A 144,179-nucleotide genomic window follows, 5' to 3' on the forward strand; every position below is an offset into this window, starting at 1 on the left:
CTGTGGCCATATCTGTTTGATTAGAGACTACTTCAACATCCACCTTTTCACCTGAATAAACACACTGTGCTTCCAATCTGCGAAGAGAAAGTAACTTCTCTAGCTCTCAGATAATTTTGTTTACTCTTTTCCCTAATTTTCTGGGACTCATTTTCTCTAATTGCTCAATACCTTGTTAAAAAGCTGACTGCAGTCCTGTGTGTCATGTTCCCCTATGAAGTCTTAAAATGCACACACAGGAGAAAAGTAACTCCTGATTTCTACTTATCACTGACATGGTTGCATACCTGGAGACTTTGTAAGTCATCTGGCCTCAATATCACGGCACTAAATTGTCATGAGCTTTAAGGAGTTTCCATGTCCTTTGTCATGTATTCCCTGCCTTATACTACAGTTGATTTCCAATACTTTCTAACCTTACTAGGGCACTCTTAACTTTTTAGAGAGTCCTACAATTCTCCCTTCATGAATTTACCACACAGGAACAAATTTAATATATTCTATGACTCAAAAAGTAATCTGAACTTTGACTTTTTCTTCTTTCATAAAATATACAACTCTCTTGAGAAAAGGATTTTTTTATGAAGAAGTGCTGATATGTCCATACTTTCTTCCCTTTTCTCCCCGCTCTGTTTATTGGGGTTTGTTTTTGTTTTGGTTTGGGGTTTTTTGTTTGTTTGTTTTGGTTTTGTTTTGTTGTTTTTTTGAGGGGGTTGTTTCTTTGGGTTTTTGTTGTTGTTGTTTGGTTGGTTTTGTTTTTTGGTTTTTTGGGGTTTTTTGTTTGTTTTTTGGTTTTTGGTTTTTTTTTGTTTTGACAGAACAACACAAAAGCCAAACACACAGAATACAGTCAGATTAAATGGTGGTGGGCATAAGTTTTCAAATTCTTCTATTTTTCCCTTTTTATTTTCCTTTTTTTCCCCACTTTTTTCCCAAGTCAAATTTCCTCCACCCTCTTTTTTTAAAAAAAATATTTGTAGACATTTATGTAATCTGCAGCTATGGTCAATTCTGGAATAAGTGAAAGAAGCAAAAAAGTCTGAAATGGTTTTCCATAGGGAAAGTAGAACCTGTGTTCTACTTTCTACTTTGTTGAAAGAATAAAAGAAGTACAAAATATATAGGACCTCACCCAGAGACAGACCAAGAAGAAAAAGAAATCCGTAAACTCAGAACTACTCAGGTCAAATAAATTTGTACATATCTTCTCAGAAATAACTGCACTGCAGTCAGTGAAGGTAAGGGAGTGGGATACATTGAGGTCCTGGTGTGGTCTTGGAGAGGTAGGAGCAGAGGGGAGCACTGTACATTCTTTCCAGATGGAGGCAAACATCTCAGTGTCCAGAGGAGCTCAAAGATAGCAAGAGGACAGGAACAGCCCCTGAAGTAACCCTTGAAGAATAAATACTAATGGTTGGGCTTGCAGAGTGGCTTTCTGGAAGGAGACCTAAACCTACGGCAACCCCTGGTTGCACCTCTGTGACCCCCAGAGCAATCCTCACTTAAGTTACTGACAGCAAGAAATCTTTCCATCCACTTGCCAACTTTGCAATACAGGCCAATTGTACTTCCAAATCTTGTTCCTTAAAGCCTGGGCTCTAATAAAGACACCAGGAAAATTCCCATAGATTTCCGTAAATACAAAATTTCACCCATTGTGCATTTGTGCTGTACGACCATTAGTAAAAATTCTATAAGCACATTCAGTACTAGATGAAAAGAACACAGTCCCCTTTTATTGTCCTTTGTTCTGCATCTGGCAGGGATCAAAACCAGCAGCAGAGTCCCACTAGTTAGGGGGAAAACCAAACACTGTGTGACGAAATATACACAATGCAAGACAGTGTTCTTGCATACCTCCTTTTCAGCTGAGGCAACACAAAACTGATAGACAGCTGAGCGACAGTCCTTAGCTTTCAGTAATCAAAGCATTTGAAGGGCAGGCAAATAAGAGAGGGGGATGTTCCCAAATTTTTCCATGCCTTGTCCATACAAGGACCTATCCCTCTTCCTCTAGTGTCAACAGGAAGTGGCTCTCCAGAATTTATTAGACCAGTTCTCTTGTACATCAGCTGGGAATCAAGCTTCTTTTGTTTGCACTTTTGAATTTTAAAGAGCATATGTTTATATGTTGACTTTGTGTGTGCTGCATCTATGTGTAAATCTACATAGAAAAGCTATGTGTAAAACTTGGAATAATCATTAGAATATTAGGCAATAGAAGCAAAAAGTCTACTCACTTCACTGAAAGAAAAGTATGACAAGGAGCAAAATCCAAAGCAATACTTGACCCTGGTTTTTGGATGCTGGCTCTGAACTGTCAGTGGCCATTACATCAGATAAGCCATGAGCCTAAGCCAAAGTCTAAAGTACTATAAGGCCAGGAAGGTAAAAAGAATCAGGGCCAGTGCAAGCTTTAAAAGTCAGCAAAGAATTTTAAAGCCATATGCTGCTTAACAGGCACCAGGGTAGAGGGAACGTGAGACTGGAGAAATATGATCTGCAGATCAAGTCCTAGTAACAATTCTGGCAGCAGCAACATTCAAAACCATCTGCAGCCAGTTTAGCAAACAATCTGGAACACCACCAGGAACAAATTAAAATAGTCAATCCTGGAAGTCATGAAAATCTGTATGAACAAGAGCCTGAGCAAATGAAATGGTGTTTTCATGAGAATATCTTGCAATATTCTCAAAAAACATCAAAAGATTTTTTTTTTTTGCCCTCTCTTTCATGTGAAGACAAAAAGCTGAAAGGAGAAGTCATATGGGTAGGCAGAAAGAAAAACGTTTCAGCACTGGAACTCCAAAGCAATCAAAATGCCACAGATTTCACTGGCAGAAATATTAATACAAGTCAGGAAGAGTCCTCCTGTACACTGCAGGGCCTCAGACCCGGATATTCCACTACACTTCGCAGCACATGTTGAGTGCAGGAGCTGGGAAGCAAATGTGCTGAGAAATCCCACGGAGAGGGGTGTGGGTGAGAAAACTGGCTAGCATATGCCGTGCTCCGACATGCAGCAATTGAACTCTCACTACATGGATCTCATTGTGCAGCACCTCCCCCAGCAAGTGAAAAAAATCAGTGCATGTGTGTAAGAGGTTAGGAGTTTAGGATGCAGTGCCAGCGGAAACGGAAAAGGGGAGACAAGTAGAAAAACAGGCAGCTGTGGAAAATGCAAGGAAACACAACGCCATTAATGCTATCCAGAGAGGACCTTGAATTGTCTGGGGTGAAGAACAAGAGAGAAAGTTTCACAAAGACTCACACACTGGACACAGCACAGTCAGGGACCTCTGTTGTGGACTAGATCCCCTCTTTTGGGGGAACTTCTGTCTGCTGAGTTTCACTGCAGCCATGGAAGGCATCTTCTGCTCCTGCTGCTCTAGCACCATGCCCTGGTCTGCTCCAGCAGAGAGAGCAAAGGCCTTCTCACCTACTATTCCAGCTCATCCTCCTTTTTAACCTGAGAAAGACAGGAAGGTTTTCACTTGTAAGTTTGTCTGGATTTTTCTGAATCAAAAGGAAAGCTGAATTCAATCCAAATCCCTGGCACTTTAGATTCTCACTAGTTTAGCTGAGTACCAGGAGCTATTGGAGTGCTCTTTTCACAGAGCAGTTTGACCCACCAGCACAGATGGAGACACAGAACGTAAGATCTGGGCCAGGTTCTTGTTCGGATACTGCTGGGTGTGAACAGGCAAGTTTCATGCAGTGTCTATTATTAAAAGGAACATTAACATGGTATTAGCTTGTTTTTGAGCAGCCAGGAGGACAACATGAAAACAAAAAATTAATTTCATGTTAATCTTGCCGTGACTCTTGTTTTAGTCACTTTACTCTTAGCTTTGTTACTCCAGAATTGAGATACTAAAACGAAATTGTGTCCACTTTAATTGCAAGTCCTATCTTCTTCGGCTCTGACAGGCAAGGTGAGACTGAACCCTTGGTCCCAGTCCTGAGGAGGGCTATGTTCTAGGGCTGCTGGCATAATAACAGAGCTGTGATGGAGCTGGCTCATTCCCAAGCCCTGCTGCTCCTTTACTTTGCCCAGGAGAAGGGTGGTTAAGCTCACAGCAAGTCAGGGCTGATCTCACACTAGGCGATTGTCTCATTGCCATTCTCTTTCTGATTATATTCAATCCAGCCCTAAATCCACAGTCAGAGCAAAATAAAATAGAATAAAACAAACTGAAATATAAAATTAAAATAAAATAATTTAAAATAAAATAGTGATTTATATACAAGAAAACATTTTCTGACAGTCTGGTGCAGAGGAGGGGAAGCCAAGCAAGCACTTATGAAATACCATTGCAATTTATGTATTGAGGCTCTTTTTAATGCAGTGGACGGCAAGCACCACTCCGGGCGGATGAAGCTCACAATAAAATCCATAGAGAGCGTTCCCTGGCTTTTTAATTGTCCTTTCTAAATCACCCATGGTATGGATTTGGGAATTAGCTGGTTTATAGCTGACTCACCCGAATGGTTTCGATGACGGTTCTATTTCCCAGCGAAGGGCCAAGCGGGCCCGCAGCGCACGGAGCGGGGGCGGCTCCCGCGGCGCCGGGAAGGGCCCGTGCCCCACACCGGGCTCGCCGGGCCGCGGCCGGGCAGCCGGGCCAGGGCGGCCCCGGGGGAGCCGAGGGGGCCGTCCCGGCACCTGGCACACGGCAGGAGCCGCACACGGCTGGTGACAGCGGCATTGCGGGGCTGAGCACTGCCCGAGCCCTAGGGCAGGAGCAGCGTCCGTGCTGCTGCCGAGGGACAGCCCGCAGGGCCGGGCAACCGGAGAGCCCGCTCAAGGCGCTCCATGAGCCCCGAAACACCGACACGGCAAATCCTCGAGAGCAAGGCGGCAAAGACAGGTGAAAAATGGAAGGCAAGGTCCATTTTCATTCTCGACTGTATCCCAGCTCCTCATTTCATGCCCAAACTTCGATCCATCCCTACACCCCACGGTAGCAAAGCTACCAACAACACAAGCCCATGCCAGCTGGGGTTGATACCAGAGTAGAACTAAAGAGCAAGATGCGAGCCAAGAAAATGCCTCGTGAAAGGCAAAGGTCCCTGCCCGTGTCCTCCCCTCCTTACAGCAGGTGCAAGAGGGATGCAGTATTTGGGCAAGAGAGAACCTAATCTGTCTTGTATCTTGTATGATCAGTAGGAAATCCCAGATTCCCCTTCAGGCCCTCAGAGAGGAGGTCATTTAGATGCCTCAGCTTGCCAGAGAAGACCTGCCTCTGGAGGGCTTCAAAGCCCCTTACCCTTTTTCATCACCTCTTAAGGGAATATAAGCACTGAATTTAGCAGCACTATTTCATTAGGTACCCGCAGCACAAATCTACATTGGGCAGACAGTGCCAGACCTGTCATGCACCCTATTTTGTAAAATATTTTTTCCAAACTTAAAAATGCTTTATTCATTTCTATGTCTATTTTTCTTTGAAAGTACAGAGGACTTGAAACCAACCAAACAGACTTGTGAAAATAGAGATAAGTGTAACTTCTCATGTCTTCTGTAAGGTTCCAAATTCACCATAATATCTAACAGGCCACAGGAAAAAACATTTTTTCTACACTTTCTAAATTCTCAGTAGATTAATCAAAGAAGTAGAAATAATTAAGAAAAAGTGCTTAATCAATTTTACCCAGTATTATTGTGTCATCATTAGGGCAGAACTTTTGAAAGCTAATAAACCACAATATTTAGAGCAGATCCCATGATTTGTGAGATATAACAAGTTCTCAGGAGCAAGACATGAAATGAAATGGAAAAAAAAAATTAAAAGGGGTGAGGAAGCCATAGCTAGAGTTCTTACCATTTTTGTCGAATAAGATGTCCTTCCTACAGCTTTCAGCACAAAATGGCCAACATAAAAGAAACTTGGGTTTTCTCACCACTATTTAAAGAATTGTATTTTCACATACTTTTTTTATATGTTGAGAAAGGATGAATGAACTGTGGATGTTTTTAAAAACAAATGGATCACTGAGTCGGATTAGGCAGGGCTGTACCCCAAGAGTAGATAAGAAGGGAGATCCCCCACCTCTTAAGATACACACAGAATTCATCACTGATCTTAAGAGATAATTGAGATTCTCATAGCCACAGGATAGAGGAACCAGAAGTCCCAGTAAGGAATTTGTGGACAAATGAAGTCAACACCCAAAAATACAGAAGCAGGTGATTGCAGCAGGAATACTCTGTGTTCATAGAAACATAGAAACACTTCATGGATCTTGGGTTAAACTCTGAGGCTGAATGTAAAAAAAAAAAAAAAAAAGTATTCTTTATTCTCTATTATACTTTATTAGTGAAAATTTCCAGGAAAAAATATTGAAATAACTTAAAATTACTGTAATTGAGTCCTTATAAGCCCATTGATTAGGAAATAGACTAATCATGGTATTTAAAATGGAAAATTTGTTCTATGGAAGAAACATCCATTATTTTCTCATTTCAAAATTATCCTAATTTTCTGGCCCCCAGAAGGGGCAATTATGACTTGAACTGTGCAGAGGTCTGCTATTGAAAAAATGCATTACACCACTGTCTCTCCCGTGTACTGACATCCATCAGTCAAGATCACTGCTTCACCATCCATCACCTGGTAAAAGAAACAGTGCTGTGATTGTAATAGCATATGATCAATATCTTCTGCTTTGAAGATAAATCTCATTTCAGTAAACGCCTTGTCTGCCGCCAGCAAGAGTCTATTACTCTGTGAAAATATGCTGTTTCTTTCAGATTACCTTTTAATTAAAAGTTTATGGCTCTTCTATTAAAAGTGTGGTCAGGAAGGCAATTTCATACATAAAGCTAAAGCTAACTGTGTCTGTAGTGGAAATGGAAAGAAGACAGAAAAGCTGCTTCCCCTGGTCCTTGGCTCCAGATGCTGCCTCCCAGTTATCCTCACACTCCCATTCCCAAGGATGATGCTTCACACAGGCTTTTAAAAGGGATTCTAATAGCTTCTGACCTGTACCTATATCTTCCAGCCAGATACGTCTTTAAAAGTGGATTTTCCACCCAAGCCCAACTTCATTTCAATCAGAATTAAAGCTGTTAAAACCAAGAAAATGCTTGTATTTAAACAATGAAAATAATACCTCAGAAATTGCTTCAGAAAAATATTTTGGAATTAATATTATTATATTTGTATAATGTTTTATTTCTTTTCAATGGAAACTAGAGATGGTTTGGAATTAAGAAGTCATTCTAGAACAAGCAACATGCTTATCAGTGTTTCTATGGCCTCTTGAAATAATATTTTCAAGAAAATTCCATTTCATTTTTTTTTATCACATGCTCTAAAGCTTCCACTGGCAAGAGAGAAGTCCCAGCCCTTGAGAAGAGTGAAGCTCTGTCCAGCACAAAAATCAGTGGCAAAAAATCTATTGACTTGGATGGGGTAAGTACTAGTCTGAAACAACTGAAATTTCCATCACTGTAGTAATTTTCCTTGTAAATACTTCTCAGGTTAATACCACAGCCTTGCTGTTTTCTTATAAAGTCTGTTTTGTTTTAAAATATTCCCCATAATATTGTAGAGTAGAAATATTTTATATGAGAGTAGACTCAGTTAAGAACTATTTTTTTTCCCATAGTTCTTCCTTGTTTGGCAGGAAATCGAAATAAAGTTCACAAAAAAGTGGATTAGCACCATGAAATTGAAATATTTTATACAAACGGAGGTGTAGAGAGAAGCTGTGGTTCTGAAAATTTAAAGGAATTGAAAAGCTGTGTATCAAGTGTCCAAACTCTCCTTCCAGATAGTGAACTGGGGGTGATTCATCTTTCCATTAGACAATTCACATGATGTATGTCCAATTACTTTCAAGATATAAATGGATATAAAGTTAAGGATACTCTGTGAGATTTCAAGACAGCTTTAATTGATTTCAGTGGGAATTGCATTTATGTATCTAAGGGGAGAATTCAGCTGTTCATATTTAAAATGTAGAATCTCAACATCCTAAAAAATGTTGCAAGAATCTGAAAAAATAGCTTTGTTTTTTCTCAAGAGAGATAAGAATACTGCAACTCACATCACATACAGAACAATAATTTTAAAAGACAGATATGCACATCAACAAGGATGTGATTTTTAAGTGCAGTGATGCAACTCAGATAAGAGGCCTGAACCTCAGATCAGAAATAATTTCCTGAGTTTATGCCAATTTCAGTTTGGACAGATTTCTGAAAGAAATGACAAAGCTGACTTGCGAGAGCTAAGGGTTAAGGATTGCTGCTTATTTATTTTTCTTTGGAGCAGTTTGATAGGCTGATTTATCATGCCCTCATGCCCCTCTGCAAGGAATGACCTGCTTATGTGGTAGTGACCCTTCAGTCAGGTGATTTCAGCCAACTCTGTAAAGAGTATTGTGCTGTCCACTAATCCAGTAGTTAAATCAGTTTGGGATTGGGGAACCTGTACCTCCTTCAGTCCCAGATACTCTCTGCGCTTTTTCCTCAGTATGAGGAAGGGAGAAGCAGCAGCAGTGCAGACCTTGTCAGGGGTTTAAAAAGCCACATGTTTTCTGGCTTTGGCAGGATGGCTGCAGGTTGTGCACAGAAGTTTGAGTGTAGGGGAGTGCTCAGCACTGAACTGTGCAAGAGCCAGCGAGATTAACACTTCTTAGCATATGCATTTTTGCATTTGATCCCCAGCAGATGCCAAGTCAATGGACATCAGGACAGGAACTAGTAGTTATTAATTTCTGCTTGTATGTTTTTCTCCACGTAATGTACAGTTAGTAGAATTACTCGTTTCTGTCAGTACGGTTGATGTCTGATGGGCATTAACTGAAGCAAATGCACTGTGTTTAATTTCAGATTTGTGAAGGAACTTTATTTCATGCTATGTTTTCTTGCAAGAAAATCTGGACAATATATTAGAAGGAAAGCTTTTCTATCCCATTTCACCCTCTTGAATTTAGTCACTTGACTCTCTTTAGCTCACTTGTGTCTTACAAAATCTCCTTTGGGCAGTGGTAGCAGAGGTAAAAGCTCAAAGATTTATGACTTCGATTGTTTAGTTCACTGGCAATAATGCATCATGATAGAAGCAATTGTTTGAACAGGCAGCTATGATACCATTCTTTTATGAAAAACTGTACTTGGAGATAAGGAAGGCAAAAGAAGTCTCTTGTGAATATTATTATCCTCTGGAAATTATCCCAAAAAGATTTGCAGTTTCGCTATAGACTGTGGCTAGAGTTCATTGATCCACAGACTATCATCCTGAGTAGAGATTAAAAACAGATGGCTGCAGAGCTCGCCTTGGCTACAAATCTCAAAAGAAATGAGAGGGAGTACAGTGGTGACTGACCACAAATGAAAGCATTGAAGGGATTCTTCTTTTTTAGCTCTAATTCCAGATTTCATTCCTCTGTAGTTTTATACAAAGTCCATTGTACTTAAAACGCAAATAATATCAACACAGAGGAGGTATGCAAAGTATACTGAAGAAGATCAAAATTATACCAAGTACCCCAAAAATACACTACAAAGTCTTTTATGTGGGGCCTTTGTTAGGTTATTGTGCTGGAGCAGTGAAAAGGGTCTTTGTATAAACTGACTTGAACTGATGGTAATCCATTTGCTTTAGTGGCTGAGGTCAAGTGAAGAGTAGGTATAAATTATGTGCCCTCATAAAAGTGATAAATATACTCCACCAGTTAAGACAATACAGACAGTGAACCCCCAAATATTTTAACTGTTAGGCCAAAATCCTTGGTTTTATTTAACATATGCAGATACACAGATTTGTTAATTTAATAAGAAATATTAGTCTTCATGCAACCTCATAGACCAAGGTTTCCCAACATCTACTTTCATAGTTTTTAATTTCTATTATTGCACAGTGCCATTGAAATTTTTGAGTCATAATTTCTCTTTTTTTCTCCTTTGAATTAAATTAAGGGGAGAGCTGAAAGTCTGGCATTTCTCATTAAATAAAAAATCCAGAAATCTTTAGTACATGCTTGTTGAAACAATCTGTTTTGGCAATCTATCTAGTGTTGTAAACCAATCTCAATCATATCAGTCTAACAAAATAAAAATCACTCTATTTCAAATTGTAAAAATTCTTGAGATTCCAGTTATAATTTTAGATATTTTGTTTGGATTTTATGTTATATTAAAATCTCCTTTATGTATAGCACAATATTCAATGCATTTGAGTAGGATAGCAAATTAAACCAATTAAAGAATAAATCAATTTTGTTTTTACTTTTTTCATGGTACATTTGCTCAAAATAAATAGATTTAGTCTTTTAGAATAATGAAATTGCAATTTTGTTGGGAAGCTGTTTCATAAAATTGTTTTCTGTTTCTCTCAGATAGCAAGTCACAGGTCTGGTTAGTTGGTGAAATACCCATAGAGTTCATTCTTCCGTTTTAGTTCAGCTTTTTAAAACATTTACAAACACAAGTTGACTGCAAAGTGTTTTCAGCAGAAATCTCCTGAAATACTAACAAATTATTAGAATCAATAATGATAGCCTCGTTTACATAATCAATATTATTGTTACAAGCATCTTGTGTAAATAGAGCATTGTTTCTGTTCTTAGGTTAAGAGCCTTTTTATTTTGCATTCATTTCTGCTAATAGAGCTCAAGCATAGCTGTCTGTTATTCAAAATCACTGTCAAAGAAGTAGAGAAACTTTACAGGTCTGTTGTTTAAATGTTAGTAAGAATTATGTGCAAAATACTAACCAAAACTCACCTTTTTTCAATATTGACAGTCCATGAAATACATGTATTAATTAACCGAGTTGCTGTTTATTGTTAATGGGTAATGAAAAAAATAGCCCAGTTTATATTCATGGAACAGCATCAAAACATTAAAAGAGTGTCAGCCATTCACAGTCTGCCTGTGTTAGCATTTCCTGGAGTGGATAACAACGCGGAAATGCAACACCACAGAAGTTTTGATCAAGACAGCTCCAACCTCTGAATTAAAATCTGTATCGTGTAGGCAGCTAAAACATTGGATGCAACTCAGACTGAGCCTTTGGAAGGGTGTTAAGGGTTTTCAGCTGAACAGCCACTGAGGGTCTGATCTCCCATAAATTAAACTTGCTTTTCCCTGGTAGATTATAATTTCATTTGCATCATTGTCATTCTCTAGCAACATGGAAGGATTTAATTCTCATTTACATCAGGCTAAACTGGCAACATTGTATCAAGATATTTGCCCCCAGTGAAAAACTCTTTGCAATTAACATGAAATTTTACTAAAAGAATTAAAAAGGTTCATCCTTTTAATTAATAGTACAAAAATTCAAATAAAAACTAAATATTTTTTCTGTTACTAGTGGATAAAAAGCACTTCACTTTCATGTTCCAGGTACCAAGTCAGTATAACTGCTGGAACAAGGGGCTTTTTTCATCAAAACAGTTTATTTCCCCTCCTAAATCCCTTCTCAAAGAATGAATAAAGGGTTTTTTCCAGAATAAAATATGAGAATCAATTTATTCTGACATACTTACCCTCTCTTTAGCCATCTCTAGTCTGGGAAGCTGTTGGGTACTATTGGAATTCGTCTGTGAGGCAAGGCAGGGAATATCTGACACATCAACTCTTCTTAAGGTTTCAATCCATAAATTCAGCTCTTTTTTGAAGATGTTTTTTGATGGCAGATAAACTGATCTCATGGATGCTCTGCCTTTTTTGCCATGGTAAGACCTGCTTGCCCTCCAGTCTCAGAGTGGAGAAGACAACACTATTGCCTTTATTCCAGATGTGACTTCACAAAAAAATGGTAATAAAAATTATTACTAAAAATTTCAAAAAACATTATATCTGATAGTAAGTATTTCTTATTTTCTATCCTTTGTGACTGAATTCTGATGTAAGTTAGACTAACTAAACTTTTTAAGGACTCTGGCAGAGAAAAACTTAAATGGCTATATCAATTTTAAAGTTATAATCCAATACGTAGTTTATTTTTCAGACTATAAAAGGAGAGCAAGAGACTGCCTGTTTCTAGAATATTGTACATGTGCATGTGTAGATTTCTACTTAGGTGACAATAAACAGGTTCCTCCAAAATAGAGTGGAGTGTTTGTATATTGAGGAAATGGGAGTGTTTTGAAGTGAATGTATAAAGGAAGTTACTGGTCTAGTTCAGTAAGTTTGTACAAAGAATGCTAAACTGGATGTTGTAATCTTGTAACAAAATTAATTCCCTTTTCATCCTCATGAACTAACGTAGGGTCTACAAGTCTGGGACTGTAAGCAAGAGTTTGCCTACACTGGCTGAACAGAGTTTGAAAAATGGGAATGCATAATCCGTTGATTTCTTTGTTGACAAAAAAGTTTAGACCTTTGACACAAAATACTAGACAGTTTAGAGTTCAGCTACACAGTTTTGAACTCTGTGGAGGAGCTGGAAAAAAATGAAAGTCTTTCATTAAAGCAAATGTCAGCCAAGTATGCAATGCCTCTTTGATTAGCACAAATGGCTTTGCATGTTATGCCTTAGAGTGCTTCCTTAAGGTCCTGTTTCCCTAATTTTCTAAATGTGTTCTATTAACTCTTCCTGTACTGACTTGTCACTGGTGCAACAATGAGCACTCTTCCTCCCTGGCTGTGTTGGTTACCAGCTGCAAAACACATTCATGATTCTCAACTGCCAAAGCAAAATCTTTGCTATTCATTCTCCTTTCTTAAAACTTTTTCTTGTCCATTTGATACAATATCATTTAAAAAAACCCAAACAAACAAAAAAACACATCAACCAAAAAAACCTCCATGATCCCTTACCATGACCAGTGCTGTTTTCTTAGTGAGTTTTTCTCCCATTTGTATTTCCATGCTCAGGCAGAACAGCACATGAAATTTGCATGGAGTTCACAGGTGGGTGTCCAAATAGTCTCCTAAGGCTCCAGACCTTTTTGATCAAGTATCTGGCTCAGAATACCACTGGTACAACGGTTAAGAATTATTTTGAACAAAAAAAACCCTCTTCAATAGCCCAGAGTCAAATCCTGAAGTGTTTATTATGTGAACAGTGAATGTGAACAATAAATCAAAATATCCTGCTGTTAAAATGACTGCTGCATCACCATATTTTTGAAGATAGCCACTATTTTTCTGTAATTTTCAATGTTTTACAGGCTGCAATGCCTGGGAGCCGTTCAGCCAAGAGCAGCTAGGAAGGTTAACTAACAGTTCCTGTCTCCAGAAGTCAGATGATATTATCGATTACACTGTTGTATAAGGAAGGAAGCAAGGAAGCAACATTAATTTTAGTTTTGTTGAGTAGCCATCATACTGAAGGGTCAAAGAAGAAGGAATGCCTTATGAAAACAAATAGAAACATTGGAAAGGAATAATTAGTCACAAGCTCAGAATGGAGAAAACTAGAAAAGGAGTTGTGTATTTGTGTGAGCTGTAAATATTATTACAGACTGCAAATTCTAGGATGAAGTGAGATGTATTCAGAATATCTGCTTTGCTTCAGAATAGAGACATAAATGCTTAGATTTTTTTTAAAAATGCAAAAAAATGACAGTAGAATCAGTCTTACTAGCCAGAGATGGTAAGTCATAATTACATGTATCTTCTATGGGAATGACAATGGGAAATGTGAACTATCCAAATAGGGCCCCTATTTCATTTTATGGATTGCCCAGGGAGCCAGGTAACCTTTACTTCACTCACAGACAGGGCTTTTGAATTTAAACATCAGTTGGACATGCAAGTCCATTTTAAGCACTGTAGTAGCTGGTTAGAACATGGCTTGTTACCCCTAACCAGTTGTGTGACTAGCTTGAAGAGGAGTGTTCCCTGCAGAGTCCGTTGGCAAAACTAGTGTAAAATAATCCACTGCAATCTCTGTGTCTGGATATAGACCTGCCCAGGGATAGTGAATTAATTCTTTCTGGGACTGGGACAAATGCTGGCAAAATAGAGAGAGGTTTGAAGCAACTGGTTTTTTGCTTTTGCTGTGTTTTTGTAGGAGGCAGTCTAGATGTGGACTGACATGCAATAATCATTGAATTCATCCTTTTTGAACAAACGCAAAAAAACTAAACTTGGTGAATTTATCATATTTTTGCATTCATTGCATTGTAGGAGAAATCAGATGACACCACAAATTAAATAATTAGAAAGTCTTCAAGTAAGGATTTTAGGGGATGGAAGCATTTTCAATAATAGAACATTTGTTTAAAGGCTTTTAACCAAACCTCCTCCCCCTTCTTCTGGCTTTACGTCTATTTTGAATCACAACATGGCTGGTTTACCCTTCTACCCTTCTACTGTCACTTTTTATCTGGAAATATTTTTAATCGGATAGGAGTGTCCTGTACAACAGGGAAAGAAAGCATTTTTGCTCATTCAAAACAAATCCAAAGGTTTCACTGTGGAATGAGAAAGGGTCTGATGACATTTCCTAGCAGCTAGCAAATCATGCTGTCATGCATAGGGAAAAAGCCACTAAAATATCCCCAGCTAAAATATCGCAAAATTATGTAGAGCTCAATTCTAGGGTGCCATCTGCCATGTGAAAGCTCCACTGATTTCTAAAGGCATTCATTGCAGACAGGTTTGCAGAACTGGACGCATAATTTGTCCCTTAAAGAAACCATAGCTGTTGAAAAGAGATCCTCGTTAAAAACACGAGTGGCAGAGGACAAAAAATAGTCTGTACAATTGGGTAAAAAATCCGCACCAGAGCTTGTGTGCTGGTTGAAAATGCACCGCAGTGGCAGGTTAGAAGTGAGTTACTCATGAAAGGTCTGATCCTGCCATGTGTGTGCATGGAAATCTCACTGCTGCCAGGGAGCTTTCTGTTCTGAAAGTGTTCAGATAAGGGTCCTCCTCAGTAATTGCCTTTTTCTGTAATATTGGCCCTTTAAATATTAAACATAAATAATACCAACCAATAGGGAAGAATTTTTGACATACACTACATGTATATGAAGGGATGTGTGTATATATAAGTGTACAATACTTTAGTATTGCCTTCTATTTTGTTGAGAAGTAACTGTTGGAAATGGTTTAATGGGCCTGCCTTGGGACAGGGAGACAGAGAAGCAGCTTCTCAGGACCTTCTCCCAGCTCTGTGCTTCCGGAAGCACTGAACCTCAAAGTGGAGGAAACAATCTGCAGAGAGGCAGAATGAGATGTGTTTTACAAATTGTAGCCTGATGAGCTCTTCAACAACGTTAAACACCCATGGAGAATTTCTTTAACACAAATGCTAAATGAAAAATCTCTTATGGCAGTAGTGAAAGCTTTGATATATATCTATAAAATAGATAAAATTCCATTAATTTCCTACTTGGGACAGACGTTATATTTGAATTTACAGACATGCCAAATGGTAATTTTGGCTCCCAGTCCTTGAGATGTGGTTGATCTATTATGGGTGATAACAGCATATGCTACTTTCTGAGTCAATTTCTATTATGTCATGAGAAGCAACACAGCTAGTAATGGAAGGCATTTTTGCATTAGCTAAAGTAGCGAATGAGGCCCATAACATAGAAAATAGGTGGGTTTCAGAAGTAGATTCTATATTTGAGATGGTTGTCAAATTCAATACTGGTAAATAAGTCAACAAAAGCAAATGTCACATGAAAAATGAACATGGCATGTAGCTTGTACAGATATTTTTTCTTTTGTGATGTCAAAGGGTTGCCTATCTTGACAACTTTAGCTGGTTCTGCTGGTTATGGAAGAATTGATGGAGACATTTGGCCTTTGTGTGGGTCTGTGTCCAAACTTGTAAGTCCCAAGGAGGCAAGTGGCTGCTTGAGATTCTGTGGAACAGGAGTGAAAGCCGAGAAATGGGAGCATCTGAGTGCAATTTGATGGAGCAGATGTTTCGTCCCAGCACTCCACAGCTGCCTCAGGCTTTGTCTGGTGTCAGTCCTTTCCTAAATGAGTTTTCATAATGAATTTATCTGTTAATTGACACATAAAAATCTATGTTAATATAACATTAAGGACCTATCTTATATTTGCAAATGCCAGGAAATCGAAGAGGGGAAAAAAAAGCTTATGCTTGACTGTCACCAATACTTACCTGCTGTGTTCCATGGGGGAGAAATCACTGATACAGAAACATTTTACATACATCACTTTTTGTTTTTTTCCTTCTCTTTTTGACAACTGTGTGGGCAAAGGAAATACCTCCAACACATAGCAAAAGGTTTTGGCAGTTGCTCATGTCTTTAGGTATTGGAACACTTTATTTGCTTTTACCTAATGTCCAGACTTGTGGCTCTGGTGGCACCAGAGTTGTCCACAGCTGACCAGACCAAGCAGTGAGGCATTTCCCTTATCCCTTGTAGAAATATAGAGATGCTTCTCATTGATTTTTCCAGTGTTGACAGCAGCGACCTAACATATTGCTAGTCCTCTTGTCCTGCATCAGCTAGGGCAGCTCCTTCAATACAGTAGCCCAGGTTTTGCCATATGAGTTGAGAAATCCAGAAACAACTTCTTTTTCAGACTGACAAAATTCACATCTACCATATTACCCTCAGGGTAATAACCTTTCTACTGGTGGGTGAGGGTACCTTACAACAAAACTGTGCCAAAAAGAGTTTAAGCCTTAACCAGGCTGCCTGGCAAAAGGAGACACTGTATTTTAGTACCTGGGGAAGTCACAGGAGTGAGCAACTCCTGGCTACTATTCCCTTTTCCTAGGACAATGTATGTATTTAATGTTAAACCACCATTACAAAGAACCAGACCTCAGGAACTTAGATTGCTAGCTCATGCCCTCTGCTGTCTTTGCCCTTGGCACCAATGAATCTCATTTCTCTCTTTTCTATGCAGCCGGATAATGTCCACAGGAAGGAGAAATCATAGAAGAGTCAAGGTACCTTCCTGAGGTAAGTCCAGCCTTAGGCACAGTAGATTTTGGCAATTTGGAAATACTTGGTTCAAGTTCTGAGATCACAACTTGGTGCGCACAGCCCAGGCAGGCAGGATGATGCCATCCCAAGCTGAGGACCATGTTAATAAAGACAGATTCAGCAGCTGTCCAAAGCCACATGGGTGTCTCTCTCCTGATAAAAGGTGCAATAGTGTCTCTGCCTACACCAACACTTGGTTGTCTGGTGCTCAATGGGTCACAGTTGTCCTCTGTGTAGTGCCTACACATCTCCAGGGCAGTGCATCTCGGTGCAGCTCTGAAGAACACTGAGAGCACTGAAAACTGCTGCATTACCTGGCTTGGCCTTTCCCTGCACAGACAAGAGTGGAGCCACTCATCAAGGCACAGAGTACCATGTCCCCATGAAACTCTACTAACATTGCCTATAACTAACTGTTGATTAGTCCTAATGGACTGGTTATTCTAAAAGTGTTATCCTAGTTTGGAATTAATCTTTTAACTGAAAATGTTTCCCATTTAACTTTCTTTCTGTTACAAGCTTCTAGTTTGTGCTAAATTTTCTTTGATGCATGACATGAATGGAGCTGCCACTACCTTAGATGGATCCTGGTGAAGTATATGAATGGTGAAAATGATGGAGAAATGATTGAACTGCTTTGAGCACAGCATTTGCAAGGGCTGCACATAACAGGGAGGCAGCAATACTTGGGGTACACTTGTTAGTCCTTATGGACCACCTGTCTCTCTGAAAAGGTGTAGTCTGTGAGGCTGACAAAAGGCAGTTGTGAGCTTTGTAATATGTGTACTTCATACTTACATGAATGAAGCACCCATAAATGCTGCATTATGTCTGACTCCAGAAAAAATCCCAAACTCTTATTAACATGAAGTAACTGAAATGCTGCTAAAACCATATTAACAGGACCAATTGCACTGTGAGGAAATTATCCTTGTGTGAGGCAATCTGTGCTTTGGAAGAAAATGACCTTGTGTAGTGATCAAAGGCCTGCCAATAGGAATTGGTTCAAATTTTTGTAGTTTGTCTCCCTTTCATCCCACACCTCCATGCAGCCTGACATCCCAGCTGCACCTTTGCTCTTCAGCTTTTTCATTCATGCATAATATCACAGAATTGTTCAATTGAATCTTTTTCTCCCGTTTAGCCTCTTCCCATATCCTGTTGTCTATCCCAGCACCCTTCTCCTCCCAGTCCCATGCATGACAGTCTCACAGCCCAGCAGCATCTTAGCCCTGGTCTGCAGCTCTGCGTCTGCAGCATTCCACTTGTATTTCAATCCCTCCTGCAGCCACTAGTGCTCTGCAGTCTGCAGAGCAGGTTGTCTCCTGCTAGGAGAGAGGCTGAAGGAAGCAGTGAAAGGAGCAGTCCCCAGGTCTGCAGAGCATCACGGGTCACCTACAAGTCACCATCTCTGTTTTGTGGGATTGGGCACCAAAGACAGGGTGTACTGGAGACCTCTGAAATCAGGGCAGCAGTGGAGTCAGGACAGCACCAAACCTGAGCTCTGATCAGCAGATTTAAATGCAATTTTATTACTAAAAATAAGATCAAAATAATCACAAATTTCAGATTGCAAACATAATATTCCAAACTATGTTTTAACTCTGGAAGTACTCCAGAACCAAAAAAGTGCATTTTTTTTTCTAACAGATAAGTTAGGATTGCTCTTGTTCTTTCAAAACATATCTTCCTTTATGGAGGTATTCTGAATCAAGAATTTGGCTATAGGAACCAGGCTGAACCAGAAAGCAATGAAATTCCTGAGATTTAAGAACAATCACAGAGCGAATATAAAAAGGAACGTGAAGCAAAATGCTGAGAATTTTTGAAATTATTAATTTATACTGCAGTATAAACTATCCACTCTGTAGTATCAACTCACAATTCCAGTACTGTTGTTGGGAACTCTCATCCAGACCCAGTGAGTAGCCAACATTTTTTGCTATACTACCTGAGCCTACAAATCAGAACAAATGTGCAAAAAACCACCTTCCCCAAAATCTTACAAATATCAATTGCAAGTAACAATTAAGGGAGCAGACAATTTTGCCTCTCAAATGGAATATAAAACAGTGTGTCCAAGTTAGTGGGATATATTTTGTGGGATTTAAGTGAATGTACAGGGTTCAGCTTAATTCAGGATTGTAGAGTTTTCAGGAATTCCTAAGATTTTGCTGCATTTTAAACTGCAACAGTTTAAAAAAGCACAATTGGAATGAGAAACATTTATCATAATTGAGTCAGTCAGAGCAACAACATAAGCTGTTCACTTGGTTCTTAAATATTAACCACCCGAATGTATCCAGCACAAAAGACCTCTTTATTGGAAAACACATGAGAAAAAGATTACCCAAGCAGCTATGTCTCTGCTTTTGGATGTCATGCTCTCCAGAACTGCTGTGAGAACAGAGGATTCCCAGTAGGGAAGGAGTTGCACTTCAAATTCACTTTCAAGTTCCTGGTGCGAGCTGATCTTGGCCTTCTACATGCCCATTCTGGGAATAAAAATAGTGATATTTTCTCAGTCATCTCACTCCAAAGTGAGATAATGTGGAGGTTTCCTTACTATTGTGTGAGTGTAATTGGAAAGGATAGCTCTAGGAAATAGCCTAGCTCTAGAAAATAGCCTATGTCATTGAGATTAACATTAAGAATATTTAGCTGTCTAGCATCTAGGAGTTTATGGCACTGTAAATTGTTTATACTTTTTCATACCACTGTAAAATCAAAAAAATGTAGCAGTTGCATTCATATTTGTAGAAGCAAATGCTTTCATAAATTACCAGGCTTGAAAAATTAAGCTGCTACTTTCAAGGCCAGATTTCTAAAGATATGTCAATCCATTTTTCATTAACGTCATTACAGTTATTGGGAGGTGGTGGGAAGATTTGCCCATCATTTCCTCTCTACTGGGATAAGCCACAGACTGTATGTAAGCAGTGCCATCAGTATGTGCCAACTGGATATGAGGTGCACCATCTGTAGATGCAAATGACAATTAAAAAAAGATATATTAAAATGACTGTGCATGCAAAGAGGCAATACTGGAGAAATTGGATCAAGATTTCTGTATTTCTTGTAGAGGTAAAAATGTCTGTTATATGCCATACTCCTGTAAGAGCTGTGAGGAAATAAAACTTGTGAATGTAGGGAAATTTCTTTTTTTTCATTGTTAAAATTTAATACATTTTGAGGTTGGAGAAGGCAGCGTATCTTATAACAAAGTGGCTAGTACGGAATATAAAAAAAAGAATTGAAATAATGAGGGCATTTTCCTCCTTCTACATACAAATTGTCTCAAATTCCAATTTATTTCAGTATAAATTTATTCTTGCATATGCTAATACACAGACTCAGGAAAAGAAAAAAATATTTAAATGCATTATAAAGCATATGGAAACGTACAGATTAGGTGATCTTTAGTAAAATCTATCATAATGATGAAGGCACCATTTAGCATGCACTCTGGAACTGCACTTCATTTATTTATGAGTTCCTGTAGACAAAGAAAGTATCTTCGAAAAATAGGAATACCATATTTTCAAGGCATACTGTGTATTTTATTTTTGAAACTAGTAAATGTCAAACAGTATTCATACACAGTATTGACACATTAATGTTTTCATTCAACAGTGAAGATACCTTTCCTTGTTACATTATACATTATGACACACAGAGCTGTCAAATAAATTATGTCAATGCAGCTACAGCCAGACCTTGTGACACTTGAATCATAGAATCAGGGCAAATAACCTTTAAAATGAAAGACATATGACAAGAATTAGAAACATTTAATTTGCATAAATATAATGTTAAGTCTTTTCCTTATTACCTGTTTTATGCCTAATTTTTAATTGGTATTATACTCATTCTTTAACATCAGTTTGCTCTCTTTTTTTCCTCATTAGTTTCTTTGTTTTGGAATGTGTGAAACAAATTCTGTAAGAAGCATATTATAAGAATACCATTTTAATGTATTCTGGTTAGCAAATCTTAAATAGTGAGAAAAACTCTACTCACATTATATACTATTTAAAATGTAGAATAAGTTCCTAAAAATAGCTAAAAATTCCTAAACATGTCAAGTAAATATATAATCTCTGATAACTCTGGACCATCTCTGCAGAAAACAATCATGATTGAAAGTTATCCTGTGAAGTACAGAATATACCAAATGTGCAGAATGGAAGCGCTGATTTTCAAAAGCTTCGTGACTCATACATACTGAATTTTGTAAGATAAAATCTGAGCATCTAAGTATACATACAAGAATCAAAGTGAATGGTTAGATTTTCAGAATTGCTTACTAAGAGCAGTAAACTTGTTTGTTTCATTACTTGAAACCTGTAAATGAGAGACTTCCTCAAGCCTCTGCTGGTAGGTGCACTCTCTCTTGCACCTTTAGAAATCACTGAGGACAGAGGGAACTCCACAGTTTGCTCTTACTGCTAACACCGCATAAGCTCACAGTATAACCACAGTTAATAAAACTTTGCATTATTCTGAGAAGTCCCTAGTGATGTTCAAGTAAATGAGGGTGAAGGTACAAAGATGAATGTCTGTCTCAGCAGGGCACAAATAACTAAACCCCTTATTGTTCCTGGCTGTAGTTCACCTCCATTGGGATGGTGTGGCCAGGCCTGCACAACCGTAAGGACAGTCAGACTTTGTGCAGGCTCTTTGCTACAGGATGAATTTGACTCCCTTTGCTCTCCTCCATCAGAAGAATAAGTATGGTTTATTCTGATATTCTTTTATAATAATGGCAGTTGGACTAGATGATGGCTGTTGATTTCTTTCAAATGTTACTCTGCCCTATTTAATTCCATTCCATTCCAGTGAAGCTCTCTCTGAGAGCCAGAGGAAAGCCAATTTATACAAAAACATTGAGGGAAGGGTTGAAACTGATAGTGGGAATTGCCTCCAAAACTTAATCCAGAAGGTTTAGAGTGTTTCTCTAAATTAAGGAGTTGTTTGTCAGTTGACTCTGTGAGTGGGACAAACACACCGGGGATTTGCAGAGATAACTCCGGGAGGACATGAAGTGACTCCCATCCCACCAGCAGAACAACAGGGCTCTGGCAGTCCATGAAGTCTGATGGCAATGGCATCCCTGCTGTTTGAAGACAGGCAGTGCACAGCTACAGGTTTTAGTAAATCAGTAGCTCAGAAGGGTGGGTGGTGGAGAAATGGAAACTGTGTCAGTAGTTTGTAATTTGCAATTTGCTCTTCACTGCCCATAGCTCTATAGAGCAGTTCTGGTTTGACAGAGCTTAAACTCATTACAGGTATTTTAGAAGAAATTGAAAGGGCAGCTATCTTCACATGTCCCTTAAAACACTGTTCTACTGAGAAACAACTATCTTAAGTGATTCCACTTGCCAGACAGGCAATATAATTAACAACGCATACTCTCAGAAATGGAACGTTATTTAGACTAATTATATATAGCAAAATAGATTACAGAAATATTATCCCAAAGCCCAGTGTTGGAAGGTTGGAGCTAATGGGAGATAAATGTTCATCCCCCAAAAAAAGCCATTTAACTGGGCAAAAATTATTCCCATTGAAAGCAGTAAAAATTAGAAGTTTTTTTAATAAGCACTACAAAATTAATTATTTAATATAGAAGGTTTCTTAAAAGGCTAATACTACAAGGAATTTTAAAAATATCTGTGTTGTTACATTTATAAGATCATTCAGAATAAAAGTGAAAGCCTCCTGAAAAGTCAAAGAAAAGTCCTATTTTTGCTAAAGACCCTATTTTTAACAATTTCATTAATCAACTAATCTATAAATTTTAAGAAAAAACATTTAGCCAACAAAGAACAAATGCTGAACCTAGTAGAAAAGATGGCATTTATTCATTTATTCAGTTTGCAGTTAAGTAGAAATCTCCATTCAACTGTGACATAGAATTGATGCTTCTGTGATTAAAGTACATTGTAAATAGTTTCTAAAGTGTTAATAAATTACTAAAACTATTTCAGGAAATTATTAATCAAATATTATAGCCTGTTACTGAGTCCAGTGATGTAATGAGCCATTTGCAATCAACTACAGCATCTGAAATTAATGTGCTTGGGACAATATACAGAATTTATTTCTCCTGTGTATAATGAGTTTCTCACAGTTACTTATCAATCTTTTGCATAGTAATTACCAAAGCCGTCTCAGAAGAACTTGTACAGAACATTTCTGGTCCTCTGTGGGTCAAAGCAGGGAATAACTACAAGAGTCACTCATAACTGAAAGGGCAGAAATACCCACAGCTCTCTCCCATTATTGTCTACTAGTGTGGAGTGACCAAGACTTGAGGAAAAGCTTATCAATGTCTTAACTATGCAGAGATGCAAAAGTCACTCCATGAGCCACCTCCTCTCCTGCAGGCAGCAGCTTTGGGCAGACACAACAGGGAGGGTCCAGACAAGCATACACATGCAACTGCTGCTGAAAGCAGAATGCTTAGAACTAGATTTTGCCTATATTTGTCCTCGTCCTTCCCTCCTCTCTGTAGTGTAAGATGGCCATTATGGCTGTGCCATATCTATTTACTGTTAGCTTCCATAGATTTTTTAAGTTGATGAAAAAAAAAAAAACAAAAACAAACCTACCATATCTTTCTAATTTCTTGATTCCTTTTTGCTCAACTCACATTTTACTGCTGGTGTTCACAGAAGGGAACAAAGGCAAGAGGAGAAAAATCATACATGGAATCGTAGAATGGCCTGAGGTTCAAGGGCCCTTAAAGATCATCTGGTTCCAACACCTTCCACTCAAAAAAGTTGCTAAAAGCTCCATCCAACCTCACCTTGAACACTGCCAGAGTCAGGGCACCCATAATTTCTCTGGTCAACCTGTTCCAGTGCCTCAGCATTGTCACAGTAATGAATTTTTCTTCTAATATCTAGACTAAACCTACTCTCTTTCAGTTTGAAGCCATCCCCCCTTGTCCTATCAGTATGTGCTCTTGCAAATAGTCTCTCTCCATGTTTCTTGTAGGCTCCCTTCAGTACTGGAAGGCCTTAATATGTTGCCATAGACCATGGTACCGATGTGATAGTATGATCTGATTGCTGACAACCCATAAATACAAGCCAAATACTCAACCTGTGAATTCCTCCACCCACTTTGTGTGCTCACACACAGTATACTGCACATCAGGATTGTGTCTGAAATGTGGCACACACCTTACGTGTTGCTACAATCACCTTTCAGCTGCCTCAGCTGGAGATTTCAACACTGAACAAATCACAGCTCAAACTGGAAATGCAGACTGGAAAAAATGTGCTGGAAGAAAGAAGCTTTGGAAAAATACTACCAGTTTTTCCTCTACAGTCTGAGCTAAAGAATACCTGTGGCTTTGAAAATATAGCAAAACATAATAGCACAATACAACTAATAGAGATGGAGGCAATCCAGTGTTCTTAGCCAATATGCATCTGCCTTCTCTGCATATACTTGCAAGTTCTCCCATTGATCTGGGCAGGCATTAAAAAGCATTAAAAACCAAGTATTTTACAAAAAGTAAAAGCTGATAATAGTTGTGATATGATGCTGTTACTGCAAATGGCTGTATTGAACAGGGGAAAGAGTAAGTAAAGCCATTAGAAAAAAAAAAGTGCATTGATATATGCCTTCTTGCAGATACCTTATCAATTATGACATGCTGTTTTAAGAATTCATAATATCTCTATTCCATACACAAAACTAGAGATACATATTACAACTAATGTTATAATAGAAGATACATAAAATAATACACCTAACTGGTAAACACAGTACCTTGTGTCTGCTTTCTAATCATTTGTATCTAAATGTATATAAAAATATTTTATAAAACCACTATAGAACAATTGCATAAAAATTCACTGAGTGATTGCAGCTGAAAGATTTTCTTTCTGAAAGGCAGATCTGTTGTTACTGAATGTACTAAATATATATGGTATACAAAAGGTCATCTATGAGATCCACTGGAAAAAAAAAGTGAAGGAGAAGCCATGATGTAGTTCATTTTGAGTATGAGCAGATGAAACTTGCTATGCTCAATGGGTGGGCATCACACTTCACTCTGTTCACTGAACTTGCTGTAATTCTAAATTGAGAGAAACAGAAAAAAAAAGTATTATAATGTTTTCCTATAATATAAAGTAAAATTAGGTGATGAAGGAGTGCTAGTGTGAAAATGGCACCATTATAAAAATGAATATTTCAAAAAGTTATTTATGATTAACTGCATAAAGTAATGGGCAAGTATCTTATCAATTTATAAACATAACAATGAGAATGACACAACATATTCATTGGAGCATGTAGATAAGAACATCTTTGCATTTCTGAACAGCAGCAGAGATGAAAATGAACCACACAGCCCTCTTAGCTCTACCTTTCTGACAGTGGAAGACCATTTCCTGTTATATGGGGAAGCCAAAATGTAAATCAAAATAAATCACTTTCTGTTAGTCTCCAACTCCTTCCTCATATTTTTTGTCTATCTTATTCTGCCTATTCCATCATGTTAACACTCAAAAGTCCTACTGATCTCAGCACCTTAATAAGGCACAGGAGGAGTATATAGACTGGCAGCTACAGGGTGGTGCTGCTATTGCAGTCACCCTGCCTTTTCACTCCTGTCCACCTTATCTTCATGTGTTCAACACAATAACTCGTAAAAAATCCCTGAAGCATATACTGTGAATACTCTGAAGAAGCATCAGCAGTGTATATACACGGTTCACAACTACATTTAAAATTTGAGGCTGCATGCAAGCCTTTCAGACTAAACTGCTAAGCCACTATGCAGAGGTCTGATTTGCGTAGCAGCTCTGGTAAAAGCAAGCAATCAGTTCCTTAAAAAGTGGACTTTGAGTTTTAACTCCCCCTTTTCATTATGAACATTTGTCCTGGTCTATCCATGTCCCAATTCCATAAAATGGGAGTGCTAGTACATAACTATCTTACAAGAATGTTAGGAAAGTTAATAATGACAATAAAAAATGCAGACATTTTATAAGACAACAATCATTCTAATTCATCTAATCAGACCCAGACAAAATATGTAACAGCCAACGCCATTATTTTTGCCCTGAAGTTACCATTTCAACCATTATTTTTTGTAGGACAACATAATGAAAACTGTTGAAAAGCTCTGAAGAGAACATGTTTTTCTGGTCAATTCACTACATCAACTGTGCCAACTCACCTTAATCTGGATAAATCAATGGAAAGTGGTTTTGTCCATAGGCAAGTCTGATTTAATTAGTAAAATACAAAGTGAAGAAAAAAAGACAAACGACCAAACCACAGACCATGGTGAGTTTAATGTCTCTTGGAAAAGGCTGTGAGCCAAGCTCTAGCCATGTTTGAATCATAAATAAAACCACAGGACAGCACACAGTTTTTAATGCACGCTCACTTACACTGCCATGACAGTGGAAAAGAATCACATAGTTCAAGAGCAAAGTCCAGGTTTACAATCTTTTTAAAGAGGAATACAAGAATGATTGAGCAAGTAAATAGATGTTCGAGCCTGCCTTCTCCCTCTAGCTCTCTCTTCCACTTTGTGCAACTCTTTTTCCACCAGTGAGCCAACACAGCATGCATAGTACAGTGCAGGGCAGAGACAAGATTTCTAACTCAAACCAAACTAGCTGGGGATCCAGAAGCATTATCAGTCAGACCAGTGCTGTGGTGTGTGAAGCAGCTTCAAGCATCCCAGGCTGAGAAATAGGAGTTTCAGGAATGCAGAACTGGCTGTGAGTAAATTTGTCTCACTGAGAGGCTGTGTTGGGTGTCATAAGATGACATAAATCTTTCCAGTGGAGAATGAGCCCAGATTAAAGCACCACAACACAGCGCCTCTGGATTTATCATAGATGGAGATGTTGTTTTGAAAGGAGACATGGTGATGGGAAGAGAGTGCTAGCTGCAAAAAATGGAAAACTGCATTCCTCAGGCTGAGGACCAGTTGTAGAGTACAGACAGATAAAAGGTTTCTACATAAAAGGTTCACTGGGTAAATAAGATTTTCCCAGACTTTAAGAAATTGCTGTGAGCATCCAAGGAGCCCCCCGGGCTTCACCTACTCTTGCTTGAAAGTCTTACCCTGTGAATATGAATGGCATCAATTGCTGAAGAAATAGATTCAAAAAATACAGGATTTTCAGAGTCAAGACTTCCACCGTACTGCATTGCTTTTATCAAGGAAGCTGGAAAAAAAAAAAAAAAAAAGAGCACTGAGAAGGTAGTGAGGCTATATAAACGATCATGTTAAAATTTTTACTCTATGCTGATACTTGCCTTTGCAGTGTGCTAGCAACACATCGATGTATCTGCTTTTACAGTCCTTGTAAATCTATGTTTGAAAACAAGAAATTAAAAAAAAAAGCAAACCTGTTTTAAATACCAACAGAGAAGAAAGTACACAAAAAGCCCACATTTAAAAAAGGCAGAGCCCGGAGTGCTGCTGCAGCAGCTGTACTGCCAGCAGCCACCAGAGCGAGCCCTTCTATAACGCAAACATCAGCAAGCCACATTTATTCCCTACCACATCTTTACAGTACTCTACTGCTCTGCTGAGAATTAAAACTGAATTTGATTAATAATTTTGAAATTTCTGACTTTAAGTTTTTGGGGTATTTTTTTCAGCGTATTTTCTCATGTCCTTATCTTATGCTTGCTACCAGTCCACACAGACAGGAGTCAGACCTAGGAAACTTCGAGAATTTTATCAAAAAAGCACCATAACTATGATGCTGCATTAAGCAGTATGTTGTTATTTATTTTTTCTTTTAAAGTGTTCAACTCCCCAGAGACAAAATATTAATAAGAGAGAGAAGGAAGAAAAAATAAAAAAAAAAGAAGAAAAAAACCCTCTAAAACCAGACTAGGACATTTTTCTGCCCTGAGGAATATCCAAAGCAGTCACTGCTTCAAAAAATGTTTAAATAATCCATGTGAAGTAGAAGAATTCTGAGAGAAGAGATTCAGAGAGAACCCCAACAGAATAATCTATTTTTAAACTAAAGCAAAAATCGTAGTTCAAAAATCCTCCATCTCTGACATCAATGATGATATTTTGGGAAAGAATATAACAACAAGGACATGTTGAGTGTGGTCCTCTTGGTAGGAGGAAGAGTAACTTGGATTTAGACCAACTGTTTATCCAGAGGCTGCACTACCAACCTGTACACTTCACAGCCTACACCAGACTTGTCTCTCACAAATTTGTCAAACACTTCTTTGACATAATTAGTAATTTGGAGGTCTCTAAGATCTTTTTGAAATCAGTTTCACAATTTTTGAAACTAATACTATATTGAATGCTGTATATTTCAAAGGGATATCTAATAGTTACTCCCACTAGTCTTATTTTTCCAGTTTTCTTTTTCAAGATATTCTATATATTTCATATAAACTATATGTGTAGTTTTAATTTAAAATACTTTAAGGCAACACTTACTTCACTGTCCAATCAGTGTACTAAACTGAGAAAATTATTAGGGCAAGAAGAGGCCTGGGCTAAGACCCAAGTTCAAGTCTTCTATCTTACTCAGAAAAAATATGCAAATGAAACCTTCTATAGCCACTTAGATCTGTACTCACTACACAACTTTTACATTTCCCTAATGGAAATGTAAGAAACAGCTTTTGAGCATAATTTTTTATCTATGATAAAACCTTTTATTATGCAGAACTGTAGACTCATAGAACTGTTTAGGTTGGAAAAGACCTTTAAGGTTATCAAGTCCAAGCATTAACTTGGCATTGCCATGTCCACCACTATCCCATGTCTTTCCAGCCACTCTGCCCCGGCATGTGGCACTGCCTGGGGTTGTTGTGACCCGAGTGCAGGACCTGGTACTTTGTCTTACTGAACCTCACACAGCTGGCCTTGGCCCATTGATGCAGCCTGTCCAGACCCCTCTGCAGAGCCTTCCTGCCCCCCAGCAGATCAACACCCACCCAGCTTGGTCTCATCTGCAAACTGACTGAGGGTATACTCGACCCCCTTGTCTGAATCACCAACAAAGATATTAAACAGGACTGGCTCCAAGGGAACACCAATTGTGGCCAGGTGCCATCTGGATTTAGTTCCATTCACCACAGTAACCAGTGACTGCTGGCTTTAGTCATCTGGGAGCATCTTGGAACTCCTGCAATGCCTGAACCTAGTCTGCAAGGATGAAGATCATGTTTTGACCTCTGGCTTAGCAGGCAATAGAATACACAAATAAAATCACAGAATTAAAGATGAAATTTTAAAGTGGTAAATTTACGCGTCACTACAACTGACATGGCGGGGTCAAATATGACCTAAACCAACTTAGGAAAAAAAAGGAGAAGTTACAAAACTCCTCTTCATTACATATAGATACACACGTTTGCATTGTTACCCAAAATATTTAGAAATATTTTAATGTAATTTTAGATATAAACATAGTACAATTTAATACCAAATCTGTGTTCATCTTTTCTATGGGTGAAATATTTATTCACTGAAATAGGTGGAAGGACTGGTAGTTGGCCCCAATAACTCACATGTATAATTATAACATATACAGAATGTTTCTAATGTCATGAATACCTGAAGAAGCACAGAGACTCCAGTGTAGTCAAAGAAATTCAGTCCACTGCAGTCTAATATCAAAACATGTCGCTCACTGTGACATGACTGCACCAACTCACCTACACATTTAACAAATGAAAAACTTTAATTAAAAGGAGAATACTCAAGAAATGGATGTAAGAGTGATGATAGCTCAACAAAATAAGCCCAAACTATCACAATAAAATTTTAATTGTTACGTGCTGGGGCATCAGGAAAGCAAATGCCATATTTTAGAAGCACAAATAAAGAACTTTCAGGGCAATGGAAAGAAGTGGTGACAGACAGAGATTAATGGAGATGTTTTAGGCAGCAATAGTGTCTCAAGAATTAAGCAATTGTTTCTTCAACTGTGAATTTCTTATTGAGTCAGTTTGGCTACTTGGAAAGATTTTTCATGGGATACACAGAAAATACATTTATCTTTCTTTTAAGTTGTGATATGACACTGATTTCCATAGTCCCTAAACACCTGCCTATGGCTTTACTTAATATTCGGCCATAAGGAAGAAATATATGTAAAGTGGAGTATTTAATTTTCCTAAGGTTTTGCTATGCTGTTTTTTGCCTGGTTAATTTTTAATACACAACGATCTATTGATGCTGGAGAAAAAAACTGTGTTGGAAAGATTTGCAAGGTTTTTGGTACTCATTCTTCAACCTCAGGCCATCTTGTGTTTAATCTAAACGTCTGGTGTTCTAAATGCATTGTGAACTAGCACGTAGATAAATGATTCCTGGCTTTCATAAAGGGAAAACTAGAAAATAATATACATATTATTTACATTGTTCTGTGAACAAATGTTCGTTATCATAATGCATGCAACTGAAAAGGGGTAAAATATGAAGGAAAGGAATTCTGATTGTAAAGATGAGTTAAGCTAAATGGCTTTGGCAGAGCAGAAATAAAGATTTTAAACTATTAAGAGGACTTGGAATTTCCCCATGAAGCAAGTTTATAATGGTGGTAATTCCTTTCTGACAGTAGTCTGAGAGCCAAAGGCTTTTGGACTTGCATCTCCAGACATTTACTGTCTGTATACTGCCCAACATACATGGATACATAAAAACAAAAATGTAGAATTTTAAAGGGAACCTCTGAAGATTACTGTGATAGAAACCCAGTTCATGTGATCTCCTAGGCTCAGAGTAATAATTCCTTGCTGCATCCTGAATTGCAGTAGAGGTTGCCTGGCCTCTCAATGGAGGGATAAAGACCTCTACCCTCTTTGGATCAGTGGCATGAGCAAGAGCACCTCTTTCATTTGGTGCTGATACAGACAGTGTTCCCCAAAGGGAGAAAGGAAAGATTCTGACAAACATGTACATTTCCATGCTTTCTGGGACAAGTGCCATAAAGCTTAAGGATTGTGTCCTCATGCTCCCCTCCTTGAAAATTTAAGCTCTGCTTTTTGCTTTTCTCTTAAAAAGGGATTTTTCTTTTTTCTCTCTGTTTGTTGTTTTAAAGGCCCTGTGAAGAATCACCATAGACTGGTTGGTACAAGAAACAACAGCTTTGAAGACCTCAAGGCAGGACTTAGGCTTTCAAAAAATAGGTCTTGTTCTTTCTGTCACTTTTGTAATATGAGAAACCAGTTCATCTTCAAGATAATTGAAATATGTACTGGTAAGATATTCTCAAGCATAGTATTTTACAATATAGTCCATAAAATACAATATAATCTTCAATAACCATTTTCAGATGTTGCTATGCTACAGCAAAGCACTCTGTTACCCCCAAGTTAACTAAACACCGTAGGACCATAAAAGTGTCCTGAGTCTAGTTAACAAACGCAAACATTCAGACAACAGCCTCCAAATCAGATTTCCTACTGTGGCCTTAATGCTTATAAGTGTTTTAAATAAACACTGTTTTAATTCTATCCACAATGAAGTCATCTGTATAAAGTATCCACTACAAAAGGTTGCTGCAGCTCTCCCATGGGGATATATGTGCTCTGGTTTGATTTAAGTGTTACAAAATGTGGAAAGAGTGGAGTTTCCAGCTTAATCTTTAATTGAAAGAAAACCTCTAGGGGATCTTATTATATTGTATTGATATACTGTATAATATTGGTGGTTATCACATCACTAACAAGTCAGTTGACATTTCCTGAGATTTTCTCCTATGTGGCTTTAAAGATCACAAAGATTTAACATGGTTCTAATCTTACTTTTACTTTTTCATACTAACATTCAACTCTGTGCATGCAAAAAACCCAAGACCAGAGCTTAAGAAAATAGACTCTTCAGCCTGGTCCAAAGATCAGTCCAGGCAAAAATACAGGAATTGTTTCCCCCACTATGTACCTGTCTCTTTACACACACAGTCATCCCACTGCAATAAGCAGGGACACAGAATTAGAGAATGGTTTGGGTTGGAAGGGACCTTAAATCATCTAGTTCCAACTCCTGTGTGTGATGGGCAATGAGACTTCCACTAGAACCTTCCACTCCTACAGAAAAGGCATTTTCAAGTGTTTCCCTGCTTTTAAAATCTTGAAAAGTCAGTCAAAAACAGAATGAAAAACAGGACCTATTAGGCCAAGGTTAACATAGTTTAACACTGTTTAGTATTCATGCTTCATTGAATGTTTGATCTAACTGAAAATATTCATTTCCACACAACTTGTATGCAACTAGAAATATATAGAAAAATGTGGAGCTATTTTGCACACTTATGTCCATCTTGGTTTTAACATCATTTGTAGATAATAAACTCACCATGGCAACTTCCATTGGAAAATGAACAGAGCAATGTGTTCTGCTCACACTGAAATAAAAGCAACAAGTGGTTAACATACTGTCCATTGCACAGTAACAAGAGGAAATCAATGTAGCATATAAGAATTCTGTTTCTCAGGATCAAAGTGAACTCATTCTCTCCAAAATCATGTCCTATGCAACAGCCTATTGGATATATAATATTTTCTGGTATAACTTTAGAAGAATACTGAGATACATATTCAAACACATATTTTGCATTTCTTTTTAGCTGACTCAACCTCTGTCAAGTTTGGATTCTCTAGAAAGCATATTTTGGATAGAATGCTTTTGGGGAAGAAGGGGGTGGTTAAGAAGTGGTCAAAAGATGGGAAAGATGTTCTTGACAAGAAAAATTCCTGGCAGTGATTTTATAAGATTAACTTTTGATTAATTTTCTACTTGCTGCAATCTTATCTGCTATGCTAATATTTTAGTAAGAACATTTTTGACGTGTAAATTTATTATAAAATTACATTTATCCTGACAATTTTTATAATAATTTCAATATGCAAGTTCTTAGTAGAAACATGAGTTAAAACCAGAAACAGAGCATAAAAACAAATTTGAAACTGCATTTATTTCACACCCACTATGTGCTACTGAAAGACATTTATTCAATTAAAAAAAATAAAATTAAAGCACAATATTTCAGGCAGCTGTACTGCTGAGTACCTTACAGAAGAGACAAAGGATAAAATCTCCTTTATAAGCAACGTATAAATTAACTTATTAAATTAACTGATTAAATTGACTCAAATTAATTCCATGAAAATCCTAAGTAATTTCTCTCTGTTTGGAGGCTTTTTATCATACTAATCAAATCAGTCAGCCTAGCAAAACCAAGGGAAAAAAGCATCACACTTTCTGAGCTGAATTTCCACCCATCTAAGCATATATGGGTAGCACAACTCTTTGTCAAGGGGCAGCAGGGGTGGTAGACAAGTGTTGCTGTCTTAACAAGCCATCTAAGACAGCTGGGATTTTTTCAGCCCAGTTTGCCAAATTGGATGAAATTGTCTGCAGTAAGCATTGTATCATATTGGAATGCCTTCATGGTACTGATAGAAAAATGATAATTTATCTTTTGCCTTTTAAGAAGTGTTGCAGGAACTTGCAGTAGCTATGTGCAGATGAATTTGGAAAATGCTACACTTACAGGGATATTCTCCAAAAATGTGATATACATAATTTGTATACTGTTTATTTTTCTAATCCAATCAGTGCAAAAGAGGAAAAAGAACAACACCATTGAGAAAAAAGTAGCCAATTTCTTCCTAATTCTCACAAAATTATTTATAGTTAGAAATGAAATATCCATCTCTCATGGACTTAGCTCTAAAAAAAAAAAATCACATTTTATTCAAACATATTTGTGGCTACTCCTCATCTTTCTAAAATCCCAGCCTTATACCAGCTGAGGTTATGTAAGTTCTTCTAGAAATTTTGGAGTTTTGAATCAGTGCTTCAATATCTTGCAGGATCACATGCAAAAATAAAAGAGATATTATTTTCAAGTAATGATACAAAAATAGTCCATATTGAATCTGATTAAAATTAGGATTAGCTTTATTCTAAATGAATCATTTCTAATGTTACTTTTTGTACCTCTTTCAGTATCTGATTGCATTCTCTAAGAAATGCAAAGAAAGAAAACATGATCTTCAACCCAGTTACACTGATTACTGAAGTGTAAAGCACATTCCACCTTGTTTACAGTATCACATACCTGGCTGCTTATGCCATCCTGCTGGATTATCTTTAACAGGTCAGCGTGGAATTTTCTGGCATTCAAAAAGACTAATGGGCTGTTGACTGAAACTATTTTTACATGTTTTAGTGATTCCTGGGGAATGAAATAAACATAATGCTGAAAAGTTCGTCTTGGATTTGGAGAAAAAAACCCAGACTCATTTCTTTAAAAAACCTGAAAATACCTATAAATTACCCTGGGAGGAGTTTTGGATTGCAAGAAGAATTTAACAGAATTCTGCTGATCAGACTTCACACATAACTGAAGTAAGAATAGAAACACAAGTAATATATAATGAAAATTATCTATAATATTATTTAGCATGAAAAATAGCATACACATTATGAGGCATAATACTAAGAACTATTAGCTAACAATTATAATAACACTTTTTCAGTTGGCATGATCCCCAAGCATAGGCAAGATATCATTTGCAGACAGGAAATATATTTTATCAAATAAACACATCTTGAACAAAGTACACAAAGATTTAGGCAGACACTGCAGGTGTTTTGGGGAAAGCTGGCAGTATTCATCTTGGTCATCTGAAGATGATCTTAGTACAGAGATACCTCTCTATGAGAATACTTAGTGGATCCAGATCTACCTCAAGTGACACATTTAAAGCTTTACCAGCACATTTCTAGAACCAACACAATAATCTACATGAGCACTCTTCATCACCCTTGAGCCTGTCTCTGCACTTCACTGAATAATCTACAAACAGTTTACTAGTACCTTCAGTCAGACTGTGTAGCTCAAACATAAATGTTACCCAGCAGAGCAATTTTGGAAGGACACCAGATAGTGTTCAGAAACCCCCAGGTACAAGTGGGAGACATTTTCCACAAAACAAGTGCTATTTATCTCGCTCTCAGAGTGTAGTTATAAAACACCTTCAAAAGCCAGTAAGAAAAATCATATTTATATAAAAAGATATTGGACAGCAGCAAGGCATGCTAAAAGACTGGTCTTGTAGGAGACAGAATTAAGTTAATTCTACTGAACTCCCAGTTTTCCACAAGTAGTGTGACAATGGAGTAAAAATCCAAGAATTCACAAGAGAATATAGGTCAAAAAAGGCTCTCTTCTTCCTAAAAAAGTCATGTAATAGAGTCACAATCAAACACAAGTAAGTGGAGCTGACACAGGCCATTTTTAAGTAGTTAAAATTGTTTGGGATTGCACTGAAGATATGCAGTTCTACCAACAGACTTTCAAGCAAAACAGGAACGGAAATCTTCACCACAAACCACATGAACTGTCTCCTTATTGCAGACTGCTGTTCAGACTTCTGGGAATGAGATGATCTCTCAGACATCACCCCAGTGACCATGAAATAAAGGAAACATTTCAAACAGCCCAAACTGAGGCAAAGAACCCCAGACTATGTGTAGGGATGGCGCAATTTACCTATGAATGTGATTGCAGTAAATACCACATCAGCAACATGCCACAGTCAGAAAAGTGGCAAAGCTCAGCTTTTAGGCAGTTAAAGTGTCTCAATTTGTGTGGAATAGACCTCTAAAATAATGGCAAAACAGAAGATGGCATATGCTTGAATGGAGAAATGCTCTGAGATCCCACAGATTCCCACACAAATGATGCTATACACAGCTTGGAGTGGAGACACATGGACACTTCAGTGCCATGGCAAAGTAGAATATAAAAGCTGAGAAAAAAAGGAAGACTGATGTGCAAAGATCAAATCCTGTGATAATCAAGCTTCCATAAATACAAGGTACAAAACTTGAAAGGATCAAATCATAAGGCCAGATCAAACAGATAGCAGACTTAAGTATAGTTTTTGTCCAGAATAGACAAGGCCAATTGTGCCTAAATTTGACCAGCCAGTTATTGCTGGCTCTCGTTTGATTCTTTGTTAACAAAAACTGTTTGTAGAAAAATGAATTTCCTCTTTGTTGTGTCCTTGCTAAGAAAGCAGGAAATTTATCTCACGTGTCTGTCCCTGCCACCACTTAGAAGGCCCCGGGTGATTGCCCTGTGCGCTCTGCACAGCACTGGCTGTGCTCGGGTATGAGTTCAGTGCCAGTGAACGCCTGGGATGAAATGTGTTTCACATAAGCTTCTAAATACCCTTTGATTTTTTCCACATTAAAGTGTCTTTTCTCTTATTGATGAAATAACCCCTATAAATCCACAGACCTTAATGGCAGGGTAGATCATTAAGCTTGCATATTTTCGTGTTTAAAAGTCCTGTTGTTTGTGTCTAATCTGTTATTTACCAGGGAAACTTGGATCAGTCTTAACATTCATACATTAAAAATTACCCTAAATGCCTGCTGCAACCCAGTGACTCTAAATTCAATTAAAGGCATATTTTCCTTCTTTGTTTTGTGTAATAAGCTCTTGAGCAATTTGCATCTCTAATGTAAGGTTATTTTCCTCACTGTCTGCAGACACTAGTTTGTTATTACTAGGTTACTGGCATTAATCTTACTGAATTAGTGGGGAAAAAAAGCAGGGGAGCAGTAACCTTTAAAAAAAATGTATAGGTATTTGCACAAAGTGAACCGATATGAAAAACGTCAGGCAAATCAAATTTTGGTTACCCATCTCTCAGAAAGTTACCCCAACACTTTTATTAAGAATGAAAAGCGATCTAATAGGCAGCCTCAACAACAGTGTTTTTAATTCACATTTCAGAGTCCTCCCCATTCTTATGTACCTCTTACATTCCAACATTGCTCAACATGCCAAAACAGTAAATGGCCTTGAGCCCTTGGAAGTTCAGACTTTTAGCCCAAGATAGCTCTGATGGAAGATATTTTCCAGAAATAATAAATTCGGTAAAGAAGATCTGCTTAATGGTGAAGCAATACCTGCTGAGCATGTAGTTTACTGATACAGGAGACCCTTCCTCAACACTAGGAAAGGAAAAAGGACGTAGGAACTGCCACAGTGGAGAAGGGAGGATGTCCTGGTGATGGGGCTCTGTGCTGAAAGGACACATGGTTCTACTTCTCTCTTGGCTGCTGACCTACCATTTCATATTCGAGGAGGGAGTTCACCTCGCTAGGTCATTACCCTTCTCTTCTTAGCATAGACCTGAGCAAAAAGCAACTTTGACGATAATTGCAATGAAAATAACCAAAAGACTGGTTGATTTAAGTTTGTAAGAAACCGAATTTTAAAGGCACAGTCTTTGGGAGAGATTCTTCCATCCATTTTTCCTGTGCACAGGGTGATGAGATTTGTGAAGCAGTCTGTGACAATTTTGTGGTGCTGCCCCTCTTAGCCCTGCCTTGTGGTGTTCTCTGGGACAGTCTGGTCACAAGGAGTTGGTGACAGAAATGGTTTCTCAAAAGAGATTGAGGATGACGAAAATATCAAAGGGCTTTTAGGAAAAGTGATAATAATACAGAGACTGCTATTGTCTGCTCAGATTGCCCTTGCCATTCCTGGCAAGATATTTCCTTAAATTTAGGAATTAGGAAAGTTTGAGAAAGAGCAATTTATAAACTAAAAATGACAAATAAACTAAGATAGATCTAAGAGGACTTGCCTAACTTCACTTTGCAGACAAGCAGCAGAACCATGAAAATATTCCAGTTTCTGATGGACAACTAGTTTTGTTGTTATTATATTATCCTGGCTTTTGATTTCAAGGTCATATCGTAAAACCATTCCCTTGACTCCCTGATTACAGTCTGGTAACTAACTAGAGAAAACAAATCTGAATTAGTGAAACACACACAGAAACAAAAAGTTAAAAAATAAATTAACTTACACAATTATCTTCTGCTTTGTATTTATATTCCACCTCTTTCACGTTTTTCAAATTCAATGTCTTTGCTCTGTAATCAATATATATGTATATAAATAAATTGTATAGTAAATCATTAGTAGCCTTGAGCAGAAACAAAAAGACACACACCCCAAACTACAGCATAGCAGTTTAAAGGTACAACAATACAATCTGTGAGTATTTTTGTAATTACAGACCTTATCTTTTCTGATAATCATCCTCTTAAAAAGTGAAAAGAAGCTCATTTTAGAATTATCAAATCACTTTGAAAACATGAATAATTAAATTCTCTTGTGAAGAAAATTTTAATTTTAATTTTCTGGCCAGAGAGCTACTTTTAAGTCAAGGTAGCTCATATGTAATCTATAGCTTCAAAAGTAAAGAAGTTATTAATTAATATTTTTTACCTGCAAAATCATATTGTAAGGAAAGGGAAAATAAATATGCAGAATATCTGTAGGTCATTAAAAACAAAGATATTTTATTTGTCATTGAAATTGACACATCTTTATATGATGAAGCAGAACATTGCACTCTAGCTATCAAAATGGGGGCTTACTGGAAAGGGCCAGTATTCCTATGCTCTCTACACAGTGAAAAGAGAAAGTTGCCTTGGAAAGGGAGCTCAGCTTAGGACCTTCTGATTCAACATGTTATTTACAGGAAAACATTTAACTGTGGAACTATCTATCCTCTGAGACAGATGCACCAATATACAAGGAGTATTTGCAGGTACTGGGGCCACATAAATAAGCCTTGCAAACATCAGCTCTTCTCTCATCTTTGCATAAATGAAGCTGTAGCTGCTGCTGGTTTTAATACATTCTGATAGATAACATATACCACATCCAGTACTCTGACATCGGAACAGAAACTTTAGGATAAATAATCTATGGTATTTTCCTTGCTTCACTTCTGCTAATACTTTTGCTCATGACTGCATGGCTTATTACACATTTTCTTGTTAACTCCATCTGTGCTGTACCAGTTTTAAGGCTGCTGCCTTGTTCAGTACCTTTAGATGGTATGGACAATCATGTGCAGCTTCACTGAAGAGCACAGAGATCACTGGGAAGAGTCTTATTAACACTAATAAGTGCAGGTTCAGACTGAGGTCTCCACTAGATAAGGCTCTTTTGTGTTAAATATCCTTCCCATCCTGCTGTCGGAAAACCTCTAACATCCAGGCTCAAAAACAACATGAAAACTTGCCTTTTGCTTTACTACCAGAATTTACCAAAATTTTAGTTTGCTGAGTAGCACAATCTTGTCACAAAAGTACTGGTTGATTCACGCAGAAGCTGTCTCCCATAAATTTTAACTGCCTTGAAATTTTGAACGATTTTCCTGCTGGTTCTGCAACTAATTCTATGAGACTAGAGCTGTGCACAAATGTCTAACACCATTAACTTTAACAAGCATTTAATCAAGCTGTCTATATTGTGCTTAATTTCAGTGGGATTCAGTGTTCATGCAAACAACTGCATGCAAGCAGCAAGTCATTTCCAGGACTGGTGAGCTGTGAATTAATTCTGTAACACAAATCAATCATGAACCTCAGCTATATTTCCCTTTACTCATGATTCAAAGTAGCAACTGAATTATATTAAAAAAAAAAAACCAAAAAAAAAAACACCAAAAAACAAAAAAACAAAACAAAACAAAAAAAAACCAAAAACAAAACCAAAAAAAAGACCAAAAAAACCCAAAACCCAAAACCTTCTAATTGCTCTAGTTTATTTGTGCTGACTTTTCTAAGTCATACACAAAAGTTATATTTTTTGTTAGACATTAGAATAGTTGTACAGTTATGTTTCATTAATCTATATTAGCAGGGTTCCAACAGTACCATTGTCAACTAGCAACTCCTGTGCAACATAGTACCTGGGAGTTTATAAAGGCTCTTAGTTACTAAAGCTTGGCAGGCATGCTTTTTCCCTAAAGAGCAAATAAATATCTAATGGAAAAAACTATTATTAATCTTCCTGTTGATTTTATGCTACCTTCACATAATGAATCATACAGATGTGTTATAAGAGAAATCACAAAATAATGCCATTTTATAAAATGTTTTAGAAATTCCTTAGTCTATGGTAAATGGACAGATGTGACTTTTCCTTTTGAATTGTCTTATCTTGCAATTTTCATCAACTAAAAAACTGAAGTTTAGCTGTTAAATTTAGTATACCTTCTGTCTCTCCTGACTGTGAAGCAATAGGCAGAACGAATACATAATGAAGTGCTAGTAGAACATTTCAGTTGTTCAGTTGTTTCAAATTGTTTCTTACCTGGGAAAGCGGAAGATCACGATTACTATAGTGCAGACAACGCCGTACAACAGTCCCACATTAGCAGCAAAGCATATTGTAAACACATAGGTGCTAACCCATATGCTCTTTAAGGAGGGGAGAAAAAAGAAGTGATTAGTTTCAAATTTTATAGCAATGTGCACTTTATGAATCAGAAATAAAGATTTTTAAAACTAAGATAGTTTCTCAGATGTGAACATTTGGATCTTTGAACTGGCAAATACTGAAGACTGAATTAGCAATTAAAGTAATGCTTCTCCATGGGAGACCACATGCAGCATGGCACAGCTCATCCCAGTGCTCACAGAGGTTCCTTCCAGGGTTACTTAAAATAGCATTTGTACTTGTGCTAACAGCTTAAGTAAGAATAAACTCAGTTGTTTTGGAAAACATATATTTTATTTTTCACATTGCAAATTCTTGTCACCTTCTTAACTGCATAGATTTTAAATCCTCCTTTCCTTTCACACAATGAGGTGCCCTAATGAGGTCACATACAGAGAGCTTTTCTCCCACTAATCATATAAGTGGGAATTATCATTTGCAAGGAGGCTGATTAAAAGTGGCATTTATTAGAGTATAGCTGACTAAAACAACTCTATGACAAATAAAAATTACTGGGGAATTAATTCCTTCCAATGGAAATGGTAAGATTTCATATTACTTCCCCATCTCTCAATATTTGATAACTAAACCTTTGGATTCATTTTAAATGCAATTTTAAAAAACACTCAGAAGCATATCTGAAACTAAAGTCACTTTAAAATGAAAATTTAAAAAAACATTAAAAACTTTCACATTTCAATTTTTCCATAACTTTTTTCTTACTAGAAATTATTGCTTTTCTTTCCATACCATAATGTGTACAGCTAAGAGACATACAGATTTTACAATTAAAAGAAAAGTACAAATTACTTGATTTCTTATACCAACCTAATTGGTACAGTAAAGCACATCTTTCTTTCCTTGAGGGAGCCTTAAGCAAAGACTGCCATCTAATCTTTATATAAAAGGTGTTAAAGAAATGGAAAGTATTTTCACTCCTCTGGATACTGATCCCCACAGGTGCCCATTTCAAGAATTACAGTGCTGCTTGTTCATGTTTGCAGAATAACAGATCACATTACAATGGCACAATCAGTGTTAAGATTATCTTTTCTGATGCTTTCACTTAACTCACGAAAGCCAGAGACAATAGAATACTTTCAGCCCAGCCACAGGAATTTTACTTGAGCAGATTTCAGAACTGTTATTTCAGGAATTATAAAATGTAAGTCACACCATACTAGCTTGTGCTTCACAAAGGACAGAGTGTTACGTGACTGTCGAGAAACCTTTTCCTCCCTCATCTTCAAGATTCCTGACTACTGCAAAAGGCTTCTCAGTTTCTTCAGCAGGAGGGCTGCTAGGTAAGGAGGTAGTTCCTCCTCTGAAACTGTCCTCAATCACTAGTTGTATTTTATTTTTAATTAATTATTTAATAATTATTTTATTATGTCATATTACATGACATCTTATATAAATTGTTGTGCAAATATTTGCAAAGACCGCTTTTATGAGCAACAGGTAGAGAGTTCTGATTAACAAATAAGAAAGTAATTCTAAGATTTATAAATCAAATATACTTTATAAAGAAGCTCACCTGGATGTGAAAAGGCTAACAGAACTACTAAAAACCTGGAAATCAGTGAGATCAAGAATTAGACTTTCTTAATAAGGCCGAACCCTTGACAACACCTGAATCCACTCCAGTGCAATCCAGTTCAGCTGCAGACCTGAACCTCATCACATCTAATTAAATCACCGCTGCAGACCTGCAAGATTCTTATGTCTCAGAAGAAAACAGAAAGCATAAAAATGCAACACAAAGTATGCATAGGAAGAATCAAAGCCAGAAATGCTTAAGTACTGCTGACTACTGAGAAAGCTAGTTAAGTGCCTCTCTAGCAGCCTAGTATCTTGCATCTTAACTGTAATCAGAGACTGCCATTGTTGTAGAGGCTAAGTCAAAACAATCATACTCTCATTAATCAATCACTCTTTCAGTGCTTTGTATTGGCCTGGAATTAGTTCTTCTTTAATTAGGGTAGCATCAAACTTGTAGAAAGAAGTTACATTGATCTGATAAACTTTTTTAATTCATGGGTTATTGCAAAGTTCAACAAAGAAGTCATAAGAATATCAAAGCTTTCCTTGGAAGCTGACTTCAGTATGGTTATTGCATAATCCAGGACAGAGAGAATTTAATCACTCTTCAAATCTTAGCAATTATGTATTATAGGCACATGTTAATATCAAAAATCAAAACAAAATCCACTTTCAAAGTACTGTAGTGATTTCAAGAAAAACTCTAAAGAGGGGGAAAGAAACAAGCAGAGGAAATGGATTTATGTCAACTCCTGTATATTATCAGAAACTATCAGAACTACTGAGAAGTACAGTGACTGTGTATAGCAGCTGCTTCCATCTAGACTTTCCATTTCATAGGGTCTAATGATCCACAATTGATGACAGTCTAAAATCAGCACTTGGTAGGAAAATAAAATCATATAAATAAGTTGCAGAATACTTTCTGAACCTAGGGCTAAACAATGCAACACTAAGGTATGGTGATAATAAATGTTTCTGTACCAATTCGAAACCAGATTCTGCACTTCCCTGTTTCACTGCAAACTGAGGAGATGATCAGCTATTGCCTGAATGGGTAGCGCTCCTCACATGTAACTATCTGCAACACAGCTGTCTAATTTCCTACCATGAGCAATGGATTGGGTTATCAGAATGAAGAAAATTTAGGATGCAGTCCATCTAACTCCTACCTGGTTATACTGTTGCTTAATGGAGGAAGAGATGAATACGACTCAAGTGACCAGTTCTGTGCTATCTGTAATGTGAGGCTGTGATGAGTTGCTTAAATAGAGGCTCTCCAGCATATAGCCAGAAGAATCCCATTGAAGTCCTTGTTCATTCAGGAACTGTCTCAGCAGAAGATGCTGGAATCCTGGAGGAGGCTCTGGCTCTAAGAACTGAGTGACAGGGCCATGCTCCCAAATCCTTCTGCAGACAAATGACAAATGTGTGCATTGATCCTCAGCACACCCTTCATCAAAACTTGGGATTCAAGTGAAGCCCACCACAGCCATAGAGCAGGAACTGCTCTAAGGGACATGGTTTAGGGGTAGACCTGGCAGTGTTGGGTTAACAGTTGGACTAGATGGTCTTTAAAGGTCTTTTCCAACCTAAATGATCCTATGATAATAAACTGGTGTGGTAGTTCTTTGATATAATTTTCACAGGCATTCCATACACAATGGTTGAGATGGAATTTGTTTGCAAACAGCCCTGGAAACAGAGGGACTGATAGAAATACTACTCTTTAAAAATAATTTATATGGTAATCATGCTTTCAATGGATTAAGCATTTACAAATTCCTTCCCACCCCACTGAGACCAACTACAGCACAAGTAATATAGCTCACACTAGCATATTCACTAATGCATGAAAAATAGAAAATCTCCCTAGGATGTCATAAGATAAAGTCGTTGATGTAAAATTATTCTCACAGAAGACATGGTTTCCTACGTTGTAGAAAATTGTTTACATAGCAGAGCCCTGAGAGATCTCAGAGCCCTCTCATGAATCAGGACCTATGTGTGATGAACAAATTAAAATGCCACCTTCCTCCTGAGGATAATATCTGAATAAGTTCGAAAAAAACCCCAAGAAAATACACTAATGAGCTCCAGATTTCAAGGAAGACTCTTTATAGGTCCTCTCTAAATATTTTGACAAAATAGATTGACAGGGTGTTGGATACATGTCTCAGAAATTCACAATGGCAAGATCTTGGAGGATACTTGTCGAAAATGAGACCCTCATTCTTGGATCTACTTTAATTGCTGAATTAGTACCATTCCTTACATCCTTTAATATTAATATTTTTGCATACAATTTCAGTTCATGCATCCATAACTGCCTATCATCAAAACACCATGTTTGGAATGTTTAATTTTTACCATAAATACTTGCCATTCTTCCAGCTTTAAAAGTCAGGCATGCAACCTGGCTTTGTCTCAGCTGTGATCATTTTCTGGTCAAGATATATGTGCAACTTTAAAACATTTTTTTCTCTGTAAATGCCAGAGTATTTCATTGCTGAACTTCTCAAATCTCTGTTATATAACTAACTCGTGAAAATTATCCTTATTCTGTTATAATTTTTCACTTAGAACATCACCTTCTGAAGTATTTTCCCCCATCTTGGGTTACTTTCAAGTACAACTGTTAAGAGCAAAGAGAACTTTTTTTTTTTTCAGCAGTCCATTTCCAGGCTGTTGTTTTTGCCTGTCTTAAAAGGCAGCTTATCTGTGATGCTGAGCCTTAAAATCAGGAGTTAACAAGAACTTCTCTGGCCTTTTTAGTAATACTAGGAAAGTATCACTAGTATCACCAGCACTGTCAAGCTGGAGAACAAAAACAGCAAGTTAGTCGAGTTGGCCTGTGTAAGAAATTAGGCTTACAGAAAGGACAAGGAAATCATCTTTTGACCTGAGGACCTGAGAAGTGAGATATATTTACAGACAAGGCCAAATTAGCTACCTGGCTCTTCTCAAGACAAAGCAGAAAAAAAGATCAAGATAAATCACTCTCAGTTATGCATATAACATATATAGTGGAATGGTGCAATTATTAATCTGAGATTGTTGAAGTCATCCAGCCAAAGTGTAGGGACTGACAGAAGACCTTAACTGAAGCAGGAGACATTTGAAGTTCATATGGATGCTATGAATGGCAGGAAAGAGACCTCTGGAATAAGGACAGTGAGGTAATAGTTGAAAAATAATCAAATGTGATTTAAGACACGGGATTTAAACTTGAAAGAAAAAGCCACCCATGACTGAAGGAAGAGATTTCATAAAAACACAGAATATCCTGTGATGGAAGGAAACAATGAATTTCCTCAACTCCAACCCCTGAACAATACTGTACCTTCTACAATTAAAAGGATTATGTTTATAGAGAACTAATCAACAAATAAGTATTATTCATCCTGTTTGTGTTTAATGAGATGCTTTAAAAAGTGTGAAGGAACAAGGTAACAAGCTCCATAATATTCCATCCCCATGCACTATCATTTGCCAGACCTATAACCAAACAAACCTGACTTCAATGCTACATGACACACACCCTTCAAAGAATCAGTTCCAGAAAGGACAACTGCTAATTATTTCCAAATGTTTTTCTTAGGGTTTCTATCTTCAAAACACTTTGGATAACCTGGGTGATGGAATTATTCATTTCCAGTGTTCTGTCAATTACTGGGGTGAATCCTTTCAGGTCAAAATAACACCAGTGGAGTTACACAGATCACTGGGCTTGGTGGGGCTCCTCAGAGCAGGCAGCAATGCAAGATCAATGTTTATAGTCTTACTTTAAACTATGCTATTTCAGGCAAGATGATTTATCCTGTCAAGCTAAGGACTGACAGTAAAAGTACTTGAAGATAAATCATTGTTCAAGTATGTTTAGTTAAAAAGATGAACCCAGCAAACTCCCTTGTTTTATCTCTTAGAAATGATGACAGATGTCAGAGATGTAATACCTAACTACTCACACAACCTTTTCTGCCAAAACCAGAAAAGCAAAAATCAGTCAGGTTAGTCTATCTGTGAAGACATGTCAAATCTAGTGAGATTCCAGAATATCCTGCTGGAAAATGTAACTACTTATTATCTCAATGAACTGATGCAGAAGATATATCTCTCTCTCATAACTTAATGTTTTTAAGTCCATTGTTCACAAAGTAATTCATGATCCACATCACCCATCATTTCTGTCACTGCCAATATGGGTCAAGCTGAAGATCAAATACAAAACAAGAGAAAATATTTTCAGAATTTTACTGCTTGCAGAAGAAAAGATTTCAGGAAAGACAGATCTTTTCTTCTGGATAACACAAAAGAAACCCACAAACCCAAGTTTTTTGAACCTCTAGTTTTCTGCAACCAAGTGTGAAAAATCTCACAGTCAGTGATGTTGTTTACTCAGCTCTGTTTTCCCTACTGAAATCCAGTACTCTATTAAAAAAAAAAGTTTTGTTCTGTCTAGACTTAACAATTACTGCTGCAGAATGCTCAGTCAAAAAAGTGATTTCAAAAAATTCTGATATTAAGTCCAATTACCTATATTTCCCGCCACAGAAAAGGACTATGTGGCCAAAATACCTTTCTGAATATTGTTAACTCAAACATACAGATGTCAGCATGTATGTATTTATGTAAGTGCATAGAAATTTTGGTTCCACTAATTGGTCATTACACTCAAAATCTCCCACAAAAGACAAATCCAGGAGTCTTCTTACACATGGATTCATCTTTACTATTTGCTAGGAATTCTGTGCAAATCCTGTCAGACTATTTAGACTTTGCATTAAACTAGATTTTCATACTATGTCTCTTTTCACCTATCTACTTTGTATTCCTTCTCTCATAGTGCAGAATCTTTCTCTATGTTCAAACCATAGATACTCAGCAAAATCTGAAAGAGTTAAAGCAATTTACCTACAGCACCCCTCAATATTTATCTTTCTGCATCACTAGTGTTTCCAGTTCTGTTTGACCTATGTGGTCATTCCCTATTCCCAGAGGACGACAATACCAAAATCTCTTCAATAATGCTACAGGAGCAAAAGCATGTTTAACAGAGAGAAAAGACATAAAAATTAGACACATATTTGCTCACATTAACTTTATCTGTTTCTATGCACACCTCTAGCATAATGTTTGATTCTTTATAATTTTTTAAAATGTTATTTTTAATACAACTGATATTACCGATGCTGCTATTCTGAGCTGATAGTACACAAAAAGTACTACTAGTAATATCTTGCCCTTATTTCTTCTAGGACCACAGAACTGTTAAAGTTTAGTTAACAGATGTTTGCCAAATGGTCTCAGGAAAACCTCCTTAGATGAAGTTTTACTTACCCAGTCTATTTTATCCACATTCCAATATTTTTTTAAGTCACGGAACTGCATTAGCATCCCCTTCAAGCCCACAACGATAATGCTTGCTAACACACACTGCAAAGAATAAACACAAATGCCATTTGCAGAGTTTTCTTTAATTTAGCAGTCAATATCATAATTAAATGATAAAAAAACCTGGTAGGTGTTTAGAAAATGGGATAAACAGGTATCCTTGTAACAAATGCTAACAGCAACAACCCTCCTATCCCCTCCTCTTTTTTTTTTTTTTTTTTTTTTTTTTTTTGTGAAGGCTATCTACAGGCTACTTAATTGTGAGAAAAACAACAGAAAGCTCAGGACTATCCAAGACTCTTCCATGCATCACCAAACCAAATACATTCTGCTACAATCTGAAGGACTCAAAAGCAAATCATCACTAAATTTCTATGCAGTGAAGAATTGTAATTCCCCTTTCTCACTTCCTTTCCTTTCCCTAGAGGAGGCCTTTAGGGCAAAAGTCCATTGATTTTGAAGCAAAAAAAAAAAAAAAAGTTTAGTTCTTTGGCTCAGGAAGGAGGAGGAGATGGATGAAGAAATCATCTACAGCCAAAAATAACAGAATACAAACTGATGCACTTACAGTGCATAGATGGGCTGAAAAAGCATATAGAAGAGAAATATATTATCAAGAAAGCAAAAACCAAAATGTATTTTTACATTATGGGGGAAAAAAGCTACAGGACACCAGTCAAAATTTACATATAATCCATAAAAAAACAAATGAAAGTAGGGAGGAAGTATGGCAAAAAACCCAGGACATATTGCACACCCTTCTTCAAGTGTCCTTACTTTGCATGGTTAAAATAAGCTATAAAAGGATCTATGTTTGAAAAGTGAGAACTTTTATGACACTATGTAAACAATAGCACAAAGCAATTTTAAAACATAGTTGAGTTAAAACTTCATGTACATACGTGGCAGGATTGTGGATAATTTTGGAGCTGTATTTAGCAGCTTTGACATGCCTCTAGTTAAAATTAACTATTAATTTGTAATACCAAAAGCTAGATATAGTGAAAAGATGTCACACTGCTTGAAAGAGTCTTAGCATATATGTATAGAGTCTTTCATAGATATATGACAGAGATATCAGAATACTTCAAAATCTTTTTGTGATTAAGCTTATATCACTATTTAAATAATCTGTGTCAAATTAATTTGAAAAGCAAAGTTGTATATCATATACATATCTGGAGAAATATCATGAATCTTCATTAATTGCTACCACACTTTGTCAATTTATAAATCCACAGCAACCTGAGTGTATATTTTTCATAAACTACATGCCAAAAGTAAATAGAAGCGAAATTCACTTCTATATGCTTACATGATAGCCTATATATGTAACTATATATGTTTAAAATCTATATATCTTGTGCTGTCACCCCTGTATTTTATGATTTTGAGATTTGTCTTGTCCTTACTATTCTTTTGACCACTGAAATTAAATAGAGCTGTTTTAAAGGCTGCTTGTAAAGGTTTAAAGCTGTTGTAAAGGATTTCTTTCCCTGAAAGAAACTGTCATTAGAAAATGTTTGACATCTTAATCTTTAAAAAGGATAAGTACCATACCATAGGAAGCCAATACAGCAGAGGTCCAATTGTGTAGATCACCACAAGAATTAATACACAAGAGATGAGGCAAGCCACCTAAAACAATAAACAAGAATTGCAGATCATTCAGTCTAACAACAAAAACAACAAAAGAAATAGTGAAAAGAATCAATTATAAAATATGGTAGACAAAGACAAGAATCAGATGTTGAAAGTGTTAGCTATTAATGTATCTGTGGATTACAGATGCCTAAAATTTCAATTTTAATCTCTGATTATTACCTTTAATCAACTACAGTGAGAACATAGTGAGAGATCTCAACATCTATGCTTGACCCTGCTGCCAGCACACTGACACAGATCAGAGCATCACTTACACACTTGGGCACTAAATGGAAAGTGTGTGTGCAATATCTCATCCCAGAAGTTTGTCAGCACACACTGTCATTCTGCAACTTATTATAGCCATGCACCCTATGTTGTACTAAATAACAGATCTGTCATAGCCCTAAGCAAGAATTATATATGCTGTCATTTTTTCCATGAGAGAAGATGTCTAACTTCTTTTGTTTGGATTAACACTAAAAAAAATCTATTGTTAAATGAGAAACCACTAACAATTTCATGTTAATATCGGTGTATTTACTTAAGAAATGTAAATACATTTTTTTAAAATATTAAAGATTATAAATAATACAAGTAATATAAATTCAGAAAAATTAAAGGTCTAATAATTATGTATTTCTTCACAGTATTTATGGTATTAATCTGATGGAAAATTACAGTAAAATTGCACTGTCCTATTCTGCTCTTAGTGCTCACTGAGTACTTCTGTCTTATAAATATACAGTTCAGATTCACAGAAGGTTTTTGACGATAAGTAGACAGATGCTCACTTTATTTTTATATTGATAATATGTTTCTCTACTAAAATAATTAGGTTTCATTTTAAGAGACAAGTTGTTAAAAACAAAACCAGACAAGTTGTTAAAACACTAGAAAATTAAAGTCATGGTGTACTTAAAAATACCATCAAGAAGGATAGACAGAGTGTTTACATAAAAAGGGATAGAAAATCTGCTGTTAAAGTCACAAGGAACTTTTCCCTCTTTCTGCCTTCATGAAGAGCAAGGAAAAAAAGTGTTGATTCTATTTGAAGGACACTTCTAGTCCATGATAGAGTTCCTCACTTCTGTTTTCTCCCAGGAAAATATATCACTGAGGAACAAATGACAAAAATGCAATCCAGGTATAGCCATTTAAGAAAAAAGGGCTGCTCTGTGCCCCTGAAAGGATCTTTGCATTTCTTCCATGCCCTATGCCAAACTGACTTCTCTCTATGTTAAAGAAAGGCTTCTTTTTGCCTATGTCCTGGCCAATATTTATAAGTGATGATCTTCTCATCTCCTCATTCTGCCTGGACAGCCACAAAAGGAGAGCATTGAGCTAATGTGTTGCTTTCCAGAAAGGCATGGGAGAGATTTTTATGCCATACTGCTAACTCATAGCCACACTCTCCACTTTTAGACACAGGCACTGCTATACTGTGAAACCAATAGATAAACCAAGCAGATTTTTATTGTGTGTTTGGGGTCTTGAAATCAAATTATAGTGGTTTCTTTTTCCATTTTGTGTATTGTATAACCTTTTATCAGAGGTTATACAACCTCTTTCCTACATGCACCAGAGCCAATGTGCTAAAATACCCCATATGCCTTCAGGTTATAGGTCTGCAGGTTACCTCAAATCTTCCATGCAAAAGCCAGTACAACATGATGCAGGACAGCTGTAAATTGTAGTCAGTACATTAACAGATTACAGAAGAGAAGGTCTGTGAGGATGACAGCACATTGTATGACATCAAATTCAACTGAAATATATAACAAATAACTAATAGCCAAGTGGTAGCTAAAATATTTGCATATAAATACTTTTCAAGATTATTATTTGTTACATTATTCATTATGATTAAGTGACTTCAGCATTTTCTGTAGGCTAATTAGCAAGTATTTCACATGTAGAGTATTGAAGTAAAGCCCTGTATAATTCCTTAATATTGTGGCATCTGCATGAGAAATAATTGTAAGACATGGTTGAGGAGGAACAGTACCTATGGATTGTATTTAGTCTTGTACCTCATAAACCTTTTTCTTGCAGCTAACATCCTTTATACAGGCAAGAGAAACAGCTACAAATTGAAAATAGAATCACTGAATCATAGAAGTGTTAAGGTTAGAAGATATCTTTAAGGTCATCAAGTCCAACCATCAACCCAGCACCACCACCATGTTCACCACTAAACCGTGTCCTCAAGTGCCATATTCCCACAATTTTTGGAAACTTCCTGGGATGGTGACTCTGCGATTACTCTGAGCAGTCTGTTCCAATGTTTTACAACCCTTTTGATGAAAAAACATTTCCTGATATCTAATCTAAACCTTCCCTGGCTCAGCTTGTTGGTGTTTCCTCTTGTCCTGTCACTCGTTACCTGGGAGAGCAGCAGGGAACTCCAAAGGACATGGATTGATATGGCAGGTGGCTGGCTGCCACTGGAGGGCCCTTGAGTTTCAGAGGAAGAGGCAATGCTGTGGGGGTGCCCCAGGTGGTTTGCCACCTCTCTTGTTCACAAGCACAATTTGGACAGATGACAGGCTGACTGGGTCACAGTTATCATTCTCAGCAATTACAGCCCCCTCTTTCCTGAGATACTGTAATAACAACTTGTGGATTTCATTTCCTACAGTAGGAAATAGCAACAAACATCCTTAAAAATCTAAATGTCATGTCTGGGCTCAGTGTACTCTGAGGGATAGGACAAGTAGAAAGAACATGTCACAAGGCAGAAGCTGGGAGATTGTGTATTTTTAACAAACAGCTCTAAAGGTTACTTTTATTTTATTTTGGAAATCTGATAGAACATAAATCAAGTCAGATAAATGAAATGTGATTTTTTTCCCTACAACTTCAGTTTAGACTGTACCATTAAATCCATTAAATCCATTAAACACCATTAGAGGGCACTTTTGTTACAATGCTGACAAATTCACATAAACTGAAAAGGCTTTTATGTAGTTTCCTGCAGTCTGAAAACACAACTCCTAACTTCCTTGCTGCCATAGACCTTACAGTTCATGTTGAATGAAACAGGTAAAAATTAACAAATGGAACCATTATCTTTCCTAGGAAGACATCACTGATCAGATACAATTTCATGCAGATTGTTAAAAATGACAGGGCAGAGTCATTCCCAGGACAGAGGAAAAGGGAGACTAGAGAAATACAACAGATAAGTCAGTACAAATTGCAGTGGGCAGTATCACAGCTTTAAATCTCTGATGTACTTCACTCTTACCTGTGTTTTGGCGCCCGTACTGTATAAAAGTGCCGTCCGTCCCATCGCTGCAGCACTTGGTATGCAAAAGAAAAATGAAGGAATCACGTTGCTGAGGCCATGAGCCAAAAATTCCTGCAAAGTCATTAAATAGAAGATGTTTTTTTCCTATTGTTCTGTCACTTCAATGTCTCTTGCCAACAAAAGAGTCCCCTGTGTAAATATTAGCAATGCTAAGGGATGGACGCATTTTTGAGGGAAAAAATCACACAGGTACATGACAAAGGGTTTCCCAACAGAATAGATCATCTCACAGCTCAGAACTAATTTGAATGATAGAGCTGTTGAACCATATTCATGAAAAGCAGAAGGGACATTTTGTCCATAAAATAAATGCTATTGCTAATTTTGAAAATTAAGTTCAACCAAATTGTTTACATCTTGATCCACGTCTGCTTTTTAACTGGCCAGAGCCCCAAGTACTGGTGTCTGGAAACTGTCCAGATCATTTCTGGTTTATGGCTCAGTGGAAAAAGACAGCCACTGCTTTCTCTTCCTTTAGAGCATGTTTTAGTGAAAGTGAAGTGTGGTAGCCACACTATATAAATGCTGTCTTTCATCATGAATGTATTTGGTGTTTGTTCACAGTCAAAATGCAGACGTGTCTGAAAAAAAATCCATAGAAGAAAAAGTGGAGAAGACACTTTGTATGTGCAGCCTAAGAAGAACAGCGTTTTCTAAGTGTTTAACCATGGCCACCCAGCATCACAGACTTCAAGGAGCAAGTTGATCTGCCAAGGAAAATGTGTAGGAAAATGGTGCTGTACCCGGCCAGGAAAACATCAGCTCATGAGTTTGTCTTCACAGCAGAGAACAGCACCCCCTTAAAGCTCGCCTGGCAGCCTCACACACCCACAAGCCCTTGTGCCAAGCACTACGCCTTGGCCCCTGAAGGCAGTGCAGCCCCACCACCTCACCGCTCTCTTCTCATGCAGGTTTTGCTTTTTTGCTCCATCATTTGATGCAGACCTACACAGAGTTTCCAAGACTTCAGCAATGAAGCTGTGTAAGCTACAGGACTTCCAAAGGTGCAGGAAGACACACAGGTTGCTGTGTTCCATGGAGTGCCTTGAAACAAAGCACCCTGGAGTCTGACCTGCACTAAGCTCAAAGCATTCTCCCTCTGCTCCATAGAAACATGGCTCTGAAGCATCAGCAGACATTCATGGCCCAGTGTATTCAGAGAAATATTTTAGAGACCTGAACAGACAAGAGTGTTCCCACTGTGTTTTCCAGTGACATGAGTTGTAAAGGACAGGACCTGATGTAGCAAGACCAACCTGTCTAGATAGGCTGTTCAAACAGACCTCCATCTGCAAAACAACTGTTCTTCATTCCCCTCTATGTCATTTATGCCAAACTACTTAACATAAAGGTGGAGGCAACATTTTCAGCACACAACTACTAGTGCCAGTTATCTGAAATGGAGCCTTTCTTGCCACAGTGCTTGAATTAGCATCTCCATGGATTTCCTGATGGCTTGGAGTTACCCACCCACCATGACAAGCAATGTAGTAGTGTAGAGCTGGCCCTGGCCCGCTTTTATTTAACCATGTTCCTCTGCAAAGTGGAGCTAAGGACAGAAAGCTCCTATGGCTGTAAATTTGGCAGCACTCTCTGAACTCACCCAGCTTCTTAGATACAAATAAATCTTAATTTCAGGACTTCTAGTTTGCCTAAGTGTAAATATTTTCCTGTTATAACATCAGACAAGTCCTGGGGCTATAATTACCTGGTTTTGTTTTAGAATTGCTTTGTTTCATTAATTGGTGGCTGATTTAAAATCATAGCTTGTCTATAAGAGCTCAACTGCCAGAGGAGAAGCTGTCTCATTTTAGAACAGTGAAAAATGCATTAATACCCAAATGCTGCACTGAAGCATTACAAGATTATCCTGAAGGATGAGCTTCCCCAAAAGGAGCAGTTCCACCAATGAGGGCATTCTGCGGAGATACTTTGAAAAAATTTGGGTGTTACTGTAAACACTAGAAGGTGTCAGGGTGCTATATGGAACATAACTTTTCCTACTGGGCATTCATCTATAATACTTTCCCCAGATGGTGATTTCAAGGCTCAGTGACAAGAAGAAGAAAGAGCTTTACCTGGTTGTCATCCACAGTGTATTTAAACTTTTTAGCAGAGCCTTGAGCAAGAGCTAGTGAGGCTACATAACCAACCAGGGCCACTCCAAAAGCTTCAGTGACTACTTCAGGCAGGACTCTCATGGGTGGTGCTTTTGGTGATGGCAACCTATAAAAAATAAAGACAGTAATTTTTGCAAAACTTCATACTTGGTCTCTATATATCTGCAATTTACTTTGAATATCTGTGCAAAAAATCTCTGCAGGAACAGCTAATCTGTGTATTACTTGTAAGATGACATTTTTCAATATGTTAGATTAATAAGATATCGATCTGTTGGGAACAGCAGAAGAGAATTTGTCAAAGAGGAAACAGTTTCAGATGGAGTATTCAATCTGAAAACTTCAATTTGAGAAATTATAAAGAGATGTTGATCAATTAACACCATGACTGACAAATAAAATTAGCAACCATTCACTAATTTTGTAATATTCAGTAGAAGAGACTACTGTAGAGAAAAGAAACTCTCCTTTTTTAATACTTTCCTCTTTTGAAAGAGACTCTCCTTTTTTAATGTAGTTGGCTTTCCTGTAAAGTTAAATCTTTAAAAAATTTTGTATTCCTGTCGGTTGCTGACAGTACAGGCATTTATCCCATCTGATGGGGATTGCAGTGCAACTGCTCCAGTTATGAACCAAACCACCTCAGGTTGTCTCTGAACTCTTCAAAAATACTTTGGTCTTTCCAGAGCACAGATCACAGCATCCGAAAACCAAATTGTGCTCTTATGGTTTCTGATGCACTCCACTGACAAGGCAGTTAGATATTTCAGGCAAACACCTAAAAATGTTCAGGAATTATCCAGGCTCTGCTTCTGTTTTTCAGCACTACACGTATGAGGTTAGATAGAAAATAAATTCCTGATTCAAACTGCACAAATGCAGTTTACTTATTCATTACACATAGAAGGGGCCCACTTAGCCGTGTTCTATTTTCAGATTTATAGCATGCTCTAAGTACTTAAAAACCATATTCTTTCTCAGAAATGTTCCTTATTTTATTTCTTTCAGTGCAAACTGGCACACATCCACTCACTCTGTCTTGGACTCGTACTTTGTGAAATTTAGGGAAACCCTGCTATATCCAAGCAGGAGATTACACAACAGTTGTGCTCTTCCATACCAACCTGTAGAGTTTGAACATTTTTCCTGACAAGTAGTCTAATTTCTCTTTGTAGCTAATTATATTGGGGTTTTTTTCCTTCTTTTCAAGGTCATGGAGGAAAGTGTATCCTTAACTATAGTTAAAATGTTCTTTTCTAGATTAAGCATAATTAATCTTGCACATTTTCTCAGAAACCACATTTTCTAAAATTATTATATGGGTGGAAAGGAATGAAGAGTTTTAATCTATAAATCTTATCTCATTGTAAATCCTTTCTGCTACAATAACACAAAGCAACTCTCAAAAACCAGGTTGCAATAATCTTGTAAAGAGTGACCTGCCCTCCTGTCATACATCATCAAGTACTTAGTATCTACTTTTCATTCCCCAAAGCAATCAAAAGCTATGAAAATATACAAAAATGCATTTTGGTGATGATATCTGTGCACATATAGCTTGTTAACATGGGATTGAATTGTGAGAGAGTGTCTAAGGGGACAGGAAACAAACAAAATAGAACTTTACCATTTCTTGTTTCAGAAACTACTTTGACCTTTGCAGACACTGTTCTCAGAAATAAAAATATTTAAAAGCCACAAGCTAATAAAATCCACATTACCCTTTAGGAATATTTCCCACAACTTCTATCCCGTAGATGTATTCCATATTAGCATAGTAGCAAGCAATGGATGTAGCAATTATCTAGTGATTCAAACAGAAAAAGATGTTACAATTCTGTTGCTTCTAACATGGTCCCTATTAATGCCATACCTAAGCAAATGGCATAGTTCATACATTTATCCTTAGATCAATCCAGTCAAACAGGATTAACTAAGATTTGGACACAATAATGAAGTGAGATTACAGTGCAGTTTTTACATTCTGTGTTAATGAAGAGGTTTGTATGGCTCTCTGAAAAGCCTCAGGAACCGTGGCAGTCCAAAGTTGCTCTGTTCAGCGTGTGCCCCAGAGCACTGCCATTCACGTGAGCAGCCTAAATTAATTCAAAATTTAGGTGTTCCTGAGTAATCTGATTCAGCTGATGTTCTCTGAGCACATCTAATCCAGACTGGCAGTGTTGACTTCAGCTCAGAACACAGCAGAAAATGTGTCTGCCTCTTGTTTTTATGTTCTAGTACTTAGGAATCTTGCAGAGGGAGTAAAAAGTTTGACCCTGAGCAGGTTCAAACTAATTTCCTGTATTTCAAATGAGATGAACACACAAATCTCAACACAAAAGGCTTCCAGTGTGCAATACTTAGTTTGCTGGTACATTTTATCCAATATTTCTAAAAAGGTAATACTGAGACCAGGACCACACTACTTCCTTTCCCAACATTTTGCCCTTGTAAATATTTTTTTCCAGCAACAGAAGAGTAATTGTGATAACACACCCTGAAAACCAACTGTTCTTCACACTTTGTCTTTTCTTTTAGAGGTTTAGAGAAAACCAGAAACTTTCTGATGGTGATCTAGTGCTGATCATTTGACTACAGCTTAATCCTTTACGCACTTGCTAATTCTACTTTAGTCTATACTAAATGTTAAAGGAAAACTCAGTAAGAAGACAGAAAGGAATAGCATAGCTATTTAACTTTGTTGTAGATAAATCACAAGCAACATCTAAGGCAGAACTACCCAGCACAAGACTTGCTTGGAGTTACAATATGACAGTTGCTTTTTATTTTCTATTTCAAACTTCTTACGCTTTAACATTCTAGGCTTTGTGTTCTTGTGATTATGTAAAAGGTAGTAAACATATGAAAAATATTATACAAATTGGGAGCTTATGTCATTTTTCTTAATTATTAAGCCAAATTGTTTGCTGTTCTTACAATTAACTTACACCCATGAAAATCAGCTATTTAATAAGTGGCAGGTGGGTAACTATAGACAGCCCAGTGAACTTCAGCAGATTGAGCCACTGAAACCTTTGTAAGAAAGAGCCTGATATATAATTTTGTACTTACCAAAAGTAGATCGATGGGAAGGACAACTTTAATGTTTCTGTGAAATTTCTCATTCAGTTCTTTAACAAGAACAAGTACCGCAATACTCAGCACGGAGAGAAGTAATGCCTCCAACTGAACAGATCTGATATTCTCAAACACATAGGCATAAATCTACAGTGAACAGCAAATAACAATCACAGATCAAAAAATATATTCTGGATCACATGCCATGGCATCCTCTCACAACTTGAGACAAATAATGAGTGAGAGCTGAATTAATACTGCAGGAGCTGAGTCATTGGAAGTTTTTGGCCCATACTTTCGATGTTGCAAGGAAGAAAATCAACAATTTACAACTCCTATGGACTTTTGAAAACTCAAAAAAACAATGCAGTGAATATTTATATATATTAATTTGCAAATTTCTATTGGTAGAAGCAAGCTTTAAAATTCCATTAAATGTGATATGTTTCCTTTTCTTATTCAGTCTCATCAAGTTCAGTGAGATAAATGAGTGTCACATTAAAATGTTGCGAAAAGTTTCTTGCACAAAGGTTTACTTGTAGTGGCCATATAACATCCACCATCTCTAGTAGTAAAAGCTATTTCTGAGAAAAAAAAACTATAAGACAGAAAATATAGTGAAAGAGAAGGAGAGGAAAAAAGAATAGGGAAAGAAAAATGCAGTCGTGGCTGGATGAGAAGATATGCTACAGGAGTCTTCCAAGATGAACATCCTCTTCAGGGCATCCTCTGCAATCTGTGGCTCATTTTTCCAGAGTAATTTAGCAGGGCTAAAAACCCCGTGGGATGCTCTTGCCCCTTACAGAGTGCTCCATGGAGCATGCTTTGGTCAGGTCCAGCTGCTGCACACACCAAACAGTTGCAAGCTTGCATACCTATGTTACTGGTCATTTAAACAACTGAAGTTATCTGCTTAGCCCTGTTTGTTTCCTTTTCTGCTGACTGCAGGGTTAAAAGGAAAAGAGGACACTGGGACAGAGCTGTGGAGCTGTGAACGGGAGCCCTTCAGCTTTTCAGCAGTTAATATGTGCTGCAATAATCTGTAAAACAGGTTAGAAAAGTGTAGTTGGATCTGTGATGAGCAAAGGAAATGTGGTGCTGAGTTACAAGGCACATGCAGAATAGAGACAGAACAGGACTAGAATGATGAATACTGATTGGAAACAGAGGTGTTTGATGCTGAATACAATGTTGTAAGTAACAGACTCAGAAGAATGCAGTTGCCTTTGCACCAGCACTGTAATCCTGCACCAGAACTGTAATTCCTGCTCTATGCTGAATTTGTGCAAATTCAGGAAATAAGGCATGGTATCAGGAAATAAGGCATGGTAGTAGATTAACAGAAAGTAATGAAAAAAATTAGAAGCTTGCTGAAACAGTTAGAAGGGGTGAAGAAAGAGAACATCTATCCTGATAAATAAAGAAATCATGAGATCATATCACAACTTATTTTTGGGTGTCATGAAGAAAAGCAGTAGTCTATTGCCTGAAAGAACAGCAAGCCATATAGATACAATACACATGTTTACTTGAGTTCTGCATTTAAATTCTTAAATTGTGCATCCTTAAATATAAACCATGGAGAGAACAGAAGTTAAGATTAGGATGTAGATTTAGACATCATCACAAGTAACTTTTTTTAAACCCCAGCATAAAGGATAATAAAATCAAGCAAGTGAAGCTTGAAATAATAATAGTAATATTTAAAAAAGATGTTTTCTCTAGCAATGATTAAGACCACTAATATAGATCAAAAGTGACACTTGTAGTTTTATCAAAATAAAGATTAATAATTTTCTGCTCCACAGAACTTATTCTCAAGTACATGTATAATGCTAACAAGTTTTGACGGTTTAGAGGTTAAATATGTATATTTATATTGGACAGGAAAAAGTACAAGGAAAATTATCTTAGGAAAGAACCCTGTTCTAGCAGAAAGATAGTCAATATGATGACAAAATTTATTTCTTTTGTTCTGATTCTGTTACTTATTGAAGAGGTAATGCTCATATTGAAGAATGGGTAAATTAAAATAACTTCCTGATTTTTTTCTCTCTGAGAATATTTCCATAATCTAAAAAGGGAAAAAAACCAAACCTAAAGATAGTTTCAGAAAAGTAACTTTCCTCATAAAGAGGAAATTTAGCCCTTGGAGTTTCGATTAAGGATGCACAATATAACCCAACACAAACATTTCTCCAGAAACCAAGAAAATATTTTAAAATCAGCTTCTTAAGTAATATGATCTAGAGATGTCTTAAATCTGAAGAATTAAACCACAAATTTTAACCACATATTACCCCACTGTAATCAGAAAATATGTGGGTTGTATCTTGAGTGGCTTAGGACTAGATCTGTACCCATAATTTTCCAAGAATGCATTTTCAAGGAAGCACAGGACTTGGCGGGGTGCCCAAACAGAAGCTGTGATTAATTAATACAAAAGGAGGCAATCTGGAACACTGTGCCCACAAACTCATCAAAGCTAGAGCTAGATCTAAGGTGAAGTGGCAAGAAAAGGGAAGAAATGGGTTGGTTCCTACTTGCTGCAGAGATGGGATTTGTTTTGAAATAAATGCTGTCTGTTAAAGTGTCAGCGTTAGCTCTGTTCATGGCATCAAATCTAATTTTCCTAGACAAAGTGAGACAAAAGACAGTGAATAAATAAAATTTTAGTACAGAAATATACACAAGCTGCAAGAATTGTTGTCTTTCAAATTGAGTAAAAAAGAGATTTCCATTTAATTTTAAAAATACATAGCCAAACCTTGTAAACCTTTGCCATAAGTTTTTCAGACTTTGCAACAAAATCTTTATATGAACTGCCTAGTACATCCCTTGGTGTTTCTTTGAAGTCATACCCTTCTGTATGTAGTCTACATCAGCCAATAAATGAAAAATAATGGAACTACCAACACTTTGTAGCTCATTCAAATTTAGTAGCCCAAAGAGCCCTATCCCCAAAGTGTCTGTAGTACACTAACACAATTCTGGCAGTAATACATCAACATGAAGTTAATTACTGCATTAGACTAAAGAGCTTCCACTGATTAGTTGGTTCCTGGTTAATCATTTTCTGAAACTCTAAAACCACTCAATTCATGATATAAGTGACCAGTGACACGAGGAGACCCTTTCATAAGAAAGAAGGAACATGTGGCTCTTCCCATACAGGAATGTAATTAACATACACAATAGACGTGTCTTTAAATTGTACATTTTACATGGTATTTTGTCCAGTCAGTTATTGTACTCGTCCAAGACCAAAACTAAATCCCAAATCTAAATATATAAAGCTCAAGCTTGCAATAGCATTGGCAAGATTCAGAAGAAGTATTTACAAATGTTTTAATCAAAAATGTAATTACAAGTTCAGCATTTCACATATTTAGATGATGCACTTACAGAAATAATTTGGAAATTATGCAGCAGAATTTAGCTTGATATTGCAGTGTACAAAGCAATCTTTGTCATTATATTATTTAAAATATTTTAAAATCAGCATTAATATTGAGCATTAATTGAGCTGTTTGCCTCTTGTGTTTTTTGTTTTATTGCTATTTTCGTGTAAAGATTCTTACTAGAACCTATGTGACAATATTCTGAGCAATCAGTGGACTTTTTGCTAATCAATGCCAATTTGGACCTAAATGAAACAAGCAATATTTGAGCTTTGCACATATATATACAGACACTGAATGTTCCTTTTCTCACAGGAAACCATCAGTTTTGAGGTGATATTGAGCATTGTAATGGTTTATATTCCAGAAAAGTGTGTATTTGGATGTATTAATGAAATGCTCTGCTTTGGTTTTTTAAAATATCTACATGAAACCCCAAAAGATTAACTCTAAAATGTGTATAGAGGCTGAAACAAACAAAAGAATTAAAGAAACACAACTTCATTTCCTTTTCAAAAATATTTCATTCTGATGTGTTTTAAATATGTCACACTGGAGGGAAAATGTACAGGCAAGTACTGTAAGCTGTATAGGTAACTGAGAAAAAAAGGGGTGAAAAGAAAGGGCTGACAGCAGAATGTGAAGGTTTGGGGGGTTTTTTCAGAATTGCAGCAAAACCACACAAAGATTTTGCAACAAAGTTGCAACACAGCCACAAAAGACCCCATTTTGCAAAGCAAGTTTCTTACATCCCAGTTCATTTTGCAGTGTTGTATTTTCTCAGAAATATGTGGAAAGATAAATATCTCTATACACAACTAAGGGGCAAATACAAGTATGTTCTTCAGTTTTCAGATGCTGAGTAAAACTTGATGACACTTTTCCCTTGTAAAGTTAGCTCTCACGTGCATTACTCCCTCACTGTTTTTCTTCTTCACCTTTACTTCTCCATTCCCATCTGCAAAATACCAGCTGAAGCTGCACTGTGCAGCTCAATTGAAATGTGACAAACTATGTACGGGGAAAACAAAATTTAATAAGTTACATAACCTATGTGTAAACACAGAAATACCATGGGCTCAAGGCCAGTGTACTAGATTTGTTCTCCATATGCAAAGTTCCTTTCTATGTATTTAACCATGATCTCACATGCTATAAAGAATTCATTTCACTGGCTTGCTATACTTGCAACTCTTCTATCACACTTTATTAAACATTCTTATTCTTGCTTTGCCAACCCAAAGGCTGCCTGAGGCAAAGAAATTGGTTTTGTGAGTGGGAGGTGTTTTGGAGTGGACAAAGAAAAAAGTGTAAGCAAAAGTACCAGTCTTTGGATTTTGAGAATTTGAAATAAAGAACATGTCCATAGAGACATGCCAAAGTTGCCTTGCATTTTCTAGATACATGTGCAAACTAGTTTACATCTAATTCATATAGTTTTAGCATAAAACTACAACCACAGAAGAAAATTGTTGTTAAAGTCGAGCTCTGGTGCTTCTGACTGAGATACTGGACCTTCTTAAGGCAATTCATGAGTCTGAACAGACACCAGAAATATTTTAAAATACTTATATAGTAAAATTGCCCCTTTTTATTATTATTTCAAGTTGTATAGAGTAGGGATTTTTTGGTCATTTATTTTCACACAATTTACAGAGAAATTCAGAATCTTTAAAAAATTAGGAAAATTTATCTTTGGAATATGTTCAAAGGGGTTTGATTTCAAAAGAGAAAGAAAGGCAAAGAACTTGTTTCAAAAACATTAAAAATACAAGGGATAAGGGAATAGATTTCTTTCAAAGCATTTGAATGACCTCATTTATGATATCATCAGCACACCAAGGTGGAAATATTTCTTCATATCACTGCTGTTCTTTATTATTGCTCATAATGTATATTTTGATTATGCCTTGGCTGCAGTACTTAACACCAGTCATCTCTACAGGATGACAGTATTCCTATATGTAAGTATAGTCTCCATGGAAACGCCATGAAAAAGAGGCTATTCACATTTTATATTAAGAATCATTTATGAAAAGATTTCTAAGTAATGAAAAAAAATATGAAGAACCATTTTAGTAGTCTAATAAGCCAACTGCCCACTCATAAAAATAGCTATGACACTTTTAGGTATATCTCTACAAGATAGATGGATAAATTACTTGTGTTTATTACATCCTCCTAATTTTCATTAATAAATTGGTCCTGTAAAAAACTGAACAAATTAATTATCCATATGAAAAGCTATCAAATTTATAAAATACTATGAAAAAAATTCTAAAAAGCAACGTCTTCTAATCAAGATTTCGTATTAAGAAATGTTCCCAACAATAGGAAAAAATAAAGCACATAGTAGGGCACAAAGACATAGTCAGTGCTTTTAAATAAGGTGTCCTAATTTAGTGGCTGACTAGATGAAGTCTCACTATCAGTGCAATGTAAATATCACCTCAGCAAGTAAATACAGTTTTGTTATGAGCAAAATATCATTTTGACAGGTATTGTTGTAACACTAATAATGCCAAGAGATTATGTTCACAGCACCGAAACTCAGCATGTTGGAATAAGTTACCATCAAGAAAATGATTGCGATTTTTGTGTAATAAGATGATACAGCTTTGCTCCTTAAGGTTTCAGCCAAAAATACATACTTTCCATGGGCTGTAACCATGACAGTGGTGGTGGTGCATCACCTCCTGGCCTTGACCAAACCAGGCGGGTGGTGACGTGCCCCTGACCGTAGCAGGTGCTTTCACATGATACAGGTGGGAAAACAGCAACAGCCACTGTCCGGCCAGGTGGGGAACAAAGGGTGATCAGTCATCCCCTGACAGCCTTGGAACACTCCCTACCTGAACTGGAGCCCAAGGAGAACAGCACCATTGTTGCCGAGGTTTTGGAAACAATTTCCAAATGTTTTGGAAACTCCAGTAGTTGCCAATGTGGGTTATGGCCAGGATGGAAACCAGCTGATGACTAAAAAAAATCACCCTGTCACCCTGCACACAGCACTCCTAAGTGAGGCCTTCTGAGCTCTCCTGGGCCACAGTGGGCTGTGCCAGCATCTCCCTCTCACTGGGGCACCTCTCAGAGCTCGTGAAGTCCCCAGACTGCGATACTTGAAAGACCATCACATATGGCAAGGATGGACTGATACACATACACACACACACACTCCTTGAGTGCAACCCCTGCCTGGTGAGAAACAGGCTTTTGCCATGAGTACGTCCTTGAAGCCAAGGGGAATTTTTGATAAGCACCTTTACACTCACAGAGAGACATCTCTGCTCGTGTGCATGTGAAATTATTATGGTGTGAATGTTGTTATCACGATATTGTAATTAAGTCACTCTTATATTTATTAAAAAATCCCATTTAAACACTTCATAAATGTTAAAGTACTCAACGATGAAATGCTGTTAAGCCCTTTTTTACACCTTAGTTTTTGTATCCATACCTTTTGCATCCTTACACTTTTTCATCTTCAGTCTCCATGTAATCCATTCTAAATTGATACTAATGCAATTTTCCTATGAATGCTTCATCCTTGGAGTAAGTAAGAGAGTGAACCTTGCAACTGAACTCTGTTAAAATCACACTTTCATATCATATTAAGTTCATAATTGCTTTTTAGTCAATACCTCTGTTGGTGATGTTTTAAGCAGCCTAACCACTCATTTGCAACAATACTGCATGAAATGCTGCATGCATTTTGTAAAAATTACCTTAAAGCTATCCACTTGCTGTGTTTATGGCAAAGTACTATCATGTCATAAAATAATAAATAACATATCTGGAGTAATTTCGGCATAGGAGATGCACAAGTCTTGGCTCATTTTCCTTTTACCACAGTGGTGGCTAGATTTCATTCAGCAGCATATGAAGAAAATATATTAAAATTTATATTTATATTCCTTCCACATGCTGACTCAAAGAGAGATGACCCTTGCTGTATGTATGTGTATAATGGCTCAGGATAATAAATGGAATAACTGATGCCCTAACAAAGTTATTTTAAATTAATTCCTGCTAGTTCTTTATCAGGTTTTCCAAATCTCTTCTTACAAACAGTTAAAGCAAGATGAAGGTTCATCTGTTCATTCACACCTGTGCATAACAAATTCCATACTCTTACACAGAGACAAATAGGTCATATAATAAAATGTTAGCTAATGAAGTAACCCATCTCTTTCACTGAACTCACATGAAAAAACGCCAGTGGTCCTGATATATATGGCATTTTCATTCCCAGCAGATACTTCACTTGTGAAGTCACAACGTGTGTAGCTGCTCCTGTTGTCATCGCGCTTATCACAGGTTCTGTTAACAAGAAAGTGGCACTGCCCAGCTGCAGCATAAACATTGCCACCTAAAAGGCAAAGGCAGGAGGATCAGCAGTTATTATAAAATGCAGCTTCTTGGTGATAGAACAATGATTCAGAGTCCTTTTAATAAGTTATGAGACAAATGAGCTAAAGATACAAAGCAAAAGTCCTTTGGAAGACAAATGTAGCTGAAAATGGAACCCACAGAAGTTCTATGGGTTTACCTGCACTAGTTTACCAGGCTCTAACACTGGTTTAGTAACAAAAGCAGACTCAAAGAAACATTAAATATTCTCTCCTGCTCAAATACATGAGCACAATAAGAAGTACAACAACACAAAAATCGAGGCTGGTTCTGAGACTCATTGCTGCTCCATTGCTATGCAGCCTAAATGGGCCAAGAGCCATATCTTGGTGCAGCTTACTGATTACCATAATGTCATTATCAGGATTCCCAGCATTGGTGATTTCAACAGATACCAAATTTATGAGGTGCTATAGAGCCTCTTGTGGTGACACCTCTAATCCAGGAATTAAAACTACAACAGGCGCTACAACTGTTGTAGGTATTGTTGTGTTCAAGTACTTTCTCCTCTTATCCTGGGCTTCAAACATTCTTTCCCTCCAAAGTATGAGATTTGTATCTCTTAATTCTTTGTACAGAGTTGTTACATGACTAGAGCTGCTACTCTGGTTTACATAACACTTAATGCTTTTCTGATCCACATTAAGTTAAATTGACATTAGCTCCCCTCACAATGAGATTTGCAGTTTCTTACTTCTATGGTCTTTTGCGTTTGCAGTTCTTCTGCCTGAAAAGTTGCATGCTCTTGGCACAGAGTTGTTTGTTACAATACTTTCTAAGAGGTTAATTTTATGTTTACCATATGAAATATCATCATTTTAGAATATATCAGTCTCCCTTGCTTTTTGGGGGTTGTTTGATTTTTCTGAAGCTAAAACTATCATTTTCAGATGTCATTCTTTATGCCTGAACATCATTCATGTTCTCACCATAAAATTCACCTGTGTGTAGTGATCTTTGAGCATAGAAAGAAAAGAAACAAAAATATCAAAATAAGTGGCTTTTAATTTACCACAAATCCTCTTCCATTTGAGAGATTAAATCTGAGACTTTTCTTCTACATCCCACTAATAGCATGTAAATTGCTCTTTACTATGAGCAATTGGAACACTGATTGCCATTCAAGATTGGACTCCAATAATGATAATTACTGTATACCCTCAGAGAGTAGTCATTTAGTTAGTCAGGCCTAAAACTGATAATTACTAATTTCAGATATTTTGTTTAGCTGTTTGTTCTAACAGTGTGCCTACCAATATATTTAAAACATTGTTCACAGTAGCAAAGATCAATATTAATTAAATTCTGCCTTCCCTATTGAGGTTTTGTTAGTTTCCAAGATTGGTTTCTGTTGTCTGAATGCGAAATTTCTAACATTGTAACAGCTTAGTTTCCAGGAAATTGGATATTTATTTAGTCATGGAATGAAAACCACAGAGACGAGTCTGTGTCCTACATAATATCACAGAGAAGTATTAGTTACTATTAGCATTTCAGAGAAAGTTATTGTGAGTTACAGAAAAATGATTGCTAAGCTTAGAAACTTCAGCATCACTCTCAGATTTACTTTTTTGGTTTTTTACTTTTTTTTCTTTTAGTCTTCAGCATTTTAAGAGGATGCTTCACAGGTACTAACTGAAAGAACACATTTCAAACACAGCTTTTATTGATTGCATGTAACTGTAGGCTATGTAAACTGTAGGCTAGGCAAACCATGAGTATGGTTTCAGTTAGACAATTCCTATAGCCACTCAATTAAACAAGCAACAGCCTACACTTGGTCCCCTCTCCTTACTGCAGAAGGTAGCTCAGGACTTGCAGAATCAAAGGCAGTACTTCATGCGCATGAACATCCTACTCTTTATTTACATGATAGTTAAATAAATATGATGTGCTCCCATACATCTTCCTTGGAGATATCGAAGAATAAAGCAACCAGAACGGGAAATATTCTGGGTGGAGGGTGTAATTTTTAGCATAAACTGGTATGGGAACCTCATGTTGTCCTTGCAACATGAGGAATGTACAGAAACTGCTTGGATCATGAGGAGGAAAAAAGTTTTGAATAAAGCCTCCCAACTCTAGTTGCATGTGAGTTTTCTGGACAGATAAAATTATTAGCATTTACACAGGCCCAGATTGACTCTACAATTAACCCTCCATGCTGGGCAACAGCCATTTCAGCTTGGCTGCCACTGCATTTTGAATAAACACCATTTGAAACTGAGCTGAGCTGACAGCACACAATTGCATTACATTGCATTATGTCATAAAAACTTTCACCCAGTAACACTGACCAAACTGTAGAAAGTTCAGTATTCTTAAAGAAATGTCTAACAATCTGCTTTATCTTGGCTATTGTTTGTGATGTTCATTTTTGCAGGTCTTCCACTTTATTTTCTGGTATATTTTATGATTTCTTTTTGTTCCTGATATGGACAAACTGCAGAGAAAAGTGACAGTAAAGTGCTAGAACAGCAAAAAAATTTTTTTTTTTCTTTTATTGGTTGTAATAATGAGATTTTCTTAAACTGTAAAAGAAACAAAAAATTTCACGTTATAGAAACATATACAGAATTTTTAAATTTTAAGAACTTAGTTCCTAGAGGATAAAAGCATATTTCAGGGAAAGAATATGCACAGTACAAAGATTATTTGAAAGGCACTTGGCTATTGCTTATTTGTGTGGCATTTTCATGACATAATACCATGTAAAAAGACTCATTGAGAAGTAACTTTCTTTTTTTTGCTTTTGCCAGGTATACCTTCTTGAACAAATTCATGTAAATGAAATCAAGACCTTGCAGAAAAAAGAAAAAACAATATAAGAGAAAGCGAGGGAAAGCAGCCTTGGTTTAATGCACAGTAAAGGAGACAAGATCACAGAAAGAAGGTATACAATGAAGCGATTAGGCATAAGTGATGGAAGGTGTGTTTTCTAAAAAAAAAAAATAGAAAAAAAGAGGTAAATTTCATATTGGGAGAGAGACAATACAAAAGGAGCCTTTTCTCGCTGCTGTCTTTAGTGTTCCATAATTTTACTCTGACAAGTAGAAGAGAATGGGAATTTAGCCAGGAGAAGAAAAATGAGCAACTGCAAAAAGCAAAACCCTCAATGTTCATTAATTCAGAACCTTTGGTTCTTGTCCACTTCCAATACTTTCTTCCCATGACAACATGCTCAGTTTATTATTACTATTATTATTATTAGAATTCCATTCAACATGTAGTCAATTTAACTTCATGGCCAGTAAAAATTTTTATCACTTAACAGCTCTTTGGAAATCACTAATGTCAAACTTTCTGTCCACAGAAACTGAAGGACTGATATCATGTTACCTGCTGCACAATTTCAGCTTTGGAGAATGAATTTTAAACCCCTCTCAACTCCACTGTACTGGAGGGGGTTTTTCACAGTTATAGCAGACAAAGTGGTGGTGCCCTTTCTGATCATTCCCTGCATGGGCTGGGTGGATGAGGCAGACATGGGGAACATCTCTTGGAGGGAAATGGTGCAGACTGTGAGCCTCTCATTTGTACATTTTATTGGTTATCTCAAAATCTAAGGATGCAAAAGTGAAGACATCTATGGACCTGTTGGGATTCATGATTTATTTCTCTATAAGTTCTCTGTATGGTTCAGTTTCATGTACCCCTTCCCCCCTAATTGTTATGCAAGCCTTCCCTCACAGTCCCTGCACCCTAAGCTATTTTTAGCTTTTGCTGTTAAGTGTCCCTCAGCCTTCCCGCCAGAAATGTTCTCCTCCCCTTCCTCCCTGATTGGCTTTACTGCATGTCCCTGCCCCTTTTCTGTCCTGGTTACTAACTTGGATTGGCTAGCTGCGTCTAGCCACCCCCATTGCTCCTCCCATGCTCTGTCCCTTAAAACCCCTGTGCATCCCTGGCTCTGGGTCTCTCTCCGGGGAGAACCCAGGGTGGCAATAAACCTCACTGTGTGTTCCTCCCGAGAGAGCCTCTCTGTCTCCTCCTTCTCTGTTGTGGCAAGCCATCGGGTCTGCACTGCCTCTCGAGGCCAAGAACCCACAGGGGCAGGGCTGACTTCACAATACTGTCAGCTCGCCTCCCAAAGTCTGTGTTGCCGGCGGTGTAGAGCAAGCCAGGCTAGGCAGACGGGGAACAGCAGACACCGCCGCGACATTTGGTGGCGCCCACTGCGGGGCCTTGAAGAGGCGTCAAGACCCTGCGGAAGTGGATTGGCAACACCCAAGACCAGGTCGGGTGCTGCGAAGAAAATCCTTGGACGTTCCAGTACCTCCTGGTGAGCAGTCCCTTTGGGGAGGCGCTCCCGGAGGATTGTGAGGATAGCCGTCGCCTGCTGCACTCCAGCGTCGGTCCTCGCAGAAGGAGGATTTCCCTGAGACAGTTCTGCACCCCCTCCAGGAGCCGAGATTCCGGTCTGAGGACTGGTAAGTGGAAATTTTGTGCCTCCCTAGGCTGCGGGGAGAGCAAGTGCCATTCGGCACGACTTGAATTGATATAACAGCCCATAAGGCTGTGGACGTGACCACGTGGTCCCGGGGGGTAGGATTTTTGGGTCCCTCGCCCTCGGTTGGTTGGCTCTGGAGTTTTGATTTTGTTTTGTTGGCTGTTTTGGTGTTGGGGAGTGTGCGTGGCCGTGAGAGGGCGGCACGCAGGGCTGTCAGTGTGTCGGCTTCTGCGGTTTTAACTGACAGTGAGATTTTAGTTTTGCATCGCACCCCGTGTTGTGTGTGGTTTTTGCAGCTGTAGTGAGTGTGTGTTTTTGCGGGTTTTAAGTTTGCGGTGCTTGTCGTTTTTGTGAGATTTTTGAGTTATACGGGTCTCAGGGAGAAAGCTGCCATTTAACATCTTGTTGTTGGGAAAATGGGTGCTTCCCTGTCGGCAGCAGACAGAGAAAATTTTTCAGTTTGCGTCGCCTTGCTGGAAGCAAGTGGCGCGCGTTTTTCTAAGACTTGCCTGAAGAGGCTGATCAGATGGATCGGCAAGGAATTTCAGGAGGTTTCCCGGGACAAGATCCAGTGTCTCCGATTTTGGGGGACAGTGGAAGAGAAAATTGCACAATTCGGCCGGTCCCGAGGAAAAGAGGCGCAGAAATTTTCTTATTTGGCCTTGCAGTTAAAAACTGCTTTGAAAAATAAAGATCTCCTTGCCAATCCATCTACCAGGCAGTCTGCCCCTTCTTCCCCTTCCCCTAGTCCTAAGCCCAGTCGTTCCCCCAAGGGAATTCTAAAGAAAGTTGGGGTGAAAAAATCCCCGAGCTCTGCCTCTCTGCAGAATTCCCGTTCCCCCAGCCTCAGTAGTCGTGGCCAGACTGCTGAGGATCCTTCGGACTGCCCTGGCCAGGCAGGCGAAGGCTCAACCCGTACCCGCTTTCCCTCATCCCCTCATCCCAGAGTTAAGTTTAATTTAACTGCGTCACAGTCCGCACAAGATGGCGGATGTGGTGCAGAAAATGGCGGCCACTCAGCCTCGTGGTCACCATCCCCATCCCCCATCCCTTCTTCCTCCCGAAATCCTTTTCGTCCCACCCACCCTCCCACTTCCCCGACAAACCCCTTCCTGTCCCAAACCCCACCCACCTCAGAGAGGTTCCCACCCTCCCGTTCCCCCCATCGACCCACCCCGGAGGTGGAGTCGTCCCGCCCATCGCCCTGCCCCGGAAGGAGGCCATCTTGGTTTCCCGATTCCCACGCTCTCTCTTCCGGTTCCCACGGTTCCCCACCGGAAGATGACAGTGATTGGGATCCTGAAGTGGGTCTGTCGATTGCGCCAGTCACCTACCGTCGGCAACGCGGTAGTGACACCCCAAAATCTCATTGGTTTCCAATAGGCCAAAGTGTAATTCGGGAATTGTGTAAGGCGCACAAGGATTATTCGAGAGACAGCCCATACTTCAGGGGTCTCCTTCAGGCTGAACTTTCCTCCTCAACAGTGGTTCCCTTTGACCTTAAGCAGCTGTTTGCTTGCCTCATGGGCCTTTCAGAGTTCAAGCTCTGGGAGACAGCCTTCCGGCAGCTGCTTAAGGACAGGATTCCCACGCTGTTGAGTGACGAAAGCACAGCAACGGACACCCAGGGCAATCCCATTTCCCTCTCCCTCCTCTTTGGAGAGCTCCAGTTCTCCACCCCTCAGGTCCAGGCCTCACTCATCCCAGTCCCCGTCCTCCAGGTGATCAAGGAGCTTGCATGCACTGCATTCTTCGCTCTGCAACCCCATGCCAAGCTTCCCCCTTTTACGCACATTAGGCAGGGTCCCCAGGAATCCTATGTGGATTTCCTGGACAAATTGACGAGGGCTGTGGAAATTCAAGTCAAAACGGTGTCCGCGCGCGAGCATGTCCTCCTTGAACTGGCATTCATCAATGCTAACGATGTTTGTCGTCAAGCAATCTTAAGTCTTCCTTTAGACCCTCCGAGGACACTCGCCGCCATGCTCCAGGTCTGCGACGCCAAAGTCCCGTATCTGCTGAAGCCGCAGTCTCAACCCATGTCCAGACCTCAGCAACCCACAGGCCCTGTCAGACCCAAGGTTGCAGACGCGAGGACGCCTTCCCAGAAACCAGCAGTGCCGCCTCGCCGCAAGCCATCCTTCACCAGCAGCCGTGGTGGAAAACCCGGGTTCTGCCACGTCTGCAAACAACCGGGACACTGGGCAAATGAGTGCCCCAACAAACCAAGGCCGGCAACTCCCAAGTTGCAGCGGGGGGGCAACCATCAAAAAAACTAGAGGGAGAGCGTGGGTCCGTCCAACGTGTAGACCCCAATCGGGCGGACCAATTCACCGGCATTACATCAGCCGGGAACCAGGGGGGTCAAATTACAAACGACACTTCACCGGACGTGACACTTCCACCTCAAGGCTGTGTTAGGGCTGAACTCAGTTCACCCACTACCTGTCTTCATCATTCCTGCAGGTTGCACTTGACCAAAGGACTTCACCTCACCGATTCCAGCTGGTCATTCATCAACGTCGATTCGACGCACACCGACGCCGAGACACTTCGGGTTGGTAAGTTCATCATCGTTGGTGATTGCAAATTTACTCCGCCTGAGATTGAGGTCTATCCAGTTATGTTCTCTAACATTTCTGGTGCCATCGGTCTCTGGGTGTGCTGCACGACTCCCCCCATCTACCTGCCTAGAGGGACAGTGATTGCTCAGGCAATCACACTCTGTGATGCACCTGTCAAGGTCAACTCTGTCCACGCCATCACTCCTAGGCAAAAGATCGTCATCCCTTGCACCATCACACTAGGGAATGAATCGGTAGACAAGGGATTGGTTTTTGACACAGGGGCGGATGTGACCATCATTCCTATCAAGGATTGGCCGTCACATTGGGCATTGGAAAACGCGCCTGTGCAAGTCCAGGGTGTCGGAGGCATTCAATTGGCAAGACGTTCACAGAGCATGGTGCAAATTACGGGGCCAAAGGGACAATTGGCTTCTGTACGTCCCTTTGTTTTGGACTACGAGGATCCCTTGATTGGAAGAGACATGATGGCCCAGTGGGGGGCCACAATTGACATTCCCGACCCCTCACACTTTGGGGCAGCGGCTGTTGCACAGCGCCCAACCCAGAAGCTCAATTGGACAACAGATACACCAGTCTGGGTTGATCAATGGCCGCTTTCCAAAGACAAATTACAGGCGCTGGAGGAGCTCGTGAAGGAGCAATTAGATAAAGGCCACATCATCGAGTCCACGTCACCGTGGAACTCCCCGGTCTTTGTCATTCGCAAAGCGGATGGCAAACGTTGGCGTCTCCTTCATGACCTCCGCCAAATTAATAACGTCATCCACGACGTTGGGTCTCTCCAGCCTGGGATGCCTTCCCCAACCATGCTCCCCCGAGATTGGAATCTGGCCATCGTCGACATTAAAGATGCCTTCTTTCAAATTCCTCTGCATCCTGACGATGCTCCGCGTTTTGCTTTCTCGGTTCCTACCATTAACCGAGATGCCCCAAGGAAGAGGTACCACTGGACTGTACTCCCCCAGGGGATGAAAAACTCTCCAGTGATGTGCCAACAGTACATCGCTTCCTTGCTGACCCCTGTGCGTGCAGCATCGGAGGGGGCTGTCATCTATCACTACATGGATGACATCCTCATTTGCGCCCCAACTGATCATGAGCTTTCACAACTGCTTGCTCGTGTAACGGCTTCGTTAGTTGCTGCAGGGTTCGAGCTGCAACATGATAAGATCCAGAAGATGCCGCCTTGGAGGTACTTAGGCTTGGAGATCACCAGGCGGACCATTGTGCCGCAAAAATTGGAGATTCGGACCAAAGTCCGGACCCTTGCGGATGTCCATTCGCTGTGTGGAGCATTGAATTGGGTAAGACCCTGGTTAGGTCTCTCTACGGAGGACCTTGCTCCTCTTTTCAATTTATTGAAAGGGGGGGAGGAGCTGAGTTCTCCCAGGAACCTTACCCCGGAGGCGTGCACAGCGTTAGAGAAGGTTCAGCGCGCCATGACATCGCGCCAGGCTCACCGCTGTGACCCAGAGCTTCCCTTCAAGTTTGTCATCCTGGGTAAGCTCCCACACCTTCACGGTGTGATTTTTCAATGGGACACTCGCACACACACACGCGAGAAGGGTCGAGGCAGGAACGATCCTCTCTTGATCATAGAGTGGGTCTTCCTCAGCCATCACAGACCCAAGAGGATGACACAGCCACAGGAGCTGATGGCTGAACTCATCCGCAAAGCGAGATTGCGGATGAGGGAATTGGCCGGATGCGATTTCCAATGCATTCACATGCCAATTGGGTTGTCAACGGGCCAGATGACAAAACCAATGTTGGAGCACCTGCTTCAGGAGAATGAAGCGCTTCAATTTGCTCTGGATTCCTTTACGGGCCAAATTTCGATTCACAGGCCGGCCCACAAATTATTCAATTCGGAGGTTAACTTCACATTGGCGATAAGGAGCGTACGGAGCAGGAAACCGCTCGAGGCTCTCACAGTTTTCACTGACGCGTCCGGGAGTTCGCGCAAGTCAGTGATGACTTGGGTGGACCCCAAAACTCAGCAGTGGGAGGCAGATATCAAGACAGTTGAGGGTTCCCCTCAAATTGCTGAGTTGGCCGCTGTCGTGAGAGTGTTCGAAAGGTTCCGCGTACCTCTCAATTTAGTTACCGACTCCGCTTATGTCGCGGGGGTGGTCTCCAGAGCTGATCAGGCTGTTTTGCAGGAGGTGTCCAACAAAGCTCTTTACGAGCTGCTCTCGAAGCTGGTAAAGCTCGTCTCCCACCGAGAGCATCCTTTTTATGTGATGCATTGTAGGTCGCACACCGATTTGCCAGGGTTCATCGCGGAGGGGAACAGGAGGGCGGATGCTCTCGCTGCTCCTGCCGCTGTGGCCCCATTGCCCGAGGTTTTTAAACAGGCACAAATCAGCCATTCGCTCCACCACCAGAACGCTCCGAGTCTGGTGAGGCGGTTTCACCTCTCCCGCCAACAGGCTAGGGCGATTGTGGCGTCGTGTCCATCCTGCTCATCCCATTCAGTCCCCACTCTCCATGCTGGGGTTAACCCTCGTGGATTGAGTGCCTGTGAGCTTTGGCAAACGGATGTCACCCATGTGGCGGCATTCGGAAAGCTGAAATTCGTCCATGTCTCCGTGGACACCTTCTCTGGCCTTGTGTATGCGTCCGCCCACGCAGGAGAGAGAGCGGCCCACGCGATCAGTCATCTGATCCAGGCTTTCTCTTTTATGGGCATTCCTAAGGGCCTCAAAACTGATAATGGCCCAGCCTACGCCTCCAAGGAATTTGCAGCTTTCCTCCAGCAGTGGGGAGTGGAACACAAAACAGGCATCCCCCACTCTCCCACAGGGCAGGCAATTGTGGAGAGGACTCACCAAAATCTCAAAAGAGTCCTTGACCAACAGACGAGGATGCTCAAAACCGAAACTCCAGTAATCCGATTGGCTAGAGCACTTTACACTCTCAATTTCCTAAATTGTACCTTTGAAAATTTTAATCCGCCGGTTGTGAAGCATTTTAATATGCATGAGGAATACCAGCCTGGGAAGAAGCCTCCGGTGATGGTAAAGTCACCAGAGACAGGTCAGGTGGAGGGACCCTATGATCTCATGACGTGGGGGCGCGGGTACGCCTGCGTTCTCACGCCCTCTGGGGCCAGATGGGTTCCCTCCAAGTGGGTCAAGCCTTTCACAGCCAGGTCGCGGAAGAAAGAGCAGGGTCCGGTGGAAGACGCGGGGCAGCTTCAAGAAGCTCCGCAGGTTGAATCTGCAGCTTTGCGCCGCAAGCGCAAAGTGTCGTCTGCTGACCCCCTGGAGGAGATCCGGGAGATCCCCTCGCGCTGTTCCTACCCTGGTGAACCCATCCTTCCTAATTTTCTGTTTAATCCAAGTTAGTAACCTTCCTCCACAGTTTTATTTCAGGTCATCACCTTCGGCCTCAGGATGCGAAGCCTCCTGACCACCCTCGTGGCGCTGTGCCTCATCGCCGTTGGTAAAGCGTGGATCGCATTGCGGGAGCTACCGACGACGATGAGCAACTGGGTGGACGACGTCCTCGGGCGCTGGGGGGTGCCGGGCTGGGCGCAACCTTTGGTCCGATGGTGCCTGATCGTTTTATTTATCATTGCAGTTATTCCCCTTGCAGTCAAAGCCATCAGGAGAGGAACCCGCAGGTTGGTCATCTGCGTGGCAAATTGCCCCAGGAGGAGCCTCCATCTCCTCTTCCTGCTCGCCTGTGTCGTGAACACCGGACACGGCTGGATCGTCCCACAGCCCAAGTCCAATGTTTGGGCAACTCTTGCAAAGGCCATGGGGCAGGATCATATCTGCCTCAACCAGGCCAGTGCTTCTGACCCGATGTCGACATGTCTAGTGGGGATCCCTTTCACCGCTGCCGAGATGCCTAGAGCACTCTTCCAGGCCATCAATCAATCATATCGCCAAGCGGATGGGACGCATTCCGTGGTGACCAAAAGCGGCGACCTAGACGCCAATCCGCTGGTGGGGTGGAAGAGGTTTCTGAGCGACCTTAAGGTCCTGCCGGCCGAGCCTCCCGAGCTTGAGCTCTTGGGCTCCTCCAAGGCTCAGGTTTGTGTTAGGTTCGACCACCCGCCGGTGTCTTCCTCTCTCCCCTCCAGCAGGGTTGTGCTGTCTGGCACCGCTCACCAGGAGGAATCTTGGTGCGAAAGGCTCGCCAAGATATCAACCCCGATATCTTCCATGAGTCAGCCACGCGAGCTGCCTGCTGGAATGTTCCTCATCTGTGGCGATCGGGCCTGGGCAGGCATCCCCTCTCGCCTTCTAGGAGGTCCGTGCACCTTGGGAAAACTGGGGCTGTTTACACCCAACAAGACACAAATTATGAATCTGAAGGAAAAGGAAAATGGTGCACAAAATCTCGGACGCCAAAAGCGTGCTGTTAAAGATTTGGACCCTGACTGCGACACAGAAATTATTCATTGGTCGAAGTCCAAAGGAATCGCAGTCACAATCTTCGCGCCATGGGTCTCCATTGCCAAGGCCCTGGGCGAACTCGGACACTTGGAGTGTTGGGTTGCTAAACAAGCAAATCTTACATCCCAGGCCCTATCAAACCTCCTACGAGACGAGGAAATAACTAGACAAGCCACCCTACAAAATCGGGCGGCCATAGACTACCTCCTCCTCTTGCACGGTCATACGTGCGAGGAGTTTGAGGGTCTATGTTGTTTTAATCTCTCGACGCGGGCAGTAAGCACAAGATCTCTAATCCAGCAAATGCAAGAGCAAGTGGGCAAGATCCAGCAAGAGACAGATGACTGGCTCTCCAACCTATTCCAAGGTTGGGGCATTTCTGGCTGGGTTGGTTCGATTCTTAAATCTGTCCTAATGATTTTCTTTGTCATTTTAGTTGCCCTCATTTTATTCGGCATTCTTAAGCGTATGCTTTTGAAGCTGTCTTCCAGTTCGGACACTCCCTCTGTGCGCATCGCTATGGCCTCCACATCAATGAACCTTCAAGTCGATGAAGAGGAAGATTATGCTGCGGGCCAAAGCATTTGCGCGGACTGTGATTGCCAGCAGTGCAATGAACTTTAAAAACTAAAAAAGGGGGAGATGTTGGGATTCATGATTTATTTCTCTATAAGTTCTCTGTATGGTTCAGTTTCATGTACCCCTTCCCCCCTAATTGTTATGCAAGCCTTCCCTCACAGTCCCTGCACCCTAAGCTATTTTTAGCTTTTGCTGTTAAGTGTCCCTCAGCCTTCCCGCCAGAAATGTTCTCCTCCCCTTCCTCCCTGATTGGCTTTACTGCATGTCCCTGCCCCTTTTCTGTCCTGGTTACTAACTTGGATTGGCTAGCTGCGTCTAGCCACCCCCATTGCTCCTCCCATGCTCTGTCCCTTAAAACCCCTGTGCATCCCTGGCTCTGGGTCTCTCTCCGGGGAGAACCCAGGGTGGCAATAAACCTCACTGTGTGTTCCTCCCGAGAGAGCCTCTCTGTCTCCTCCTTCTCTGTTGTGGCAAGCCATCGGGTCTGCACTGCCTCTCGAGGCCAAGAACCCACAGGGGCAGGGCTGACTTCACAATACTGTCAGCTCGCCTCCCAAAGTCTGTGTTGCCGGCGGTGTAGAGCAAGCCAGGCTAGGCAGACGGGGAACAGCAGACACCGCCGCGACATGGACCCTCTGGAGACAGCAGTCAGACACAGTTCAACTCAGCTGAGTTGCCAATTTAAAACTCCATGGCCTGTTTCAATAGACGTCTAACTGGTAGACCACTAGCTTTTGGTCTCCTGAGCTGCAGCACTTATGTTCATTCTGGGTGTCTTGAGAGTGTCTGGTAGCTTCTGATGGTGTGCAGAGTCCTCATTCCAGGACCTGAAAAAGTCTTTCCTATGGCCTTTCTATGGTGCTAATACATAGTATGCTCTACCATAATTGTGGGAACCAGAACTCCCACCCAGTCTACTTGTAGTTTTCAAAATACAGAATATGAGGTATTTCCTCATATTCTGCAATATGGTATTTCCATTGTAAAAGAAAAATGAACTTTTTTCCTGATTATCACTGTATAATGGACTCATGTTTTTACCTCATGCAGAGCTATGTGTAACAAACTAGTGTAGCATCATTTTTCCCACACAGTAATAAAGATTTGGACAAGAAATTGCCTTACAAAAACACCCTTCTTATTCAAATGTGCTCCTTTATTATTAAGCAAATTGATGATAGACTATAAATTTGTTCTCATGAAAGCCAGAAACATTTTTATTTCCAAGACTGTATATCAGCAACTAATTATATGTTCGTTTTTAAAACACAGTAGATGAAAAACTTACAAATAAAAATGTTACAAGACTGGAAAGCAATAAGCAGCTATTTCTCCTTTATGGCAGAATAGCACAACTGAAGTCTGTAACACTGTGGTCTTAAGAGAATTAAGGCTTTTTCCTAGGGTATTTTTTTTCTTGGTTTGATCTGCAAGGAACTTTCCTCTATTTATTCAGCAAATCTTAATCTTCAATTTCAGTTTAGTATGCTGAGATTATTTTAGAGATACATCAGGGAAGAATTCTATTAATTTGATTTGTTTTCCATGTCCTGTTTATCTTTATAGAGTAGCAGCTACACAAACATAAAAATAAATCTTCATTATGCCTTCCATTCTGCTTTTTAAAATGAAATAATGAATGCATTATATTAAATGGTTTTGGTAGTTACAGTTTTTATTTTATGTTTACTTATTTTCTATTTTAATACTATTTTATCTTCATCAGAATGCCTCTTAATATAACTAAATATCTTTCCTCTTTTATGAACATTTCTTCAAACATAAGATTTCAGAAGTAGTTTAGGACTCTGAATTGTATTACTTTAAGAAAAACCTAAGCAGCTAACCCTCAAACTTCAATTGTGGTAAGCTCTACCAATCTCTGTCTTATGATCAGAAAACAGTTCTAATTTATTTCATGTCTGTATGGCCCTAAAATTCACAGAGCCTGCTCAGAGTTTGCCTCACACACAAATGTGTGGTTATGCTCTACACTAAACACAAACTAGCCAACAGCAGTTCATCTCAAAAACATCTCCTTCCCCGCCTTCGTTCCCTTACTCACTATTTTGTATGTTTTCCCTTTTATCTTAACATTATTTGCTGATTAGAGTACTTAGCCAAGCTACTGAAAAAATTGCATCAATTTGCTGTTTAGGCCAAGGGTGTTCAGCTCTTTAACCACTCTTCCCAAGAAGGAAACAGCTGTTTTGGCAAGGACTTATCATCTTTCTTCTGGAGGCTGCCCAAAGTATCGATTAGTCACAGCATCTGTTGCTTTTGTGCAATTAGTGGCAGATTAGAAAACTGCACTTTGACTGTTCTTCAGAAGAATTAAAGTCTTATAGTTGATAATATAACCCAGGTCTGCTCCTTCCCAGAGCAGCACCATCCCAAATACCAGCTACATGGAAGATACATCTTCTTTTTGTATTTCAGGACATCTTCGATGAAAAGCTGTTGCCTTACAATGCATCACACAATTCTTCGTGTCCCAGAACATACATTACCTCCAGGGTGGTAGTTAATTTCTAATCTCATCTGATAAATAGAAGGTGGTGACTGACTTAGATCTCCATTAAGAGCAAGATGTGCCCTGTCAACTTATCTGGGGTTTGTAGCAACTCTTACTCAGCAGACTGGAATTGCAATGTGGAGCATGGATTCCCACACTTAACAGCACCTGGGAAAACGGCAAAGTTTAATCTCAGCCTTGATCCGGACTTTCACCTGCGTATCACAACTTCAAGGCACTTCTTCAGGAAATAAAGACCATTGCACTCTGGTCTCCAACCATTAAACCTGTGTAAAGGACTAGTGGCAGCATGAAAAGCACCAGCTGTGTTAGTTAGTACAATTCTAATGCAAGTGACATTATTGACCTGGGAGAGGAGCCCATGCACGTGGCGCACTTCCCTGCCAGACCTGCTATGAAGAGGCAGAGAGGATTGACCAGCTCTTCTCATTCCAGTCAGGATTAAACAGGACATAGCTGAGATAAATCAACCAATGCAGTTGAAGGCGCATGAAAAAGCAGAGCTTTTCAGGATGAAAGATGAAATCTAGAGGACTTACACATCTAATGGGATTCTATAGCCACCAAGCACAATAATTTCTGCACTGGATTTCGAAGTTACAGCAAATGAATGTAGGCACCAGCTTCCCACGTGAGGCATTTTGGCCTCTCAGGGGATGACGTAGGAGATTTACTAGGAACCTATGAGCACAGGATTCCTTCCATTCATGCTCTGCTCTTGCAAGCACCCTGCATAAGATGCAGTGCTGTGCTGCACATGCTGCTGCACTGGGACAGCACATGCAGGCACAGCCAGGTATAATCTGCATCAGCTCTGCTGTGTTGTCTGTAGCCTGTCCCTCATGCTTCTACCCCAAGTCATAATCCAGTAAAAGAATCCTCATCATAAACCAATAAAAGAATTATAAAAATGCAACAGAAATAACAATGCTTCTTGATATTTCCTACTGACTAATATAAGTATATACCACAGTTCCTGCCAAGCACGTCTTCCTGCCTGAAGATCTCATTCTGGGCTCCTTTGCTCATCCTCTGCATGGGAGAGGGATCCAAAACACCAGATGGAGGGGTCTGGGTTTCTTTCAGAAGGCCTGGTACCTAGGAAGTGTTGCAATGTCACATGCTGGAACATTACTTCTATTTTAATATTTACAAGGAAAGAGGGAAGCCTTCATTGAAGACCTAAGCAATTGGCAATGGATAAAGAACCTTGGCCCTTTTAGCCAGAATTTAAAAAAAAAAAAAAGAGAGAGAGAAGAAATTTAAAAGACCCCTGATCATTTAAATAAACTTTAAAGAATCATTTGAAGACATCTGTTTTACTATTTCACTTTAAAGATGGGTGTGTGAACTCTAAAGAGAATTTAAAGTTTTCCCTACTGTTTTTAATCATTGGATATTGTATCATATTGCTTTTCGAGCCAAGGGAAACAGAAAGCCTCAGGAATATGTCAGTGCTTACCAGGAGCTGATTCATGTTTGTTTCTGAAGGAAAGGGGACACCAACTTCAAGTGAGTGTTATGGTAGAGCTGACTGAATGTGGCTTTGCTTCATATTGTAAAACACTGGGAGAATGTATACAGATAATTACTACATCTCAACAAAGGAGTAGCAAATTCTTAAAGCACATTAGTTTCATCATTTATTACCATTGAAGCAGATGTTGTCATTAGTTTTTCTCAGAGAAGTATAAAAACTATTACAAATGTTGTAGCTGCCACAAAGGCAGTACATCAGTAGCATACAGAAAATGTGATTACCACCAACCTGAATGATTCCTCCTAGAAATGAAACTGCTGCTGCAACTCCAATCCTCTGCATTTCAAATTCTGACAAACCCAAAATTCCTGAATTATTGTTTGCAGTGAAATTAGTTCTGACTGAAGGAACAAGACGCTCAACTGCATTGGCAGATATTAAGGAAGTTAAAGCAAAAGTTCCTGTAAAAAAAGCCACACATTAATCACCAATAATTGTATATCTGTCTGTACTCATCACTCGTGGTCTCTTTTTCAAAACAGCCATTAGGAGTAAAAGTGCCATTTTGTACATTCCTGTCATTATAAGAACAATTTTTAAAATAATTTTTCTATGTAACACACGTTTCTTCCCATAAAATACCATTTATACAGGCAAATTAAATGTAAATCCTTTTTTAGCATATTCGTTAAGACAGGTTTACAAAAGAGATTCAAATACAACAATTTACAATGATTTCAAGTTATCAGAAATGCTTTTAACTCACACTGGATGTGAGCAAGCAGCTATTTGTCTGAGAATCCCAAGTGTTCACCATTCAGATTTCTGGGGCAATTAATTCACACTATATATATAGTACCTAGCCCATTAAATAGTACCTAGTACTCTAATAAATGAAGGCAAATTATGACAAAAAACATTTATTTGCTGAGAGAGGTAAAGCACATTGTCTTGGGTTGAAAAATGTAACCCAAAAATGTGTATTCTGTTTTCATCTGTTGAAACCGTTTGGGAGATATTGTTCTTTATCTTTTGTAACTCTAGGGGGGGAAGAGGGCCTATGCCTTCTGATAACAGACCATCTGGGGCAGTGTTTCTTATCTCTTTCATGGACTTCGTCTCCCCCTCTGGGTGATTTCTTCTGTTAATGGGCCATTAAGGCCCATTAATGACACAACACATTACATCATTTCACTGTGAGATGCACCACCCTGTGGGGAGGAGCCAACCATTCCCTACCCATATAAAAATGGGGACACAGGGACCCCAGACATCCTCTTTTCTACTGGAATCTCAGAGTAAAACTGGACTCATCTCACTGCCACTGAACCTGTCTACAGGATCCTCTCTACTCCAACAGAACCACATCTGTCACCCCAGGAGGATTTACTTGGACTGCTTCCAGCACCCTGGCCAAGAGGGTGTCAGGTTGTATTCCTGACTCCGTCAGGGTTCGTTAGGACTTTTGTTGGTTTGCTTGCTCATTTTTTTGTATTACTGCATTTGCATTTTTTAATATTCCTAGTAAAGAACTGTTACTCCTATTCTCATATTTTTGCCTGAAGGCTCCTAATTGCAAAATTGTAATAATTTGGAAGGAGGGGGTTTTACATTCTCCATTCCGAGGGAAACTCCAGCTTCCCCTGACAGAGACCTGTCTTTCCAAACAAGACACACATTTAATGACATGAAGGTAAATGAGGGTGACAATTCAACATTAAAAGACACAAACATGCAGAGCTATTCCAGCATAAATATCTTGCTGTGTCAGATCAATGGCCCACCTTGCCCAGTACTCTGCCTCCAGCTGTGATAGTCGGAGGTGTTACCCAGGGAAAGCACACAAACCTGGCCTTTCTGTGAGCTGTTGCCCTTAATGCCAGCATCCATAGCTATTGTGTTAGAGACGTACTTCCTTAGATGGCCATTTTTTGCTTGATTTTGCTTGTGGACTAGCATTCATTAATTTGTCAAAGGTTTGTCTGAACCTGCTTGTAATTTCTCCTTCCACAATGTCTTCTGAGAGCAGGTTGTGGAAGGTCAGCATATGCTGTACTGATATTTTAAATCTATACTTTAAAAATCTTTTAAAACAATTTCTCTCTGAAATTGCCTTTTTTCCACTGCTGCAGGACATGATGAACACAGTCCTGTCCTCTCCTTGGCCTTCACAGAGTAAATCTCACAGCATGAATTCCTCAGGAATCCACCAGGGATGCAACCAACCTGAAAAATCACCATAAGGTCCAGCCTTTTGCTTCATATCTTTCAACGTGTTAATAATTAATAAAAGGACTTTTCTTCTATCACAAGGACAACTTAGTTTCTTTTGTAACCTTTGGTGTAGAACCTTATCAGTAGCTGTTTGACCATTCTGATATCTTATATTTAAAATATATCCCTTCTCCATGCACTTGTTGACATTCATACAGTAGTCTAGAAGGTAATGAGGTTGGATTTCCCTTTACAGAAGTCACATTAACTCCTCTCCAACAGGGTCTGATTATACATATCTTTTTTGCCCGATCCCTAAAAGTGTTCAAGGCCAGGTTGGATGGGGCTGTGAGCAACTTGACCTAGTGGAAGGTGTCCCTGACCATGGCAGAGGGGTTGGAACTAGAAGATCTTTAAGGTTCCTTCCAAACCTGGCCATTCTATGGCTGTGAGATGTTGGCATAAAATTAAATTTGAAAACAGCTTACATGAAGTTCTATCTTAAATCAAACACTTATATGTGTTATGGCAGATAAAGCTGTCTCAGAGGATAGTTCAAAATCAATCATGTTAACAAAAGTCAAGAAAAAAGTGTATGTGTGTATGTGTTTATTGCTCAGGTGAGAAATCTATTGAAGTGGATCAGCTATTTCAACGAAGAGGCATTTCAAGTGAATAAGAGTTAACAGAAGATGGGCCATTGATGGATTTTCCATTTCATATTAATATAGTCATGTTAGTGACTGCCTTCACTAACAAAGGACATTTTTACAGCCTGTGTACATATGGAGAGCATCACAGATCTTACAGAAAATTCTGGAATTATGGAACATTTGAGGCAGACAGTATAGCTCCTACACACTCAGCTACACACCACAACGCCTTAACTGAGGTTGGGAAAACAAGTGCACGAGACCCTCCTTCTGAAAAAATCAACAATATTTGCCACTCAAATGTATTAATTTAAAAATTTTCCATGTGTGCAAGAAAACTCTTTTGTTGCCTTTTTTTTGGTTTTTTTGATTGAGATTAAATTTTGAAATAGAATTATGAATGGGAAGAGTTTCCACACCAAGGACCATGCAGAGATCTGCAGATATGAAGCTGTGGAACTTAGCAAATCATTCTCTGAACAGTATTCACTCCTGAGGATAAAACATCAGACCTAACAGCTTGTACTTACCTATTTTATCATCTGTTTTCATTACTAGAATTTATGTCAGCCAGAGGTTTATTTATCTACTTTACTACATAAGATGGATTCTTGTGATCCTAATAATCTTACACCAAGAAACTTCTGACAATACACTTCTGAATGTTTTAGTTTTGAAATGGCTTTTTAATATAGGCTAAAGTTTTTATCTATCTGTATTCGAGAGTAAAATTTATTTTCCAGATTCTAAATTTCCTCTGTTTTTTTGGAATGCTTCCCTTTTAACATGAGTTGAGTACAGTTCCTTACTCATTACAACATTAGAACACTAACACATCCACAGATCATTTTTGGACATCAAAAGGCTCAAATACTTTCTGTATATCTAGGGACAACAAACTTTCAGCTTTCCTTTTTCTCTAAGATAATTTATAGCAGCTTCAAATTTTTTTATAATGTAACTGAATTTTTTTTTATCAAAAAGGGTGCTCAAAATGTGTTGCTAACTTCTTAGTAGAACATTACGTACACTTATGCAATCAGATTCTGCAGAGTTCACTTTTGAGTGTGATTACCCAGAACCATCTTTTCTCCTTTGAGGAGATTTTCTCCTCTTCAAGGAAGAGAGGCCTCCTCCCTGCTTGAATCTTCAGCCACAGGGGCTGCTTCCCTTTACCCAGACATGCTGTGTGCTGCTGCTGGGCCTATCTCTTCCTTCTTGCAGACTTCAGGGGCCATCAAGTGCCCACTTCTGCCCAGCAAAGAATTTGTGGTTGAATCTAATGAGTATTATTTCCAGCTGCCCTCTATGATTTGATTCCTTTGGGCTCAGAAACAGAGCATTCATCAACCTATTAGGAGCCCCCTATAATTTGATTCCTTTGGGCTCAGAAACAGAGCATTCATCAACCTATTAGGAGCACAAAGCCATTCAATTCTTCAGCTGCTGCAGCTCTGCCGAGATAAACATGACAAGTAACTCATGACTACCAGCAGAGTAGCCAGGCAGCACTTTTCACTGTCTACCCAACCACTCTGCAAGAAGACAAGGGTCCTCACTGGGAGAGTCTCTAGCTTTAATACAAAAGCAGGTAATGGGATCAAAAGGTCATTTTTGTTTTTCTTTTCCTGAGCAATGCAGGATTTGTGTTTTAGAAAGGTGAGAAGTAATGTGTGTTTTCTATAGATCAAGAGGCAGTCAAACCTTTTTCATTTCCATTTACATACATCTTGTTGGCAGAGGGCTTTGTTAAACGCTTAGCCCGAAGCACATTTCTAAAGAAGAGTTAAAATAAAAAACCTCTTACTAAATTACATTTACAAAGGAAGTGTCAATGCAATATTAAATTATAATGGCAGGAGTAACTCCAATATTTTCTTAATGAGGCTCTTTAAAGTACTTTAATTGACAAAAAATAGTTGTAAAGAGAAGCACAAAAACATCTAATTTCTGTTTAATCATAGATAATTTTCCTTCCGTTGACCTTTAAACAAAAATAAATTTCAGTATCCAGCTCCTTATTTTTGAAAATGACTTTAGCAAACAGACACTTACTTACCTGTTGCAACATGACGTCCCATTCCAAATATGGCATAAATAATGACAGGGAAAAAAGATCCATATAAACCAAAAACAGGATGGACTGAAGACAGAACAGCAAAGGCCAGCCCTATAGAAAGTTAAAAAGAATTACTTCACTGTATGAAGAGAAAACTGTTCTCTTCGCCCTTTTTTTGGGGGGGGGGGGGGGAGGGGGTGGGATGGGGTGGGGTGTTTGTTTGTTTGTTTGTTTAGGAAATGTCTACAATTTTATTAAGAGCAGGAAAAAACTCAACTTCTTTTATTAAAACCTAGAGTCTAAGTGAACTACAATAAGGATCAGAAATAACTGTGGAAGGTTTTTCATTTCATCATCAAAACCCACATATCCTACCATGTTTCCAAGTGGTCTCCATCAGTGGTTCCAAGCCCCTTTTAACAGCCAGGCCTCAGGAGGAGGCAGCATTGTTTCACCCTCACCCTCACAAACGTGGGTTTGAGACTGCCAGGTCTCCAGGCAGTGGGATGGTTATTTCTTAAAAATATTTCAAAACTTGTAATTTTGGTTTGGCTGGAGCCCCTTCAGTCTGCTTTCTTCTAATTTCTTAAACAAAAAAATATTCCGGAGTTCATCCTCTTTAGGTGCCTGGGGGTTTTAAGCCTTTAGATACTAACATTTCTTTAATCATGTAAAACTGTCAATTCAGAAACAGAAAGTATTTGACTTTCATGCTGAGATGGAGAATGAATGGAATTGGTTCAGGTTCACTTTATTGACTCACTAATTACCTTCATTGCTTAGCTATAGAGGACAGCATCCTTTTCTTAGAAAATCTTGGAAAGGAACGCATCTTTCAACAGAGACATTCCTGCAAAGCAGCAGATTTGATTGCTTTTCAACTTGAGATACCTAGGATAGCAAGTCAGACTGCATTGGCTCCTTCATCAGGAGGAGACTGCCCAGAGTGTGCTTCAGATCACCAGGCTCTGCAACCATTTCACAGCTCCTACCACTGGGAACTAAGAGCAGGAGAACTTGCCTCGCACAGTTGCTCTGTAAATTTTGGTGAACACCTCATCATGCAGTCTGGAAGAAAGGACTAGTCTGTGTAACACACACAAGATGCCTTTCTGAAATCCATCTTCAACCTGAATGTATTCACAAGCCCAGAGCAGATGTGTGTGCACTGGGAAAATGACCACAAGTGGTTTGTGACAGAGGTGATTCAGATCTGTGGAATGGAGTTGCCTTCTGTGGACATTTGAAACCCCCAAACAAACTAATCCTGTAGGAATAATTTTTCTCACCAAGCTTTTCTAACTGCTCCAGACAGCATTCACTACCTGAAATGTTGGTGTTATGGGGCTTTGATAAAATGGAGAGTGCCAAAGAGTGTCTTTGTTTATGGGCTTTCAGAGGCATTTCTGAACATTTTTATTCAAAATCTCCTTAAATTTTCATTTGAGTCTGTAACAAAGTGCACATCGGGGGGGGGGGGGGGGGGGGGGTGGAGGCAAGAAAATGAGAAAAGACCAGAAGTGTCAAGTTATCACTGAAGCAGTTCATCTGTTCGTAGAAAAACCTCAGGGTGAAGATTTTGCTGAGATGGATCCTACATGGATCATTTTCATCCACACTGTTCTCAGCAAAGTAGCACTTTCAATTATGACTAGGAGAAGAGATATTTTAAAATGTGTTTCATTTTAAACTTCTTTTAAACAGAAATGGACTTGGTTGCTCTTCAGCCTTGTAATCAGTGCATCTAGGGATAGTCACTTCTGCATTTTTCTCTTAGCACAGCATTATCATAAACAAGAAAGCTCTTTGAATTGTAGTGCAATGTCCATGTTCACATGATCAATAGAGGTAAAAGAAGATTCTGACCCAAGAGCAACACAAAAGGGTGTGCCTGAGGAGAATAAAAACATCACAGGAGAGAACTGCATCACCCTATCCAGACAAAATAGAGCATGGAGGGGAGGGAAAATAGACAATAGGAGAAATAAGTTTTTAAAGCTTGTTTAACACTGGAAAGCTCTTCCATTATAATCATTCTATGAACAAAACTAAAAGGAAACAAAAAATTTGGAATTAATTCACCAGTCAAATACTACTCACACAGATATCCCAGGCTTGCAATAAAGCCTTGTGCTAGGCTAATTTATTTTACTCTCCAAAAAGTAAAGTATTCAGAAAAATCAGTATCACTTCAGTCTCATTTTAACTATAACAACATAATTGAAATGAGGTGACCTGTCTATGTGGACAAGCGTAAGGGAAATACTCAAGCTTCAGTACTGAATGCTGAGCCAGATATGTACTTTAGAAGGTTTTTGGGAAGAGCCTGTTAATCCTGGTTATGGTTATAAATCCAGATGATCTGCTGCTGATAAACATCCCTTGTTTACAGGCTGATAATCTGAACTTAAATTCAGCACTTGTTTTTCTCCATTTCATGCCTAGACCTTTCACATTCTTTTGTATTAAGTTTCTAGAAGCAGTCTGTCATTTTTTTTCATGGTGTGGTCATAGCAATCAGGACAGAGCTAAAATTACCAGCCTTTGACCCGAGTCCTGGCTCTGTTTGTTAGGGTTTTACTCCCATTACTGAAGCATGTCGCTTACTGAAGTGTGTAAGAACAGAGAGGCATTATAAAATAGAATCAGTAAAGACTTCAGGCTTTCTGATTAGGCATAAAATGTTCTAAAGGCTCAAATGCTTTTCAAGATGCAATCAGCAGCATATTTCAACTTATTTCATTAATTTTTGCATTCAACTTCACTGCAGTGCATTCTGTTTGCTCAAGAACTTTCCTGTCGAAAGACAGGAAACTTTTTTTTTTTTTTTCCAAACAGTAATACTTAAAAGCAATAGATCATAAAGTAAGGATCTCACATAATCTTCACTGGCAATATGGAGAAGCCCCCATGGCAGTGACATTAAGGCTTTCATAATATAAATTCCATGCAAAGAAATGCAAACAAATATTGAACAGCAAGTTCGGATGCAGTACGTTAATATTGTTTGTTTTAACTACCTCCTTATCATAAGATAACATTGTGGGAAACATTTTCACTGAAAACCAAGACCTGTGACTAGCACCAGGTGCTTAACAATCCTCTGGCACACCAGCTGAAAAGCAAGAGATGTTCAACACTGTTGCTTGGTGTCAAATGCAAGTAACTGCAAAATAACAAGCTTGGCCATCTCCTACCACATGAGAAAGGCTTCAGTCTAAGTTGGAAGTTTCTGCTAATTAGATTAGTGCCAAAACTACAGCAATAAAAATATATTTTCCATAGGAAGGTCTATGAATCACCAGAGTATAGTCAACTATTTAAGTATTTTCTGCATCTGGAAATATGCTCATGATACATATATGAGTTCTGAGGAAAACTCTACCATGTCTTTTGGAAATACTGGGTGCAAAGCAGAAATTAAGTAGGAAAATTGTTAAGCCTATAATTAGAGAAATAGCAACATGAGAATCATTTAGTGTTTACTGTAAAAAGCTATACATTTTTAAAGTTGTTCTGATAAAGTATATATTCAAGTAACTTTCTGTAATTGTGACCCTTTACTCTTAGGTGTGGCTATACTAAGATGGTGAGACCCCAGGTTTATGGAACCCTAAATGACGCTAGTTCATCTTATCCCACTCAAAAATGCTATCTGCAGTTGTGGGCACTCTGACTCTTCAGAAACACCCAGCTTCTCCTTTTGTTCACAAAGCTCTATTACGTAGTAAGAAAGGTATTTTCTGAGAATGCTCTAAAATGTAGAATTGACACATATTTAATCAGTCTACTATCAGTGTTTCTTGGAGAAATAACAAATCAGACAACCAATTACTTATATCCTAGGCTTTAATTTCTAACTCCAGAATAGCTAACTTTTATTGAAGAAAAAAACAATATTTTCTTTTCTACCACAGGAAAAATCAGTATTATATTTCATAACAGTTTTCCTACACAAACTTACAGTTCTGGAGGGTTCTTTGGCAATGGCTTTGTAAAAGCTCTTAACACAAAATGATCCTTTGGAAATAATATCGTTAACCTCCAAAAACTGGGCAGCTCAGTGTCAGTTCTCTCAATGCACCTTTACCTCATGCTTGCAAGACCTCTGTTACTTAATGGCCCCATTTGCTGGGGCTACACAAGTGGATTGTACCTCCTGTCTTACTTACTTAGTGACAAAGTACCAAGAGCTTAAAATCATTCCTTGGTTCTTCTGTCATTCAAAGCCTGAGGCAGATGAAGAATATAAAGACAAAATGGAAAGACAGATATTCAAAAATGAACCATAAATCTTTCATAGACCACACAATGTTGATTTATCAAGCTCCTTCTTTTTTGAAGGATCCTTCAGTACAGTTCCTTCCCATGCAGCTGTCTCCCTCAGCCTGGTGAGAGTTAAGCACCTCAGCTGTGTTAGCCACAGTACCTGAATTCACAGTATTTCACAGATTCTGAAATGCAGCTCTCCCAATGTACCCTCTGACAACCACATCAAAGGTAGACTTGAGAAAATACTGTTCTATTCTGCCACTTTACAGGTGTCCAGGTACTGACATTTGTATCTTAATGTTCAAAAGGAAAATATGCAAGTATTATGGTACAAGACACAAGTGGATGGCATCACCTGCTCATGATTTCACTACACAGGACAGCTTGACCCTTCTGGATGCAATAGAGTTTAGATACATACAGAACAGAACATGAAAAAATGTCTAGTGCTTTCTTTCCTTTTAATAGAACTCCTCAAAAAAAGCTATCAGTCTTGACAGACAATCTGAGGTGAAACATTAAGACTCCTTTAGGATGAATTTGACACAATATCTGAACACCACAAAGGTTTTATAAAGTGTTTCACAGTGAGTTCTATGAGTTATTATCCATTAGTCAGCCATATTACCTGAAGAATTTAACCACCTCCAGAATCAAAGAAGCATTTTGAAAGTGGATTATAGGCAAATTTCTCTGTATTTCAGTAAGAATAAACAGAGAATGAAACCTTGAGAAGTTTGTGGCATGCAGGTAACAATGAGGTAATCTTTTGAGAAGCATCAATGCTGTGGAGTAACAAAAACCTGTCATGAGTGATTACAGGCCTTAATCCAGATGAGCTGGACTTTCTGAAATCCATGAAACAGGCATCCATTTTGGTAAATCAAGGGCCAAGATCTGAACATTAATGGTTTTCTGATCTGGAAGATAATATGTGCTGTCATTTCCTCCTTCAAGGATCAACATTTCCTGGGTTTCTCAGTCTCTGTCCATGGTGCTCAGGCACCCCAAGGCACAGGGATGGATCCACGCAGCTCATCTGGTCATACAATGAATGTGCACCAGAGTGCACCTGGACAGGAGGCCCCAAGGGAGTCAGAGGTCATCCAGAAGCTGAATTCACATTTCTAGCAGTCTGTTAGACAGGTCTGTATTAACATATGAGTAACATGGAAGAATTTTTTTATAGCCATTAGAAATAAAATATTCTGTGCACAGCAGCCTAAGTGCCTTACTCCTCCACTGGAAAGTTGTAAAGTGTGAAACACTGTCCCACATTGACTCATTAACATGTTAGTTTTCATATTCAGCTTACATCATTATGGTTTGCATGGGAGAACCATAACAGAGTTCAACTGGACACCCTCCTCCACAAATCAGGAACTACATGGGTTCTCCAATGCATTCCGTAGGAGGTTTTTCTGGCTCTGTTTCCAAATGTGCCTATTTGATCTCATCTACACATGTTATTTGTAAGCCAGATGTATATTTACAAGGGAGCCTTACCCCTTAATAAAATTATTAGCTCCAGTTAGTCAGCTCGGAGTATATTTACATCTACATTTATGATCAGAGCTTGAAATAAACCCCAGCAACTATCACCCTTGAGAAGACACAGCTGGGGTTCCTCCATGAAAAGCTAAGGAAAAAAAATATTTAAGTTTTTGGCATCATGCCTTCCAAAACACTGGGCACCAGTTCTGGAATGCAGGAAGGCAGTATAGTTAATTTTTTTAATGTCAAGGTCTCCAGCCAGTGTTAAGGAATTAGTTGTTCAGCAATAAATCCAGGTCCAGGTTAAATTAACTTTAATTAAAACATACAAACCACACCAAGACTCAGTGAGTTATTATTGGGCTTGAAGAATGAAAAAAGAAAAGAAGTTGGCAGAAATAACAATACTGATTTCATCAGATGCCATCTACATATTTAACTTTTAGAGGAAATATGTCTCAAGGGCCCTCCACCCTCCAAAAAAACAGCCCACCAAAATCCACTTGAGCCAAAGCATTTCTTGTTCATGAGAGGCCATAGGAAAGGCAGCAAATGTATAATACTAAATTCTACATTAAGCATATGCCTGTACTAGCTGCCTACAAAAAAAAATTTTTTTTAAATGACAAACACTGACATCATTGAAACCTGATAAGTTTGAAAGTCCAAATCTTATACCTTCATGCTTCCAATGGGCAGCTATTGAGTACACGTAATATAACACACAGAAAAATGTTCATTTCAAAAGAAACAGAATAATGTTTATGATTCTACCAACTTAGCAAGAAAAGACTGACTTAGAAATACATAGGCAGTGTTTTCATTTTGAAACTCCCACACATTTGTCTTAACCTTTTCATATATATACAGAAGTTTAAAACTTCACTTTTTTTTTTTTTTTTTGGTCAGCAACTCAAAAGAGAGCATAAAATTGAAAGGGAGCATAAAATTGTGAAGACCTTCCCTTGTGACCTGCTCCCCTTTATGACAGCCAAACACAATTGTTTGTAATTTAACACATCCATGAATGGAATTATGTGATAAGGAGATCCATCTTCTGAACCCAGTATTTAAATACAATATTTTTAGAACTACTTACAGTTTTAAATCTAAACATATTCATGTTACTTTATTTTCACTTCTCCATGTGCTGCAACTGTCTTTAAATTAAAAATTTTAATTTTTCTGATAAGGAAAAACCTTCTCATGTTTTAATTAACCTGTCTGAACCATTTAAGTTTTCTCCCAAATATGATGTTTGTTTTTCTGCTGCTTCTCCTAGCCTTTTCTTCTACTGAGATCACCTTCCATGAAAAGAGGCAGCCAAAATGACACACTATATTGGTGATAAGGGATCAACAGATGACACTGCCAGTAATCATCATTTTCTTTGCACCTCCTAACTCATGCAGCAGCCTTTTTTTACCAAATAAGCTAATTATTTTCCAACACATCATTAAAACCATCTCTAACTGAGAGCAGCAGCAGATTTGTCTTTAGAACCCCATACATAAACTAGAAGTGAAATCCACGAGCTGTCCTATACCCTTGCTCCCTTGCTTCAGAATTGCATAGATGAATCAATCACTCTGGTGTCCTTTATTGCTCTACATGCGGTGTTTTTTTTTCATTATTATTATAATTATTACTATACTACAGAGAAATACATCTCTGTGGCTTGCATCTGGTCCAGTCCCTCATGTGCAATACAGACTTGTAACTGGGGTACAACACTGTACTCACTATCAATCATGGAATATAATTCCAAATGTAACAGAATCATCTAGGGTATGTGTTACCAGATAATCAATGACACTTACCTCATTTTTTCATAATTCTGAGATGGCAATTACCCATCTCAGCCTTCAATTTGAATGTGTTTCTTTTTCTCTCTTTGCAATCAGTTATATATCCATGTGCTTGACCATTTCATACATGGTAAAGTCATCATCCTTCAGGAAACTGAGTTGAAGTTCTAATTTTGCACAGAGGCTTCTATTCAGACCAAATGCTTCAGTAGAAATTACCATGCCTTTGTTTTGTATTCATTTTTTAAGGGCTGAAAAAGCACTTGTAGGTTTGGGGATTTTTGGAGGGCTTTAACTCAGTTGCAGTGTTAGACACTCATATCAGTAGCAAACTACTGAAACCTGAATTCTTTGCACCACAAACTCTCAATGTAGCATTGCATAAGTAATTTCTCAGCTTCAAGCAAAAGCATTTTTGTGTGTCTAATTTCCCTACCCATAAGCTTTTCTATTACCGGACAGTGTAAGGAGCTTTAAATTGTTATAATGAAAAGTACAGGGTATAAGTATTATCATCACCTAGAAACTACCCAAAAACAAGAATTTAAGTCATATATTTGTGTAAGCAGGAGTCTGTCTGGTCATTACTAGCTTGAAGATGAGTTTTATAATCATGAAAACCTCAAGGGAGTTCTTGGAAAAAGCCTGAGAGAAGGGTTGACATTGTCTCAAGTTAGATACCTACATTAGGAATTTACAACCAGAAAGAGTAAAACAACTTCAGGTGTTATGCAGAGCACTTAATTTTGACAGCATGTCATGACTAAAATTTCATGACCCACATTTGTGTCCCTTACCTGTATAGAGAACATAAATAAGTTACATACACTAGAACGTATATTCAAGCAGACTAACTTGAGTAATAATTCCTCTGGCAATGAACTCAGCTGCATGACAGAGGGTCTATTTTGCAAACTTTTTCAGACAAACTTGGCTTTATTTCTGTTGCATTCAGGGATATCCAGGGAAGCTTACTGATGGGTATGGTACTAGCTATATGGCTTCTGTATGCCAGCCTTTGTGAGCAGTATGCACAATTCTGCCCAGGAAAAAAAAAAAAAACACAACAGCAAAACAAACAAAAAACAAACCACAAACCTCACATTCTAAATAGCAAAATACTAAGGTATGGACTACCAACAAATATACACTGCAAAATTGTAATCCTGAGGCAAAAAGCTGTTTGTTTGAAAAGACAAGACTGAATGAAAAAGGATAACAAAGTGGATTAATGGTAGCTGGGTCAAGAGCTTGGAAATGAATAAATAATGTCAGGAAAGATCACATATGAAAGGCCTTGAAAGTAAAGACGAATAATTTGCTTGGTGCAAATTGGCAAATAAAAGTTGCCACTGTGAAAATAAGCTAAGCAGCTAAGCAGCTGTATTCTGAAGAGACATGATGGGACTATAGCACATGTTCTGAAGGCTACAGAAAAAACATGATGACAGTTTTATGAAATTTAGCTACATGGAAAGACTTCTTTATAATGCATCTTAATTTTATCATGTAAGGAAACCAAGAAAAATTCAGAACCAGGCTGATCAAATTATTCTTCTTATATGAGTATGGGGTGACCATGTCACATTAAAAAAACACAAATAATTCTGTTGGGACAGGTCAGTGGATGAATTACAGAAAAAAAAACAGTAAGACCTGCCTGTAACCATGAACTGTTAAACATGAACCCTTTATTACTCACAATGCCATGGATATAATGGTTAAGAAACCTAAACTTTGATGTCTACCTCACCAGTGTCTACACCTGAACCCATCCCCTGTTACACTCAGAGCAAATCTTATTACTATAATTAATCAACCTTAACAAAGCAGATGGTTAGATTTATTCAGATGAATCACGCCTGTGGTGGGTTGATTCTAGCCAGCAGTTAAGTACCCAGCCAGCCACTCACCCCTTCTCAAAGGATGCAGGGGAGAATCAGAAAAGCAGAAGCGAGAAAACTTGTCAGTCAAGATAGACAACTTAATAAGTGAATGAAAGAAAAGGAAAAAGGTGATGTAAAGGCAGGCATTCGCCACCTCTCACAAGCATAGAATCACAGAATAACCTGAGTTGGAAGGGATTTATAAAGATCAACAAGTCCAACTCCTGGCCCTGCCCAGGACACCCCAGGAGTCACACCATGTGTGTGAGAGCACTGTCCAAACACTTCTTGAGCTCTGTCAGGCTGATGGTGGGGCACCAGGCACTTCCCTGGGGAGCTGTTCCAGTGCCCAAACACTCTCTGAGTGAAGAACCTTTTCCTGATATCCAACCTTGTCATGGGTTAGCACTGGCCAGATGTTAGTGCACCCATGAATATATGTTTTTTCTCTAACAACTCCTGTGGGATGTGATCAGGAACAGAGCAGAGCAGGCTTAAATCTTGAAAACAAAAAAAAAACCCCACCAAAACTTTATTAATTACATAAGAACAGGGACAGAAATACTCTTAAACACACACAGAGACAGAAATAAAAACTTCTTAGAACATTTCTTCTCCCAGTTTCTACCTCCCCACCCATCACTCTTCAAAGACCAACTCTTGGGTTTTAGATTAAACAATCACCACTCAAAAACAAACTAATCTTCAATTCAGCAAGGGAGAGAGGAGTCTCTCTCACACCACAGACTGTTCCTCAGAAAACACGGGTCCACCCCTTATGTGTTTCCATGTCACCCATAGCACCGCCCGGAGAAGTCTGCTAAGGTGACTCTCTCTTTTTCCTATGTCCAGCGCTCTCACCGCTGTCTCATAGGCCAAAACTGCATACAGGGCTTTTTAAGGATGCTGCATGCCGAGCTCTCCCCTTTTTACCCAGGGGCCAGGGTTCCAGGAGCAGGTCTGCCATGAGGGCAGAGGGTGCCACCTCACCCTCCCCCTCTCTTCTCTGCTCGCTCCACTCTTCAAGTGCCAGTCACTGTAGCAAAAGGAAGGGCAGCTGCATCCACCCAAAAATGCAGTTTATGTTCAAAAGAGACTTAAGTTCAGTCCATGGCTGACATTATGCAAGAGAATTCCAGCTCAAAAGGCTACTCCTCTCATTCTTCCATCGAGTTCCTTCCAATCATGCTTTATCATCTCGGTCCCAGGCCGCTTCCCTCTCTCCGAAAACCACCAGTCATGAGAATCAATGTCTAAGAAAAGTTTCTTTCTGCCAAGCAAGGGTTAACAGTTTCTTCTCGGCAGGGTGCAGGCTCAAGGCACTCCCAGGCTCCGCAAACCCCCACGTGGCTGAGCAACTTCTCCCGGAGTTTGGGGGGGGTGGAGGGGGGTGAGCACACACAGAAGGCACTTCCACAGTTTTCCACCCCTCCATCCTGGACGGGGCAGCTCAGTTCCAGTCCTGTCTCTTCTCTTCTCCCCCCCCCCCGGGGGCTCCGGCTTACCTGAGCCGACCACGTGTTTCCCCTCTCCCACCCAGCCTCCTCGCCAGGCAGGGGAAGGAGGCCTGACACGTCCCTCTGCTGAAACCAGGATCTGAAAAGAGGCCGAACTCCTCAGACTCCTGCTTTTAACTCTTTGTGTCCTCAGAGGCGTGTCCAAACCTCCGAGTGACCAATCCAGGTGCCAGCAGAAAAGCTGATCATTGATTGGACTGCCCACATCTCCCTGGAAAAATTCACCTCCCCCCCCCAACCACGACAAACCTAAACCCCTCCTGACTCAGTTTCCTCAAGTTCTGTCACTGGTCACCAGAGAGAAGAGATCAGTACCTGCCTCTCCACCTCCCCTCATGGGCATGTTGAGGTTTCCCTCAGTCTCCTCCAGGCTGAACAAACTAAGTGATGTCTGCTGCTCCTCGTTTAGCTTCCCCTCAAGGCCCTTCATCATCCTCATTACCCTCCTTTGGATGCTCTCTAATAACTTAATGTTCATTAACTCTTATCAACTAAGTCTTCATTTACCAGTGAAGGTCAAAAAACCAACTTGCTGAGAACTACTTACCTGCACAACAGACCCTTTGTTTTATTAGTATGATTTCAATTCAGAAATGAAAAAGGTTAGGACTTCTGATACATCTACATGGATCGAGCAATTGAATTTGTTTGCAAGGACGAGGGATACAGAATGAAATGGAAAGAAGACTCTTCACAGGATGACTGTTGTTGGACTATTAATAAGTTTTAAAAGGAAAGGGAAGAGAGCAATGAATGCTAATCCAACAAGAAAATTAGGGATTTTTTTGTTAATTTTGAGACATCTTGCTCTGGTCTATCAATAACAGAGTCTTGAGAAGTTTTTGAGACAAATTATGTAATGATTACCAAAACATAAAAGCTCAAATTTCTTAACTTCCTATTACAGTATATAGCTAACTTCAAGACTTATGATGTTCATTTTAAATTCAAAGATTATTTTTTCAACCTTAGGTATCAAAGTAAGAATAAGGATTCTATGTCAGCATTATTAAATTACATTTGGAACTAATATTAAATAGCTGGAACTGATGAAGCCTGATTTCCTTTACTGGTTTTGACTTGTGGCTGACTGAGTTCGCAGTCTGAGATTATGCAAATCCAGCTGGACCTTTGCACCAACTGGTGTATTTGAAAGGGCTTTTTGTTTTGTTTTGTTAAAACTTGTAGGGTCTTTTTCCTACGTGATATTTTCAGAAAATTTTTAGGAACATAATTATCTTTGACATTTCTTTGTCCACATTCTGTAGAAGTAGATAAAAGTCTCTAAAACTAGGGGATACATACAGAGACAATACAAGTATTGTCTCATTAGATAAAGAGCATTGAATTTTGGGACTCCTGAATTAATATTTATTTATTATTTTTAGCAGATAATGAAACAATTATAGGAACATTTTCAGAATGACTGCTTGGCTTCAGCAATGACTCTTTCATCACAAATGCCCAGCAGCACATCATGATAATCTCATGCTTTACTTTCCATCTCGCTACACCCCTCAGTCTCCTCTTCCCCAGCCCAGTGTTGTTGTTTTCACTATGACACAGTAAAGACAGAGACTTTCATCTTCTTTACTATACAAAGAGAAACCAGAAATTTTATCTAAAATTTAGATTAGAAGCAGGAACACAAACACATTACACCAGATCAGAGCACTTGCCAGCCTGAGCAGTCTGAATGTGACCAATGTCAGGTGAGTAAGAAATCCCACAGAAGGAAATTGTGAAAAACACAGCTCATTTGGAAGGCCTTTCTTAATTATTCTCAAGATACTGGATTTCTCTGCACCCTGGAATTTGCAGCTTTCATCACTCAGAAAACTGTTGCATACAAATACAACTGTACATTTTTCCAAATACTTCCATAACTCAGGTTTATTTCCATATACTTGAGTTTGCTTAAACCTTTTGCTGGGGTTGGCACTATGGTCAAGAAGTCAATTATCACCAGTTACCTTTTTTCTTACTATTATTAGAATTTCTGTCTTGCATTACATTACAAAATTTCTTGGTTTATCTTGTGGATGGAAGAAAGCAGTCACAATAGGGCCTCCAGAATTTGGGGTTTTTTTGCTTTGTGCTATCTAAAAAATGGAACTTCTTTTCATGCATAAGTCTTCCTGTGAAAGTATTATGATAGTTCTGCTAACTGGAATGTTTAAAACTCTAGGGAAAGAGCTTATATTTGCATTCAAATTAAGGCACCACGAACATGATGAAATGCTTTTGTCTCTAACTCTCTTCCTATTTCATCCCCTAAAATCATTCCAAAATCTTGAAAAGCAGCAAGCAGAGAAAGAAAAACAGATCGGGAGTTTCAAAGTATTTCTTTTTAAACAGCATAAAATAAGGATAAAATTGTTTCTAGAATACGTAAAAATAATCTAGAAAACACAAATATTTATTTTTCTGTCTTCACTGGGTCTTCTTAAATTTATCTGTTATGGTAAACAACTTCTTGGTACAAGAGTCAAACATAAAGTCCTGGTTGAAACTACCAACACTGCAGAAATGCTGTTTAAAATAGAACTTTTGATGAATTTCAACATAGTGTTATTAGCAGCATTTTAATTACAATTGTTGTATACACACATACCAGTGAAATTAGATACTTTGCAGAGTTACAGTATTAAGGTTCTTAAAGTTAAATCACGCCAATGCAGATGTTCCTAATGTTCCTAATTACTTTAAAAGCACAAATACACAAATCAGTTGTTTCCAGTTCCAGCATAATTCAGTTAAAGGAGTGTTTATAATTTAACAACGTGAATGATAGTTAAGCATACTTAAAATGGAAGACTATTAGGAAACCATGTGTGTCATTCACAAGAAGGAAGGAGCTAAAGTCCGTCTGAGAGAAGAAGCTGTGATTTGTCTGAGACAAATGTAAGATATTGTCATAAGGAGGTGACACTGTGAAAAACACATTAAAAATTGACAAAAGCATTTATTTCCTCATGGCAATCACTTTACTAAGCAAGATGACTGGAACTTGAAGTTTCTGCAGGTCATTGTGCAAGGTCTGAGAAGCTTTTCCTTTTCCTTCCTTTCTTTTCTCCTTTCTTTTCTTTTTTTTTTTTTAATTTTTAAGCTGTAAAATGGAGTCTGGCTCCACCCCTACTTTGTATTGCTGCTTGAAAAGAGGTGTGGTAGGTAATGCCATACAGCATTAAATCACCTTACAAGCTATGGATGCCACAGATCCTCTCCCTGGATAGTGTCTCTGGCAGGAACATTCTTTATGCTCAGAAAGTTGTGATGTTTTTCCTGCTGTGTTTTGGAATTTTACAGGTAATAGTATCATGCACATGTTTCTTCCAGAATAGCATATTTTATAGTGCAATTATCATTTAGTTATATATTGTTTTCCATGTGAAAGAGGGGAAAAGGTGGTAATTTAGCTGATAAAACATTGTACATAGCCATATGCTGTATGAAAATATATATGAATATATATAGCTATATGCTGTACTGCTCTCCCACCTTCTATATTAAATGTTTGAAAAATTGTCAAAGGTATGGGATAAATAGTAAAATTCCACAGAAATTAATTACAATATCACAATGCATTTCTATCCACATTTCACTTCCACTCTATAAATGAGTTAAGACTATATATTTTTCCTTATATTTTATTTAGATTCAATCCACATTAGATATGATCAGACAAACTTAAAAAATGAATCTGAAATGAGTTAACTGTACCTTGAGTCACCTGTTGGATAGCTAGCATCATCCCAGAAACAGTATCAGGAACCAAATTTTCCTTCCAGTTGTATTCAGGCACCCATTTCAAGATAGGCAGCCTTCTCATACACCAGGCTCTGATATCTTCAAAGCGAACAGCCTGGATCTTCCTCCACACTGTGCTTCTTTTCCTTTTTGCCCCTGTCATCATTCCTACCCCACAAAAGCAGTGCCTCTGTCAGGGAGGTGCACAGTTGAGGAATCACCCTGATCTCTGTCAGTCTCCAGTTTTCTTCTGAGATTTTTCAGTTCCAAACTACAGAGAAAAAAAAAATGAACAGAAACACTTAAGATTTCTGCAGCTGTTCTGTAACTATACTCAATGAAAACACTTAATAAGTGCTTCAGTCATATAAACAGCTACATTAAATGCAAGAACAATCTATGACAAAGATCACATTTTCTGCTGTTTGCAAAAATTTGGTCTAGTCTCACGTTAGTTTGTGATTCTTTCCAGTAACTTCCCGCTTTATATCCCTGTAATGCTTGTGCTTTTGGCCTCATTCCAGTGGCAAAATGAGGTATTACTGGGGGTGTGTGTGTGATATAGGCTGGGCTATGCTAATCTGAGCAAGAAGTGCCCAGCAGAGCAGGCATCTCCCTGCCAAGCCCGGGAGAGCAGCCGTGTCTCTCCTGGGGGGAGCTTTTCTGGCCGCAGGCAGAGGGCATTCAGACCTCAGTAAAGTTCGTGCTCCAAGACTTGTCTTACTCCATCAGCGTCTTGTCTTCTAAATGACAGCAAAAAGCTTATTTATGTAGCAAATGCAGAAAATCAGGTAGCAATAAGTCCTACTGGAAACATACACAGACTCTCTCTGTAGGCTGAAACCTCTAACTTAAGAGTAGCAAGCTCAATGTGCAGTGAGGGACTGCAAGGTACCGGCTTCACATGGGCAGTGCCAAAAATCCTTGTGACAAACATTCTCGTTCAAAGCTAGTCCTGGCTGTCCACTCAGCAAAGGCTCTCTCAGCACAGACAGTTCACCAAGTAACATTTGTTCTTGTAAGAATGTCATGCACCTTGTATACAATACAAAGTGCTCAGACACAAAGTGATAAGGGCATGGAAGAGCTTTAAATGTTCAGGCATTTAAATGCCTTGACTGATATGGAGCAAGGACACAGTGAGCTTTCCTCTAAGTTTTCTGTCTCTCTGGATGGCAAAGAAATTTAAGTTGAAAGAAAGATCCATCATATGAGTGAAGTGTCTTCCCAATCACTGCTCTGCATTAAGCAATAAAAATAAATACATTTTTGAAATATAAATTAATTTACATTTTATCATTTAGATTAAGGCAAAAACAACTGCAGAATTTTCCATCCTAAACAACTTTAGAAAAATTAGACTGCTTCCTGATGCAATGAGTAGACTGGCACAAAGACAAATGCATCAGTTCATTCTACTGAGTGACATTCAGCTGATGTCCACAGCTGTGTCCCATAGCATTGCAAAGGTAAAAAGAAAAAAAGGAAGAGAAAGAAAGAATTTCTTAGCTTGAGACAGACCCTTACTTTCAATTATTCTTGGCATACTTACTCTTTGCCCTGCCCACCTATTAACAACATACACTTTTTAAAGATAGGTGCTTCTTTCTATTAGAAAAAGAAGTTTCTTGGTTTTGTTCAGTAGAATAAACTTCTAAGCATCAATTCTTTTCTTTTTTCTTTTTGTGGCTTGTGTTTTCAGTTTTCTCTGGTTTTTTAACTTGAAAGTGCAGTTCAAGAACTTCATAATTGAGGCGTTTATGTCTGCCAAATGTTTCACAACACAAATCTTTTCCTTCTTTCAGTAGTCAGAAGTGGACAGGAATCCTCACAGCTACAGCGAGAGCTACTCAGCAGTCGGGTGCCGCTTACTTTTGATGACATGTTCAGTACTTCTAACTATAGCAGTATTTACCATGAAATAAAAATCAAAATACATTTCTACACATAAATATCCATGTGCAAAAACATACCCAAATATAGGTACTTGTGTCAAAGAGCCTAGCCTCTTTATTTTAATCATGGTTTGCTAGAAGCTCTGAATATTCTGAAACAGGCAAAAAATCCCAGATTAAGAAACCAAAGAACCACTGCTAAACACACAGGAACATATTGTCCATTCCTCAAAGTTCTGTACCCCAACGCTGATGATGTTTGAAAAAGTCTGTAACTGAGATTTTCCCACCTCCTAATTGCAGAGTCAGTTAAATTGGACAAGTTTTCATCAATCCCAGATGAGTATCTGAACACCTCCATTATCTACAGACTTTTGTCCCCCACCAACAACAAGGAATGGTATCTCTCTGTAGGTGTGTGTATGCATGAGTGCAAACATCCTGCAGCTGTTGTGGAATTTTTGTGGAAACTTTGTTTCACCTCAACATTTGTTTAGATAAGAAAAAACTGCATCATCCATAAATCTGAAGTTGATAATGCCATCACTATTGAAATACATTCTTCATTGTAACTCTAAAATTAATAAATACCTTTAGTTAGCTATGACACAAAGCAACATTTCAGTTACAAATGCCCAAAAAAATCAACATTTTTAAGGGAAAACTGGTGTATAGGTATGTATAACAAACCTCCTTGTATATACCATGTATCCCTCACTACACAATATTACAACCTTTGAATCTTAAGGAAACATAAAACCCCCCTCCACTTTCCTAGAACACATCAGTATCCTAATGGAAGCATGTTGCAGCACACACACAATGATTAAACTTTTTCCATCTGCTGTTTTTTGTTAGTTATAAACCTTTAATCTATACACTCCTGTACTATGCAGACTTTTCATAGGTTGAATTGTATCATCATATACCTGAGCTGTCAGGACTATGAAACCCTCTCCTGCTCTGAAACAAAAGAATAAAACTTTGTTTTCTGGAACACCAAAGGATAAGTGTGAGAAACCTTCAGTTTTTTAACTCAGTGTATTCACACACACTTGTAATATTAGATGGTTCACAATTAGTTTTTCTGATAATCTTAAGTAAGTAAAACCTATCTTCCTGTGATTACATTGTTTTTTGTTTGTTCTGGAAATGCATAAAATATAATCCTAGTAGAATATTTAGGTACAATGCTAAAAAGATAATTACCATAAGTCAAAAACTTGAATACAGGTAGTATATAGAAGGAGATATTTATTACATCATAGATCAGATATGGTGGGCTCTTAAAACCTGATTTACAATAGGTTTCAAAAATAAATGGGGTAATTTCTGTGGGGGCAGTCTGTATTTTCATCGGGTCCTCCAGCATTTGCATATATGGGAAGTTTGCATATATGGTGGATATGTGAAGAAAGGAGGTTTGATTCTCAGGCCTCAAGGGACTAAAAAAAGATAAAAATCTAACACCTTACTCCAACTTAGACCTCAAAAGGAAATATCTCTGGCAAACTCTGACAGAGAACCCCTAAACTCCACCTCATATGGAAGCAGATTTTGTAGGAAATGGTTCTTACAAGAGAACTGCTTTTAGACTTCACATAAGTGAAAGAAAGTTCAAAAACTGTACTTATGTACACATATGCTCATAGAACTTAAATGAAGTTATTCACACCTAAGACAGGCATAGATAGAAATAATGGAGCATACTGTGGAGTCTCCCTCACTGGAGATATTCAAGAACCATCTGGACACAATCCTGTGCCATGTGCTCTGGGATGGCCCTGCCTGAGCAGAGAGGCTGGACCAGATGACCCAGTGTGGTCCCTTCCACCCTTAATCACTGTGACTCTACAGTGTGACTTGCTCTTTGTGAGTCTTCTCAGGAGGACATATCACTTAACCAAATATCTGCAATTATCCAGTGTGAACTGTGCTCCTGCTGCTGTGCATCACTTGCTCCCCAGGAACATCCAGAGCATCCAGCTCCCTTCCTGAAGTTCTCTCTTCCACCACCACTGGGCAAAGGGAAGTGGTGCTATCATTAATCCAAAGTGACCCACATCTTTCTGACTGACCACTGGCAAAAACACATATATGATTTAGATCTTAATATATAATGAATATATAATGATTGAGCTTTCCTCACCTTTTTATTCCATGCAGAATCTAATTCCTGTTCATCCTTTTATCCTGACCAAAATTTTTTATGAACTCAGTTTTGGTACTGCTCTGTTTCTGTCAGATAAATTAAGTATGGGTAAAGGATTAAGGTGATACTAAATGAAAGACTTAGGGAAATAAGACTGGCAAAAATCTTGGTCACATAAAGCTTGTGTCTTAGCAACTATGGCTAAAATTCCTAGACAAATGCTATGAAAAATTTTAAGTACTTTAACAAAGCACAACTGGATAGGAATGAAAGTCAAATTTTTAAAAGGGGGTGATAGGAACTAATTTAGAGAGACCAAATTGTGCAGTTCATACATTGCAGAACACAGCATATGGGAATATTATACAAGCTACTGGAATTAGAACAGAGTACTGACAAATGCAACAACTCAAAAACAGTGATAGAAATCCATACTGTTCAAACCAGCATGCCTGAATTTTGATAATTTGTAAAAAAGTAGGTTATCAACCACATGTACTACATAAACCTGGGTTAAACCACACTAGGCAGAGAAGAAGCATATATGTAAGTATGCAAATCATTTATTACTGATATTTAAACAACTTCCCTCTCTGAAATTCTGCTGCACTAAAGCCAGAGAAAATTCATAAGCTCCAAAGCTTGCCAATTTATCTCCCACAGTTGGAGAAGCTAATGATTTTGAAGCTAATCATTTTCATTAATGATTAGCTTCAAAAGTATTGATTTCAGTCACCAATTACTTGAATGTGGACAATGTGGACCTAAACTGACAAAGATATGATTCTTACCCTTCAGGAAACACATAAAGCTATAATCTCCATCCCCTCATCATACAGAATATTGACGAGGCTATGGGGACAGTAACATCGAGGCAACACAGAAGCCAGACATGGCTCAAAAGGCTTGGGCTCTACTCGAACATCTCTGTAAATAGGCTTTTCAGCACTTCTAGGATGCTGTGCTAGACAAAACTCAGTGAAGCAACAGTGACATCGAGTGGCTTCGCTTGGTATTTTCCTTTGGCTATTGCAGGATGCCAGAGCACGGTGACAATCTGCTGCTGTGTCGTGACATGATGCGGTTTGGACTGGATAATATTAACTACACAGTTTATTAACACAGTTAGTTGAAAATCAGATTATCTGCAGCATCAAAAAAGGTTTTACTCACTACATTTCATAGGAGTTTGCTGGTCAGAAATTTAAGACAGGAGGTCAACTGATTGATTAGCAAGGAACTGAACCATGGGAGCTCGTAATGTTCAGGCACAGTCTGCTCTGAGCACATCTAATGAACGGCAAAGGGAGTGCAGAACAGGCAAAAAAATGTAATAATGCAACCATCCTCAAACTCTCTTCCTGATGAGATCCTTACAGTTGTCTCATAATAAATTGCTATACAGGTACTAATGAATTTTTTTTAAAAATAAATTATTAGCAAGTTACATTAGATAATTTTAGCATATGTAACATGACAGTAAGAAATGTAGTATTGTCCATTTCTTATGGAAAATATCTGTAAAGAAAATGTAATTTTTCACTTCCTTTTAAGGTTGCTTCTAGCAGCTGTTTGGAGGTTACCTTCAAATTAGTAAAAGATAGATTATTTTTTTCTCTTTAAACTGGGTTATGTGTCACAGAATGGACTAGAAACAGATTTAAGAACTCTTAAATTTGAGAACACATCTTGATAACCAAATATATATAAATCGATATACACATCTGATATTTATCTGATATAGATACTGGCATTTAACAGAAATATTTTGTGGTAACCCCTTACCCTTGACACAGATTTGTCTGTGCAAGAGAAATGCTGTTTAAGGTTTCAACATCAAAAATGCATGTTGAAAAAATATTTAAATCACAGGCATTGGTTTCTTCATGTTATTTCACTTAACCAAATGTTACGACAGAGAGAGTAAACCAGATTTCTTGATTATTGAGTGCACAAAGCAGCCTATAAGTCACACAAATAAAGGAGAACTTTTCAACTTAGGAAACCAAAAAGTTCAAACTCAAATGACCCCTTCTCTTGCATAACTCATTGACTGGTGGGTGCTCAGCACCCTGTGGAACGGAGTAACCACACCACAGGATCTTCACTTTTCTCAGTTCTAGCCTTGACCTCCAGAGAGCGAGGGTCAAAGTCTCTGCTCACCCCAGGCATCCTTTCATTTCAGAGCAGTGCGTACTGAGCACTTAAGCACTTCTGGAAGAACATCCATTCTCATGTCTGACCTGATCTGTGAGTGGTGGAGCTGGGACCTGCCCCACCAGAGGCACAGAGGCAAGGGCCAAAGCTGAGCTCCTGTTGAAGGGCACAGTCAGTGCAGGCAGCTCGGGGTGCAAACTGAGCTCTGGCAGGGTGGCAGGAGCCTGTGGCAAGAGGCCATGAACTGCAAAGGGCAGGGGACCTGTGGCCCCAGCCAGGTGACCTGAGACTAAGAGACACAGCAGGAGCCAAAGAACCGACAGGAAGGCCCCAGACTATTGCACACCTAAAGTAAGGTTATAAAAGCCCAGGGAGTCCTTTATTCAGCCTCCACTTCTTGGCACAAGCTGTTACTCTGTTGTTGCACCATGATTAAATTATTTTAAGGATACAGAGGTCTAAGACTCTGACATGGGAAACCTGGGGTGGAGCCAGTTAGAAAAGGTGGTTGGAGTGTGTGAGTGTGGAGTGTGTAGGGACTCGTGCAGGGCACTCACCGGGGGCCTCCTTCTGTGAAGGGGCCTTTGTCCCAGCTCAGGGGAGAACTGTGACTGTTTAAATAACTCCTGGATGGTCACATGGGAAAGTTTCCTTAACACCTCCCATGACAGGGTTCTGTTGTCCCTGGAATTCAGGTGCAGCAGTCTTGTGGATCAGAAAAACAGCAGATAGGTCTAAAATGTAACTATGTTCAAGTATTGCAACCTGTCATGTTACCATTTACTTGAGTGAACATAATGTCATCAACCACAGAACATTTAGGTGCTCACTTACTATGGACTGTCTCATGAGAGAACAATTTGGGAACTAGTATCATGAAACAAGCATTCCTGAAGGACTTTATCTCCAGATATCCATAGAAGCAAAGAACAATTTAAGAGGGGAGGGACACCTGAAGGCTTTCTCATCCCAACACTTCCTCAAAGAATGGATAACTTCAAAGCCAGATCAAGTTGCTCAGGACCTTGCTCAGGAGGGACAAACTGTTCTTGTGCTCAACCCCCTCACTGCATTCCTCTCTACTGAGGGTTATGTCATCTTACGGCAGTGGAGTGAATAATAACCACAGATTATCCCAAACTACAGAACCTTTCTTCAGTAAGTAAGTTTTTTTGTTCTGACAATCTAAAGAGAGAGGATATCACTCTCTGAGTAATCAGAAATACCTTGCCTCCAGACCCTTCAGCAGGTGAATTCCCTACTTTTGCATCCTGTGATAAAATATCTTATCACACTCTTCTCTCGCAGTACAAAAACCTCTAAGTGCCTCATTTGTACCCTTTCTTACGACAGACTGTGGTGTTATTAAGCATTTTAGAGTGACACATCAGTGAAATTATTAATCAGAAAAAACCTGCAATTTTAGTGTGTCCATATACTTCACTCATTAACTTAATTTCATCCAGCTGAAACAGACAATTACCTCACTGAGGAAACTAAGTTAACAGTGTCTTGATAAAGCAGCGTATTAATCCAGATGTGTAGGCTGTCATAATATCACAGCAGTAACAGATTTTACTACACATGACAGAAAGTACAGCCATTCAAAAAGGAAAGCCTATGAAGTGTATTAATTAAAATTTATAATATCTAATATCTTCCTGCCCTCAGAAACCGCAAACTGACAGAATTCCAGGATCACAGCTGAGCCAATTCCACACAGCCTGTGGGAAAGCTACAACAGTTCTTGAAAATATAATCTAAAAGCATTTACGTATCCACACAGTCTTTTCTTATCGTAATTTAAAATATCTGAAAAGATATTTTATGAAACTACTACCTTGTAGTCTGTACACTTAACAGAAACTTTCACATGAAGAATGCTTAGTGGATACTGAATAAAACAAGAAAAATTGAGACCAAAAATATTTTAATGCTTTTTCTCCCCAAAGTTGTTGTTTGCCAAACTGACTTACTAATCATCAGTGAGGAAACAGGAAATCCACTTTTGTCAAATTACAGAGTAGACAAAAAGATCTGTACTAATAATTGTCCAAATTGTAACATCAGCTTTTACTAGTTCCAGAAATAAGTATAAAAGATATACAGACATAAGAACATTAATTTTCTAAATTACTTCACTACTACAAGACAGTAACCTCAGAAAAATCACACAACAAACAGCTGTACTGAATAATCTTGCTTACTTCAATAAAAATTCTCATTCTTGCCTGAGACTTAGTTATTAGACATACACAAAATACTTCAGTTTGAAAGAATGTATTTTAAACTTCCCCATACATGCATGCATAGGTTATAAAAGATAATAATCCCAAATTTCAAAAGTATACAAATAATTCAAACTAAATCTCTCAGTATACTTGCCAAGTGCCCTGAAATCAGGAAAGTTGCTACTCCATCAGCAATTTCTTCCAAAGTGTAGGAAGAAAAACAACCCCCAGGTACACTGGTGCTGGATAGCCGAGAACACCATGACTCACATGCCAGGTGCTTAAGTGTCCATTAAAATGTACTAAAAAAATTTGCTCATTCATATATACCATCTAGATTTGTCCCTATATTTTATTCAAAATGACCATTACATAGCTCCATAGTCCCCAAATCCCAAACCACAGTCCATTTTAATTTGCATAAAATTACCAAGTTCAGAAGAAAACCCAAGCAAACATGTACAAACATGCTTGCATATCCTTGACTCTATGTCTTGGAGAATTTGTCCTAATTGTTACTGATCTATATTTACAGCAAAAAAATCTCTTCTAGGTGACCTTGAACAATGCATTCTGTCTTTTTAACTCTGCCTCACATATTAATTAGGATATATTCTTTTTCTCTTCTGATGTGATTGCTAATGACCTCATTGATGAAGACAAGGCAGTAGTTTTGTGCTTTCTTAATTATCAGCTGTTACTTAGATTAGACAATTTAACAATAGATAATAATAAATTAGGTAGTCTAAGTAAACATCTCAAGGTTTTGAACACGATTCCTTTCTTGGGTCTCTAAGGCAATTATCTACATCACACGACATAGTATGTCTTGTTTTTCCTAGGAATATGAACATGGCACCAACTAGAGGGTGGAGGACAGCTGATGAAGATGCTGGCATAGACTGCTCTGTGCTGTCTGAGGGAGCAGGGATGCTCATTAGGGCCAGAGAAAGGTACCACTGCTACTGAATAACTGTTGCAGAACTTTGTTTTCCCAAATAATCAATATTTGTCCTAGGTAGCTCCAAACGTTATACAGTTACCACTCTTCCTTGTCACAGAAAGGGAGTACAGACAACTGAGGTAATTTCATGCCAATTTTGTCTCCCACATACTTCAGACCCTGTATTTTTAAGATATATTTCCAAAACAGAAACCCAGTTATTGATGCAACTTTTTCAAATGCTTTATGGTAAGTAAACAGAAAACAGTGCTTTTCATTATACATGCATTTAAAATTTTACTTAGGAACTATAAAAATCTTTATCATTGTCTCAGCCTCATTTTGTCTAATCCCATAAACAATGGGAACACAAAACCTACACATTACTAAATTAAAAAGGAATAAAATAGAAGAGATTAAATTCTCATAGCTGTTATGGAAAGACTTCTCCTGACCTCAGTGATTGCTTAATTGACTGTGGAGTGCTTTGTTAAGTAAAAACACTCTTGAGCATATGGCTGGGTAGTTTGCTGAGTCAGGTGCTTAGCAGTTGCTTTTGTTTAGTTCCTGATCTTTGCACATGAAAAAGCTTTTTTTTTTTTTTTGTATTTCCCCCTCATATTTCCTTTGCCATCACTACATCTAAAATTTAGACTTTTTAGGTCTTGTATTGCCTTTGTCTTCTCTTACGATGGTTTACAAATTATTTTCCTCCTCATATGCAAGTTTTCTTTGTTCTGACTCCCATATTCCATACAGGCATTTCCCTTCCACCCTGTTAAAACCTGTGCCCAGGTGCTCAAATGCAGTGATGCAATTATTCACTGGGTGTTTCTTAATCACTGATCAGTTTCACACTTTCCCAGTTTAGAATTACTTCCCTCAGATGAATCATTCATTCAGAAATGTGCAATATTTGTAAATTAGATATTGGGCAGAACAGTGAGTAAAATAAGGCATATATATATATCTCAGCCTTGTTGTTTCAAACTATGATTACTTTGTGTCAATTTTGCCACAGCTGAAATTGTAATAGCATTTCACTGGAAAGAGGGGAAACCTCCTCCAAGATATAGTAATTTAAAAAACCCCAACTTGCTTTGAAACACAGTTGATGATTTCTACAGAAAACTCAGTTACCAGAATGAGACAGAGAAATGTTGATTAACTCAGAGACTTTTCAGGTCTTTCAAGACTTCAAAGAGCTCTGTCATGCTTACTTATGCATTTTGAATGAGAGACAATACTCATTTCACCTATCTGTACTGACACAGATTTTATCATTTTGGTCTCCACGGGCAGCGGAGCTCTGTGCATGATCCTCTCTTGCATTTCAGACACTCTCTGTCCATCCATAAATGGAAGAAGCAAATGTTACTCAGCAGCTCATGAGAAGATAAAGTAGTGAGATATCTCATGACTGTCCTTTACACAAACTAGAAAGAACTACAAAGACATAATGAGAACCTACACTGGAGCCCAAAGGTTAGAGCAGTGTTAGAGACAGCTTTGCTGCACCAGCTTTCCATGATTCCATTTTCCAACTCTTCTTTGACTTTCTGCTGCCTCAAGCCATGCTAGATCCCAGTGGCTGATAAATGAGGCTCCTGTCTGCCACCAAAGGCTTATTCTATCTGCCTGTATAATTAATATCTACCACTTTGATGTTGTCTTATCCATTTGTATATGTATTTGTAAATTGTGTTATTTAAAAAGTCAACAACTTAAACCAATGTCCATATAATACCAAACAGGAAACACTGTGAAATTTCATGCTGTAATGAAACTGCTTTTGAAAAACAAAACAGAACAAATATTTCAGCATAAACTAGAACACGTACTGTCATGGGTTGGCACTGGCCAGATGTTAATGCACCCATGAATATATGTTTTTTCCCTAACAACTACTGTGGGATGTGATCAGAAACAGAGCAGAGCAGGCTTAAATCTTGAAAACAAAAAAATACCAAAACTTTATTACATTACATAAGAACAGAGACAGAAACTCTTAAACACACACAGAGACAGAAATAAAAGCTTCTCAGAACATTTCTTCTCCCAGTTTCCACCCCCCACACATTACTCTTCACAGACCAACCTTTGGGTTTTAGATCAAACAATCACCACTCAAAAACAAACCAATCTTCAATTCAGCAAGGGAGAGAGGAGTCTCTCTCGCACCACAGACTGTTCTCCAGAACACACAGGTCTACTCCTTATGTGTTTCCATGTCACCCGTGGCACCGCCCAGAGAGGTCTGCCAGGGTGACTCTCTCTTTTTCCTATGTCCAGCGCTCTCACCGCTGTCTCATAGGCCAAAACTACATACAGGGCTTTTTAAGGATGCTGCATGCCGAGCTCTCCCCTTTTTACCCAGGGGCCGGGGTTCCAGGAGCAGGTCTGCCCTGAGGGCAGAGGGCACCACCTCACCCTCCCCCTCTTTTCTCTGCTCGCTCCACTCTTCAAGTGCCAGTCACTGTAGCAAAAGCAAGGGGCAGCTGCATCCACCCAAAATGCAGTTTATGTTCAAAAGAGACTTAAGTTCAGTCCATGGCTGACATTATGCAAGAAAAGTCCAGCTCCGAAGGCTACTCCTCTCATTCTTTGCCTATCGGGTTCCTTCCAATCGTGCTTTATCACCTCGGTCCCAGGCCGCTTCCCTCTCTCCTCCGAAACCACCAGTCATGAGAATCAATGTCTAAGAAAAGTTTCTTTCTGCCACACAAGGGTTAACAGTTTCTATCTCTCGGCAGGGTGCAGGCTCAGGCACTCCCAGGTTCCACAACTCCCACGTGGCTTGGCACCTTCTCCAGGAGTTTGGGGGGGGAGGAGGGTGAGCACACACAGAAGGCACTTCCACAGTTTTCCACCCCTCCATCCTGGACGGGGCAGTTCAGTTCTAGTCCTGTCCCTTCTCTTCTCCCCCCCCGGGGGCTCCGGCTTACCTGAGCCCGACCACGTGTTTCCCCTCCCCCACCCAGCCTCGTGGCTGGGCAGGGGAAGGAGGCCTGACACGTCCCTCTGCTGAAACCGGGATCCAAAAAGAGACCGAACCCCCTTGGGGTCCTGCTTTTAACTCTTTGTGTCCTCAGAGGCGTGTCCAAACCTCCGAGTGACCAATCCAGGTGCCAGCAGAAAAGCTGATCACTGATTAGCCTGCTCACCTCCCCCTAGAAAAATTCACCTCCCTCCACAACCACGACACGTACATTTAACAATAAAACCTGGACGGAAAAATTTTTTCTCCCTAAATTACAGATCATTTTTAACATTCTAGAGAATTATCAATGTGCATTTATTTTCCCAAGGTTTCTAAATATTTAACCATATGTGTGGATGTCTTCCTACACAGCCAAGACATTGTGCCACTGCCCATGTGAATATTTGCTCTGTGACAGCATTGTATAAACTTCAGTAATATGCTTTTCTCCTTGTCATGGATGGATTTTGATTTATCCCATACACTATGGAAAAGCATCATATACATTACGTAAATTAGTTGAATGTGAAAAATAAAACCTTCATAGGATCTCTTTACATATTTAAAATATTTGGCTTTTATATCATGGTTAATGTTATATCTTAGACGAGACAGCTATGAAAATAGTCTGATCTTCTTGTATTTGGGAGTACAATCTGACTGCACATAAAATGTTGATTTCTAAAGACCGGCAAAGCACAAATAAAATCCCCTGATCAGTTCTGGTTTTGTCAGTTTTGTCACCTCCATATAATTGGGCATCTAGTACAGCCTTCTTTATGGGATGGGGGTATGAATTTTGTATGTCATTTTTATATTTTTATTCTACATAAAAACCAAAATAGAATTAAGTATTCTTTAAACACTGTCTTATTGAAATGTTCAGATTCAGGAAAGTGACAGGATATTTAGAGCCTAGCCAAGATACCACTCACAGTTTGTACAGTGGTATAAAAGTTCATCTCTCAGCCAGTTTCATTGTTCAAGTGAAAAGATCGAGCCCAAAGTCCCCATAGGCTCCATCATAGACCCAAAAGTCTCCAGAAATGTTTGCATTCCACCAATCCTTTATTCTAAGCACACACAAAAAAATCCACACAGGAAAAAAAAAAATCTGCACCTCTTCATGAAACTTTGACTTACTCCTCCTTAAAGTTATCTGCTATAGAAGTAGTAGACATACTAGATTTTTTTCAAAGATAAGTAAATTTGGATCAGTTGAAGAAGCTTACTAAGCACATTCTTAAATTCAAGCACATTGAGATGCCCACTGAAATCACTTACTAATTACATACTTAGGAATATGTTTCCTGAATCAGTTTTGTCTTTGTAATAACATGATTCTTTTAAAAGGGTGAGACATAACAAAGCCCTTTAATTTTAAGGAAGAGAGAAATGATATGAATGATCAGATTCTTAGCATAAAAGAAAGTAACAATAATCTTGATTCCAAATGAAATAACCCACAGGAATAAAAACATGGGCAGAATATAAATATAGCATTTCCAAAGATAATGCAATTCATGCTTTCTCACTCTTTTCCATGAGGTCTAAGAGACTCTTTAAAGTTTTTCCAGAAAAAAAACCAAACCTCTACAAACATTTCAAACCTAATATTTTATCTTCATTTTTAAGAATGTATTTGTTTCTTAATTAAGACATCCATATATCATCTTTTAAAAGACAATTTCAAAACTAAGGAAAGGCAGGACTGATAGCAAAAATGCTGAAACATATTAGAAGTTACACTTTAAGCACATCCAAACATTTTCTGCAACTTTAAAATTTGAACTCAAAGTCTCTAAATGAAAAAAAAAAAGTTTATCACAATATCAAATTAAAACACATGAAATAAGCCAGTCAAAAAGCAGTCATCTATCAATTGTTTACGGTTTATCCAATAAACCCCTGAATAATGTTTAAGCAATGTCATCTGCTTGATCTGTCTGTTGCTGGAGTTTAAACAGCCAAAACCACCAGCATTAGAGTTCCAAGGAATAATTATGTATATGAATAGATTACTGCTTTGGAATTCATTTTCTCTCCATCTGGTGTACATTCTATTTTGACCGCAAATGAGGTACTATCCTAGGAAACTAATTAACAATTATTGTAAACAATACCAAAGAGAGCAATCTGATTGATCTAGTGAGTGCATTCCCTGCTTGCTCTGTGGCACAGCAACAGCATCCAATCCATGACTACGCTGGGTAGGAGCACAGCATTTTCTCTGTACTAGCAGGTGTACATTTCAGCTTACTTTCCTTTTCTTCTGAAAATAGGAGGTGCTACATTTTTTTTCTGAAGAAACACCAGTGTAACACCAAAGTTTCAAAAATACTTTCCACAAATCCATACCCCAAGTACTCCTGAATTCTTTTTCTGCCATATGTTCTATGCAGTGTTGGTTCTTTCTAAATGGTTTCAAAGGTACAAGAGCTTCCAAGGGCACAATTCACACTCAAATTTTTTCTTCAAGATTAATATTTAAATGTAGAGATCTTTAGGACAGGACTATTGTTATCTGTCATGTCATATGCAACCCTGAGAGAGGAGCAGAGAGTATTGTTGCTGAAGAAAACATAAGTTTTCTAAACTCAAATAAACAACTTAGATTCCTTTTAATTTAGGAAGAAAAAAATTAATTTATCATTTATTAATTGTTTATACTGCAGTATAAATAATATTCTAACTAGGACTGAACTTCATGGAAAACATCCATGCTGATAAGTAGCTGAGGGCCAGGAAATGAACTTGTGCATCAGACCCTTCGGTGTCCACACTGCTTCATTTTTCGCTTACTCCCTGCATCTTTTCTGAGCAAAGTTGGGAGGAGGTTTCACTTCAAAAACCAGAGCCAAAAGTCAGTATAGATAAGGTTACATCAGTTCTGCCTTTTTCTGCATACTCACCCCTTCAGTGCTATCCCAGAAGTTTTTCCATCCCCACAAACCCCTAAAAATCCTTCTGCTACACTCTTGAACACTTACACATACCTTCACTTCCATTCTGTACAAACGTTGCTCTCCTGAGCTGGACAAACTGCCCTCAGCTTGCTTCAGAAACTTTGAAATGAGAGGAGAACATGAAGGATAAAGGTTCTTTCTTCAAGCCATGCACACCAAGCAGGGTCCAGCAGAGATCCTGGCAGTGGGCTGCAGCAGTCTTCTCCCTGCTTTCCCTGGAAAGGTCCCGCCATGTGATGCATCCAGCAGATTAGTAATGTCTCACTTCAGAACTCAAGACACTGTTAATATTACTCCCTATTCAACATTCAGTATAACATCTTCAGAAACCAAATGTGATTCCTATCTATAGCTAACGTACTGTGGTGGTTTAGGAATGGTAGTACCCACTTCAGTGCCCCCACCAGGACTGTCCCAAACCAGACACCACTTGATTGCTCACCCTTCCCTCCTTCCCTTCCCCCTTTCTACTCCATGGATGGAGCTGGGAATTTGAGGCATAAAAGGTGAAAATCATGGGTTAAGATGCAAACAATTTATGGGAAACAGCAATGAGATAAGAAAATGAACAGTAACAGCAACAATATTAATAAAAAAGGTATAAGATAAAGAAACAATTTACACAGAAAAACATAAATGCCATCTGACTCTTCCCCACCACAGCATGCTTTTCCCCACTGGAAAAGAATGTCCTTCATCTTGGAAACGAGAGAGAATCCTTTTCCCCCACCCCTGGCAACAACATAATTTGGTATCGAGTAACATTATGGTCTTGGCCATTCTGCCTCCCGCTGCTCTGGGCCAAAACCAGGACACATGCCAAGAGATTTAAATTGCCTGAGCAGGGAGTTCTGCTAGATGATCTCAGGAGATCCCTTCCAACCATGACAATTCCATGACTCTCAAGCTCCATGAAATGAATGACTTGCCAGTAAGAACAAGGTAAGCACTATACAGATGCTGTAAACAGATCCTCAAGCTTCTCATTCTTTATTCACAATGTCAACTCTGTCTCTGGAAATGGGAACACAAGTAACATCCATCTGGAAAGTTATTTAAGCAGTTGTGAAATCCAGATGTTACTGTTGGCTGGGAATAGCTCCCCATTCAAATGGCTCTTAAGAGATTTGGGTTTCCGAGGTGTTGACCATCCTTAATCTTCCTTTCCATCGCCTACACTGGGACCCAAAATACATTCAAATTTGATGTGTTTAAAATGCTTTATAAAACTATAAATGATAAACCAGAATAAAGCCTTTAGTTAAGCAGCCATATCAGAAACCAATTAAATATTTAGTCCTTCGATGAATAGCAGTGTAAATCCTCTTATCTAAGATCATCCAGAACCAGAAAAATAACAGTTTTAAAATCCAAATACTTTGGCCTCTTTAAAATTAATTTACTTCCATAGATATTTATGCTCATGCTGAACAGGTTCAGAATTTCCTGTTTCACAGTACAGAGCATCCAAAGGCTTCCTAGAGATTTGCAATTCCATCCCAATTTCTCATCCCACATCTTTATGAAATGCAGTTCTCTTTCCTGTTGTACAATTCATCATATTGCAGACAAAACATTTAACCTCTATGGTCCTATCTACCACAGCAAATCAGTGGCCTGTATAATAAGCATAAAGATGCACCTGTGTTCCACTGACAGCATAGATATTTAATTCCCAACACCTCATAAAGTTAGGCTTGCATAGGAGCATATCCTTTACAACTTAGTCATAAACAGAAGCTAGGTGTAACTGGAAACAGCTTATTAAATCAGGCCTTGGCTTTGAAGAAATCTGTGTTTTCCTGTGTTCACCTGCATACATAACATAAGTGATGGTGGCCTTAAGCGACTGCATAACCATGACTAAAGAGCCAACCATGTTCTGTCTGAAATCTTGGACTAAGATATTGCCCCAAGTTGTTACAAAATGACAAACAACAGTGATAAAAGATTTAAGAAAATGTCTATTTTTTCCTCTAAATATTATATTTGCAGTACTACTTTTTTCCTTTCTTTTTCTTTTTCTTTTTTTAGTCAAATTGCTCATCTGATTTTCATAATGGAGTACTTTAAAAAGTATATGAACCTTACAATCCCATCTTGCACTATGATGCTACAAAAACTGCCCTGAGGACCAAAATGAAAAGAAGGGTATTTTTAGATAATAAAATACAATTATCTCCTTTTATGCTAAAGTGCTTGAAAATATCCCAGTAAGTATAAATTCCGTATGTTTTATCTAAAGAATAATGATCTTAAATAGAAAAGGAGAAAAGGTAGATGAATACACAATTTTCTTTTCTCGTATTACAAAGATTCCCAGTTTCAGTCATCACCAGGCTGATTTCTCTCAGATTAGAAAAGACTGCAAGAAACACACCTAAACAAAAATGTTCTCTCCCAAGCAGTACACACAGAAGTGTATTCAGAGACACTCCTCAAATAGCAAAGTTCTCTTGTTTGTTGCTTTGCATCTATGATTTATCAGAAGAATATCAAGGCTGGAGACCTTAGCCTAGAAACTGCACATTCTAATACAGTTCTCCAAAGAAAATAAAACCACAGTTATTTACTGTTATGAAATATCCAAAATATCTTTTTTTGTTTGAACACATCCATAGCAGGACCAATTATGGTTAAAAGAAAGGAATTTCGTGTTGTCTTTTAGTATTTAAATAATTTATAATAGCATATATTAAGCAATGAAAAACCTACTTGCCACTTTGTCTAGCTTAATTATCCTTAGCTGCTTTTCACTGACTTCATCCTGTCTAACTGGGTGAGGTAATTTCAGCTTGCATGGTATAAATCATTGGGAAGATTAACAATATATATTAAGATGATGTACGTTTTATTACTGCTCAGCTAAACATGTCAGCTAAAGTAATTATGAGTGTGAAGCTCCATTTATTTTTCCATAATGGGACCCTTTAAGTCACCCACATTTGGAATGAGGCATATCCACCTCAGCCTCTTTCAAGAGCAGTTTTTAACTGCATTACATCATTTCATGTGGGGTTGAAAGTTCATTATCCAACACACAAATCTTTTACTCCCAAAACTCTATAGCTTTAAGAGGATCTCGGGAAAAATTAGGGCTATCAGCGCTTCAAGAAGTAAATAAAATGCAAATGTGTCTTGAGGAATGGATGGCTGAGGGAGATGGCCAAGGAATTTAGGACATTCCATTTCCAAGTCACTCTTTTCATTACGTATTCTGTGAGTTATAACAGAGACTTTCTGCTGCAAACTATCTGATATTAACTCCCTGGCCTGAGACCAGATACTCATGGAAGAAATCCAGATTTTGAAAAAAATCTTCATATGGGTGGAACTCTTACTGGCAGTCACAGCAAGAATTGCACAAAGAAATGATTACCTACTCTGGGATGGAGATGGAGAAGTCTTTCTGAAAGAGGTGAAAGGCCTATGAAATTAGCAATTTCTGTGTAATAACTTGTGTAATTTACATCCAACTAGCAAAGTATGTGATGCCACAACAAAGTGTGTCAGAAACACTCCATGCCCATTGAGACTGGTGTTCCATGATATAGAAAGGCTCAGGGAGAATTATAAAAGGTCAAGGCATCTGCTGAGAGGGATAGCTAATGCTGTGTGACAAAGTTCATTAGTAATGTCCAGTCTTGTAACACTTTCATTAAAGAGGTGCAAGAAATAGAAACCGTTTTAATGAGATGTGCAGCTGCTGCTAAAACTGGAGGGAGGTCTGATCATGAAAGGACCTCTAGAAATGGAAAATTGCAAACAAAAAATGACAAACTGAAATTCGAGCAGAAAATGAAGGGTGAGTTGCTCCCCATCTGCCCAAACATGGTAAGCAGATTTTTTTGCCAAGGAATGTGCTCACAGCCACGAGGGTACACAGCTGAGAGCTCCAGGAGTCTCAAGAAACAACTGATATTCAATTCTTCAGTAACCCAAGCAGTTCCCAGCAGAAGTCTCTGTAACTCTTCAGCTATTTTCCAATAAAATTATTTATCCAAAAAGCACTAAGCATGATTGTTCATATGAGAAAGGCAGAGTTAACAATAAGGATGGAATGAAAGTCTTGTCTAAAGGAATAAGCATCAGGTGAGTTAATTCTACTGAATACAACACACCAGTATTATAAATAGGCTGAATAAGCAGAAATACCTTTAAAGCTGTTCTAGTCTCTCAGCTGGCTCTATCAGTCAAAGATCAGAAAACCCCAAGCAAACATCTCCCTCACTATGACCTAAGAGACTGAGCCTGAAGAAACAGGAAAACTCAGCTTAAAATGGATAAACGTTCAGATAAAAGATTTCACAGGTGGCCCCTTTGACTGGCATGGACACAGAAACAAGGGACCTACAGCCTGAAGCAAACACACAGAACATGCATTTCTCTTCTGACGGTGTCTACAGAGTTCTCAGTTGCCTTCCCTCCCCTTTTTCCACATACAGGATGCTCCTAGAACAAAAGACAGAATAATTTGCTCTATCTGAAACTAGTGCTGCTGTGAGTTGGATGTCAGTCTGGAGGACCACCAGACAACCCTTTAAAACTAAAAAAAAAATCAATGAAAATCATGCTTCATGTTTACTCATTTGTTTTAGACTGCATTTAGAATAATGAGATCAAATTTTGATATTTTGTAAAGCAACTGTTGGAAGGTCCTTGCTCAGTTTTAAAATATGTTTTGGAGGCCTCTAATAACCTCTTCAAGTATTTTTTCCCAGCTTTGAGACCCATATTCCCACCCCACATCCACCATCCTGCTTTTTGATTTATGCTGTTATAAAAACAGGTGACTATATTTAAGAGATAAAGTTATTCAATACCTATCTTCAATCTTGTTGTATAGTTCTTCAAATACTTGGTTAAACTATCCTTGAAGCCATTAACTGAATGAACAGAATGTCATGTGCAGTGCGTGCCAGTGATACATTCAACCCTGACATCAGAAATTTGTATAACTATTGCATTACTTTAGAAAATGAATTGACAAAAGTACCAAATATGTAGAACATATGTTTTACATCTATTTATTTTTGTATTTCCATGTGCAGGTGAGCAACATGCAGAATCTTAGTTTCAAAATTTAGAATATAATTTGAGTTACTCAGTATAATTGTGGATTATCTATTCCCTCACTTCAATACTTTAAAAGGAAATGCTTGTGAGTTATACTATTTGCAAAATTAGAAGACAAGGTACTTTTATAATTTTTAAGGCTCTTCAGTAGGCTGAATAAGCAGAAAAATTTACAGAGGGTTTACTCTGAACAATATATAATTAACATATACAGTGCTTTAATAAAAAAAAGGTAAGCCTTATTCCTTTACTAGTTCATTGTCTTCTTGGCTTGTTTACTTAGATTCTAATATAATAGCCAGTAGGTCTCATCTATTTTTACATTGCCCTGTAGAGGATTTTTTCCCCCCTAATTAAAATGCATATTTGATTTCAGTCCTTGAAATGATCATAGAATCACAGAATGGTTTGTCTTGGCAGGGACCTTAAAGTTTATTTTGTTCCAACCCCCCCTACCATTGGCAGGGACACCTTGCACCAGACCAGGCTGCTCAGAGCTCCATCCAGCCTGGCCTTGAACACTCCCAGGGATGGGGCTAAAGGATTTTTATGTCTTCAGACTGCAAACTGTTGCATACCAATGCATTTGAAATTTTATAAAGACTATTTCAATACTCATGTAACATTTTTAATGAGTTTGTAAAGGTCACTCTGTGAAGGTAATAGCTTAGTTTGTGCATCAGACAGGCTTCAATGGTACATGCATCATTGTGATGTGTACCATACATTGTGTGAAGTGAGACTACCAGAAATTCTCTACTGAGACTTATGGTGTACAAATAACCTGTCTTGTATGTTCTTCTTCAAATGCATAAAGAAGTCTTGCAGAGAAAAGATGCAGGATTTCAGACACAGGATTTACCGAGATTTCATAATCAAATGTATTTACAAAGCAAAATGTTTCAAATTTAATCTGTTTCACCTTATTTTTACGTTAAGGCTCTAGAGCTGGCCAGGGAGCTCAAATTGTGCCCACACTACTAGTAAACTTAAAAGAAATGTGTTTGTTGGTGTGTAACAGGGACTCACTACAAGCCCACTTAGGCCACCCCTCTGATCCTGACCCATGAGCTATGAACACACCCATCATCTGTCCCACAGATGAGCACTAAGCCAACCCTCACCTCCTCACCTTCCCAGCCCTTCCTTTCTGAAGAGTCTGTAACCACACAAGTTATTTCACATTCTTTTTATTTCCAGGGATGTCTGGGGCAAGAGTAGTAGACAGAAGGTTCTCAGCCAGGCTCAAGTAGGACATAGCAATTATGTGGATAATTATGACAGCATCAAAAATGTTTCATGAAAAACAAGAAAATTTCCAAATGGTCTAAATAGAAAAAGACCCTTATCATAGTTTTAGTAATGTGTTCATCCACAAGAGGGGGAATATCACTTTTTAAGATGGGGAAAGCTAAGGTTCTTTTGGAAGTGACAGCATGTACTCAGGTGTCACAGATTCTATCAGAGGTGCGACATCCAGCTTCTTCTCTATTTAAAACAAAATTTTTACTTGATTGTCACAACTAAAATGTACAATCTAAAATGTAAAGGTTTGGAAGATCAGCAGAATAATTTTCCTTAATAGTCTCTTCATTTTTTTTTACTGAAAAGCAGCTTTTCAAACTTGGATTTAAAGCATTCTTGCATTACATTCTCTTGGCTCCTTGCCCCCTGTAGTTTCTCTCAAAAAATCTCCAAGTTGACTTACAAAAGTTGTAATAAAATGTTCAGAAGTAGCTGGATAATACAGGCAAGCAGTAGATCAGGCAGACAGCAAGCACTACAATGGAATCAGCAGCATTAAGCACTGTATGTCTAATAGTGATAAAGAGACCAGAGATTAAAATCTTTAAAATCCATTGATGCAATCTGAGGTTTCACCAGCCAGTGAAGAAGATGTAATGTAGCTGCCAGTGAACCTTCCAGAACACTCTCAGGGAGCTCACCAAACTCTGAATGTTGGAGGCTGCTGATTAACATGGTGCAACTGTTGAGAAGCACTGAAGTGTAAAGGGACACTCACAGCTGTTTGCCTGCGGCTCCAGGCACATCCCCCAGCCAGGGCACAACGTGCAGCACAGCCAGCCACCAATATTCCTGCAATATTCCTCAGCACTGAACAATTTTGAGCGTTTCATGAGGGCATCCCCAGTTCACAAATAGTTTGCCTGTTCTGTTTCTGGTTTTTATTGTGCTCCAACATTCTGCAACAGCTAAAAGAAAAATGGCTCATTAGATGTCCCTCACTCTTTCCCCGTTTAATGGAGCCTTATTGGGATTTAATGACAAACTATTGCATCTTTATACTACTGAGGTTTTACTCATATTTTGATTTTAGAGAATATATATATATGTGAAAGAATTATTAGTTTAAAATCTCCACATCCTTAGCTTTCTCAATATTCATATACCTTCCAAAATGCAATTGCCAAAGTGTGTCTGCATTATTTACATAATAATTTCAAATAAGAGATCCTGCTCAAATGTTTTTGTAACAATACCCTTCAAAAGAAAAGAAAAAAAAAGAGCAATAAAAAATAAAACAGCATTACTCACATCTGGAAGGTTTTCATTTCTGGACAAACAGAGCACTGTCAGATTCTTAAGGTGTCTAACTCCTTCATGTATCATGACAAAATATTTGCAAAACTCATGAAGTTCAGAGAGCCTTTGCAGAACATATAGCTCCTAGGGATATTTTTTAATCTGCTTACAATATAAGTTTATGCACTCCAATTTTTCTAACTTGTAAAGAGTATAAAGCTTTTCAACACTTTGATGTATTTATTTAATCTTCAACACAGAGACTGCATCAGTTTATTCTGAATTTTACCAAATATTTTTGTGCGTGAATAATTCTGTTTATGATATAACTGTTTCTAACATACAGAGGCTAAGGATTTCAGTTGCATTCAAAAGTATGTCTATCATATGCCTCTAGTGATCAATCATAACCCATCTGTTGCTTTTATTAGTTGCTCCAAACAAAGGAATTGGTGGGCTAGCATTCTCAGTGGAGCCAAGGAAAGTACAGAAAATACCTTCTGGGTTTCAGATCCTATTTTTAAGTCTGCTTAACTTCTTACAGATTAAGTAATAAACATAGGCTGCTTGTCATTCATAAACACATCCCAGGAGATCTGCCTGGAGACAAAGGGAGGCAGGCTGTGTTTCAGTGACTAAGAAAATGTACTTGCAGCAATTCCATGGCCTGTGACAGATGACAGCCCAAATCCCCCAGATGATGCAGATGGGACACTCGGATGTCCACGCTCACCAAAGCTTTCAGGCCATCTCTGGGACACTCATCATTGGCTCCTCTGGCAGGAAGGAGCTGCAGCCCTGCAGATGCCACTAAGCCAGCACACCCCTGCAGGGTGTGAGCAGGAGTGCCCTGAACTCACCTCCGTGTGTGCACAGCCATCACCTGCACTGCCCACCGAGGGGACGCTGCCTGCTTCGCTCAGCCACTGTCACACCACCCAATCCAGGAGCTGCAAGGCAGCGGCTGAGGGAGGAACAGGCCAAAATCCACAGCCCAACCTGCCAGAGGGAGTGCCCCTCCCGACCCCATGGCTCCACTGCCACCCGTGCATTTAGCTCCAGTAATTCCCAGTGCTGTCACTCAGAACAACGTCACACCAAGCGTCACTCAGCCGAGGGGAGCCACCATCCCAGATGTACCCAGTCACACTGCTGCCAGCACATCTTACTCCTGGAGTCACAATAGGAGCAGAGGGGATGTGTTCTGCATACACCCAAAATTTCAGCACTGTTTTTTTTTCCTGAAGCCTATCACAGCCCCTGTTGAATTGCCTGTTAAAAAAGGGAGAAGAACAGAACATGGAGAAGAGCCAAAAAGTGCTCCTACTGACAATTTTGCCTCAAAGCAAGTGGGTGTGAAATAAATTCCCTCTTCACTGTTTTACAGAATCACAAATCACTAGGGTTGGAAGGGACTTCTGGAGATCATCCAGTCCAACCACCCTGCCAAGGCAGGGTCACCCAGAGCAGGTTACACAGGAACCAGTTGGGTTTTGAATGTCTGCAGAGAGGGAGACTCCACGACCTCTCTGGGCAGCCTGTTCCAATGCTCTGCCACCCTCAACATAAAAAAGTTCTATTTTAGCTTTGGTGCAATACTTTAATACATGTAAACACAATAAGTTATGAGAATTGTACAAACGTGCACAAGGGACATCACTGCTTCATTGCATTTTATATAATTTTCTTTAAAAAAACCCTTGAACTAATTACTATGTAAATAATAAATTGTTAGATGAATTAATTTGCTGTTTAAATAAATTATGGCAGGTCTGCACTCTCTCTTGCTGCCACCCACCTCCCATTACCTTTCTGGGGCTGCCTGCAGCCCATGCAACTGGACAGAGCAGAGACTGGTGCAGAGCAAGTGAAGGGGACAAGGACAAGCACTAAGAGCCAGATGTAACCACTGTTTTCAACAACACATACATTCTTCACTTTCAGAATATTGCACACAATTTATTGCAGACCACTAGGCAGCTTCCCTCCTGTTCATGTGAGCATTCCCACTGACACTAATCTCAATTAATCTTGTAAAAAATACCCAACAGTCCTTAAAAGACATAGCAGCTGAAGAAATTGAATTACAGATAAAAGCAAGCAAAGCCACTGAAATACACACTCAAAGTAAATAGTGTTATTCTGCAGAGAATAATGTAATCTGACAAAGAAATTAAAAATTTAATTGTGAGAAGACTCCCTCTCAGTTTCATTTCATCCTTTTAATGCATGGGGAAGTTCAACAGTATTTTCAAATAGTTTTTCAGAAGAGCTCAAGTTTAACTGCTAAAATGCTAAGAATAAATTTTGTTCAGAAACAACTTAATTTCATATGGAGTGAGGCTTTGTCTGCCTGAATACAATCAGTTTTTTTAGAATTCACCTTTAGGATCCTAAAATTTAAAACAGATAAGCTTATTCATACTAAGAAATAAATGAATAATTTGAATACAAAATAAAACTGACCCCAACAAGATTTGCCACAAATAAACCAATTTATTACTTTTTGGCAAGTCCCACACAGCATGAGCAAGGATCTTTCACTCACTATATTAAGTTATTTAACTTTATACAAACTGTAAACATCTTCAACATGACAAACTCTTGGTACAGGTGTTCCCCCTATATCTGGCATCTTTTCTCTCTCAGTTTATCAACAAAACTGAAACCCAAATAAACCAAAGAACTGTATATCTATAAAATGCAGCACGTGCATTTTATATCACATCAATCCTAAGCAATGCAGAGAAGAGTACTTACTATTTTTAGTGAAATTTGTAATAGTATTATAAATAGAAACATTTCTCTCCATGCTGCTGTATCCTATTTTTTTTTTTTTGAAATTAAAATCATCATTTTACACAATCATGGTAGTAAACCAAATTTTCCAGTAAGCCAGCTGGGTTGGTATATAAACCAGCTATATTTGTTCTACTACAACAGCTAAATAAGAATGTAAAAACTCCTGATCTGGTTAATACTTTGTTTTCCAGCAGGCATCAGCCTGAAGAATTGCTTGTCCAAAAATTCTTGCTGTAAATATCTGACTTTTTTTTACCCCCTCTCTCTCAAAGTGCTTAAATCAGACAATCTGACCCATGAAGTGATCACTTATCTCCCTTTCAAGTCAGAGCAGATTTTCCTAAGTTCCAGGAATGTAAGTCTGCAGGCTAGCTTTATTGAAGGACTACAAGATACATACTGTTAGGTTATAATCCTCAAACCAGGACAAAGGTGTTTAATCTTTTCATGAACCACTTTTCTCCAAAACAACTCAGCAGCAGTAAAATACAGACAATTCTTTTATTAACTAAGGCTTAAAAAAAATTAAAAATCACTTCTCTTGTTAAAAAACATTTGCATTAAAACTTTGGTTTCAGTATACTCCTAATTTTGATGTCACATTTACAGACAACAATCTACATTTCTAATGTAAAAAGTCAAGCCATATTAAAACCTTTCAAGTCTCTGTGCATCATAAGAAGCAATTAAAATAAACTTAATTCTTTTCCAGATCACCTTTAGTTACTGACAAAACCCAAGATGGTTATTTCTACAGCTGTGTGCAACCAGCTGTTTTAAGCATTACAAAACATCACACTTAGATGACAAAGTGCTCAGATCAGCAGATACAGAAATTAGGTGTTCAGATGAGTTTCACTACCTGCAGTGAGGACACTGAGGTGCCCTGTAAGATTTCTGTCTCACTGAAGTGCACAGCTGAAAGACTGTGGAGAATGAACAGTGCAGTTCACTTGCACTGACTGCATACTGTACAGTCACAAATAACAATGCTCTTCCTGCACAGTAGGTGAATTTCTACTGTCAGCTGCAAAAAAAAAACAACCCTACATTGAACCCTGGTAAAAATCTTACATGAAATTCCTTAAAAGGATTGTGCACTTCCTTCAGGCAAGACATTCTGCTGCTGGATTTATCTCCAGGTCCTCTCTGCCTAAATAAAGAATGGAATCAATACTACACTGCTGAAATTAGATCCTGACAGGACTACAGAAACACTGCAGAGGCTATTCCATAACCAAAATACAATCAGTTATTTCAAATGCCTGAACTCTTCCATTATTGTGAAAATCTGACAGAAATAATGGGACAGGGACCTTCAGGTAACCTTGAATCTTCTGTAGAAATGAAGATTAACCAAAACAAATTTTTATTACTTGATATTTTCCCTGCAGCATTGGGAGAAAGCTCTATTGAAAAAAAAACCAAAAAAAACCCAAAAACAACCTGATCTACACAGCCACCATTTTACAGAAGATCTTCAAAACATAATTAATACCAAAAAGTTCAAAATACTGTTGTGCATTTTTGGTTTGATTTTGTTTTAAATCAAGAGCTATTTCTGATTTACAGTCAAACCTTGAATGTTTTTGGTTTTGTTTTTTAATAATCCATTCCATTTGCTTTCCAGTCTTACTGGGAATTTCTCAGAGCCCAACACATCATGATGCAACTGTTATCCATGTGAATGTACCACTTTTGTATGCTAGCTGCTGTTTTCTGTAGCAGTGTCTGTTAGAACTTTTACAGAATTGTAATGTTCTCCTAATCCATAGGCATGCCTCATATACCTAAAAAAAAAACAAGTTACAGAAATAGAGTTCAGTTTAACAAAAAGAGATACATCACACCAAACAGTAACAGCCCTGGAAGACAATTTAAATAAAGCCAAGTTTTAGCAACAAAAATATATAGGATCATTACACAGAAGAGAATTAATAAAGACAAATTTTAATTCTGGTGACTTCCAGGCATAGTTTGACAAATACTCTGAAGAAGGAAAAAAATTTCCTCCATCTTGTATCAATATCATAATTATTTAACAGGTAAAATGACTTTGCAGCATTCTCTAAATCAGTGACTGATACATGTCAGACACTGTCTATTTACAATTTCTCCAAAGTAAGTGTGTCAATCACAAACAATTTCTGACCTGCACAACCATTACTCAAGCAGCATTTCAACATCACATGCGTAACAGAAAATAAAAGAGCAGGTGAGAATCAAAGCTGAGCCCTCTGCCACAGAAATAACTGCACTAAATTTAAATTATAAAATTACATACTTACACAAGGGTTATTGGTTTGCCTGAATATTCTTCACCAACAATAATGGGAGGAGAATCCATCTGCACTACTTCAATAGGTGTTTGTAAAATGTGTGACAAAGCCCTTAGCTTTAAGGCAAAAACAATTTAGTAACAGGATTAAAGACAATGTAGGTAGGAGACAGGAAGACTAAGCATTTGATTTTAGCAGACAGTCAAGCATAACATTAGAAATATTTTCAGAAAATAAACTTTATTAAAATAAGCAAAAATATTTTAACTTTTAAAGCTTTAACTGAAAACAGATTGCCTTAAACTAATCATTGTTTAGAGGATACAATATTGGGATAGTTTCATTAATTTGCTAACTGTTCTTTCATAAAAAAAAAGACTAACTAAAATAAATACATATTTTTTGAAGCTCAAGTTCTGTTTACATGACAACAACCTAACAATACTCCCCCACTCATAGTGTCTGTCTTTCTACTGATATTTATACCAAATGAATTCACTAACTTGCATATTGTCAAATACATCAGAACAGTGGTGCACCATCAGAAAAGATACTACTTTGGGAAAACAACCTATAACCACAAGAGAAAGTTCTCAATAAGCTATTTATGACTATGTTCCCTTATGCCTTCAGGCATTCTTTCTAAAGAAGCCCTTTTGTAAAGGTATATTCACCCACTTCAGAATTTCACAAGTAAGAATTATCAATACAATACTTACCTCCAGCTGACCACCCCATGCAGCTGTATTTGCTATGTCATCACAGTATTTCTCAAATTCCTCTAAAGGGAAAGAAAAGACCATTTTTAGTACTTATCCAGTTTGAGCACAAGAAACTGAGGAAAAACACTGTGTAATAAAGAACTAGAGCCAGAAAAGTACAAACACATTGTAAAGGAAAATATGTATGTTCACTGAAGAAAAGCAGAGAAAAAGAGTTGTCAAAAAAAAACCCAAACTCATTCTGTTTTTAAAGAGAAAACTTCAGACTCAAGAGAGGGATAAAAAAAAGAGTATAAAAAGAAGTACAGCTAATACTTTCAAGTTTTTATTTGGAGAACAACAGGTAACAACAAACATGAAATTACATACAGTTTTCTTTCTGTTAAGTTTCAGAGGATGTTTAGAAACTTCAGAGTAGAATGTGACAGTGAGTAATATATCTAGTTCTTACATTAGCCAGGTGCCAGCTATATTTTAAAACTCTTGTAACTGCATGTAGTTAAACAGTTGGCTAGGGTTTCTTTAAATTTCCAGATTAGCTGCCTTGTTTTTAACCTCTGAAGTTTTTATTCTCAGTAGTTCCTCTGTAAATAGCTAAAGAAAATCTTTTCAGATCATGTTCTACAGAAACCAAGTTTAAAATCTGTAAATTACAAACCATCAAGTTTTTGAACCTTACAAAGAGATTTTGGGAAAGGAGAATCTTCAGACTTTCTGACAACTGCTCAGAATGACTTTTCATTAATTTTCTTCATAACAGAAAAGCACAATTCCCTGTTGCTGAGCACAGTTTTATTCAGTATTCTCCTGGGACACATTTAACCTGTGACAATAATCTCTGTCAACATGGAACCCAGTGACCACATGAAATCCACAGCAACACCTATTAAACAAATGTAGTATTAACTTAAGGAAATTTATGCAGTCATTTTTGTGGTGTTCCAGGTATAATGAATAAACCATGTATTGCTCAAATAAGAGATACATAAACTCTGTTTTTACTCAGCCTACACCGTTGCTCCATACTAAAGCTCTTAATATTTTTTAGTCTGTTTATAAAAAATGGTTCCAAATTATTCTGCAGTGAAAAAACAAGGTAAAATAAGAAAATGCATCTATTCAAGCTATTATAAAATAGATTTGCTTGAATTTCACACCCACTTTTAACAGCTTTCCTGTGTGCATTGAAAACACCAATATAAAACTTGACAAGAAAATCACCCCAACCTGGTAGGCAAGCTGTTTATAATAACAAATCACATCCTAGAATGAGTTCCCATCATCTAGTAACCAGCAAACTCTGGTTTGTTGGTTTTTTGTTTTGTTTTTTTTTAACGGGGAATAGTATCTCCTAGATTAATTTAAAAAAAAAAAATTAATTAGAGATCCAGGTGTATCAAGTTTCATGGCAGATCATAATTTTGTGTTCCATGGAACACAATAAAGTAACAAAGACACAACACCGTGAAGGTTCCAATTCAGCCATAACTGAGACTGAGATTTATCCGAAACAGTTACAATAGTTTTTAAAATCTCATATGCTACAAGTCTTACCTCTGCTATACATATCTCCAGTATTAGGGTTTGTAAGAAAAGGCAGGAAGTCATCAAAGTGGCTTTGCATATACTTTGCTGTTTGGTTCCTCAGAGTTGCAACAGTCCAGGAATTCTGGCGATCCTTGAGCTGATCTTCAATAGCTCTGTACATGCAGTGGCCATCTGAAGGGATTTGTTTAATCTCTAAGTGCCTTGCTGCCAATAGGGAGGCAAGTTTCTGACTTTCAAGATGTCTAGCACCTGTTAAATTTTGTATCTCAGCTTCAGCTATTCTTTCTTCTCTTTCTTTCTCCAAAGCAGCTTTTTTCTCCTTAGAATAAAAACACATTAAAATTACATCAAATGTTAAAATTTAGAATATGCCTGTATGGTTCTTGGCTTAGTACTTGCTTCTAGCTCTTCCAATGTTTTCTCAGTACATTCTTATCTATAAAATATTTTTCTGAATCAGTACTACCAATTAGAGACCTCCTAAACACAAACTTTACCAAATGCTAAGTGATCGACAGATCCTAACTGCCTCCGACACCACATCCAAAATTATATGACAAGAGAAATCTTAATTATATCCACATGCAAAATAACACTTTAATAGCCTTTATATGAGTGTTGTAATCACAGTCCTTTCTTCAGGATCAACTATTTCAACACTCAGGTATGGGAATTCTAATTAAACATCAGAAAATGCCACTCTTTCGTAAGAAGTGTGAGATCTGCCAGTGAAGTATAAGACTGCATAATGGAGCTCATGCCATGAAACTGAAACTCCCTCAGGACAGGTACTCTGACATAAAAGACTGCTCCTAACCTGAAGGATGGTTAAGAAGGCATGTAGAGAATATTAGTAGGGATAATAATAACAGTACAAAAAAAATTACTTTCATAGAATGTTTCCTAAGTTCATACTGAGAATGCTGTTCATGCTAACAAGAAAGCAAGAACCAAAGTAAATAACCAAGTAAAAAAGGAAGCAGTACAAAGAATTTCCATACTTAAAATTCACCAAAAATCAAGACCAGACTGGTTTAGGCAATAAAAATATAGGAAAACTAGATCAGAGTTCCTGGTTTGCCTAGACATGGTGCCATGAATTATGAACATCTTTTTAAAATGTTTGTAGTGATCATGTAACAGGGGATGAAATATGCAATAAAGCAGTGTTCCCCTGGCCCTGACCCAATATTCATGCAGGTACAACGAGAATGTTAATCCATCACAACATCTGACGTTTAACCAGATCTAAGTCTAACAGACATGACACTAGGTAGTGTTTCTCAACAACTCAGTATTTCAAAAGAATTTCTTCAATATTGATGTTCTTTTGTTAAATGTGTAAAGTACTACTATTTGTATACTTCCACATAGTATTTTAATTCAATTACTTTACTTGTTTAATAATATTTTTAGTGGAAGTCTTTCAAAAATCATTTGCTTTACATAATTTCTTTTTTTATGGCTCCCATTTTCTGACGTAGTTTGATTCATGGCTCATGGCTGAGGGTAGAAAAGTACAACTATTTATAAAATCCTTACCTATCTTTAGGCAGCAGTTTAACAGATTTTCAAGGCACCCAGCAGGTGCAGCATCAATACAGAATTACTCAGGTAATGTCCACTGTAAAATTGTTTACTTCTGGCTATCACAGTCAAGTTTAGTTGCACATAATGTCAATGAGTTATTTGCAAAATGTTTAACGTGAAGTCATACCCGCCTCTTCTGCGCTTTTGATATTCGATGATGCTGAGTCTGCTGCTCTACTCCTTCAAGCTCTATATTTGCAACCCCATCAGCTATGGAATCTGTCTAAAAAGAAAATAAAAAGTTAAATGTTCTTATTAGTATAACTAAGATATGTATCTTCTGAAACAGTTTTAAGTTCTCTTAAGGGTATTTTTATGAAATTTAACCACAAAGATCAGTGTATAGCACAGAAGCCATCAAAGCATTTCACATCCCAAGCTACTGTCTTGCATTTCGTTACTTTTCTGCAGCCCCAACAGAGTTATGTGCATCTCAAATTTAGGCTGTATGTTCTCTAACATACTGCAGTGTGAACACTGCTTACTGGCTGAAGGGAAAAGCTTTCCTCACCCTACCAGTCACTAAGGTATCCAAACAGCCATTATTAGCAAGTTCTATGAAAATTAAAGCAGCAGGGTCCATCCTCTATATCAAAGCATAACGAGCAGTTGAAAAACACAGATTAGAAACTTCTCAAAAAATGACAAACCTAACTCAGTAACTGTATGAACTATCCAAAAATATCAGGCACACTGTTGACAAAATTGCAAGACAAAACACACTGGATGGGTTAAAAACCTGCTGAAAGTCATCAATACTTGAGTAGTCTAATAAGATAACCAATTGCAAAATAACTTAAAAATAATTCTCTAACATAACTGAGTTACTCATGTAGCCTTAAAGACAACATCAAATACTTCTTGTGGTGGTGCACCTTTCCCCCTACTCTACATTTAATTTCTGTTATAGCTTGGCATTTGTGAAATGATTTGCCTTGTATGTCTCATTCATGGAATCAGTAACAGAGTAAATCTTGCCATGGAATTTTGTCATGCTTTTGCAAATTTGTATTAAACCTGCTTTTGAATTATCTTTTACAGTGATTCTTTAAGCAATCAAACCATTCTCTCAACAGTGCACAACAACAAAGATCCCCCACTCTTACATGCCCCTCCTAGCACTGCCCATTTACTGTAACAGCTAAAGCTTTCCTAAGTTGAAGAGAGTTACTAATATTGTGAAGAAAAGGATAACTACTTTGGGGTGTTATTGCATCGTACAAAAAGTTTTTAAAAGCTAAAAAAGCCCTAACACAAATTGTACCTTTACAACTTGAGCTGAAGTTAGGGCACCTACCTTATTCTGTTCAGGTGAAGCTTCCTTCAGCTGCTTTAATTCCTCCTTGTGCTTCTGTTCAAGTTCTGCCTCTAGTTTAGCAACTTCATCTGCCAGCTGTTTTCGTCTCTTCTTATCATTCTTGGGAACAGCATTTTTCATGCCTTGAATTTTTGCTGTAAGAGAAGCATAATAAAACATTTTTTCTTAATATATACTCTAGGGTCACTGCAGAAAATGACTGCAAGTCACACAGAAAAACTAACTTACAAACATCAACTAATCAGTATAATAGTTTAGCTGTGAGACTGCCAGTTCTAATCCTCACATTTTCCAAAAGGGTATATTTTTTTCTTAAAAGATGCAAACTGCCTTTTCTTTTCTTTATTTCTCGGAAGAACAGAAAAACTTATGCCAGGTTACTAATAAAAATGAACGTCATCAATGAAGACTTTGGCCTGTTGCCTTCAAAAAGGTTATGTGGGCATCAAAATATCAAATCTCATGGGAAAGGTGCAATTTTTTAATCACACAAGCAGCAGATTAATTTAAAAACTGATCTTATCCTTCCTTAAGACAAAATTTCTAAAAGCAAAATGGGTATTCGAAAACAAAACAATCTTAACTTGATTAAAGTCTCTAAGTATTTCTAGGCTGTAAGTCAATGCTTCATTTCTAACATAACAGAACAGTTTGGTTAGAAATGGTGTCCAGAGGTTACCTAGTTCTACCTCCTGCTCAAAGTGGGGCTGAATTCAAAGCTACAAATTCAAACATCAGATGATGTTAATTCAGATGCAGCTGAAATTTATTCAGGTGACTGTGCAGTCTCCAGGGACAGGCATTCTGCAACCTTTCTGGGATATTTTCCCCCCAGCATTTAATGATTCTTACTATGAAAATATTTTCCCTTATTCTTCCCATGCAGATTTTTCTTGTTGCCCTTCAGCCCATGTCCCTAGTCTGGCTCCATCCACTGCACAGTGGAAACTACAACCAGATTCCCCCATAGTCTTCTCTTCTTCTCATGTACTCTTAAATGAACACTTCTGCTACCTCCATCACTTCTGTATTCACTGTTTTAGACTTACAGCAGCCATTATTTAACACCCTGCTTGCTATTCATCACCTGTATATTTTCCTGTCCTTCACCCTGACTGACACAATTGAGCTGAAGATGATATCCATGATAATGAAACTTTTCAAAGGGAGGCAGGAAGAACGCTCATGCTGAAAGATTTATGTTAAGCATTCAGCCCCACAGATGCTGAGTATGACAGAAAAGCAGCTTTGTTCATTAAAATTAACATAATAGAGGAGAAGGGAATCCAGAACATAAAAGGCACACACAAATACACAGCGGAGAGTATGGGTGATGGAAAGGAGGGAGGGGAGGTGTGGAGACAAATACCATCAACCAGAGAAGGTGTTGGATTTTCAGAGGTTGAGATGCACCTTGTGTTAATTCTTAAAAACAGTTTTCCTCTCTGGTAAACAGTTATCAAATACACCAGGAATGTATTTTTCTAGTAGGCAAACATTTACCTGTAAGTCACCTGCCCCTCCCCACTGGGAAGAATGGGGCTCTGCCTTGTGTATACCCCTCCCACCATTTGATAGTGGAGAACTACCAACATCACCTTCTCTAGGTGTAAAAACCCTCTGCTCCTCAGTCACTCCCAATCAGTGTGCCACGTACTCCAGTCAGGTACGACAAGGCTTGATTCATAGGGTGAATTCAATTTCAACCACATCTGAAAGACGAACGGGTCTATCTCAAAACAGTCAGTTCCTACAGATTTAGTGACAGTGTGCAACCTGACTCCTTTCTTCTTTAACTCTCTGATAAAACATTGCAGATGGGCCTATTTCATTACAAACCAAAAAACCAAACAAGGAAAAAAGCTGCATCAATATATTAGCAATGAGAAAGGCTTAACAAAAATGTTATAATAACTTCGAAATGGAACAGAATCCATCTACCAGGCCTCCCTAATTAGATTCATATATTGTAATAGGGTAAGTCAAATGACTTGAAGTGTTACAAGTTCACACTGAAGCACTGTAAGACCACACAGATCTTTTACTACAGATACTTTATTATGGCTGGACAGGACACAAAAATTCAGTTCAGGTCAACTGCACTTAGAATGAAGAAACTTAACAGGCTTGGCAGGAAGAGCCCCAATGCAGGCTTTTCAATCTAAAATGCCTCAAACACCTTCTTCAATTTAAAACCAAAGTAACAAAACGCGAACATTACCCCAAAGGCCTAGCATTAGGTCACAGCTCCCGCGCATCGCCCGGTTCCCCAGGCCACAGCAAGGCGAGCCCCGCAGGCCGCCGCACGCCCGGCACCGCTGCGGGCAGCACAGCCACACCGCTGCCCGCAGACACCACTTCGCTACCGCCGTCCTCGCCCCCTGCCAGGGCACTGTCAGGGCTGCTCCCACCTTCTCCACAGCCGCCGCCGCCCCTCCCGCTCCTCCGAGCTACTCGCGCTGCCCAGCGGGGCATCCCGCGAGGGAAGGCGCGGAGGGGACGCCTTCTCCCCGCCCGCCCTGCGCCGGGCATGGCGCCCCTCACCCTGGAGCTCCCGCTTCTCCTTGCGCTGCCGCTTCACCAGCTGCTGCAGCGGCCCCTCGGGCCCCGGCTCCTCGTCCCCCGAGCCCTCCATGGGCGCCCGGAGCCGGCGGGCGCGGCTGACCCCCGACCCCGGCGGGAGGCGGGAGCTCGCCGCGCTTCCGCCAGCGCCGCCCCGCCCGGCGCCGCCTCGGCCGCGGCGTGAGGGGCCGGAGCGGCCCGGCCCCCGCGCCTGGGCTCGGGGCGCTGGGCTGGGCTCGGGGCACGGAAAGGAAGCGCTTGGCTTGTTCAGGGGCTGTGAGCGTTTCTGTCCGCTGGTACCTGCGGGGTACTCGCTCCTGCCGTAATATCCCGGTAAAGGACTCCTGTGGGCAGCTCTGCACTAGGAAAAGCCATACGTTTAACTCAGCTAGAGGTAGATCCTGTTAAACGGGGAGGTGAGAAAGGTATCGGTTAGAGGTTTTACGCAGTTTATTAAGGGAAAAAAATATTTAACTGTTCATTTCTGTGCAAAATACACAGTGTGCTGCGTGTGGCGGTTTTTCTAATGAAGCTCAAAAACACTAGAAAGGCTCACGATTTTCTAAGTTGCGGTACTTGTGTCTCCTCACCATTATGAAATTATTCTTCAGAAACTGAAACATTTTTGTTACAGTAAAAACCCAGACTTCGAGTTGGGGTCAAATCAGCATCCCAAAGTGAGAACTACAAATTGTTACGTAGTGAGGTGCTTTTCTTTTTGGTGCAGGTGCAAACATTGTGGAGCATTCAGTTGACATGGGCAAAATTCAGCCAATAAAAGTTAGGATTTTAATGGTGCTTAAAATTAGTCAAACTGAGCAAAAACTGGTAATGGAACTGCGTTTGTCCTTAACTCTTAAGGTCATTGCTGTTAATCATTTTACGTTTTTATGAACAGAATGTCTACAAGAAAACCTCCTTGGAGATATTTAAAAAACAGTAAATATGTTTCTTAGAGATATGATTTGGTGATGGACTTGCAGAGCTGGGTTCACAGTTGGACATCATACACATATTTCCCAACCTAGACAATTCTGACATTGTATGAAGTACCGTGTCAAGCGTAAAGAAAGGACACATGTCTAAACCAGAATCATAACATGATGTATCACACTCTCTTGGTGTATAGAACCCCTTATTTTTTTAGATCTCTTTTAGAATTATGTTGAAATGTAAATGATTCTGCAGATTCGTATGTCCATACCTGAAAGTATAATTTTCTTTTACATCCACCATTCACATCTTGTTAGAATAAAACATCACAGATCAGCTGGGAAAAGGGAGACAATTGGCTTTTAGCTAGGAAAAATAGTATAGCTCTGGAAAGTACTAGGGTGTCCTTGTAAATATTCTGCTAATCCAGAATAGGGACAAATTCATGTTGGATTTGGTTTGACTAACATACATGTGCTCTGTATGAGTTTTTCTGTGGCGTATATTTGTCCGCACATGTATCTATATATGAATATTATTACATTTAGTATATATTCTTGAATATACTGTGTATTTAAAAATAAAATATCGGTTTATACTGTTTGAAAAACACCCCTTGGGCTATCTCGGTGTGCCCTGGCTGGGGACCCAACGAGGTATGAATGGGCAGGGGCTCTTTGGGGACCGGCAACACCAGCCAGGGGGTGGCCGGTCACTGCCAGGCTCTGCGGGACCTGATGAACAGCGAGGAGACCCCAGACCAAAACTCAGCACTGGACCAAGAGCTGTGTGAAGTGCGGGTGCGCAGGCTGGGAGGAAATAAAACTCCAGTGATCTTTTTTGGGAGGGTCCTTCCCCAGAGGCACCCAGCTGCACCCCGATTAGATCACTTAAAGGTTATCAGCGCGCCTGGGACTCTGCTGTTCTTCGAGGAGCAGGCAGTAACACTGCCAGGAGCATTGGCCGGCTGTAACCTGTAGTGGTGGCTCGGCAGAACAATGGCCATCACAAGGCACTTTTGATCTACACAAATTAACTTTCCTGAGGCAATGTCTGGAAAATGGATTCCCAGATCACATGGGTTATTGTTCTGTTTGGAACAGCCGTGCCCGGATGAGAAGTCAGCAGAAGGAAGCCGAACCTGCGGTGGCAGGGGCCGAGCCTCACACAGGACTGGGCGTTCTGCCTGCCTCGGCACCGCCCTGTCCTTTAAATACTCCTTCAACCCATCTAACTTTCCTCCTGTGGGGCTGCTCCAAGTGTTTATCAAACACCCGTGGAATCGGAGTGATTTGGCATTGGAAATGAGATGCCAAGGCTGAGGGAAGATAGCAAGAAATGTGCTCAGCTGTAATATGAGTACTGGACATGACCCAAGCTAGGGGGCCATGCAGGTGCTTTTGAAAGAACTGTTCTGGCCAGGTGGGAGGGGAAAAATAAATAATAGCAAAGCAGAACTGGCACAGCAAGCAGAAGGAAACAGGAACCCCTGGCCAGGGAATGACCCAATTTGGAATGGCAATACCACAGAGGACAGGCTTGTATGTCAGACAAGAGTTCAAAACCTGGTTGAAGCAATATTCAGATGGGGAATGAGAGGTTAACTGGACTAAAATAATAGAATGTAGACAGAGAATGGACAACAGTCCTTGAGATTTTTGGGGCTGCCTCCAACAGGTTTTGCTAAAATATGAGGGAATGGCTTCACAAAGCTTCAATGGTACACTTGCAGTTAGTGTCTTTTTAGGTCAGGCAGCACCAGACAGCCAAAAGTATTTTAAGAAGCATATGCCAGGGTGGCAGGGAGTAAAACTACAGAAAATTCATGTGTTGCAGTATTTGTGTGTGATGGGTGAAAGACAAAACAGAGGGCAGAGCAAGTAGAGGAGAAAAGGGAAATTGGAGAAAGTGGAAAATCTGATGGCTGTTGCCGTGACAGGAAATCTCCAGGGGAGAAAATGAAAGAGAGGAAGACCAAATACAACTAGTAGACCTAAACCAGAAAGCAGAAAGAGATAGAGAAGGAATGTGGAAATGGAGCGTTACTATTGTGGAAATTTAGGACACAGGCAAAGAGAATGGCCTTTCCAACCAAGTGAGGGAGTAATTGTGCAAGGATAGATTGTCGTGATGACTAGAGGCCAGCAGTTCTACTGAATTTCAGGGAGCCATACAATTAGGAATATACAATTTGTGGAGAACACCCAGATCAACAGGGACATATAGTGGGGAGTGGGTATCATTGTTGAATTTCTGGTAGATACAGGAGCCACATTATTCCTCTTAAACTTTGCCCCAAGAGGTTCAATAACAAAGTATTCATAAATGGAGCCACTGGCAGGGAAAAAATTAAGTAAACCTGTATTAGCAGTGATAGGAAATAAGAGTGTGCAGGGAAGATTTGTATGAGTAGAAGATTCCTCAATATGCTTGTTAGGGAGACACCTTCTACAGGCTTCAGATGTAGAATTGCATGTGTCACCAGAAGGAACAGATTTAATAATGGGACTGAGTGTGATTACTGAGACCTTCAAAAATTAACAGAAGACACTAGAAATATTGACAGCTGTATTATCAGAGTTCTGGGGTAAGACCACTACAGATGGGGAACTGTTGGTTTCAGCACAGCCCATGTGCATTAAAACCAACGCAGACATGCCACTCTCTGTGAGACAGTATCCTGTTCCTCTGGAAGCTGGGAAAAGTATCCAAAACCAAAGAGACCAATGCGTAGACAAAGCAATTTTAAAGCATGTGTGTCTGCATATAATACTCCTATATTGCCTGTAAACCAGAATAGATTCGATGAAGACCCTGAGTACTTGTGCAGGATTTGTGAGTGATCAACCAACATGCAGTGACCCCTCACCCAGAGGTGCCAGGCCCCTTGACTATACTTCTGCAAATACTTCTTAGAGATGGCTATTTTATTGTAAATAATTTAGCAGTTGGCTTTTTCAGCACCCCAATAGATGAAGTCAACCTTTGTTTGCCTTCAAACTGTACTATTGACACAGTATATTTTGTAGATGCAAAAAGAGAATGTAAGAGCAGAAAAAAGTATGCTCAATGGTATCAACACATGTCATCTGAAATACAGGTATATAATATATAGCTTGGAGATGAAGTTTTAATTAAGGTATTCTCCAGAAAGTGAAAGTTAGCACCAAAATGAGAAGGCCATATACTTTCTTACTATGTCCTTATTTTGCTGTTTAAAGTTTTGCTGTTTAAGTTTTAGGTAAGGACAACTGGATACACTAATTCTCACATCAAATGAAGAGTAGGTGATCAATCAGTTGATAAGTAAAAGACTTCTGAGAATCCTTGGTGATTTTGTAGTCGTAATCATTTGTATTTGTGCACAGGAATCTATGAAATTGTGTTCTGCACTGTGGTAATCTTACTAGCCTTAATTTTGTTATGTTTGTTACCTGTAATAATGCTGTATGTAAAGGCAGTGGTTAAATGCCTCAGAAGTTTTTCTTTTCCCTTTCAGTATATTAGCAGGAGGACTGTTGAGCAGTCCACCCAGTTCAGATTGCTTGGTGTGTGATGTGCTCACTGTGCCCTGGACAGCTGGAACCACAAGCAGTGAAGGAGCCATGAAGGAGCACTGACCTTTTGCCAGGCAAAGGGCATGTGAACCTGCAACACCAGCCAAGCAGGGAGGGCCTGTCACCCAGAGACTCTGCAGGACCCAGTGAATAACGAGAAGACCCCAGACCAAAACCCACCATTGGATCAAGAGGTGCTTGAAGCACGGGTGCACGGACCGTGAGGGTATAAAACCCCAGTGATCTTTTCATTGGCGTCCTTCCCCAGAGGTACCCAGCTCTGTAAGTTGCTGCACCACAGTTAAAGTACTTAAAAGGAACAGGACATCTGAGACTCTGCTATGGGAAACCTGGGGTCAGGCTCATGAGAGGAACTTAGGTCTGAGTGTGGGGTGTGCAGGGAGTCAAACCTCTCAGGTCACTGGATGGATCTTCTTGCTGCAAAGAGGCTTCTGTCCCAGCATTAAAATCTGGAGTGGTGCAGGTGGGACTCCCAGATTGCCATCAGAATGGTCAGATGGGAGAGTTTCCTTAACGTATAACCTTCCACATTTCTGGTGGTTTTGTCTGTTTGTTTGTTTGCTTGTTTGTTTTTTTGATTGGTGTTTTTTTGGTTTTTTTTTTTTTTGTGTGTGTTTTGTTTTGGTTTGGGGTTTTGTTTTGTTTTTGTTGTTGTGGGGGTTTTTTTTTGTTTGATTTGGGTTTTTGTTTTGTTTTTGTGGGGTTTTTTTTTTTGTTTTGTTTGTTTGGGTTTTTTTGGTTTTTTTGGGTTTTTTTCTAGAATGTTAGAAATCACAGCAGAGTAAAAAGAAAATCCTCTTTTTACCAGACAAGACAGTATAATTAGATGTTCAGACATATGACACACTCTCTGGTTCAAGCAGGGTGAGCTCTCCTGTGTTTTAGGAGATTACAGCCTTAAATCTTTCAGAAAAAAAAAAAAGGTAGCTGAGGTTCCTTCCTCCAGCAGAACTATTCCCAGTCAAAGGGTAGTCATTACAGGGATCCAGTGAAGTCTCTGCAGTGACCACTGTTTTTAGTCCAGGCTTCTGCCATATCTTTAGGAAAAACCCAAAAGAATATACAATAAATACCAACAACCAAATAAATACCCCAAGTCACCAAGTGGACGGTGATGAGTTGATTAAAGCTAGCCTCATTTGAACAACACTTAATATAACTGAACTCAAATTTACACAGGGGTGGAGATTTTAGTGCACACCAAGTATGACATCTTTGAGAACAGCAGTACCATAAATGCAGGGCAGGTCACACTGTACAGCCAGCTAATGATGAGCTTCCTGTGCTGCCATGAAACCTGGAATAAATGAAAGCTATTAAGGAGAGCACTTCTGTCCTGAGCAGCAGGCCACAGGCTCAATGCCCCAGTTCTGGCCTGCAGCACTTGTTATCAGGCTGCGGTGAGAGCCTGTCCTGGGAATGGGGCTTTGTGCCAAGACAGCTGCTGTGAACTGGAGTTTAATGTGGGATAATAGCAAAGGCCTTGAAAATACTGCAAACAGAGGATCTGGCATTATAAACTAACCAATATCAAATTACTGCTTGAAAAAAAACACATGACAAGTTATGGAGGTGACTGCTTTGAGCCTATCAAAGGGAAGCAGCAGCTGAGCTAGAGAGAATCAGCCAAGCAACAGGAGGAGACATTTGCTGAGACCTGAGAAAATGACACTGTCTGGTATCGCCAAGTGTGAGTATGGCCTAGGGGGTGGAGACCAAAGGTTGCTGGCTGATCAGAAATCCTCTTATAAAAGGAAAAATGCTCTGAATTTGGGAAAACTGCCATCACGGGAACCTGCAGTCAAGACGTCTCTGTGGGACTGCCAGGGCAGCATGTCACCTCTCCCTGCCTGTGCCTACCCCTGCTCCAGGGACACTCCCTGCCTCCTAGGATCCCTAGTTCCTCAGGGGCCTCTTGATCTGCCAGGTCATCAGCTCATCACCATTTTCCCCTCCACAAATTCTGGTTTTCCTCTCTGATAGTCTTACATCACCTAGCTTGAGCCTTCCTGCATTTAAGCTCAGTATACCTAGTTCCTGAGCAGAAAGAGTTGTTTAACAGATAAGGTCATAATGAAACATAATGGTTAGAAGTTGAAAGGGAAAAAAAAGAGAACTGAAATCTGAGGTAACCAACTGTGAAGCACTTTATCTAGGATCTGGTAGGTTTGCTGTCACATAGGTCTTTAAATCAAGGCTGTAATACTTCCTAGGGATATGTGTTAGCTCAGATCTAGGTCATAGACTTCATGCAAGCAGAATTAACTGACTTCCAGATTTCAAAGCAGTCTGAGGGGTTGACCAGAAATACCTCTCTGGTATTAAAATTTATGACTTCATTAATCCATGCTGTAGGAAATTGAGCCTCCCATCAAAATCAGTGATAGCTGTAAGATGCTCTGTACTAAGCACAGTCTGTCTTACACATTGAAAAAATTGAAACTTTCAGAATTAAGGGGTACCTTTGCAATGTGACTGAATATTGTCAAGTTAGTCGCTGAAATCAATAACGTCATACCTGTAATATCACCTGATTTGGACAGTGAGTTAACCAGCTGCTGTGTACACTTCCTTTCATATTTGTTTTCTGGGGAGGAAAGCCTGTATGGCTATTTTAAGTACTGCACATTGACATCCTTTCTAGTATCATTCTCCCAGTGGTGTCACAGTATTTAGTAACATCTGAACTTCAGGAAGGCTGTTTGTGCATTCATAAGTAGTGGCTGGGGTGGGACTCCTGCCATTTCTGTCACTCTCTAAAAAATCTTGATTTTAATTCTTCAATTGCAAAGTCAATAAGCTGTTTGTTGTTTTCATGACAGCAGCAAAAACTACCCAAATCTCACTCAGCTAAGTGATATAAAACTTTGGTCAAGCAAAGAAGCTATGTTAGTGCTTTTACATCAGCATGTATCTCATTCCCCTCTGTTATCTACAAGATGTTTCTTGCAGAGCAATAAAGTGAATTATAGGCTGGTTGTAGCTATACATGAAACTGTTGAAATGGCTCTGTTGTTTTGCTAAGGTTTTGTAGAGTTTTCTGATTTACATGCTATATAATCAGTGAATCTGGGTCATCTGAGCCCAGATACTGAAGCAGAAGTAGATAACTCT

At 38.9% G+C, this 144,179-nt stretch overlaps 2 protein-coding genes across 3 annotated transcripts; both read right to left on the bottom strand.

The window, feature by feature from the left end:
- Positions 1-20,104: 20,104 nt before the first annotated feature.
- Positions 20,105-101,624, bottom strand: SLC26A7 (solute carrier family 26 member 7). 2 transcript variants are annotated; one of them, XM_063391339.1, is made up of 19 exons: positions 101,609-101,624; positions 100,763-101,060; positions 86,063-86,173; positions 81,425-81,597; positions 64,892-65,056; positions 57,281-57,433; positions 55,930-56,012; positions 54,167-54,314; positions 52,026-52,139; positions 48,692-48,769; positions 47,078-47,173; positions 40,070-40,176; positions 37,764-37,830; positions 33,989-34,105; positions 32,221-32,269; positions 29,476-29,576; positions 27,189-27,243; positions 26,994-27,097; positions 20,105-24,984 (listed from the first exon to the last, which is right to left on the bottom strand). In XM_063391339.1, exons 2-19 carry the CDS (start codon positions 100,953-100,955, stop codon positions 24,949-24,951), a joined length of 1,950 nt encoding a protein of 649 aa, XP_063247409.1. In that variant the 5' UTR covers positions 100,956-101,060; positions 101,609-101,624; the 3' UTR covers positions 20,105-24,948. The 2 variants fall into 2 exon arrangements, with proteins under 2 accessions (XP_063247409.1, XP_063247403.1); XM_063391333.1 differs by lacking the exon at positions 101,609-101,624 and adding an exon at positions 101,240-101,325 and having other exon boundaries at positions 20,106-24,984.
- Positions 101,625-125,936: 24,312 nt separating this feature from the next.
- OTUD6B (OTU deubiquitinase 6B) lies at positions 125,937-136,690 on the bottom strand. Its single transcript, XM_063391352.1, has 7 exons — positions 136,537-136,690; positions 133,972-134,126; positions 132,802-132,897; positions 131,091-131,403; positions 129,534-129,595; positions 128,824-128,930; positions 125,937-128,325 (listed from the first exon to the last, which is right to left on the bottom strand). The coding sequence occupies exons 1-7, from the start codon at positions 136,625-136,627 to the stop codon at positions 128,241-128,243; spliced, it is 909 nt and encodes a 302-aa protein (XP_063247422.1). The 5' UTR covers positions 136,628-136,690; the 3' UTR covers positions 125,937-128,240.
- Positions 136,691-144,179: the final 7,489 nt, after the last annotated feature.

The sequence above is a fragment of the Prinia subflava genome, chromosome 1 (assembly GCF_021018805.1).
Source record: "Prinia subflava isolate CZ2003 ecotype Zambia chromosome 1, Cam_Psub_1.2, whole genome shotgun sequence".
Classification (NCBI taxonomy): Eukaryota; Metazoa; Chordata; class Aves; order Passeriformes; family Cisticolidae; genus Prinia; species Prinia subflava.

Coding starts and splice junctions, on each gene's coding strand:
- SLC26A7 (XM_063391339.1), bottom strand. CDS start 100,955: ATGATGACAGGGGCAAAAAGGAAAAGAAGCACAGTGTGGAGGAAGATC. Junction 86,174..100,762: donor TATCCAACAGGTGACTCAAG/GTACAGTTAACT, acceptor AACTTTCTATAG/GGCTGGCCTTTGCTGTTCTG. Junction 24,985..26,993: donor ATGCCATTCATATTCACAGG/GTAAGACTTTCA, acceptor CTCTCAATTTAG/AATTACAGCAAGTTCAGTGA.
- OTUD6B (XM_063391352.1), bottom strand. CDS start 136,627: ATGGAGGGCTCGGGGGACGAGGAGCCGGGGCCCGAGGGGCCGCTGCAG. Junction 129,596..131,090: donor TGGAGATATGTATAGCAGAG/GTAAGACTTGTA, acceptor CTTTCCCTTTAG/AGGAATTTGAGAAATACTGT. Junction 128,931..129,533: donor CATGGGGTGGTCAGCTGGAG/GTAAGTATTGTA, acceptor TTTGCCTTAAAG/CTAAGGGCTTTGTCACACAT.